The following is a 120,188-nucleotide window of genomic DNA, read 5'->3' on the forward strand; positions in this document are numbered from 1 at the left end:
AGTCCACTCTCTTCTTGAAAGTTTCCAGGGGTGAAGTTGCCTAGTGTATATTAATGGAATATTTTTAATTGCTTTTTTCTTATCCCCTCTCCAAATATTATGTGGAATATCAACTAAAATGTTATTTTATATTAGATCAGAATCAGACTGCTCACTGGAAATAATTACGAAGCAAAAGTTTAGCTCCCTCAGAGATGAAGGCACAAATCACTGCAGAAGACTCCAGCAGTTTGAAAAACTGAAGACGATTGACAGGAGACAAGATGCCTAATATCATTGGTAGAGACAAACAAGCGTGAGCTTAAAGCCTCAGGGAAGCAGCTATCGACAATCTGGGAAAAATGATGTTCATTGTGTCATGAAGAAGCCACTGAACAACAGCAAGGGGATATGAGTGACAAAGCCTCAAAGCCACAAGTCTTTCTCTTCTACATTTATACGTTCACACCCAACATCCTAATTCTTTTGGGAATCAGCAACTTTCTAAGGGATGCGGTGGCTCAATGGTTAAGATGCTGAGCTTGTCGATCAGAAAGGTCGGCAGTTTGGCAGTTTGAATCCCTAGCGCCGTGTAACGGAGTGAGCTCCTGTTACTTGTCCCAGCTTCTGCCAACCTAGCAGTTCGAAAGCATATAAAAATGCAAGTAGAAAAATAGGAGCCGCCTTTGGTGGGAAGGTAACAGCGTTCCATGCACCTTAGGCATTTAATCATGCCAGCTATATGACCACGGAGACTTCTTCGGACAGCATTGGCTGTTCGGCTTTGAAACAGATATGAGCACTGCCCCCTAGAGTCGGGAACGTCTAGCACATATGTGTGAGGGGAACCTTTACCTTTAACATTATAAAACACAGAGACAGAGTAAGAACAGTAACCCCCAAAACTGAAGGTCCGAGATAAGTTTGGTCTGGTAAGACACCAGGCTAGAAAGTGGGAGACTGTGAGTTCAAGTCCCGCTTTAGCCATGACAGCCATCTGGGTGACTCTGAACCCAACCTACCTCACAAGGTTATTGTGGGGGGAAACAGGAGGAGAAAGGCCTGTTGGATATGTTTGTCACCCTGAGATATTTGTAAAAATTATAAAAATGGGATACAAATCAAATGAACATTTACTGTACCTCTTCCTATTTTTCTATCTGCAAGCCCTCACATTCACCATTTCCATACACTTCTTTTTTCCCTCTGTAAACATCTTTTTTATTATCTTAACCACTTCCATTCAGACACTTCTTCTATCTTCTTTGCTTTCATTTTTCTTTCCGTTTTCATTATATGATCAAACCACCTTAACATACAGTAAGCCTTTCACAGTTGTTTGTTGGTCCCTTTTGGTTTCAATCCATATTTATTTATTTATATTCGGCCTTTATTATTTTTAGAAATAAGATATCAAATATAAAAATCCCTGCCTTCTTTTGGTGCTCATATTATCACATGGTATACAAAGGCATTGTCAACAAATCGGCTTAATCTCTCCATTTTGAATATGGAAAAATAATGTTTAGGGACAGTGGAATAGATGCATGAATAGTAGCAATTAATGGGAACAGAGATGTAACAATTATGGGACTTATAGATTGCTGATTCCCTTTAGATTTTTTTTCTGCCACTTGGAGGCAGTGCCAGCCTGCTTTTTTTTTTTTTGCATAGTTTTCTAACTGCATGTCTCCAAGAGACTGTTCCAGTCTTCTTACTGTAAATCAATGAGATATACTGATTTCTACAACTTGCCCTAATTTCTAAAAGTGATGTACGACTGGCCATCTATGTGATATCTCTGTTGGAGATCACTGGGACAGCTATTTTTTCCAGAATCTAACAGAAAGCCATAGCAAAGACCATATACTGTATCATAGAGGGAGGGAGAGGGAGGGAGGGAGGGAGGAAGGAAGAGAGAGGGGGGGAGAGAGTGTTGCCTTGCACACACTCACACACACACTATGGGGTTTATTGGGCGAGGAAGGGACTACAATGTGCAGGGCAATATTGCAACATTGCATCAGAAAAGCATCTTTTATAGCAATCGCAATAGCACTTAGTGCTTTTACAGCCCTCTCTAAGCAGTTTACACAGTCAGCCTATTGCCCCCAATAATCTGGGTCCTCATTTTGTCCACCTTAGAAGGATGAGTCAACCTTGAGCCTGCTGAGATTTGAACTGCCAAATTGCAGGCAGCCAGCAGGCAGCAGAAGTAGCCTGCAGTACTGCACTCTAACCACTGCGCCACTGAGGCTCCTTCATCCTCATTGATTTTGTTAGGACTTTGATTATTTGGGGGATAGGGGATTGGAAAGGAGATCTTTTCTGTCCGTTATCATATGTATTATTCCTCCTTTTATTTATTATATATTCTGAAGTTATTTTCAAATATTTTTTAGAAAAATGCCAAGAAAGTATAAATATTGATGGTGTAATAATAAATAATTGTGAACACTGTTCTATTAACAAATATTATGCCTCTGGGAAGGCAGGTGCAGAAGATACAACGACATACATACCTGGGCTGCATATTGAATGATAGATGGGATTGTAGCATGGAGAGAAAGAGCAGGATGAACAGGTGGGGATAGCTTTTCAAGAATGAGTAAACCTGTTTGCTCTGGGACATTAAGACTGGAGCTTCGCTAGTCAGAAGTTGTTGTTGTCATGTACAGCAAATTCTTTCATGTGGAATGGAAGATGAGTAAATGACTCAAATGACAATTAGTAGTATAGATGCCTTTGAAATGCAGATTCACAGAATACTTGAAATATCATGGGTTGAAATGAGAGAAAGAATATCCTTCTTGTGAATACCAACAAGAAAAGGAAATTAGAATACTTATGACACATGCTATCCAAGAAGAAACATCAACTACAGTTAATTATACAAGGAAAAATTCAAGGAAAATGTAGAACGTGTGTGGGAGAAAGAAACAACACACATCCCTGCTGAAAAAACATGTTTGTGTTTTGACAGAAAGGCAATGATTTTACGTTGGAGAGAATCATCAAAAGAACCTACAGCATTGTTGGGCACCAATCTTTGTAGAAGAAAACATTAAAAGAAGAAAGTGTGTGGGACTCAGTTTTTGAAATGTGTCAGATTTATTCTAAAGATCAGATGATTAATTTACCTTCCACACAAGTTCTTATTTCTGCTTAAAATGAATATAAATTGGGGATACATTCTGGAGTATACCCATAGACCTTAATTTATGATGACAATTGAACCCAATATTTTTGTTGCCAAAAGATAAGAGTCTCCTGCTTGAGCAGAGGGTGGATTAGATGACCTCCAAGGTCTCTTCCAATTCTCTTATTCTGTTAATGAGACAGTTGTTAAGTGATTTTGTCCCATTTAATGACCTTGCTTGCCACAGTTGTTAAGTGAATTCCTATAGTTATTAAGTTAGCAATACGGTTGTAAAGTCAATCTGGCTTTCCCATTGACTTTGCTTGACAGAGGGTTGCAAAATGTAATCACATGACCCCGGGACACTGCACCTGTCATAAATATGGATCAGTTGCCAAGTGTTTTAATTTTTATCATATGACCATGGGGATGCTGCAATGGTCCTAAATGTGAAAAATGGTCAGAAGTCACATTTTTCAGTGTCATTTGTAACTCTGAATGGTCACTAAATGAACGGTTGTAAATTGAGGACTTACCTGTACACAGGAAATATGATTTTGAATTAAAAATCCTTTGAACTGTCAATTCTGTGTTTACTTGCAGCTGTGAGCATTATGTCAGGCATGCAATTATATCCCTTTTAGGATCTTTGGCCTGCCACACTTTCTCTTATTTCATTATGCTGTTTCATTAGTGTAGTAGTTGTGAGGGGGGAATAGAAAGGAGTAGGATTGTGGAATGTGTTGTTGTCATTCTTTTCTAGAAGACCAAGATCATCTTTTGTCTCCGCACCTACCAGCGTGGAGGAAGACGATTGGACCATGTGATGGATTTGTGGGTGCGGGGACAAGATCATGAACTTTTAACTGGGTGGAATCCCAGGAAGTTCTTTAGAATTGGGATTCCACAGATGTGCTAAGATGTCTGATTTATTAAATTGGAACTTTAAGGATTGTTTTGCCTTGGACTCTGATTTAATTCTACATGATACTTGGAACGCTAACACATTATATGCATGCAAACAACAAATGTTATATTTATTCTGATACCGTTGTGAACATCTCTCTATGCAACTTGATTATTTTATGCTGAATTATTGTGGGCTGCCTGAAGCACTAGCCATAGTGGAAAAACAAAATATTAAATTAAAGACGTCTCTTCTTGCCATCCAGCTAACAGGCCAGAAATCTAGGGAGCAGGTTTCCTCCACAGTCAGGATTTTAATCATTAGCTAGGTAGTTACCAAGAACAAATGCAGTATAAATAGCAACACCTTTTTAAAAAAAAAATCCTTTCCAAACTGGCACAATGTGGAGGGAAATTACATAAAGGAACTTAGGATTCAGACTGTCTGCAGAATAACTCTTTGAGAAATAGACAGAATGGGACCATATCTGATGCTGGGGGAGAGGCTGGCACAAGAAGATGCTTCCTCATTTTTCAGAAGGGGGAGAAGGAAACCGCTTGGTTTTCATGAGTGTATCATAAAGCAAAGTTGGGCTGCACAGTTTTATGTCGTTGCTAATAACAGGGCTCAGCCTCTTCAGAATGTGGATTTTTGGCTCATCTGTGCTTCCTTTAATGGAGTTATTTTTGCTCACAGTGGGAGTTATCTTGCCCCGCTCCTCCTTGCTTTGTTGCCCCCTCCCTTTCCTTTGAGATGACATGGGGGGAAATGTAATTACTGGGTCTACTTTTTCTTTCTGGGGCAGAGAGTGTCTTTTAATTTGCAGTGTAGGAGAAGGGTTTGCCTCTGAACCGCTGCGCTTCTGTTTTAACCCTTTTCCCCTCTGACAAGGCCTGCCTTAGGGGATCTGTCACGTTGGCGCTTTCACGCTTTCACGCTGGGCTCATGTCTGCTCCCCGGGTGTCAATTCACATTTGACTTTTTGACTTCCAGATCTTAATTTGTTGAAGCTCTCTGGGTGATGGCTTGAGCTGAAAAAAATCAGGACTTTCTAATTAGGAAAAGGTGGCAGGTAGGTCAGCATGATCTGCGCCAACTCAGGAAGCTCAAACTGCCCAAAGAGCTGCTGAATCAGTTCTACAGAGGAATTATTGAGTCTGTCATCGGCACCTCCATAACTCTCTGGTTTGGCTCTACAACCAAACAAGACAGACAAAGACTTCAGAGGATAATTAGATCTGCAGAAAAAACAATTGCTACCAATCTGCCTTCCGCTGAGGACCTGTATACTGCACGAGTCGAAAAGAATGCTGTGAAAATATCTACAGACCCCTCACATCCTGGACATAAATTGTTTCAACTTCTACCCTCAAAACGATGCTATAGGGCACTACACACAAGAACAAGTAGACACAAGGACAGTTTCCCCCCGAATGCCATCACTCTGGTTAACAACTAATTTTCCCAGTCAAACTATTTACTAAGACTGTATTACTCTTATTCTTCTCTATCTATCTCTAGATAGAGAGTATCTATCTCTCCCCACTTATGACTATAGCCATGTTGCTTATATCTTTCAATTTATATTGTTTTTATTTGTTTCCTAGTATGATTTGATAGCTTATTAGTAACCTTGACTATCATTAAGTGTTGTATCTTTTTATTCTTGATGAATGTATTTTATTCTCCTTGTGTACACTGAGAGCATATCAGAGGTGGGTTCCTACCAGTTCGCACCTATTCATCAAATCTACCGAACTGGTTAGAAGAGGTTCCACCAGTGGACCCGGAAAGCAGGCCACACCTACAGAAGAGGTTCCAAAATTTTTTTGAAACCCACCACTGGTCCTTGGATATGATTATTCTACACTATCATGCTCATATTTATAAAACTCAGTGCCTCTGTGAAAGGTAAGGATGACTACTGCGTTTGTGGTGCAATCAGAACATTGCGTGTGTTGAAGTTGTTTTAATGCAAACCAAAGATGCCTTTTAAAAAACAAGTTTACATCATATTCTTATGCATGCCAGTACTGTGTGTGAGGTAATTTTAAGGTGGTTCTGACAAGTGTCGTCGGCATCTTCATATCCGGTCACATGGGCAGCAAGCCACTCCCACAAAGGAGGCCACACCCACAGAGTAGGTTCAAACAATTTTTGAAACCCACCACTGGAGCATATGCACCAAAAACAAATTCCTTGTTTGTTCAATCACACTTGGGCAATAAAGAATTCTATTCTATATAAAGAATTCTAAAGTCCTTAGTTGATCGGGGACTTTGACTGTTTCCTGTTACCTAGGGTTTTAAATCTTCTCTTTTAATTCTTCTTTTTAAAATAGAGATGTTGAGGATTGTCAAAAACATGGATAAGGCCTTTATCCCTCTGTTGCCAACACTCCCTTTTTGAGACTTAGATTATACCTCAGACTCTATAATGATGATCTATGCCCTTAAACATTTAACACATCTTCTAATATGTACAAGTGTACACATGTGAACAGTGCAAAACTAAATTATCCAGTTTCAGAACTTGGAACTGAAGAGGTTTTTCTCTAACTCTTAGTCATTATCCTAAATTATTTTTTAGGATTTTTTAAAGTCTTTAATCAGAGCAGTGGCATAGCACATTTATTTAATGATTATGGTTCTTGTTTCTTTACAAAGGATTTGGAGAAAGTAGAAGTTCAGAGAAGGGCAGGACAGACCAGAAACTTTTAGGAAGAGAGATTGAAGCAATGGGAATGCAGGTCTTGTTAAAACAGAGGGAGGATAAGACGGCATTCATGTCATACTTTGAAAGGATATCAATCAGAAGCTCTGGTTTCTGTGAATTCAGAGCTCAAGACGTGTAATAATGGATTTAGGTTTCTGAAAAGCAGAGACATTAGGGGTGCTGAACAACTTCCTAATTTAGGAGACATTTCTTTACAGTAAGAGCAGGTCAGCAGTCAAATCAGTTACTAAATACCTTTTAGACTTTGTGGGTTGATCTTGTCTATCATGTCAATGGCATATAAATGGGTGTTTTCTCTATGATGAACCAAGAATGAAGGCAAATATAGGTGTCCCAGGATAATGTTGCAAGATCCAATCTGGTTCAGTCATTGGGACTGGAGGTTTTGTCTTTCAAGCTTTCGGATTTGTGCTGGAGCCCATCCTCAGAGAACTTAGCTCTAGCACAGGGGTGTCAAATTGGCAGCCCATGGGCTGGATGCATCACATACAGTCCACATCCACCCCAATTCCACAAAGGGGGAAAATGTCACTAAACGTCACATGACACTGCGAGTTTGACACCATGCTTTAGCACAGGAGTCAGCAACTCATGGCTCTGGAGCCGCATGTGGCTCTTTCATCCCTCTGCTGCAGCTCCCTGTTGCCGTTGGCTCCACAATTGATAGGGCTTTTGGTTAGGACAAGTAGAGGAAAAAGGATGCCATGCTAGGAGGAGACTCTGATTGCCTCCAAAATTGAAAGGGTGGCTTCTGATTACAACCTTTGTGGCTCTTTGAGTGTTTAAGTTTGCCGACCCCTGCTCTAGCAGAACAAACCATCTCAAAACTGGCCCTTCAGGTTCTCCAATGCTGTATTTGTGGCCACTATAACTGAGGCACATCCACATATTTATTTCACTTGATATTTGGGGGGCTTAATTCTGCCTGTGCACTGCCTTCCATATTTTAGAACACACGAGGTCAGAGAGCCTATTTTGCTGCAGAAATTGGTTATAAAATGGAACCAAATAATGTTAAGTCTTGTTAATACTGTCAGACATGTGGTAGGAGTTTGATAGGCCTAAATTAAGTCCTGGATTTTTTCCCCCTCTTGTGCAGCCCCAGCCTTTCTCATCTTCTTTCAGATTTGCTGGCACTCCTTTGTATGCTGAATTTCAGAGGCATGATTCATCTTGTCTGATGGCTCTTGCTCTGTTGTCAAAATAATGTGCATGTTGTCCTCTTTATATTAATGCAATCTTTGTATTGAGGGTATGAGTGCTCTCCTTTTGACAGCAACGATACTAAATCCATAGCATGCCGCATTTGGGATTAAAATGTATCCTTCCCCCCACTCTGAACCTTGAATAGGAGTGAGGTAAGGAAGTGTGACACTTTAAATGCGCCTCCTCTGCCTATGTATTTGGAAATAGTACTGACCTATTTTAAGTGCAATGTTGAACCACAGGCATTTCTGCTTGGCCTGGTAATATTTGCAGCTTAACTCTTAAGCATTTCCAAGTTGCTGTTTTAAGATTTAGAATGAAAGAATAAACTGGAAGGGACCTTGAAAATCTTCTAGTCCAGCCCCCTGCTCAAGCAGGACAACCTATTCTATTTCAGATAAGTGACTGTTTTGACCATGGGTGTCAAACTCGGTACGTCACGTTGATATTATGTGTCGTATCTCAACATATTTTGCCTTCGCAGAGATGGGGTTGGCGTGGCCTACGCGTGATGCATCCAGCCTGCAGCTGCCAGTTTGACACCCCTGGTCTAGACTCTTCTAAAAACATCCAGTGATGAAGTGCCCATGATTTCTGGAGGCAAGCAGTTCCACTAGTTAATTGTCCTGTTAGGAAGTTTCTCCTTCATTCCAGGTAGCTTCTCTCTTTGATTAGTTTCCAACCTTTGTTTCTTATCCTGCCCTCTGGTGCTTTGGAGAATAATTTGACTCCCTCTTTGTGGCAGCCCCTCAAATACTGGAATACTGCTATCATGTCACCCCTAATTCTTCTTTTCTTAGACTAGCTAAACCCAAATCCCGCAGCCATTCTCCATATGTTTTAGTCTCTAGGCCTTGGATCATCTTAGTTGTTCTTCTCTGAACTTTTTCCAAAGTTTCAACATCTTTTTGTAGTATGGTGAACAAAATTGGTTGCAGTAATCCAGGTGTGGTCTTACTAGAGTTTTTTTTAATTTAAACAATTTCATTTGTTTTTTAAACAAGGACAAACAAACATAAACATAAACATAAAAATAAACCCATCTTCCATTACAAATTGTAGAAAGTGTGTCAGTTGGTTACAGTATTTCCATGCATCTCTTCCATAGTCACCACCTGCTTTTCATATCAAATTGCATATATTAAATTCACCTACATTCATGTATATCACAATTATTATATCTCAACCTTAATTTGACTATAATTGTTTTTACATCCTTTTATATATAATATTCAAAATCTAGAATAGATTTATATGATAACATTCCATTAAATCATCCTAAAATCATCCAATAACAATACATCTTTATAACATATTCTAAATAAAGCTTTTAAACCTCCTCTCATAATCTTCATATATTGTTTATATAAAATTTCATATTATCAAACTAATATATCTGTATGTATTGTTATCACAATTATTCATTATTTAACTATAGCTATTGTCGCTTCTTTTATACATACTACTAATAAACTAAATTTAGCTTATTTTTTATTATACATTTTCATTGCATCAACCTGTATCCCTCCAGCAATAGTACGGTCTTATATCTCTTGCCATTTGTAGCATTAATGTTCAAGTTACTTTCTTAATAAATCTTGTCTAAACCTTCCTTGGCAACATGCTGTTCCTTTTGCATCTCACAAAAGCTTGAAAGCCAACATCTGCTCTTTCCATCAGCTTATCTTTGGTTATCGCTAGTGCTTCTATCAAGATTTCTCTCTTTATCTCTGTCATTTTTTCTCTCTTTTCTTCTTCTGTGCTTTGAGGTCTGGGCTAGAGTTCCAATCCATCCATCTCCCCTTTCCATATTCCGCTCTTGCCATTGCCAACCACACTCACTTTGTTGTCAGAATCCACAGTTTTCTTATCTTTTTGCTCATTTTCTTAATTTGGTAAACATCTTCAGTTTCTCCATCAGATTTTCCTGTTTTGTATTCCATATTCTCCAATCTCTTTTCAATTCTCTCTATCACAACTAATAGATTTTGAATTTCAAACATAATCATTTGCAATGTTACAGTTTCTTTTTCCTGCTGGGCCATTCTTTCAATTTTGCAGATACTGCCACTATGGAGTTCAAGGCTATTTTAATAAACTTCAAACAGATTCATTTATTATCTTTCAAGTCAAAATGTTGTCTTCTCTCCAATAGCTAGTGATAGAACTTCCAAAAGGCACCTGTATAAACAACTTGTGCTCTTCCTACTATCACTGTCAGTAAACAAGCTGAAAGAACCTTGAATCTCAAGTGATCAAAGAGATCAACCTTGAATCTCAAGTGATCAAAGAAAAAACAATGTATCCAGCCTCCAGCCTCTAAGTGGCAGTGTAACTGCTTTTCCTCCTGTTGTTACAACCCTCTTTATAATCCTTATTTTCTTCTTTATATTCCAAGCTTAAGAAAGAAAAAAAAAACTTAAATGGAGATCAAAAACAATCCAATCAATCCAATCAAGCATTATAAAAAAAGGAGAATTTTAATCCATAGGTATAAGCAAAAGTGAAAAAAGAAGAAGAAAGAATTAATCCATTCAATTTAAAAAATAGGGAGCCCCTGCAAAAGTTCCATCCATGGAAAAAAAAAAGAAATTAGAAACTGGATAACATACTAAGTTCTATGCAGATCAATCTCGCTACCTACAGTCTTTTGTCTTCGATCTTAACTTAACTTAAATTTTTTTCTTGGTTAGTCTCTTCCTCTAATAATAAAATTTCCTCACCAATTCAACACACTTTCTCTTTCCACTTTCTTCCCATTCTGGAACTGTCCCAACTTCAGCAGTTTCTTTCTTTCTTTTTTTTTTTTTTTTGAATTTTTTTTTATTTTAATTGCACAAAAACACAAAAAAAGAATCATCCTTCACTACATCTTGTAGAAAGCGTGTCGATTGGTTACAGATAACTTTTGTGCATTTCTTCCACAGTCATTACTTATAGTTCATATTAGATTATGCACTTTAAGTCAAAAATCTTTGTATATCTTACTATCAATGTACCACAATTCTCATTTGACTACAATCATTTGAACATGCTTTTACCTAAAATCATTCATACTTAAAGACACAACCACATAATGGCATCCATTAGCTATTTCAAAAAATCATCCAATAACATTACACCTTTATAGCATCTTTTAAGTAAAAGTCAATTAATAAAGTTTCTAAGCCTTTTCCCCGCTTTTTTTTCCAACTCACTGATTAAAATTTATATCCAAGTTACTTTTGCCAATACCATAGCATGTATATATTGTTAAACAATGACCATTAACATTTCCTTGTTATTATAATTGGCTAAAAATCATTTACTATTTATGCCCCATCTCCTCTCGTCAGACCCCCCCCCCCAAAAGAGAAAAAACCTTATGCCTTTATAACAATATCTAAATAAAAATTTGTTAATAAAATATTATAGGTCTTTTTCCCAATTTTCAATTTATATCCAAATTTCTTTTGCTAGATTACCATACATGTATATATCATTAAGCTGTATCCATGATCGTTTCCTTATTGTTATTATAGTTAATTAATTGTTAGCGAGTAAACATTTGATAACAATCTAAAACAATCCAAGAGTTACAGAATTCCTACTTATTAATCACCAAAATCAACTGATTTTTTATTATCAACTTTCATTATCAACTTATATCTTTCCAGTAACAAAACAGTCTTATCACTCTTGCCAATTGTGGTGTCAGTCTTCTTTTTATCTCCTTTATAAGGTTTTTATAGATGTCTCGCTGCACTTCGTTGCTTGAAGAGTCTCTCAGATAATCTCGTTGCCCACCAGTTGCTACTAAAATTAGCTTGTCTTTGGTTGTCAATCTTGCTTCTGAAAAAAATTCTCTTCTTATGTCTATCATCATTAGTATTTTTTTCTTCTGTGTCCTGGGATCTGGGGTAGAGCTCCAATTCATCGAATTCCCTTTTCCATATTCCCTTCTTTCCACTTTCATCCACATTTGCTCCATTAATAAATTCATCTATTGTCTTATCTTTATCTTCTATATCTTCATTATCCCCTTTAATTTTTGGGGGTCCAACCCCATCATCTTTTGCTGTGAGGAAGACTAGTATTTCCAATATCTTCTCAATTCTCCCATATCCTTCCAATAGATTTTGAATTCCAGCCAAGATATTTTGGAATTTTAAGGTTTCTTCATCTAAGTATTGATCCATGTTTCCAAAACAGAAGAAAGAAAGAAAAAGGAAAAAAAGCTAATAGCGACTGCCACTCTAGCCTTCCAGGCCACTCTTATTTTTTATTTTAAATTGACTTGAACACAAGTTCTTTTATGCTCTTCAAAGGAGAAGGGTTCTGTCCCCCCCCTTTCTTTCTTTCCCTGCCCAAATAATTCTCAGAGGCACCTGTGAAAACAATTCAGGCCCTTGGTTCTTTATCAGTTTCTGTAAACAAGTTGCAAACCCTTCAGCTACAAAGTTAGTGAAGTCAAATAAGGAAAGAAAAGTGATACATTGTTTCAAAAACCCCAGCCTCTGACCTCTTTTATACCCAATCCTGCTTGTATATGGCCACCTTATATATCACGCACTTTTGACTTGGTGGCCAAGGACGTCTCCCCAGGACATAAGAAGGGAGAGGAGCGGATCACCGCTCCCTCCACCCTTTCCACATTACTACACATTATAATTGCGCAATTTTAAAATAGTATGGCGAGTGTATGGGAGTTGCCTGGAATTGAATGAATGGCCCACTTTTATTATTCTATTACTATTGTATTTTTATATGTTTTTTAAATATTACGTGGGAACTGCTAGGGTGGATAAATGAGTATGTTTGACTCGGAGGGCCTGCTGGGGAATGCGGGGGTCAGCGGGGGGGTTGGGAGGACTACTGCTACTGGAGTGGGTCGGAGCATTGCGGTCATTACAGGGAGGGGCAGATATGGCGGGGACTTTAGGGCTGGCCATTACCGGGGAAGGAGGGTTCGCTACATTACAGAGATCCCTCCTTCCGGCCCTATGAGCCCCACTCCAAGGCCAGATGGTGCGAGTAGTCAGGACCCTGGTCTCAGGCTGTTGTTGCTAAATGCCAGGTCTGTTGTTTACAAGGCTCCCCTCGTCCGGGACTTAATTATCGACGAGAGGGCAGACCTGGCATGTATTACTGAAACCTGGCTGGGCACAGAAGGAGGAGTCCCCCTCGTAGAGATGTGCCCAGAGGGATTTCAGGTGCTTCATCAGCCGAGAGCCCAGGGAAGGGGTGGCGGTGTGGCTATTGTTATCCGGGAGTCTCTGTTACCTCGTAGGGTCCCTGCTCCGGAGCTTGTTGGGTGTGAGTCCCTGCTGGTAAAGTTGGACCTCAAGGGTCAAGTGGGTCTGCTGCTAACGTACCTGCCTCCCAACTGCGTTGCAGCATCCCTCCCCTCGCTCCTCGAGTCAGTAGCCGAGCTGGCAGTTGAGTTCCCCAGGCTTATGGTTCTGGGGGACTTTAATTTGCCATCGCTCGGCGAACACTCTGACGGAGCGCAGGAGTTCATGGCCTCCATGACAGCCATGGGCTTGACCCAGGTAATTCGGGGCCCAACTCACACAGCGGGTCACATGTTCGACCTCGTATTCCTCTCGGAGCAGTGGATGTGTGATCTTGGTCTGAGGGGTAATGAGACCATACCCCTGTCGTGGTCAGACCACTGCCTACTGAGGCTTGACTTCCGGAGGCCAAACCCCCACCGTAGGGAGGAGGAACCGACCAGGTGGTTCCGCCCCAGGCGACTTATGGACCCCTTGAGGTTCCAGACGGAGCTTGGGGTTATTCCTGATACTCTCGCCCACAGTTCGGCGGAGACTCTGGTTGCCGCCTGGTATTCGGCGGCATCGGAGTCTCTTGACCGGATTGCGCCACTACGGCCCCTCCGGGCCGGCGGATCCCGGAGACCTCCCTGGTTCACCGAGGAGCTCCGGGAGAAGAAACGCCGGAGGAGACGCCTAGAGCACTTGTGGAGGTCCGATAAGTCCGAGGCGAACCGAGCACTTCTGACTACCTGCACCAAGGATTACATCCGGGCACTGAGAGCTGCCAAAAGAACGCATATCTCCGCCTTGGTAGCGTCCGCCGAGTCACGCCCAGCCGCCCTGTTTAGGATTACCCGGTCCCTCCTTAATAGGAGGGACGTAGGAGACCCCTTACAGGGTAGGGCTGAGGACTATGCCCAGTTCTTGGCGGACAAAGTCGCTCGGTTTCGGTCGGACTTGGACTCCACCGCTGTAGATCCAGCCGGGACACAGGAGGATTACTTGGCAAACCATCTCTGGGTTGAGTTTCAGGATGTTGCCTCTGGGGATGTGGACAAGGCCATTCGAGCTGTGAGCGCCTCCACCTGTATTCTGGACCCGTGTCCCTCCTGGCTGGTTGCCAACAGCAGTGAGGTGACACATGGCTGGATCCAGGCGGTCGTGACCGCCTCCCTTCGAGAGGGGCACTTCCCCGCTGCACTTAAAACGGCGGTGGTGAGACCCCTCCTGAAGAAACCATCCTTGGATCCAGCCATTTTAAACAACTATCGTCCTGTCTCCAACCTCCCCTTTGTTGGGAAGGTTGTTGAGAAGGTGGTGGCCTTCCAGCTTCAACGGGCCTTGGAGGAAGCTAGTTATCTTGACCCCTTCCAGTCCGGCTTCAGACCTGGTTACAGCACAGAAACCGCTTTGGTCGCATTGACCGATGATCTCTGGAGGGCCAGAGATGGAGGCCATGCGTCCATCCTGGTTCTCCTTGACCTCTCAGCGGCTTTCGATACCATCGACCATGGTATCCTTCTGCGACGACTGCGGGAGGTGGGGGTGGGAGGCACTGTTTTGCAGTGGTTCTCCTCCTACCTCTCGGACAGGTCGCAGTCGGTGTTGGTCGGGGGGCAGAGATCATCCCTGAGGCCCCTAACATATGGGGTGCCGCAGGGTTCGGTCTTATCTCCCCTACTATTTAACATATACATGAAACCGCTGGGCGAGATCATTCGGAGACACGGGATAAAATACCACCAATATGCGGACGATACGCAACTGTATCTGTCCGCCCCGTGCCAACTCAATGAAGCGGTGGACGTGATGAACCAGGGTCTTGAGGCCGTTAAGAACTGGATGAGCGCTAACAAACTGGTACTCAACCCGGACAAGACCGAGTGGCTGTTGTGTTTCCCTCCCAAAAATTTGGCCAATGTTCCATCACTCAGGCTGGGGGGTCAAATTTTATACCCCTCAGATAGGGTCCGTAACTTAGGAGTCCTCCTGGACCCACAGCTGACTTTTGACCACCATTTGTCGGCTGTGACCAGGGGGGCATTTGCCCAGGTTCGCCTGGTCCGTCAGTTACGGCCCTACCTGAACCGGGAGGCTCTCGCAACAGTCACTCGAGCCCTTGTGATCTCTAGGCTGGAATACTGCAATGTGCTCTACATGGGGTTGCCCTTGAAGTGCATCCGGCGACTGCAGTTAGTTCAGAATGCAGCCGCGTGAGTGATAGCGGGCGCACCGCGGTTCGCCAACAAAACACCCATCCTCCGCGAGCTGCACTGGCTACCTGTTGATCTCCGGGTGCGCTTCAGGGTATTGATGACCACCTTCAAAGCACTCCATGGTAGTGGATCTGGGTACTTGAGAGACCGCCTTCTGCCGATTACCTCCCTCCGACCGATTAGATCGCACAGACTGGGCCTCCTCCGAATCCCATCTGCCAGTCAATGCCGACTGGCGACTACACGGAGGAGAGCCTTTTCTGTTGCAGCTCCGACCCTGTGGAACGACCTCCCCGTCGAGATCCGCACCCTCACCATCGTCCAGACCTTCCGCATAGCCCCTTAAGACCTGGCTATCCCATCAGGCCTGGGGATAGGTTCCCAATTTACCCGCCCGAGTGTTGACTGTTGAATGCAAGTTGTGTCTTATCATTTTATTTTGTTCACATATTGTTTGTTTTTGTATTGCACCCCCTTCCCTACGATTGTAAGCCGCCCTAAGTCCCCTCAGGGAAAAGGGCGGCCTATAAATCCCAATAAAATGTCAAAAAAAAATGTCAAAAATGTCTCTGAGTGGCAGTTAATTTTCACCTGTTTTTATTTATCTCTGGCTTATAGGGAACAAAGTTCTTTAGATTTCTTTTAGTGTGATTTAATAACACGTAGTAGGAAGAATTGTTAAAATAAGAAGGAAGGTTTTAATCCAGAAGTCAAAAAATAAAGCAATAAGAAGCAGAAGAAAAAATCAATCCATTCACTTTAAGAGGAGAGATGAAAAACATTACGAGAACTTCAATCCACAAAAAATAGTTACAAAGAAAAAAAACTTTCCACAGCGATCCAATTAGGATTATTTTCACCACTCAGTTCTTTTGCTTAAGGATCTAATTTAGCTTTAAAGAAACATTTCTTTGGGCAGTCTTTAGCAAAATAGAAAAATACCTCACCAGATGGACTCACTTTCTCTTTTCACTTCCTTCTTTCCGCAGCATCCTGATTTCATCAACCTAGGGGCTGCCTGTTTACCGCCTGTTTGAAGCACTTCCCTTGGGTCTATCAGGGATTTTTCAATATCCCTGAGACCAGCAAGGCTTTGTCTTCCTGATCACCATCTCTACAGGACGGTTTAGGTCTCAATGGACCATCCAGTGGCAAAAGTGTCAACGGCGGTCTTGAAGTATCGAGACCACACGTTGTAACATCGCAACATGGCTCCTCCTTCCCATTAGCTGCATTTTTGTCACCAGAAAAAAAGGCTATTCTTGGATCTTTCAGGGACTTTGCAGTGTCCCTGAGATCAACAGGAGGTGCCCTTCTCAATCACCGTCTCTGCAGGATGGTTTAGGTCCTGTCCAGCGGCAGAAATTCGACTCTAATCGCAGACCACCAAGATCGCACATCGTGCCGTCACGACATCAGCTCTCATCTCCCTTACTAGAGTTTTATAAAGCTCTGAACATTGTCCCACTGAACATGTGAAAACTGTTTTCTCTTCCATTGCAGCCAACATTCATGCATACTTAAGGAGTTGTGGGAAAAGGAAAGCAGTCAATATTTTAAAATGGTTGCACCAAGTAAACCACTAACTATCCCACCATTTAGCAGATAAAAAATTCTCATCGCTCTTGTCTCTATGTTAGAAGGAAATGAAAAAATGGACATGCAGATGAGGGGTGGGGTATCAAAACAGTCAACATGGCAACTACACAACTGAAGTGTAGTTCCACCCCCCCCCCCTTTTAATGTGTGTGCTTACATGGCATGTAAAAAAGGATAAGGCTTTAATTATTGGCTTGCGGCTGCCACCTTGAGGGTTTTATTTTATCACCCCTCTGCTCCATGGACATCCTTGAAGTATTAAGATTTCTATACCAGACAGCTGTTAAAGGTTGTTTGTTATTTCCTACCATTATTATTTTTACAAATAATTCAAGGCGGAAAACATATCCAACACAGCCTTTGTTTCGCTACTTGCTTTCGGCTGCCATTGAAACAGGGAGGGGGAGGCCTGGTATTTGGGAAGGGAAGTTCTAAGTACAGGAGGGATTGTGTAAAGGGAGTTTTGTTCTCACCATCTACTGCGCATACTGGAGATAGTGATTGGAACCGCCAAGGCCAACTGTCCTGCATACCAACCTGATGATGCTTTTTGAAGATGGAACTCACATGACACCTAAGGGATTTGCAGATTGGACTTGGGATGGGGTTACCAGGAGGAGGGGGTTGGGTCATATATTGATATCTATGATTTTGCACGCTTTTGCCTCAGATCTTGCTTTGCTTAGCTGCTATCTTTTCATAACCAGTAAAAGTACTCTTAATTCTGCGAAATTGAGTTAAGTGGTTTCTTTCTTGGTTGCTGAGGGAGGCTGGCTTGACACACACTTTCCTCCTCCTATTTTCCCCACAACAACAATCCTCTGAGGTGAGGTGAGTTGAGAGAGACAGACTGGCCCAAAGTCACTCATTCGGTTTTCATGGCTAAGGTGGGACTAGAACTTATGGTCTTCTGGTTTCTAGCCTGATGCCTTAGGAATAGGCCTAAAGAAAAATGTTGACAGGATATTATTGACTCTATTTATGCCTGCTTATCCTTGGTGCTCCCATTTGTTAAGTAAGGGAAGAATGATTATCATTATTCAAACATCTCTGTTTCTAAACAGATATGGATATGGTTTTTCAATGTCCATGTACAGTATGCAACTAATGAGGTATTAGTGAAGTACTAAAAAGTACTAATTAGTAAGGTACTAAAGGTATTAATGAGGTACTAAAGCCTTAGTAAGACCACACCTAGAAGACTGCATCCAGTTTTGCTCACCACACTATAAAAAGATGTTGAGATTCTAGAAAAAGTGCAGAGATGTTGAGATTCTAGAAAAAGTGCAGAGATGTTGAGATTCTAGAAAAAGTGCAGAGAAGAGCAACCAGGATGATTAGGGGACTGGAGACTAAAATGTATGAAGAACAGTTACAGGAACTGGGCGTGGCTAGTCTAGTGAAGAGAAGGACCAGGAGAGACATGATAGCAATCTTCCAATATTTGAGGGCTGCCACAGTGAGGAAGGGGTCAAGCTACTTTCCAAGGCCAGACAAGGAATAATAGATGGGAATTGATCAAGGAGAGATTCAACTTAGAAATAAGGAGAAATTTTCTGACAGTGTGAGCAATCAACCAATGGAACAGTTAGCCTTCGGAGGTTGTGGGAGCTTCATCACTGGAGGCTTTCAAGAAGAGATTGAACTGCCATTTGTCAGAAATGGTGTAGGGTCTCTTGTTTGGGTGGGGGGGTTGAACTAGATGACCTACAGGATCCCTTCCAACTCTGTTAATCTAATCTAACTGCAAGCATCCTTGCATTGCAGCCTTACATTTCACAAATTGTGTATAGATTTCATTCTGTTGTTAACCAAGCAGGAGGACAATTAGCATTCAGTTAGGCAGGAGCTGTTGTTGCAAAGCCAAGTCACACATCTGGCAGAGAAGAATCTTCTGGCAGCTTATTGTGGGGAAGACTTGAGCACTCTGCCCTCTTAAAATGAAACTTGCTGTTATGGGCCTATCATTGTTTTTCATCAGAGAGATTTCGGGTGAATTGCCAATCCCCTCCAGTTTTTTTATCAATGCAGTCAGAGTGTTGTTGGGTTGTTGTGATTTAGAGGCTGAATGTTCAGATCTCCCATTTAATGTTCTAGTCTTTGGAGTACAGAAACTGCAATGCAAAAAGCAGCAAATCTATTACTCACAGCTAGAATTTATAGATGATGTCATCCAAAGCTTCTATAAAAGGCCAAACATCAGTAAGTGAACATTACAGTTCTCTGGCAATGACCTCACATTGGCCTGTAGGAAAGAATAAAGGAACTGCAGACAAAGACTGATTTCATCATGAAACAGGTGAGTTGGAACTTACAATTGCATAGAATAGGTTAGCCAAAGCGAAATATTTTTAATGTCACAATCGATAGTGTCCTGGCCTCCTGATTTTTATGATAAATCCTTCAAGATAATCTTGTAGTTCTAAATCAAGTTCAGAATGCAAAATAATTCTGTTGAGAGGATCAGCATGTGAATGAGCAAGGAAATTACAAGTTAGGCTGATGTCAAATGCAAGGGATATTTTTACAGCAAGGATGACCTTCACAGATCAGTTTTGTTCCAGTTGCTTTGTCATGCCCAAGTTGCTCTCCAATTATCAGAAGTATCTGATCTCACTGCTAACCGTGATCAAGACTAGTTATACTTGGCAGGATAATATGGAAGGGCATTATTCAATTCAACTGATCATCAATAAAGGTGAGGATTCTACAGCTTTCCATCTTGTGCTTTTATGTCTTTAGAAGATGAAAGTGCCTTCAGAACAGGCTAGATCTCTGCATGATCTAGATCAGGTCCTCGGTCCAAGCAAAGATGGTGGGATCTTTTGCTGGCTCAACGTAGTTGCTAAAGCTTGCAAAAATGGTATTTGGCTGTTGAGATGTCTTCTCCTGGTGCTCTTCTTCATCTAAGAATGACTTTTAAGATAGGATCATGAGAAATCGATAGGTAAGTGGACTGAGAAAAAGAGAGAGGCTGGGCTCAACTCATCTCGTGAATTCTGTGTCCACTGGAGATTTGAATCTGAATTTCACCAGTCCAAATAGCTTAACCTCAACACTACATATGCTATGTGTAGTACTGTTGATGCCATTAATGCTGTTAAGTCATTCAACAATGCCTAATTGGTTCATCAATTAGTATGACATTCAGCAATTGTTTTGTTAATAGCCACAATTTAAAGGAAGTAATTTTTATTATGAGCATCTCCAGTATACTACCTCCCCCAGATTTTCAGTTCTTGGCCTTGTCTTTTCAACAGCAGAGTTCCTCAGTCTGGATGAATAGCAGCCATAACCAACTGACCAATACACCGCTGAATCACACTATGAACATCGTATAGGGCACAATAAGATCTACCCTCCGTTTCTGGTTGCCAGTTTTGAGCCATATTCCTCCACCACACCTATGAAAGGAAAACACTATATTGCAAGAGTATAAAAAAAAAGTAATATTCACCTTCCAATCAATGCAGATATCAATGATGCTATCCACCTATTAGGACTGTCAGAAACTGACTGGATAACAACTTTAATCTGCTTCACGCTTGGATGCAGGAATGATCCTTTATTGCTCCTCCAGTGTGTCCCAACATTCCCTGCTTTACAGCTGAATCAAAAAGATTCAATCTATCTCGTAAAACCTAGTCAATCCTCAATAGGATTAGGACTCAACATGGCAGATGCACTAGCCTCATCCATAAATGGGGAAAGCTCTCCCCTTCGGAATAGTAGTTGTGATGTGGAGTAGTGCCCTCCGAGCACATATCAGGGAAACCCCAGAGACTTTCTGAGACTTATTGTATGTAACTCCATCACGTATTGACTGTAGAAATAGTCTGCCTTTGCATTTGTAAATAGAGTAAATAGTTTCGTATTTGTTTATTGAGAATGTAATTCTCAATAAACAAATGCTTTTTAACATTTTTGCCATATGCTACATAAATAATCACTTCCTTTAGACTGCTTCTTGCTCTAAAACAAGGTTGTTTTTTTTTTTTGTACCCTGAAAGTTTGGGGAAATCTCAGAAGAAATAAATTTAAATGGATAATATGCCATCCAAAAATGCACAGATATGGGTTGTATTAGAAAGGAAACTATACTGGTCAAATATGGTTATAAAAATGTTAAAAAAAAACAACAAATGTATAGTAATGTGTGCTTTTTTACTCATCTCTTAAATCAATAAAAAAGACAATATATACTATTTTAAGGACATAAGGATTTTTGATAGTGAGATAGCTTAAAATTAACATACGCTTTTGGAGCCTGCAGACCATAAATCATTTTGCCAACATACATTATTGTATTAAAAGCTAAATTTCAGTTAGAGGTTAAGGAAAATGAATTGTTATATTTTTCAAATCCATGTTCACAGATCACCTAAAAACAGCCCCCCAAGAGATCCATGGACCCCAAATTAAAGACTTTGAGTTTAATTTGTCCCCTTTCCAATGGTATGACCTCAGCGTAAGCAAAGCATACTACATGGAGAATAGAACTTCCCTTTGATCCTGTTGCTCTAGGGTGGTCTGGCATTTTTCCAGGAGTTAATCTTCTGAACTGGAAACAGTTTGTGGTATACAGGGAGTGGTGCCCATTCTGAAACAGACTTGTCTCATCTGGAATACCATCTTGAACATCACAAATTTCTGATTTGGCGAATTAACTTTTAATAAATAACTGGACCATTGACAGAATAGTATAATTCAGAAAAGGAACTGAAGTATAACCTTTGTATGTCCACATTTCTACGTACTACTAACAATTGTGTTCCCATAACCTCTAACTATGATTTACAGGTGCAGCTGTGAGTTACAGGTGCAACCGGATGAAACAGTGAATCCTAGGGCAACAGCTTTGAACCAAGGTACTCAAATGGGCTACCTTGCAGAATGCATCCAAAATCTGGGGCCCATAATTCCTGTAGAATTGAAATTTGGCAAATTTTATAAAACATTTTATGACATGAAAATTATCATAAAACTGTTTATGACAGAATACAGGATGCCATAAAACATTTCCTTTGCTGATGTTTCACTGTGCTATACATGTCAACATGGCGTATTTTCAAGGAGCCACATCTCTGAAGGTATACCAGTGCTTTGGAAACTCTGCCATTGTTGAAAGCATTGAGGAATCTGATAAATATCTCTGAAGCAATGACACAATGAGTCAAGAGTGGTCCAGTTATCTCTCTCTTTCAGTATAACCTATACACCTGATGGCTTGTGATCCATGAAATATTATAGGTGATATATGTGTGAAACTTTAAGGAGCTATGCTTCTGCCTGGGATTTCCTGTAGTTAAGACACATAACCTGAAATGCTCACAAATTTTCCCCAAATGACTATGAAAATTCTTTCATTCTCAAGGGCTGGGTACATCCTAAACATTAAACTTGGGCTGTCAAAATATAATTGCTGTGTTTTATGCCAAAACTATATATGTCTTATGACAATGGCCTGGTTCATATCACATACCAAGATAATAAATGTATTCATATATATGAATATTTGTTGTTGTTAGTTGCAAAGTGGTCTCCATGAGTTCTGACTCCATGGACAATGTTCCTCCAGGCCTTCCTGTCCTCTATCATCCTCTGCAGTCCATTTAAGCTCACGCCTACTGCTTCGGTGATTCCATCCAGCCACCTCATTCTCTGTCGTCCCCTTCTTTTGCCCTCAATATTTCCCAGCATTAGCCTCTTCTCCAGTGAGTCCTTCCTTCTCATTAGGTGGCCAAGGTATTTGAGTTTCATCTTCAGGATCTGGCTTTCTAAAGAGCAGTCAGGGTTGATCTCCTCTAGGAGTGACCGGTTTGATTGCTTTGCAGTCCAAGGGACTTGCAGGAGTCTTCTCCAGCACCATAGTTCAAAGGCCCCAATTCTTTGGTGCTCAGCCTTTCTTATGGTCCAACTTTCACAGCCATACATTCTGATACAGTCATACTGAGAATATAAATATATGGAGTTCAATTTCAGATCTAGTGGCTGAATTCACACACGCTTAAGAGATAGCCACTTTTCAGTTTATTGATCAATTACTACTGGCTGTTTGTACATCACATGGTGTCATGGTTTACCTGAGTAACAAATGGTTAGATTTGCACATTGTAGTACATGATCAGTTAAGTTACTGTTTATTAACCATGGTAAATAACTTACAAACAACCCACTAAACTAAATCAAAACCCCATTATGGTTCAGCATATGAGAATCAAATTGGCATCAGATTTGGACTGTTGTAGCTGAACCCAATAGGGACGTAGTGGCTCAGTGGCTAAGACACTGAGCTTGTTGATCGAAAGGTCTCGACAGTTTGGCGGTTTGAATTCCTAGCATCACGTAACGGAGTGAGCTCCCGTTACTTGTTTAAGCTTCTGCCAACCTAGCATGAAGATGAGCACCGCCCCCTAGAGTCGGGAATGACTAGAACATATGTGCGAGGGGAACTTTTACCTTTACCTTTTTAGTTGAACCCAACTGAAGGACACCAGTATTTTTTTCTTTCCTAGCATTTTCTTGTAAGTGCAGGGTTTGCTTTTAAAAGGTTTTTTTTTTAATCAACTGAATATGGATCCATTGGTTGCAACAGGAATTAACTGAAGGGGTTTTCACCCAAGTCTGACATCATTGTGGGTGAGACAGAGTTACTGGCCCAAAGTCACCCAACCAGTTTTCATATCTAAGGCATGACTAGAACTCAGTCTCCTAATTTCTAGCCTGATGCCTTAACCATTTAACCAAACCTGACAACAGATTGGGAAAGATGAATGCTGAGCAGTGACATGAATGCTCAGTTTAGAAAGGGACTGTTCATAGGAGAAATCCCACGGTTCAAATCCTCAAGCCTCCAATAAAAAGAGAACAATTAAACAAACAAAACACAACCATATTGTAGGGGACGGGAGACACCCTCTTGAAAGCTGCCAACAGTCAACAATATTGTCCACAATGGATTTGCAGTGTATTTCAATTTTATTTATTAGATATATACCCCGAAGTTCATATTGACCAAGACAATGCACACAATCCTCTATTGTTTTCCTCACAACAACAGAGACTGGCCTTAAGAACCTTAAGGTATGGCAGCTTATTTTGGTTGTAGGATTAAACTGTCCTTTTGTGGTTTGTGGTTATACGTGTGTGTGTGTGAGAGAGAGAGAGAGAGAGAGAGAGAGAGAGAGAGGGAGAGAGAGAGGGGTGGGGAGGGAGGTAGGGAGGTGGGGAGGAGGGAGAAAGGAAGGGAGGGGGGAGATTTTCATAACATCCCACTGTCAAGGGCAGCCAACTGCCTGAGCCAGTATCCAGAATCCTGAAAATACATGCCTTATAATGCCTTATAATCATCTGGTTACACTTGGGTCAAATAATTATTATCTATTAAATTTGTTTGCCACCCTCTGGATCGCTTACAACATTACGCTCATGATTTGCCCAGAAGCTCATGCCCATCCTAGCCTTTCTCCAACTAATTAGACTGTTTTCTCCAAGTAATGTATATGTGTATGTGTATGTATGTATGTACACGTACACACACACACACACACACACACAGCGAGAGAGAGAGAGAGAGAGAGAGAGAGAGAGAGAGAGAGAGAGAGAGAGAGAGAGAGAGAGAGAGAGAGAGATATCAATGCCTGGAATGCACTACCCAACTCTGTTGTTACATCCTCAAACCCCCAAAATGTTAACCTTAAACTGTCTATTGTGGACCTCATCCCCTTCCTAAGAGGGCTGTAAGAGGCCTGTAAGCACACCGTCCCTGTCCTACTGTTCCCATTTATTTGTACTCATTTCTTATGTATATATGTATCCCTGCTTATACTTATATATTACATTCATACCTATACTTGTTTTCTCATACAAGCTTGACAAACCTAAATAAATAGATAGATAGATAGATAGATAGATAGATAGATAGATAGATAGATAGATAGATAGATAGATAGAGACAGACAGACAGACAGACAGACAGACAGACAGACAGACAGACAAATGCACCAGAGGCTACTTTGTGGTGCAAAGCGGCCCTTCACTTCCCTTTAGGCCAAGACCAAAGACAAGGCCGGTGTAACGAGGGACAAGACAGAGCCCAGCCAAGGGACCGTGGCCTGAGTCGCAAAGGGCTTTCCGCCACCCTGAGATGGGAGAGGAGGGCCGCTTTGGGTCAAAGCCTCCCGCTTTCGTCCCCCCCCCCCCAAGGTTCCCTCCTCGGCCGGCGGCGGCGCTTTGATGCAGTCCCGGAACCTCGAATCAATAACCAACCCGTGCGCGCGCCCCCCATTCCGCCACTATTTCCATGGAAACCGCCTGAGCCACTTCTTATTGGAGGGCTCGCAAGAACCCGGGCCGGGCGCTCCTGGCTCGGCGGCGGCTTCTCGTTTCCAAGCGCTGAGGAAATTCCTCTCCAGCCGGTTGGGGAGCCAAGGCGCCCGGTTGGTCCCGAAGCCGGTCCCCGGAGGGGGAGGGGGGTGCGACTGAGCATGAGGCAGCCGTCCGGCCGGACGAAACCTCCGTAGCAAGACAGCAGCACACAGGAGAACGAGGAGGAGGAGGAGGAGGAGGAGGAGGAGGCTGCCCGGAGCTCAAGGAGCGAAAGTGTGCCGGCAAAAGGCGCCTGGATGCCGAGGAGCCGCCGCCAGCGAGGACATAAGCGGGCTGGAGCCCTGGACCTTTTGTATATAGCGGAACGCGAGGGACGCTGCCGCCGCCGGCTCCTCCTCCTCCTCCTCCTCCTCCTGCTGCCAAACCAGTGACAGCTCAGCAGGCGAAGGACGCGCGAGCCGAGCCCCTCTCGCCGAGGAGCCGCCGCCAGGTCCTTCCACTCCGGCGGGGAAGCCGCTGCGGCAGCTCCGCTCTTTCCCCTCCAAACGCTGCCTGGGCTGGGGCGCTGGGATGCCAGCGCGGGTCCCCGAGTCCCGTGGCAGCGTCAGCCCGCGCGCCCCCAAGCCCGCCTCCGGTCTCGCTGCGGTAACCGCTGCTCCCGCCTCCTCCTCCTCCTCCTCCTCTTCCAAGCCGAGTCCGAAGGGAACGTCGCCCCCGCTGCTCCGCGCCGAGAGATGAAGAAGAGGCAGGGCTGGGGGAAGCCCAATGCGCAGCTCCTCCAGGATTGGGCGCGGAGCAAGCCCGGCGACGGCGCGGCTGAGCGCGGAGGGCACATCTCGGTGGGAGCAGCTATGCCGGAAAGTGCCGGGAGCCCTGGCGGAGCCGAAGGGACCCAGACAGCCCTGGAGTTGGAAGTCCCGTCTCGGGGAAGCTCTCCGTGCTCGGAGCAAATGCCCGGCACCACGGAAGAGGTGTATCGTGCCGAAGGGTTAGAAGGCTGTCCGGGGGAGGCACCGGTGCAGGTAAGGAGGTGGGTCGTCTAGTGCTTGTGGGGGCTCCGTCACGGGAAAGCAACGGTTGGTGTGCGATGTCCCGAGGAAGATCTTCCATGTTCAAAGGCAGTCTATCCCTGAAAGTGTAGAGGGATGCCAGACTTGTGACATTTCAGAAGCGCTTGGTTTGGTCTTCAGATAGGAAGCGGTAGGTTTGTTTCTGCCTGCGGAGTTTTCCTGCCTTCCTGTCTTATCTGGGCAAGATAGTCCCGGCTCCGGCTGATAGCTGGGAAATGCCTTACAACGTTAACGGGTGATGGTGGCAGGTAATTTAGAGCATCTTTTGCGATGTATGAGATGCAAAAGTTCGTTATTATTATTTTTTAGAGCGTATAGAGAGGATTGGTTCACTGATTGCCTCTCTGTCTCTCAAGGTAATTTATTTTAATTGCAAGTGCTGAAGCCAAAAATAGGACCTGGAAGCCTTTGGATCTTACTAGGAGTAGGAGGTGAAGGATTGCTGTTGGTTGCTGCTGGAAACGGAATGGTGCGGATGGAATAGATGGACCCTTTCGTCTGATCCTGTGTAGCTCCTCCTAGGTTGCTCCTAGGTTTACTCTGGATTTTGTGCCCTTGGTAACCAATGCAAAATGATAACCATCTTCTTTTTCATGGGCAGTGGGGTGTCTTCTTGTTACAAATCCATGGCTGCAAGGAAGGAGGTGGCAAACCTTCTAGGCAGACATTAAGGAGGAACCATATTTCCCACATGGCACACCAGCTGCAGCACCCTTGCCATTTAAAAACCCCATAGGAAGGACCTTCCAAGGCTAGAAGAAGCCCCTTTATTTTCTGGAGAAGCTAAAGCATGGCAAAGATGCAGCAGTGCCCATTAACTATTATGGCTACATGCAGTTGACTTGTTCAGAAACGATGTACTTAATGGATGGGAAAGCAGCAGTAGGAAGGAGAATCTGAGCTTGATGCTTTGCTGGTAAGACTCTTTGCAAGCATCCAGGGGCTACACCTGGTTGGGTTTATTATTTTATGTATAAATATTTATAGCTAGCACATTGTCCTTTGGATGGGGTAGGATGCAATCCATAAAATAAGTGCGGTAAAACACAGCAATGACCTTACTAACATAATCAAGAGGCAGAGATGTTGACAAGAATCAACAGGGCATTTACCAGACTGAGGTTATTAAGTTCCAAATGATGGAGTGAAAAGTCTTTATTTGTCATAGAAATGTAAGCAAAGTGGCTATTAGCCTGGTCTCCAAGAAGGGGCGTTTGTTCTGGGGTTGCACAACAGAAGAGGTCCTTTTCTCTGCCCCCACTTTTTCTAACCTTGAGGTGCCAAGGGGGAACCACCCTAAAGGTCTTAATTTTTAGGCTTGCATATACTGGGATAGATTCTCCCTCTTAATAGTGGGTTCTTAAACTGTTTAGGGTTTTAAATGTCAATTAGGAAAATGTCGAACATATGACTGGTTAGCATGTGAACAGTCAGGGCAGTTTGCTTTGAACTGCTAGTATTATTTAGCATGCTAAACCCAAAAGCCAGGTTAACAACATGCCATTTTTTCTGTATTTTCTCTGCGATACCCAATACATCACATTACATCACATTACAGTTTAATATAATGAATTTAATTCATTCAACATGCTGAACCCCAATCTATAAGCCCCCCTCTCCGATTTTAATCTAATTTGTACAGACTCAGCTATTGAGAAATGAGTAGCTGGATCAGATGAAGAAATAATCATTTTGATCGGATGCAGCCAAGTTCCTCTTATATTCTTCTGTGCTAGTCATATTTTGCTTTTATCTGCTCCACCAGCAGACTAACCAGAAACACCTATGAACGATCCATTTCAAGTGAATGAGATTAGTAAAATGGATAGGGCTGTTTCCATCTACTCCTATCTTCTACATGCTGAAATGAAGGTGTGGGAGGGTGCCTCAGCCCAACCTACCTCACAGGATTGTTGTTCTGGAGAAAAATAGGCAGAAAATATGCTATGTATTCCACTGAGACTCCTGGAAGAAAGGGAGGATATAAATGCAAAACCTCATTTGATATGTAGCATTTGAATATATGTGTATGTTGTAAGGACTAGTAAAATTTTGTAAGGTATATATGCAAATCTACCTTCAAAAGTGTTCTTTTTATTATCTCAGTTGTTTCAAAATACCCTTTAGTAAGCTGTTGTTACTATTACACAAGGTATCTAGGTGCATCAAAGCTTGGTGAAGAATGGCTAGATGAAATCAGGGCTTCTCCTTAGTCATTATGTTATCCCACTTATTGGTGGGTGGGAGTGGGAGCTATGTTTGCTTTAAGGTGACTGGGAGAAAGAAGGGTGAATTTCAGAGTCCTAAATCAGATCTCCTGCTTATCCCCCCCCCTTCTGAATCAGAAACCACAAAGCAAAACTCAACAAACCCAATGGATCTAAAACATTTTGCACACATCTGTGCTTATACTGCCTACTTTTGGGAGTGGCTCTACTTCAGGGTCTCAGTTACAGGAAGAACTTTCTAAGCAGAAGCATCTTGAATTTAGCTCCAACCCTTTTGTAAAAATGATGATCTGGATCCACCCCAAAATGCAACTTGTTATGCTATTTATGTGATTTGGACTGTTATGAGGAGAGCAAAAGCTATTTTTATGTTCCCGAGAAGCTTACTGCATTGGATGCTGTTTAATTGGGGTGGGGAATAGTCTAGATTCCTTGCAATTACAATGGTGACACACAAAAGAGGCGGGGCCCTTGAGTGATCCCTGCATTGGATCAAAGCACCCTGGTTTTTAATGAGCCCCTTATCCCTTGATTTTAATTTAGCTCCATGCTGTTCTATAAATCAAGGCATTATTTTTAATTGCTGAGAATGCTTCCTTGGTCTTCTAGAAAGTGGTTGCATACTGAGGGTATATAGTTGGGTATAATTTCCTGATAGGATTTCAGTCCCTAACATCTTTAGTTTTAGAAATCTAGCACAATGAAAAATGATAAATAAGGGAGAATTTTACTTTAGATTCCTGAAATAGGGACTTTCTGATCTGTGTTATCATTCATGATTCCTTCAACATCTAGTACTGCACATTTTAGATCAAGTAACATGTTGCATGGTGCTTACCAATTGATCAAGCTGATACCCCACCCATCTCTCACACATATACGGGAAGCCGTCAGAGAGTTGAGCTGGCCAGACCTGGGAAGCTGGCCCTTTGGGTCACTGTTCGTGCCCTGTGGAGCAACATCTCCACCTTCACCCCCAAAATCTGTATGGTCCTGAGCTGGCTGACCTTTAAAAGCTCTTAATATTGTGTGAGCCAGTGATGTTCATGTTTATGTGAATTTTGATCCTGTGCTATGGAGTCTCTTATTGTGTGTGTGTGTGTGTGTGTGTAGTGTTTCTGGATTTTTTTTGGCCATTTTTAATGTTGTTAACTACCTTTAGATATATGGGCAGTCATAAAGGTAAAGGTTTCCCTCGCACGTATGTGCTAGTCGTTCCCGACTCTAGGGAGCGATGCTTATCTCTGTTTCAAAGCCAAAGAGCCAGCACTGTCCAAAGACATCTCTGTGGTCATGTGGACTGCATGACTAAATGCCAAAGGTACAGGGAGCACTATTACCTTTCCATCAAAGGTGGTTCCCTTTTTTTTTTTTACTTGCATTTTTTACTTTTGAACTGCTAGGTTGGCAGAAGCTGGGACAAGTAACAGGAGCTCATTCCGTTACATGGGCACTAGGGATTAGAACCGCCGAATTGCCGACATTTCTGATTGACAAGTTCAGTGTCTTAGCCACTGAGCCACCGTGTCCCCTATGGGCAACCATAGTGATTGAATAAAATAAAATAAAAATCTCTGGATTTCAGTTTTTCACTATATTGTATACAGTATTCTGGCTTCAATGCGAGAGCGAAGTTTGTTTCCAAGCTAAGAAGCCATCAGATACTTTTATTTAGCAGCCCAGAAGAGAAGGAATGAAAGAGATACTTAGTGGTGCTCGAGGGCAACAGAAACCCTGTTCTTACAGGTGCATCATAGTCTCCCTTTGAACAGGTTTTAGAGAAGCTTCCTTTGAATTCATAGATGCTACAATGGGAGACGTTTCTGCATGAAAAGCAGCTCATTGGGATTAGAGAACTGGATGCTAAAGGTGGCATTGTGGCTGTGTCCATGGGGGTGGGTCAGGTCAACTTGCTTTGCATTTTGATTTCTCAACTCTGCTTTTGAAAGGTCCAACTCTACAGATTAGAATGCATTCTGAAACTGAGTTTTTTAATTGCTTCTCTTAATATTTGTTTTTTTAAAAATTATTTACTTATTTGAACCCCACATTTATTATTTTAATAAATAACTGAAGGCAGCGAACACATCCAACATACCTCCCTCCTATTTTCACCACCACCACAACAACACTGTGTGATGAATTGAGTGATTGGTTAAGGTCACCCAGTTGGCTTTTATTGCTAAAATGGGATTTGGTCCTGCTTTCTAATCTGGCGCCCAAACTGGCTCACCACTTTAATCCCACCTGTATTAATTTTATAGTAATTTAAGGTGACGAACCTATGTAATGCTCCTTCCTCCTCCCAATTTTGCCACAGCAGAAATCCTGTGAGGTGGGTTGGGCTGAGAGAGTTTTGCTTTTTTTCTCTTAAATGCTTTATTTTCTGATTACAAAGAATAAAAAGGGGTGGGAAAATATGGAAGGATTGTAAATCCAAGGCATAACTTTTGCTTTGAAGTTATGGTTTGATTTGTGCTAGGTTAAAATATAATTTGTAGTTCGGTATTTTATGGAGATCCAGCCATTGTGTTAGCATGTTGTGTGAACAGCTTGGGAGAAGATGATTGAGGCTATTTAGGGTTATTTACACAACATGCTTAAGCTGGATATTGAAGTCTCCCATTTTCTACATTTGAACAAACCACCGAGTCACAAAACCAAACCAACTTCCAAAGTAACTGAGTTTAACATTTTTAATGGATGGTGTTGCTGGGTGTTTATCTGATCTGTTCAAGTGTGACTTTGCCCATTCATGCATGCAAATATGTGCCACAAACAAAGAAAGGGTTTGAGCACTAAAACATAACTCAGGTTGCTGCAGTCAAGTCATTGGATGGACCAAATTGAACAGAGCATCTTGATCGTGGATCGGCTTTGATGGAGTGGTCCCATTATGTGAAAAACATGATGGGACAAGGCTTTTGTCCTCCTTCTTCCTAGGTCAATTCAAAAAGAGACCAGGACAAAAGCTAGCTCATATAAAATGTAAGCTTAATTAAAAAGATGTTTGCTCTGCACATGTTTACTGATTTTTCTTGTCAAAGTATGAATCATTGGCAATTTTGGGAGGAGTTATCAGGGTCATACCAAGCTTTGGGAGAAGCCCAGGTTGTGAACATGTGCTGTGTATCACTGTGCCCTTAAAACTTAAGACATTTTTTTAATCCCACCTTTATTATTTTTATAAACAACTTAAGGCAGAAAATGAGAAGCATTTGAAATGTGGATTTACAGGTGGCTTTTGCGTATAGGTTGGGTTGACAAAATCAGAAATGAGGAGGTGATAAACTGCCTGGGAAAGCCAAGGGAGACCATCAAAACCATAAAAAGTGAAAGATATAATATTTTGGAGATACGATGAGACACCTGGAAAAATACAGCATACTTCACTTAATCCTCCAATGAAAGATCGAAGGCAAACGAGGTCCAGGGAGAAGAAGAACATCATGGCTTCAAAATCTAAGGGACTGGTTTGGACAAAACTCAAAAGCACTTTTTCATGCAGGTGTTGATAAAAATAGGATCGCCAGCATGATTGGCAACGTCCGATGACGGATATGGAAGAAGAAGAAGAAGAAGAAGAAGAAGAAGAAGAAGAAGAAGAAGAAGAAGAAGAAGAAGAAGAAGAAGAAGAAGAAGAAGAAGGCAGAAAACATATCTAATACTCTTTTCTCCTCCTATTTTCCCCACAACACCAACCCTGTGAGGTGGGTTGGGCTGAAAGAGTGACTGACCCAAAGATCTAGGTGAAATTGCATGCCTAAAACAGGACTAGACCTCACCGGCTCACAGGTTTCTAGTCTGGTGATGCCTTCACCATGATACCAAACTGACTCTCTTAATTGTTTTCTGATGGAAGAAGGAGGTCTAACAGGAGTACTGAAAAAAACTGAACAGTGAAATAGTAACTTCTTTTTAAGATGTTCCCTTTACCTTTACATGGGCCATTTTTGAATGTAGAGAATCTATTTTCAGCTATCATGTATACAACAAAGTTGAAGATGGCCAAATTATCTCTTTCTTCTTGTGATCAGCAAGGTGGCTTTGGAAGTTCACAAGGAGTGGCTGAGAGACATGTTTTTCTCATATTAATTGCTCATCTTGTTTATGTTTTTGCTGTTTAAACTGTACTCAGTTCCTTGTGCTACAAAATGTGTATTGATTGGCAGCAAGAGAGGCACGGTGAAAAACGGAGCAGTGTCACAAAATAACATCCATAGTTATAACAATGATCTTCCAGCATCCCCCATCGTGATAGATTCTGTGCTTCCACACTGGAATTATAGTTCACCTCCATGTCAAAGATGAATGGCAAAGCAGTGTTGTCTTCAAACCTAAAGAATTATCTATATTAGATAAAACCAGAAAAAAAGCATTGTTCCAATAACCAAATTAATTGTAGGATGTGAGTGCTGCCTGTGTATTCAATATGATCTTATGCAATGAGGACAAAAGGAAGTTGAGCTTAATAATTTCACTAATGAGATGTTCAGATACTTAATGACTACCTTGTTGATGATCTCAATAATGAAAAATAGTGAGTCAGCCTTTCAGACTTTGGAAGAACAATCTATGGACCCGAGTCCACCCCTGGAGCATTTAAACCAGTGTTTTTCAACCTCAGCTGCTAAAGTCAAGAAACAACGGCTTAAACAGAGGTTCAATGGTCATCTAGAGGAATACAATAGTAATGGATTCCTGCCCTGGGTAAGAAGTTGTAATGGATGATTTCCAATGTCCTGTTCAAACTGATGTTTGATTATTCTCTGATTCCAATAGGCTTATCTTTCCCAGTAAAAATCCAATATTGCTTGGAGTATGAGCAGTATGAGCTGTGGAGAAAAAAACAATGAATGTTGCTCTTACAAAATATGTATTGGAATTAAACTCCCATGCATATCAGCTAGTATGGCCAAACCCTGACTGGGAATTACACATCTGGAAGCATGTGATAGGCCCATTTGTTGCTTTCTCAGTAACTTCTTTTTACTTGCTTTGGGGCAGTGCCAGATCCCAAACCAGCAGAACTTTGGAACCGATCCAATAATATCATGACTCTGATGTTGATTTATGTAGAAGAGGGGAACTTAAAGATCTTTAATGTGGGAGTGAGCCTGTGGTCCAACTCAATATCCATTGATATATTTCTTCTCTTACAATATCTAATAATCTTTTTACAATATAGTATAATTTTATCAGTACAGCAATTTGTGATTATTGATTCCACAGATTGATACAGCTCTGGACAATCTGTTTTCCCTCACATTTTCCCAGGCATAAATATTGGAGGCTGCATGCCAATAGTGAGGGATGATCCCAGCTCAATAATAAAGGGGGAGATGAGATTGAAGTCTCAGGAAAGGAGTTGCAGGATCCAATCTGGGTTGATCACCGGGACCAGAGGTTTTCTTTTCTGAGCTTTTGGAATTGTGTTGGAGCCCACCTTCACATATTTCTCTGTGGTCTTTGAGATATTCTCTGTGTGTGTGATATTTATGTGATGTGTAGCTTTTTAGATGTAGGTTGGGGTGTTGATTGCTGACTATTAAGTGGTTGGCTGTTATTTCCTTATGCTGCCCAGCCCTCTCCTCCTAAGTACTTGATAAACTGGTGGTAAATCAACACTCCTGTTGATTAACCATTTCCCAGGCTTCAATCACCCCCGTCGCTGTTTTTATGCTTGCTTGTCCAACAATCTTAGCCACTGCAAAATTGAATGTATGTCCTTGCTTATTTCAATGTGAGGCTACCAATGAGTTTGAGTCTCCTCATCTAACCACGTGCTTGTGTTCTTGTAATCTGGTGGTTTGCTTCCTCCCTGTCTGTCCTACATAGTCACAAAGGCAATCTGGGGATCTGACAGATAACATTGGAAGTATCTCCCACTTCCATGCAATCTTTACAGTGTATAATTTGGCCCCTTATGGTAACCTTTGGCCACAAAACAGCCCATAGTAAACAGAGAAGCGCCCTGAGGATGGCCTCCAGCACAGGTTTGAAAGCTCAGAAGACAAAGCCTCTGGTCCCGCTGATTGACCCAGATTAGATCTTGCAAGAGTATCCTGGAACACGTATATTCACCTTCATTCGGCAGTAATGAAGAAATGCTTAAAGACATATGCATATTGTTGAGGAGATGAAAAAAAAAGGAAAGACTTGGTGAAATGTTTTAGAATCCCAGGTGAGGAGTTAGATGGGGGGACCTCATGCAGCAGGTAGAGAAACTTCTGGGTCCCAGGCTTATCTCAAGGAGCAGCAACCCTCCATAAATCTGAAGGCAAAGGTGAAGGATCTACAATGCATCATCGTTTGCATCCTGCACAGATCTGCCATATGATAAAAGAGGCTGCTCGGCTATGTGCCCCAGATTTGTAGTCTTAATATGTCAGCTTGATTCATTTTCTTTGGGATGTCACCACTTTCCAGAATCAAATGACCTATCCTCTCAGAGAAGCCAATTACTTCTCATTCTGCGAGATACAACCTTGAATGCATAGCAGTTTTTTAAAGCCCTTAGTCGGTTTGAAAGGAACATTCGTTGCTCATAGAAAAAGAATTGAAACAGACGGGTGGCTAAGGGAGGATTGAAAACACAACTGGCTGCCTTAAGTGCACCACGCTTTGCTGGAACGGCATGAATTTAATTATATCTGAGTTCTTCAAAGATTTTGCAAGGGGTAATTCCTGCTAGGCTACAAAGTGATAGTATTTGGTATGCTGCTGAATCAGAGAGATTGCCTAGGGCAGAGAAGCACAACCCAGAGCCTGAGGGCTGCTTATGACCTCCAAGAAACTTATGTATATCTTTTACCCCTACATGTATCCCTAGCCCAGATGCTCCTTTTCTTCTCTCAACCTATGCCTCCTACTGAAAGAATAAAAACCATACATGTCAATCATACATGGTGTTTGCACACCATGAATATTACAGTTCTGTTTACACAACAAGCATAAACTGGCTATTGAGTTAATTAATGCACTTTCATAATATATGGAATCATAACTTTATATGTTGTCTGGGCTTAGCATAAGATGCTAAGCTATAAATTAAACTAGCTGATTAGTGACAAGCAAGATTAGAATGCTTTGAGAATACACTTGCTAAGTCTTGATCTGACCTGGTTATTATTTATTTAGTGTATGGCATATCATACGCGGACTAGCAGTACAAATTAACATTTCAACTAGATTAGTAGAACCCAATAAAATATAAATGTCAAAAAGATCTATGTTCAAATACCAATGTCTAGGCCATCTAACCATTGGAGCGCAGCATTGTTTATATTAAAAAGTCAGATATATGCCCCCAGTTTACAGCTGGTCATGATGTGATCTACCGTTTGACATGGCACCCAGCAATCACACTGAGGGGAAGTTGCTATGCCCCATTTATACAGAGTCCCAGCAGACACCATGTGAGATATGAATCCCATTTATATTGTCCATTGCTGACATGGTAGTTCAAAGCCTGGCACCTTTTTTGTGGGGTCCCAAAGATCCTTTTTCAAGAAGCAACTTTCTTTGAAGATGTTTCATTTCAGCTCTGCTGAAGAAGCTTCTTGGATGAGAAGCGAAACTTCTTCAAAAAAAAAAAAAGCCAGATAGTTCAGTTGTCTCTTGAAAAAAGCACCTTTGGGACAACCATGACTTGGATGACTGAGATTCTCCATAAAAGTTTTTGTGAAGGTCATTTATATGTTTTCCTATAACTGAACAGTCAGCGACCCATTTAGCTCTCCATTGGGAATTGATGTTAAAGTTCTTGGGCAGATGTTGTGCAAGTGCCAGTGGGGGGCTTCTGGATTTGAGTGTTCAGGCTGATAGGTGAGAAGGTTGGCATGAACTGGTAGGAGTGACTGTGAATACATCCCACGGGTAAGAGTGGCGGTGCAACATTCCATTTAAGAGCTACCTCCTCTAAATTGGGCAGCTGTCAATCTCCTTAACCTGCTTGCTGGAGCATTACAAGAGGTATTATACGCATTATAAGCATTATAAGAGGTAAAGTCCCACATCCCTGCAGGGAACAAACTGAGACAATGTTGCTTTATTTATACTTCTAAAAATGAAGGGGAAATGCTGTTAGTCTGAGATTTTCGAACATTTCACGCATACAGTGCCTTGCGCTCAGGGGTGATATTCACTTACCTTCCCTACTGATTCACAAATGTGAGCTTGCGCATCTTACATTTCCGTGCATGCGCTCAATCTTCTGTGCATGTGCTTTGGCTTCAAAACATGCTTAAATGGGGTGGCATAGAGCCAGGGTGGGTGGGCAGGCCCACCTGCGATTTCCACTGCCAGTTCGAGTGAACCGGTCTGAACTGTCAGAATACCACTTCTGCTTGTGCTCAGTCATGGGGATGGGATCTAGTGAAGTGGGGGGGGGGGATAGCTGCTGCTTTCTTCTAAAAGGTTGGCATGAGGTTGCTATTTCTCAGGGAAAGACACTCAGCACGTGCCTCAAAGGCTTGCTTTATTTAACAGCAAAAGAAAGTTTAAAAACACGATTCTTCCACCTTGGGGAGATCTATCACTCTTTGCAGTATTAAGAAGAATGCATCTAAGATTTTTTTTTTTACTATTATTTTGCCTTTGATTTTTATATGTTTTATTTACTGAGCCCTGCAGCTGTAAGACTGGGAAGGAAGGACAAAAAGCTCTGTGGGAGTATATTTTGTAGATGCCTGGAAGTTATTGCATACCTTCAGTGTGTCTGCCATCATCAGTGAAAACTCAGAGGTGTGAAGACGCAGCTAAATTAACTACTGTCGTTTTGGGGGAGAGCCAAAAGTTCCCAAATCTCCCTTTCCCTAAGGGGTGGGGGGAAAGCCAGAAGATGTTTGAATAATGTTTCTGAAAAAGGATTTGTCTATTACTCCAAAGACATGATAACCAGTTGTAATATAATGATGTGGAAAATCAAGAGCAAAGGAGACAGTATTTGCCGGAACAGGATTTTTCACTGCACGTGGCTGCTACTGAGACATGATGAAGATGATACATATATATGAAAGCCTAGCTTGCATTCACACAACTTCCTTGACAATGTTATTGGATCCTCCCAATCTAATGGACCTACTGAATATGTTCTGTCAACCATGGAATTGTAAGGCCTACCTCTGCTGTGTATAGCTCTCCAAATTAAAGCACCCTAGACAGATGGGCTGTTCAGCCTGTGCTTGGACACATTGTGTGAAAGGAGATCCACTCTCTCTTTGGGTCATTGGCTCTGTTGACAAACTACTGTTGCTATTAGGAGCTTTGTCTGATATTAAGCTAGATCTCTATCTCTGCCACAATTACTTGTTCACGCAACTGGTCTAACCATGTCAGTTAGAGACCCAGCAGATGTAAGACTGCCTAAATGCCTGTTCAGAGTTAATTTTCTTTAGACTATTTTTGGCTTAGCCTTTTGTATTAATTCTTCCTGCTTCTTTGGTTTGTTGTTCAATAGATTAGGGATAACCAGGTTAAAAATGTTGAAAGAAAGTGGCTTAGGATTCCATATCATAGAATTCGAGATAGAATAAGAGCCAAGGTGGCGCAGTGGTTAAATGCAGCACTGCAGGCTACTGCTAGATCAGCAGGTCAGCGGTTCAAATCTCACCGGCTCAGGGTTGACTCAGCCTTCCATCCTTCCGAGGTGGGTAAAATGAGGACCCAGATTGTTGGGGGCAATATGCTGACTCTCTGTAAACCGCTTAGAGAGGCCTGAAAGGCCTATGAAGCGGTATATAAGTCTACTGCTATTGCTATAAAAAAAAAAATTCCATCATCATGATCATCATCATCATCACTGAGCTGAGGTGGCACAGTGGTTAGAGTGCACTACTGGAAGCTACTTCAGCTGACTGCTAGCTGCAGTTCAAATCTCACCGGCTCAAGGTTGACTCAGCCTTCCATCCTTCCGAGGTGAGTAAAATGAGGACCCAGATTGTTGGGGGCAAGGGCTGACTCTGTAAACCGCTTAGAGAGACCTGTAAAAGAACTATGAAGCAGTATATAAGTCTAAGTGCCATTGCTATTGCTATCATCACCACCACCACCACCACCACCACCACCATCACCATCTGTATTTTCTTATTTGTTGTATTTCACACTTCTTAAGCACCCATCTCCATCAGAGAGGGGCTCCTCTTTATCCTGTATAATGATTCTGGTAAGAAGCCTTGGATCAAATTTTTTTTTAAATTCTGAATAAGATTCTTTCCAGGGAAGCTATCCTTACTACCTCCTAGGAAGATTGTACCACTTAGGAAAGGAAGAACATCACACATTTCTTCATGGCAGGCAGTGGGAGCCATTCTCTGAAAGAGGAGAAAATCTACCAGCATGAGATTGACTTAGTGTTGTATGTTGTTATTTTCCCATGATAACTATTAAGAAGTTGGTTCCATTCTACACACCTAGTAAGCATAGCCCTTTCCATCCTAATCCAATCAAGATGAATTAGTGTTCAAGCTTATAAATGCTGGGAGCTATTGTTAACACATCTAAATGAAAATGGAATAGGAAAATCTTCCTGGAACGTTTGGAATGAATGGTGTTATTAGTAAAGAATGAGCTACCACTAGTAATATCCTCCCACCTTCTTCCTTTTTCTGTGTTTTCTTTAACTCCTCCTTCTGCTTTACAGTATGGTGTGAGTTATCCTTGTCTTCTGCGTCAAAACCAAGTGCTTCTGACAGCCCTAGAGGAGTTGCAGATGCGCTGTGCCAGCCTGAAGAAGGAAAACAGTCTGCTGGTAAGGGGCATGCAAGAGCTGAATACACTGTATCCAAATGTTGTTTAGCTAGGCAGGATTGACCAGTCTATGGCTCTCTGGATGTTGTTGGCTTTCATGGCCTATCAACCTTGGTCATTAGCCAAGGCTGATGGTGATGGAAATTGAAGTGCAACACTATCTGGAGATCTGTAATTGACAATCCTGAGTTACTGTACTGGGCAGCAAGAATGGTTTATTTAATTTCGAAGATGTTCCTTTGCAATGACATTTGAGGAATAAAAAGTGCTTGAAACTCTTAGTTCCAAAGGATGCAGACCAATGCTTTCAGCACAGGGCTGAACAAACTGTTTTGGCACTTGAAATAGAATATCTAAGCCATGCTACACTTCTGCTAATTAAAACAGGGTACTACTTAGCAAGCTTTTGTCCTGCCAAAGTTCCACTGAGTGAAAGGGCAAGATTTCCATAGCTTTATAATTGCAGTTAGAATTCCTTGCTGGCTGCTTGGTTCAGATCTTTCTCCCGTTTCTCCATCAATCTTAATTTTTTTTAAAGTACCGCATTGCCTGATGCTGATGAACCTTGTACTGTAAGCAGCTGTCTTATCTTAAGCGAGGCTGTTGAGGCTGGAGGGCTGAACCCATCTGCTGATTGAAATGATGGGGAACCAAGCGACAAATCATAGATAGGGTCAGGGTGAAGAAATGGATGAGGCCAATGGAACAAGGAAACTCTTTTTAAATTAATACAATTCATTAAGCAGTATTTTTGGAAGGGTTCTGTAGGCTGCTCCTAAGACTTAAGGTGAGCACATGAGACCCTGAGGCCTCAGATTCTACGTACATGCCTGCTCTATCTAATGCAAAATTCTCCAACCTGCTGCCCCTCCAGAGGTCTCTACTGCAACTAGGGAAGATGGCAGTTGCAATGCAATCCCATTTATCTGGAGATCATCACAATGGACAAGGCTGAAGTTGTCTGCTTTGACTTGAAAACTTTCTCCAAGATCTCAGACAATGAAAGAAGTAAGAACTAAGAAAGAATTAAGGAGAGATTTCCTGATAGTTAGAACAATTAATCAATGCAACAACTTGCCTCCAGAAGTTGTGAATGCTCCAACCCTGGAAGTTTTTAAGAGGTTGGGCAACCATTTATTTGAAGTGGTGTAGGGTTTCCTGCCTAGGGAATTTTTCATTTCAGGAATTTTTGTGACCCTTTGTGTACCAGTATGGGCTTTCTGAATCCACTGCTTTCTGTATGCAGGAATACATAATGCCATCCTCCATCCAACTCTCAGTCCATTGCAAGTGCATCCCACTTAGGTGTTTCCCAGTTGCAATTCAAAACTGCTGCTTTTTGACCTGAGATATCTTAAACCCTTCAGAGTAGATGGTCTCCACTGCTTTGTTCAGGTTTAGTAGCAGTTCCAGCTCCCATTGGCTGCAGTGCCTGATATACCTCTTTTCCCCTCCAGCGATTAGTTGCTACCCATTTCAAGCTAGGCTGTCAGAGTATAGGGTTCTCTGCTGGGTCAGCTGTTGGTTTGTTTATTTTTAATAATCTTGCAGTTGATCCAAAATGACCTATTGAATCAATGAACCATCCTCCACTCTAGAAGCTCATGCTCCATTCAACCTTTACATCATCTGTGTATCTCCTGGTGTTAACCCTTTCAGTTTCTGCTCAGGCTGGGTGAAACATGCTATCTTGTTTTCCCATTGCCCATTCCCAGATGTATAGCCTCAAGAGCCATGGTGGCACAGTGGTTAGAATGCAGTATTGCAGACTACTTCTGCTGACTGCCAGTTGCCAACAGTCCAGTAGTTTGAGCTTTACCGGCTCAAGGTTGACTCAACCATCCATACTTCCGAGGTGGGTAAAATGAGGACCCAGATTGTTGAGGGCAATAGGCTGACTCTGTCAACTGCTTAGAGAGGGCTGTAAAGCACTGCAAAGTGGTATATAAGTCTAAGTGCTATTGCTATTGCTCTGAAGATACCATAAAGAAGAAATCTATGTATATAAATATCTGAGAAAACAAAGGCAGGATACAAGGACAATTGAGGAGAGAGAACAATTCCTAAAAGAAAAAGGCAGGCACTGATAGGTAGAAGCAAGCCAGTAAGGCTTGACTTTCCTTCTTGGATGGGAGTGACAAGAAGCATAGAAACAGCCAATCTGTTCTTGGGGTGACCGTAATCCAGATTGAGCATATGCCCACCTCCTTGATCAACCGACAGCAATCTCAAGATACATTAAGAACTGCCCCATTCAAATTACATTGACCCATCCCACCTGATCAAGCAGGGAGGATGTTCTGCATATCCCATCAGTCAAGGAATTTCAGCTGGCAGGATCTAGCAGGAGGGTCTTCTGTGCTGCTGCCCCCACCCTTTCGAACATCTTACCCTCACTCAGAGGTGAAGTGAGATCCCACCCTTCTGGCTTTCTGGAAGAGTATAAAGACCTGTCTTTGCCAATTAGCATGGGATCTAAGATGTAACCCTGGGGATGGCTGATGGCTTAAGAATATTCCTCCTGCCTTGGCAATCTTTTAGCCTTTTGAATTTCACTTTTATCCTGTAGGCTCTTAAGAACTTTGTTCTTAATTCTATTTTCAATTTGTGCTTTTACTCGTATGTTTATAAGCGGAGTCACTTAGATAGAATGGGCAGTGTAAACATTTAATAAATAAATCTGGAGTGGAATTTCTGAAGTTGCTTTAAGCTTAATAAACAGCTGGAAGATTTTAAATTCTAACCTAAAATGCATCATCCAAGCTGCTTTCTGTCCAATGAGATTGCCTTCATCACAGGTTATGACTCATGTTCTAACTTAAGCAATCATCGACGGACCATATCATACCATACCTGGGGGAGAAAAAGGTGGCTATACTGCCCTCCTTGCTGAATGAACTTGTTTTCGCAAATTGGGTCGCTCTCCAAAAGTAAAATTGGGTCAAAAAGGCAGCTCAGGTCTTTCTCTCTTGTTTTTTTGTTTTCCAGTGTAGGACCTGCTTCCCAGAGACTCAGGAGAAGGTGAGGCATTTGAAGAGAAAGAATGCAGAGCTGGCGGTCATTGCAAAACGTCTGGAGGAGAGGGCCAGGAAGCTGCAAGAGGCCAACCTCAGAGTGGTAAGTGAGCCAACTCTGGGTGGCAGACGAGCCCAGTCGAGCTGCCCATATTGTTAGGCTTGACACTCCACAAAGGTGATCAAAGTGACAGTTTACTACAATCTTTTCGATATTAAAAAGCAAACTTTTTTTCAAAAGCAATGAATACTTTTTCTTGACTATCAGAATTATGAAGCCATACATTAAGTCTGTTATAACTAGCCTCCAGAGACTGACTCACACCCTGGTCAGCACTTCTTTACTCTCCTACCATCGGGTAGGAGATATAGAAGCATAGCAAGTCAAACGAACAGGCTGAAGAACAGCTTTTATTTGTGGGCTGTCAGACTCCTGAGTGCAATGTAACATCCTAAGTATGTAGTACGATAGACTTGTAGGGCCGGTGCAACATGCTCATATTGGTGCAACATATTATAATGTAATGTTACTCACATTATGTATAGAGGATTGTGTGTTGTTAGTATGATTTATTGGGTTAGGGATTTCTTTCTTTTACTGTGATATGTATTTATTTTGGGGGGGGGGTAGTGGACTAAGGGAGGCTCAGCCAATCTCATTGTACACTAACAATAAAGGTTGAATTGAATTGGATTGAATTCTGATCTCTTGGTCAACTGATAATTACTGATTGATTTAGGGTTCTCATCTTTCACCCCCTTTCGCCTTTCATATGCGTATGCCCACATATTCTTTGTAGCTTATTAATGGTCGTTCCTCAAATGTGTTGTCATTTTTGTATGGAAGAATCTGTAGAAATCATGCTTGGTTTGCACGAAAATTCCAATTCAATCTCTGGAGTGGCCAAATGTGGTTAGGAAAATCCCAAACAGAAACTTTAGAGAAGAAATAAACTGTAACTCCCATCAACCTTAATCAGCATGATCAATAGTAAGGCATGATGGGAATCACAGTCCATTGACACCTGGTAGAGCTTACATTGCCTGCCCTTGCCTTAGAAATAGGCTTTTAGTCAAGTTAGATAGAATGGAGCCAGACAGACCAATAGTTTGTCTCTTAAGTCAGCTTACCTTCTTAGTCATTTATTTATTTGCCCCAAAGATTGGCCTGTTAGACAACTGTCAGTCTTTTCTTGCTGTAGGTGAATGCACCAATAAATGTGAAGAGCTCCTGTGCAGGACTGTGCAAAAGAGCGCTGGCACGCCAAAGGGCCACAGATCTCCAAGAACAAGCCAATGCACTCCTGATGAAAGACAAACAGATCAATGCTCTGCAGAGGGAATGTCAAGAACTTCAAGCTAAAATCATGGGTGGAAAGGTGAATGTTTACCACTGAATACACTCAGGCTGATGTTGTCCAGATGTGGTAAACCTCCATCCATTGTGAGTGAGCACTAGGATTTGGATCCAGGCCCATCTGGACCAGGATTATCACATTTTTCTGTCTCTGCTCCTACACTTCCAAGTGTGTCAGTACAGAAAAGTTGTCTCTTTATCATCATGCTCAGAAAAGCCTCATGGATTTTAGTTACTGTGACCAGAAGGCCATCTTCAGTCAGAGCACTGGCTGAGTATCTCTGATATCAAAGAATTTCCATTTAATATTCCAACTTTTAGGGGATTTTTTTTCCAGATAACAAATATTGCTACATCATTCTCTGATAATGTTTTCCCAACATTCTATAGTTTGGGAAAAACCTATTCAGAATTTTGGGATAAAGAAAAAATATTCACTGCCAATAGGCAGTGCAGTTGTGGAGGGAGAGGTAGGTAGGAGGAGCAATTAAGTGCCGGAACAGATAATTATGAATTGGTGTCCATAAACCAAACAAAAGATTGGGAAACAAGGTTTGTAAGAACAACCAGAAGAAGATGCTGTTGACATGTAAAAGGTGGGGAAAATCTTATCAAGAACTAAAGGAAGCTGGACTTCATGCTCTGGACCAGTGTTTCCCAGTTGGACTTCAACAGGCTGGCTGGAGGAATTCTAGGAGTTGAAGTCCACCTGTCTTAAGGTTGTCAAGGAGAGATGTTTGAAGGTGAAAGAGAGGATGTAGGAATCTAAGAAGTAGGAAGATCAAAGAGACAAAGTGAGGCCCAGGTCACTGGCTGGTTTGAATGAGCCAGCTTAACTTTGTGCTGCAGGTTTTCATGTCTGTTAATTTTTCTTTTCAGACTACTAGAATGTTATGAAATGTGCTTGAAATCTGAAATATGCCCCTTTTCACTATTAATATTATTAAGGATGCTGTGTTAATCAAGTTAAATAACTCAGACTTCCCACTGCTGCCCTTCAGAGTTATTGGGCTTCAGTTCTCATAATCCCCAGCCAGCACAGTTAAAGAGAGTCGAAGTCTCACAATTCTGGAGAGCAACAGCTTGGTGAAATCTGGATTAGATTTGTCGTTGAAAAGGCATTTTTGGTTAATAACAGAATTTTATCAACATAGGTATTTTCTTTTTAAAAGCTTTTGTTCAAGTGCAGGTGACAGGTGTGATCTGAGAAGAGGGATTCTATCTTCTAGGTGGGAGAAGATAAATCACTCTTCTAAGATGTTGCTTGAAGACACAATGGCATAGACATTTACCATTTAAGATGAAACAAACAGTAGTTGGTCATTTACTGTGTAATGTATTTCTCATATACAAATATAAGCAGTTATCTCTGGTTTTTAAGCCACCTAAAATTTATTTAATCTGGTAAGTGATAATTTCTGTTTTTCTAGGAAGGTCCTCCATGCCTGCCTCTTCTAGATTTCCAGCATTTACTCCGAGAATCTCAGAAGGAAGTGCTGCGGTTACAGAGACAGATTGCTTTGAAGAATTTTAAGGCAGCCCTGGAGCCCTCTGGCCAGGGATCAGGAGACATTGCTGTAGATTTTACAGTGGACTTGGGGCTCACCACATCAGCCAATACTACCTGCTCAAATGGTTTTTCTCCTACAAGGGTATCACAGCCATGGGAGGAACTGTGCATAGCAGTGGAGGAGACCAGCCAGGTAAATCCTTTGAACTCCTTCCAGTTTATAATCATGCATCTTGTCTACTTTTTAATTATCCACACGCTGGACAATCCAGAACAAAATCCACCATTCTTAAACTACCAGATTGCTAAATCCACCTGTGCTATCTCACATGGGATACGGAGTTTGCTGTTTTACTATTCCATTGGTCTGCTACAGTTCTGAAATAGTAAAAACATTCAACTGGAAGTGGGGCATATTTGAGAAAAGAACTGCAGGAGGAATGACAAATATGTCATTCTCTTATGTAATGGTCTGCATTTCCTGTTTTTTTTTATCTACTGTTTGTTTCATCCAGGTTGAAAGCAAAGAAAAAGAATCAAGTGAAGCTTAAAAGCATTGCCATAAACATTATATTTATTTATAACACTTCATCTCACTGTTCAGCTAAAAAGACCTCCAGTGTGGCTTACATATATTACTGAGGAGATCCTAAAAATTTGACATATACATTCTGTATTCAGAGAACATGCCTAACCAGCTACAGAATTATGCTATTCTTCTGGTGCTCACATCTAGTGAATTGGGTTCACACAATGCTTTGGACAGTTAAAAAAAAATACTCAGTACTTTAGTTTGTTGTACAGAAGTAGCTGCTAGGCTTTCATCTGATTAGATTAAACATGCTGACCAACAAAGGGAAAGGGGAGAAGTCAAGCACAGGTACAAGTTCTTAAAATGAACAACTGTTAATCATGCCTGCTTGGATTGAAAAGAGATTAGGCAACATGATGGAATGCCTGCTGTGTAGATAACCTTTTGGAGAGTCAAAGGTTCTTTGCAGTTGCTAACAGGGGTGAAGAGCCACCAGCATCTTCAGCATCAAGAGGGCGGTTGGAGTGCAACACAAGGCTCACCTCTTTTGTACATCTGTCAATATCACCTGCATGCCCCATCCATCATTGCTGATTCTGATCTCTCCCCCCTCCCCCCCACGCCACCGGAGATGCTGCTGGGAATAGCCCCACATCTCTCTTGTTCCTCTATTCGTTGTCCAGGTGGAACAGCTTAAAAATGGGTCCTCAGAATGCTGCTGAAGGAGGAAGAAGAGGAGCAGTTTCAGGTCTGGGTGGAACTGAACAATTTGCACAAAGAAAAGAACTGAGCTGTCCCTGGGTATATTAGACACCATCTGTTTACTAATATGTCTTTTGTAGACTTCCTGAGCAAATGATGTTACTTCATGTCTACATAAGCACTCTGTTCAGATGATGTGGGGTGGAGAACAAGGGGAAATAGGCTAAAAAGGCTGAAATGAACAAAAACCATAGAGAATTTTTTCTGATTTTGACTTTGTAGCATCACCTATAAGTGGGTTTTTAAAAAAAATAGATTTTATAGCACTGCTAAAAGTGCTTGAGTTTCTGTGGAAAGTACAGAACAACCCCCAACATCGTGTGGGACTGAAGAAGAGATTCAAGGAAAGGGAAGTGGCACGAGATGACAGATGAGATTTATATCTTGATCAGTCCTGGTAATGCTTGGAAGATCAAAGGCTAACGCTGTGGGATGTACTGGAAAGTGGGGGAAACATCCCAGAAAAAGTGTGACAAATCATGCACTGTTGTCAAGGGAACTACAGGGACGTGAATATATCACCAAAGTTGAGCTGAACTCAAGAGAGTTTTTATTTTAGCATGTGGCCAGGATTGTTGGGAGATAAGCTTTTTGATTCCAGTAACAGGCTCAGCGATTTGAGCCTGTCTCTCACGGGCTGCTGCATTTCTCTCATCACTAGACCATATTGTTGCCTCTTTCCCCTGCCCCATTGACTCATTAAATTATAGTGCCAATAGGTATAATACTCTGATTGACAGCTGTACCAGATCAGGAATTCCCGACTTAAATCTCACCCGAGCTAAAAATACATAGGTATAGCAATAATGAGTCAGTGCTCTTCTTTCTTCCTGCTCTCTATTCCTTACATGCAAACAAACAAACAAAAATACTTTATCACACTTGAACCTTCCTCGAAAATGTTGACTGAATGGAGAACGGGAGAGATTTGGATCTGCGCCTTGTTTGTACCTCTTCCGGATCCTAGTTCAGATCCTGGAAGTTTGGGTGGTCAAGTCTGGGAGTTCCCACTATGCACTGAAGGGTTCCTTCCTCGGGCCGCAGCTTGGAGCTTTTCCCTGCCCCGTGCGGGGAGCTGCGTATATCCCTCCCTCTTCCGGACGGCAAAGTGGTTCAGCCCACCGGACAATCCACCGGGCTGGAGCTTTGCCAGCGCGGAGCTGTCCCTGGTGCTGAAGCGGAAGGCGCAGCCGGGCGGATAGGAAAGCGCCGGCCAGACGGATTTTGTACAGGCCGCGTCGCCTTTGGGTGGAAAAGAGTCTAGGTAGGTGGAGGAAAGTTTGGCTGAAAAGAGGATCGGAAGGTTGAACCAGCTTTCCTGGCGTTGCATTGGTGAGATACCTAATGTTGTGTGGCCTGCTTTGGGCTCCATATCAGAGTTCCATAAATTTAGCCAAGAGGGGTAGGTTTTAGTCCCCTATTGAGTGCATTACAAAGTATTCCTGAATATGTATGCAATTCTTGTTCCTTAAGAGTGTAGATCATCTTAGGAAGCTGGAGGTTGGAGAGAGGATATTTCAGGAACATGATCTCCAAATAATGTAAAGATGGTAGAATAAAAATCTACATCTGAGAAGCTGTTAATACGGGCTTTAGCTTCTTCTATCAGTTCCCTAACAGAGCCAGGTTTGTTTGTTTTTTAGTATTTCCCTCCTAGAACAAAGAAGTGGCCAATCTATTTCACCTTATAGGCCCATTACCTTTTCCAGGGCAGTTCCTGAAACCACCAGCTGAAACCATCCTTCATTTCGGGACAGTGAAAGGTGGATTTTGAAGAACCATTTCAATCCAAAATAGAAATACTGGCTCAGATCTTGTTTCACACAAGGCAGTTTCCATTTCCTCATTCAGTGTTACAGTGGAAAGAGCCACCCCATGATCAGAACATAAACCTTCTATCTATTCAGGAGTATCTATAATTTACTTGTTTAATTTTTTAAAAAAATATCAAATTTAGAGACCACCCAACTCACAGAGCTACTCAGAATGTCTCAATTATAGGAAAATAGAACTGTTGCAACTCGGGAGGAGGCAGTTTCCTTAATGACAGAAGAGGATTTTAATCAACTGAAACATATAATATTAGACAAATTTTCCTCCCACAGTTTTTCAGGTACTGCCAGATTAGTAAGGATTACAATCATAAACATTAATGTATACTTAGAACAGAACAGCTCCACACCCAGCTATCTTAGACATATTTTCTATAATCCCAGGTTAGCCGTAGTTTTGATTTTCCTGGCTGGGGATGATAGGGGATGAATCCTGCTACTTAAAAGGTGCATGCGCATGTGCATTGGGGCTGATAGGGCAACGCCTCGCATGCTCTCAGAAATGAGTCCGGTTGCCACCTGTGGCACGTGTGCTATAGGTTCGCCATCATGGACCTAGACGCATTACATTCTCACAAGTGGTCTAAATTCAACCACTTTTGAATTCTGTTAACTCTTATCTAGCACCCTATTAGTATTGACAGTTGACCACATTCTTGTGTATAAACAAGAAGAATACACCAGCTTAACAGGAACCTAACATGTGGTCTTGATTCTTCACGCGTGATAGACATGAAATTTGAACCTGGACCTACTGAATAATAATTCTTGTATGTAAAAATATAAGGAGTTCTTTATTAGATGCCATTTACAAGTTGAATCCACTCACCCCAGCATACCATAAGCAGTTGTGATGGAAGGTGGAGGGATGGGATACATTGCAAAGAAGTAAGAGAATTCGTTCTGGATGTTACGTGTGAAGGTAAAAAGGTGAAGACAACCCTTCCTTGGTAGTTTATGGAGCCGAGGTGGCGCTGTGGTTAAATGCAGCACTGCAGGCTACTTCAGCTGACTGCAGTTCTGCAGTTTGGCTGTTCAAATCTCACCAGCTCAGGGTTGACTCAGCCTTCCATCCTTCCGAGGTGGGTAAAATGAGGACCTGGATTGTTGTTGGGGGCGATACGCTGACTCTGTAAACTGCTTAGAGAGGGCTGAAAGCCCTATGAAGCGGTATATAAGTCTAACTGCTATTGCTATTGTTTACAGTGTATATTGTAGATGCAGATAGAAACCACAGTCTGGCAAGATTTTTGTCTATAGATGTGAAAACAGTAAAGAACTCAGCTGGGAAGAATCTCTACTTTGTAATTCTTGGTTTTGGCCTGACAGCAGTGCTGTGTTCTGATTATACGTTATGCCTAAATAAATCATATGATAGTTTAATGTGATAGCCTGGCCCCTATAATTTGCCTGGTCCTCATGGTGTGCTGAATAACAAAGCCACAAAACTTTATTTTAGCCTGGTCTAGCTTATTGTTTGAATTCAGCCATACCGAAGTCTGCATTCCTGCCTAACCTCAGAGATGGCATCCTACACCCAGAGCAGTTCACAGCAGCAAACATATTTTCAGGACAGGAACTTGGTCTTAAGACTGGGTGTTGTAAACTGCCCAGTGTTGTAAACCATCACTTAGGGAAGATGGGCAAGTAGAAATTTAATAAATTAATAAATTAAGTCAATTAGAACAATTAATCAATGGAACAACTTGCCTGCAGAAGTTGTGAATGCTCCAATGCTGGAAGTTTTTAAGAAGGTGTTGGATAATCATTTGTCTGAAGTGGTGTAGGGTTCCCTGCCTAAGCAGGGGGTTGGACTAGAAGACCTCCAAGGTCCCTTCCAACTCTATTATTCTATTCTATCCTATTTTAGTCAACTTGCTAACTCCTATCAGTAAAGAAAGATTGTGGATCACAAAATGAACAGGAGCCAGTTGCTCTTCAATTTGGCTGAAATTTGTTCTCTTTTGCAGTCAGAGACGGGAGTGTTTCCTTTCGGGAGAGTGCAAAGAAGAGAAGAACCATTGTTTTCTGCCCCTGAAGTCAAAAAGCACGTGAAGCATTTGGTGAGGTTTTTTTTTTGCATATGACAACATCTAGCACCGCTAAGGAGGGTTCCCTAGTTAGTCCTCGGATGGAACATTAACAGGAAATTCTAGAACTATTCACTAGATGGGGGTGCTGAATTAAATTTCCAAAAGTCGATGGCAAAAATTACTCTATGATCTGTACACATCTTTAGGGAGTCTTGATCTTTACCTTGTGGAAACATTATCCTCAAAAGTAACTATATAACTTGTTTAATGAGCATTTGAAATTACAATGGCACTGAAAAAAGTGACTTATGACCATTGCAGCATCCTCACAATCACATGATCAAAATTCGGATGCTTGGCGTCTGACTCATATTTATGACAGTGGCAATGTCCCAGGAGCATGTGATCACCTTTTGTGGCCTTCTGACAAGCAAAGTTAATGGGGAATCCAGATTCACTTAACAACCACATTAGTAACTTAACAACTGCAGGCATTCACGTAACAAAAGTGGCAGGAAAGGTCATAAAATGGGACAAAATTCACTTAACAAGTTTCTCACTTAACAACAGAAATTTTGGGCTTAATTGTGATCATAAGTCGAGAACTACTTATATGCTTTTGCAACGTAGTTCTGGAAAAGAAAACCTGAGAGAGCCAAGCTGCTAAATCTAGGCCAGCTCAGGCTTCTCAGCATCCCTAAAATTATGCCACCTCGTTTGAAATAGGTAAGCATCATTTGGTCATTTGCCTTTCAGTTTGATTGTCTCCTTTCTCCTCCTGGTAGGACTCTGAGCTCACAAAAAAGAGGAAGCAATGTGAACATCTGGAGTATGAAGTGAAGAAGAAGCACAAGCGATGTGCAGAGCTTGTAAGTGAGTCCCCACCCCCATTGTTGGCACTGTGCTGCTTGCCTGCCTGCAGACTCCTAGTGCTACTTTCAACAGACAGAAGAGGGATGCCTACAAACTCCCTAGGAATGGAAGGTTCAATAGCAATAACTGGCTAATAAGAGCAAATCACTGATGCAAGAACTAGGGATTACAAAGACAGCAATAGCTGATACAAAAGCTAGCAGTTTTTTCCCCTAAGTTACACATTAAGAACAGCATCTGCTGGGTGTGGAGGAGAAATCAAAAAATTCAAGATGGTAACTGTGGTTGTGTGATTGATGTCCTGCCTCTTTTTTTTCGTGTGTTGTGATATTTTTGTATATTAAAAATGGTTTTATTAAAGTTACATAGCCAGAGCCATCATTTTACTTTTTTAAAAACAAAACATACTTATACACCATGGATGCGCCATTAGGAAACCTAGCATTGGTAATGTTTGAGTTTTCTGTTCAGAAAAAAAAAAATGAGTTTCTTTGTCTACATACATGTTAAATATGTCACCGGATCCTTCAGAGAGAAAGCTTTCTGTTACTTACAGTCTCTTCTGCAGGTTTTTAAGATCTTAAACAAGCATTAAGGTGAAATGTTTAGAGTGGAATGAAATATCTTCATTGCAATGGTGGGGTTCAAAAATGTTGTACCACCGGTTCTGTGCATGTGGCTTGGTGGGCGTGGCAGGTGAAGGATACTGTAAAATCTCCATTCCCTCCCCACTCCAGGGGAAGGTTACTGCAAAATCTCCATTCCCTCCCCATCATCTGGGACTCGGGAGGCAGAGAATAGATGGAGGGTGGGACCAGTCAGAGGTGGTATTTACCGGTTCTCTGAATTACTCAAAATTTCTGCTACCGGTTCTCCAGAACTGGTCTGAACCTGCTGAATACCATCTCTGCTTCATTGCTGTTGGAATTGACATGGAAGTGAGCTTTCTCAGAACTGCTGGGTTTTATGCCTAAATCCAAGAGTGCAGAAAGGACAGCCCAGGGAATCACATAGTGCCTATCAGGACCCTTATGTCATGACCAGAGTACAGAGTCAGTGGAGCCAAGAATTTTTTTCCCTTTCAGTATGTCTGGAATTTGAGGAAGACTCTACAGAGTACACTTAGTATTTTAAGCTTTGCAGGTGCTTAAAGTACTCATTTCACTGTTTTAAAACTCCCAAACTTAATTTTAAAGGCCCTTAAGTTCTGTGTTGCATAAATACATTCAGAAGCTAATATTTCATCTGGTTCCCCCGCCTCCAAATGTCCCTATTAAAAATGTTTTATTGGAAGTAAATGGCGTCCCTGCATGTATCACAATTTTAAAGTGATTCAGACAGCAGGCAATGCTATACTTCGGTAAGAGTTACCTAAGTGACATCCATGGGTGTATGACATCCATATGGTAAAGCATGCAAGATGACTGTGGCTACACATTCTTTTGTGATCTATTTCATATTTCCTTTGTACATATATGTGCAAAGTAGGTAGAGCTTCAATCATGGCATTGCACCTGATGTATTGCAGATTTAGACATGGCCTCATAATGCCCATAGTTTAGCTCGTTATTTAAATCCAGAATATTGGTAAAGTTGTGGATTAGGAGTCCCTTAATTGCAGTTTAAAAGCATGCATTCCAAGTATGCATTAATGGCTGACAAAAGTCATTTCTTCTTCAGAGAAATGAGATGGGATGCAGAACTAGCCACACAGTAGAATCTTACACACTTTTTCCCATCTTCCTCTATGTAAATCTGTTTCTGCATGATTGTGTGCATGTGTTTTCAAGACAAAGGGCTGGGGAGAAGCACTGCCAGTGAATGGAGCCCAATTTAATTTGTAAGCCTCCCATAGCCACCTTGTAGGGGAGATGGGCAGCATAGAAATTGAATGAATGAATGAATGAATGAATGAATGAATCAGATATGTGTCTATTTTTTATTTAGTAGAGAGGCAATGACAAATATTGTGAAATAAACTGCAGTCAAAGTCAAACCTAAACCATTGTGCATTATCATCAACAGGATTTATCAGGGAAGGCATCCTGAGTTCTCAAATGGCATCCTTCTTTCCAACTGCTTTTTCTAGGTAGCAACATGAAGAGCTTCTAGCAGGAGGAACAGCTGTTGATTATTTCAACAATTGGTTCCATTTTTTTCCCTTCACAATGCTTTTTTTTTAATATCATGTTTTTGTATTTTCATAGATAGTCTACACAAATATTTTTCAGAAACTACACTTTTTTTTGCCTTAGAGTTGCATATTTATACCCGGTTGCACTTTTCTAAAAAAAAAGTCCTTTCTGAACCCCTGAACCCATTTGTCATAGTGGGGAGAGATTCCTTTATTCCCAGAAAACCCATGTTTGCTTTTCCCTCACACAGGAGATCGAACTGCAGGAAGTGCGGAGCGATAATGCCCGACTCTCTGAGGAGAACGCCGTGTTACAGGGGCAAGTCGAGTGGACAGAGAAGGTAACCATGAGACCTTCTTTTATATCCCTCCCACATCTAAAGTAGCGTTAGTTGGTGACTGTAGATCATGGTGTCCACAAGGGGCTTTTCCTGGGGGATAAATATTATTTCATTGTAAAACAAGTCCATCTTTCTTTATGAACAGAACTTTTTTATTTTTCTTTAAAAAAAAAACACAAATATGTCATCATTTGTCAATCATTAAGACATTGAAGTACAATTTTTTTTTGTTGTGTGTACCCCTCCCTCCCTCCACCCCCACCCCCCTCCTCCTCCCCCCCCCGACTTCCCAGAACCCGTACACGGTATGGATTTTTAACTAACACAGTCTAAAATCTATTGAGAAAAAAGAAATAAAGAAATTAATGACATTCTAGATTGACCTTAGCTTCTTCTTACTGAACTGACTTTTAACAGTTTAAATCATTTCTGATCTTAAGCATAGGCTAACTGGAATTTCTTAGTCCCGTATTTATTTTGTATATAGTCAATCCATTTTTTCCAGTCTCGTTTATATATCTCATTTGAATGATCTTTGAGATATGCCGATATTTTAGCCATTTCAGCTAAGTTTGTTACTTTCAATGTCCATTCTTGGATTGTAGGCAAGTCTTCCTTCTTCCAATATTGCGCCACCAACAGTCTTGCTGCAGTTATCAGGTGCAGAATCAAATTGGTCTCTACCACTGTAAAGTCAGTACATATACCTAGTAAAAATAACTGAGGACTAAACTTTATCCTTCTTTTAAAAACATTTTGCATGACCCACCATATTTTTATCCAAAATGCCTTAACCTTTTGGCAGGTCCACCATATATGATAATATGTAGCATCGAGAGAACCACACCTCCAACATTTAGGCTGTACATTCGGATACATAGAAGCCAGCTTTTTAGGATCTAAATGCCATCTATAGAACATCTTGTAAAAATTTTCTCTCAGATTTTGAGCTTGTGTAAATTTCACATTTCTTACCCAGATTCTTTCCCATGTATCCAACATTATTGGTTCCTCAATATTTTGAGCCCATTTTATCATACAATCTTTAACTAATTCTGTTTCTGAATCCATCTGTATTAATACATTATATATCCTCTTTATATGCATTAAGCTTTGATCTCTTATTTGTTTAAACAGATTATCCTCAACTTGAATAAAACCAATTTTTTGATCTATTTTCCACCTAGCCTGTAATTGCCCATACTGGAACCATGTTTGAACTACCTTCTCCTCTTTTAATACCTCTAAAGATTTTAATTGTAATACCCCCCTTTCCGAGGTAAGAAGCTGTCTGTAAGTAATTCTGTCCTGTTTTTGTGCTGTATTCATATTTTCAATTGCGTGTCTAGGAATTGCCCACATGGGTATCTTGTCATTTAATTTATATTGGTATTTCTTCCAAACCCGCAATAAAGCATTTCTTAAAATATGACTTTTAAAATTCTTATCCAATTTTTTGTTGAATAACAGATAAGCATGCCAACCAAATACCAGATCGTGTCCCTCAATATTCAATATTCTATCATTGGTTAAATGAATCCAATCACTAATTACAGATAATGCCACTGCATCATAATATAGTTTTAAATTAGGTAGTTTCAATCCTCCTCTCTCACGTACATCTTGCATTATTTTCATCTTTACCCTCGGCTTCTTTCCTGCCCACACAAATTTGTTGATACCCTTCTGCCATTCTAAAAGGTTCGCATCTTTTTTAAGTATAGGTAACATTTGGAAAAGAAATAAAAATTTTGGTAAAATGTTCATTTTCACTGCCGCTATCCTACCCAGCAAAGATAAGTGCAATTTCTCCCATTTTTTCATCTCTGTCTGTATGCTATGCCAAAGTGGTTCATAATTATGCTTATATAATTTCCCATTTGAAGTTAAAATGTTAACTCCAAGATATTTGACTTTTTTAACTACCTCACATCCTAGCATCACTCCTAATTCTTCCTTTTGTTTAATATTCATATTTATAGCTAATATTTTGGTTTTTCCTAAGTTTATTTTAAAGCCCGACACTTGACCATATTGATTAATCGTATTCATTAAAACCATACTGGATTCCTGCGGTTGTTCCAATATTATGACCAAATCATCCGCAAAAGCGCGGACTCTATATTCTTGCTGCCTAATCTTGATCCCTTTTAAACCATCCAAGCCCCGTATTTTATTCAACAATACTTCCAAAGTTATAATAAACAATAATGGGGACAAAGGACAGCCCTGTCTTGTACCTTTTCCAATTTGAAAAGAGTCTGTTAAACTTCCATTGACTATGATTTGTGCTGTTTGCTGTTGGTATATTGCTTTAATTGACTGTAAAAAATTATCTCCTATCTGCATTTTTTGCAGTATCTTCAACAGAAATTGCCAGTTAACTCGATCAAAGGCCTTTTCAGCATCCAAAAATATAAACGCAGCAGGGATCTGGTTGTTCTTTCCCAAATATTCTAATGCATTAATAATTAATCTAACATTACTTTTCATCTGTCTCCCTTGTATAAAACCTGTTTGGTCCGTATGTATCAATTGTTGAGTGACCAACATTAACCTATTTGCTAATATTTTAGTAAAAATTTTATAATCTACATTCAGTAATGAAATAGGTCTATAATTTTTGGGTTGAGTAGTATCTTGATCTTCTTTGGGTATCAAAGATATAAACGCTGTCTTCCAAGATGGAGGGACTTTACCTTCCGTTTGAATCATATTAAATAATTCTCTAAGAGGTTCTACCATTTCTAACTGTAAGTTTTTATAGTAAACCGCTGTCAAGCCATCTGTACCTGGTGCTTTCCCTGACTTTAATTGCTTAATTACCTGCAGGATTTCCCCCGAGGTTATTGGTTGATTCAATTTTTGCCTGTGTTCTTCTCTAACTGAAGGTATTTTCTCTTTGTCTAAATATTTGTCTATGTCTAAACCATTAATTTTATCCCCTTTATACAGTTCTGTAAAAAATTCCCAGAAAGCCTTTTGAATCTCTTCCTGTTGAAACACCTCCTTCCCTCTGTAAATCAGTTTAGATATATTTCGAGTTTTCCTTTTTTTCCTAATCTGATAAGCTAACCATCTGCCAGGTTTGTTTGCATTACAAAAAGTATTGTGTTTTGCATATAATAAATTAGTAGCTACCTGGTCAGAGATCAACATGTCAAATTGAGATTTTAATATGTTAATAGCTTCCTTAACCTTTGTATCGTCTGGGTTCATTGTTAACTCCAGCTCTTTTCTCTTAATTTCCTCTTCCAGTTCTGTTCGTTTTAACCCTTGCTTATTTCTATGTGTTTTATTTATATTCATCAAAACTCCTCTCATATACGCTTTGCTTGCGTCCCATACAAATTCCATAGATGTACCCTTATTCATATTCAAAACAAAATATTCAGATAGTAATTTTTTACAATCATTAATATACTTTTCATATCTAAATAAGTTTTCATTCAATCTCCAAGACCTTCTTGCCTGCACTACCCTTCCCAACTCCATCCAAACTGGGTTATGGTCCGAAAGGACCCTAGCTGCAATCTTTGTTTTCTTGACCCTAGAAAGCAAATCATTAGTGGTTAGAATAAAATCAATCCTTGAGAGGGATTGATGCCTGTCCGAGAAGAAAGTGAAGTCATATTCCTCTGCATTTCTTTCTCGCCAAATATCTCTCAATTCAAAATCATCCATAATGTCAAAGAAAGATTTGGGTAACTTTGCTCGCATCTTGGTATTTAGGCGGGAAATCTTCTTATCTCTCTTAGTGTCTATCACTCCATTCCAGTCACCCAATAGTATACAGGAACTATAGTCCCACTGTACTAATTTAGCATGAAGATTTCTATAGAATCTATCTTGCTGTTGATTGGGAGCATAAATTCCCAAAAGTAATGTCTTTTTCCCTTCTAAGATTAAGTCTAAAGCAATATATCTTCCGAAGGGATCTGCTTCTATTAATTCAGCTTTCATATCTTTTCTTAAGTATACAACTATACCATTCTTCTTTTCCATAGCAGAAGCTGCAAAATGTTGACCAAGTTTTGAGTTGATCAAATATTTTTGATCAGTTGACTTGATATGAGTTTCTTGCAAACAAATTACATCGTTCTTAAACTGTTTGAGATAATGAAATATTTTCTTCCTCTTCTGTGGAGAGTTCAGTCCGTTGACATTCCATGTTAAAATCTTAGTTGTCATCTTTGGTTGGTTGAAGCATTTTTAGAGCTTCCTGCACGGCCTGTTTAACCTTAGGTCTAGCTCCTCCCACTGCTTCCAGATTTGTTATTGTAGTTCCTTGATCGATGGCCGATGATTGTTGATGCTGTTGCTTTTTAGCTTGTTTCTCCATACGTCTAGTAGTCATGCGGCTAGGTCTTGGTTCCATAGCACCTTGCACTTCTAGAGAAGAGAGATGCTCCATCTTGTCTGGTGGTTGTGTAGTTTGCTGTCTATCCTGTCCTTCTTGTGGTCTTTCTCTAGGTCCAGATGGTGCAGGGTGTCCGGCCTTCAATATATTATAATAAAAATCTCGGGCTTTCCATACAGAGTTGAGGCGGTACCTTTGCTTATCAAATGTAAATATGATGCCGAATGGTGCATCCCATCTATACTGTATCTGATGATTTCTGAGTTCTTCGACCAAAAAAGCGTAGTCTCTCCTGGCTCTTAACATTTGAGGTGGTATCTCTTTCAAAACAGCCAGGTCTTGACCGCCAATTTGAAGCTTAGTGTTATAAGACGCTTGCAGTACCATATTTCTAAGCTCTCTTGTAGTAAAATATATACCGATGTCTCGAGGAAGCTGCTTCTGCTTTGCCAGCCAGGAGTTAACGCGGTAAGCTTTGTCAATTTGCCAGTCTTGGTTGGTCCCTGGTCTTCCCATCAGGCGGTCAAAAGCTTCCGATAGGATCTGTTTCAGGTTCTCCTGTTTCTCCTCACGCAGCCCCCTTACTCTTAATGCGAACTCCATTTGTCGGTACTGTATCATAATAATTTCTTTTTCAGCATTTTCCACTTTTTGTTCCACCACCTCTGTTTTCAATGTCAAGTTAGCATTGGCATCATTAAGAACCTCTAGAGTATCTTCCACTCCAGAAATATGTTCTGTTAATACAGTTACAAGACTCAGCATATCGTCTCTAATTTTATCAACCTTAGCCTCAAATTTCTCATACAGCTCCTGTTTAAGTCCTTTTATTTCACTTTTAATTTCTTCTTTCATTTCTTTTATTTCCTCTTTTCTCTCCTCTCTATTATCTCTAAATTTATCTTCCATTTTAATTGTCTGTGCATTAAGAGCCTCGCTTAGATTACTCAGGAAAAATTCTTTCGTTAACACATCCCCAGCAGGGGGCGTAGGAAGCGGAGGCTGCAGCTTTGTGCCAGGCACTGAGGATGTGCCCCTGGAAGTAGAGGGTGACGACTTCAAGTTAATATTTGGTTTTGAGGCCATTTCAAAATTTATCTGCCTGCAGTTAATAAAACTCTATTGCCTGAATATGCAGCTTTAAGTAAAGAGGCTTTTATTTTGAAGTTTAAGGCTTGGCAAAACTTTCAGTGAGTAAACATTGTAACAAGACCGTTCAGCAGATTCATCACCATTTAACTTCCAGATAAGCAAGGTTAATGAAGGAGTAAAATTCTTCTATTGTGAAACCAAAACATATGATAAGCAATCTCTTTTGTTTTGAATTCTTGTGAGGATTAGCAAAAAGTGTTCGTTATTACCGGAGAAACCAGCCTGCTCGGCGCCATTTTAAAAGCCTCTGAGTAAATAATTTTTCGGAGGAGAAAAAGAAAAGAAGCTAAAATGTTGATAAGCAATTATTGTCCACGCAGTAAACGGATTCAGCTCGTGATAAGATTAAATCAAACAAAACTTTGAGCAGAGTGGGGAGACCTACTTTGTCCTGCACAAGGCAGTTTGAAGTTCCCAGCACGGACAGCCGTTCTGCCTTGGGCTAGCCCCCCTTTCCTTGCAAGCACAAAAGCTGCAAAAATCGAAGAGCATTTGCCAGCAAAACAGTTTCTTCTTTCCTTCTTGCCTGAAGGATAAGAAAACCTGATAAGACGTCAGATGGAAGATCCTCTAAACAGGTACGTAGCCAGGAATTCGGAGGCAGCTGATTTTTTGCTGCCACCACCAGTAGGCTCCTCCCAGGAAGTCCAACAAGTCCATCTTTCTGATGTGTTGGCTGTGGAATATCAATACACAAAGACATATATTTCTGTAGAAAGACCCAATGCCAGTTATGAATTCCATCAAATTTATTTTGTATGGAACATATTGTTGGGGATCCGGGGGGAGGAGCCTGTCGCCGAGGAGGGCTCAACCGAGCTCCTCTCAGAGATCTGGTCTGTATATCTAAATAAGATCATAGATATCACCCCTTTTTGGCATAAAGGGGCAGGGCGTAGCTCTGTGTGCTAGGGTCTATTCGTAATTCACAGCCTTTCTCTTTTTTTTTGGCTGTGGACAGAGATTAGATCCAGCGTGAGCGGAGCTTTTATCTCCAGCCAGTTCTTCTTAGCTGCCTTTTTTTTGCAGCCCTAGACAGGCGATCCCCCCCCCCAGGACAAAGCAAAGTTGTTTGAAGCTAAGATTAATACGGGCGGGTCCCACTCCTGTGAGATTTATGCTTTTATTACTATCGTAAATACCAGCACCATTTGTCTTAGAGGCTTCTTTGTTTAAACGGACTTTAAAATGGCGATTTCTCTCCGTTGGTGACTGATAGGGGATGTACGTAGCCGGTTTTACCTTCCTGCAGACTGCTCCTTAACAAAATAAATTTTTTTATTTTTTTTGGAAACAGAGGGGAGCGAAAGCGCTGTTTATTTGTTTATTTATAATGGCACCCAGGTCAAAATCGAAGCGTCTCTCTACAAATGTGCCTAAAGAATCAATGAAGGAACTTAAAGAATTTACACTGGCATCACAGCCCTTGTCTCCTACGCCCTCTACTGGAGAATTCTTAACACAGGAATTTTTTTTTCAAATGTTTAATGATTTTAAACAAGAAATTAAGGAATTTGTATTGGAGCTATATGGTGATTTAAAGTCTAAAATTGACCAAATGAAGGCGAATACGTTTGCAGCCGTGTCTGCCCTGTCAGATTATACCGCTGAAATAGAGAATAAATTAGAAAGTTTGGAAGAGACTAATTCTAATTTGACTACTAATATTCAAATATTACAACAAAAAATTAGAGACACTCAAGAACAGCTCGTTATGATAAACTTTAATAAGAAGGCATTCGCAATAAGAGTCAGAGGATTCCGCGAAAAGGAGCGAGAGAATCTGAAACAGACCTTTGTTGAAGCCCTCAGCCATGCGGTGGGAAGCCCGGGACTTAACTTTGATTGGCAGATTCGGAAAATTTATCGCCAGAATTCGTTGGTAGCGGAACAGCGACAGCTCCCGAGGGACATAATTATATATTTCTCCACAAAAGAATCCAGAAACGCGATCATGCAAAAATTTTACAATAATAGTTTGAGAGTTGATGGCCAGAACTTGATTGTCTTCAAAGAAATACCTTTCCAGATGTTAAAGGCAAGAAGGGACTATACCTTTTTAACTAAAGAGCTTAGAAATCAACAGATTCAATATAGATGGGAGGCCCCAGCCGGCATTACGGTCACATTTGAGAATCAAAGACTTCGTCTCAACTCTGTTTCGGAGGCTCGAGATTTCTATTACAAGACTTTGAAGGCGGGACTTCCTGATTCACTTGGAAAAGAGGAGAGACAAGCCGAAGGAGAAGGCAAGCAACAGACCACATGGCTGCAAGATGGAGGGGGTAGCTCCCCCTCCCTCGGAGAAGCAGAAAAGCGGAGTTTGAGGATTTAGACATTCTAAAATATTCACTAAAGTTGTGGATTGAATGGGGGTTTGCGACCTCTCTCCGGCAGAAAAAGCGGAATTTATTGGTGGGGTGATATTGAATGTATATATGTAAAATGCATGCAGAATGATTTACGCTGTTTAAATCTTGTTAGAAGGGAAAGTTTGAAGAGATTATTTTAAAATAGAAGGTAAACTGATTCTTGCTGAAACTATTATTTGAATATGTGGAATGATCTATGCTATTTAATTTTTATTAGAAGGGAAAGCTTGGTGAAATTATTTTGAGCTAGATTTTAAACTAATGTTTGCATAAATTTGATAGTGGCAAATATTTGAGAAGCAAGGGATGAGGGTAAAATGCATGGGGAATGATTTACGTATATTGGTGGGGTGATACTGAATGTATATACTGAATGATTTACGTTGTTTAAATCCTATTAGAAGGGAAAGCTGGTCCGGATCATTTCAAGATAGAAAAACTGATAAACTGATTTTTGTGTAAAGTAATACTTGATCCACGCTGCTTAAATTTTACTAAGAAGGGAAAGTTTGGTCAGATTATTTTGAATTATTGTTTGAAATTAAGGTTAAGAAAGGGAAAGTTTGATTATTCTTCTGTAAAGTAATATTTGAATATGTGGAATGATCCACGCTGCTTAAATTTTACTAGAAGGGATTATGTTTGAGTTAGATTGTATATTGATGTCTATACAAATTTGGATAAATGTTTATCTGAATACAAGGTTAAGGAAGAGGAATGGGAGAGTCTACAGGAGGTCGGGGTAAATAACAAAGAAGCAAGAGACGAGAATAAAATATAGATAGAATGACTTATACTATTTAAGCATAGATAAAGATGTGGGGCTGAGCTTAACACAAAGAGTTTCTTTTTTTTCTTTTTTCTTTGTTCTTTTCTTTTTTTTCTTTTTTTTTTTTTTGGTTTTTTTTCCCTTTAATATATTACTTTTATTTTTAATCCATACGAACATAAGATACTTTAGATAGAAGGCAGTGCCAGGTGTGGGCCCTGGGAAGTCGGGAGGAGTAGGGACGGGGATTTATGGGGGGTGGGTGGGTGGGTGTTAACATAGTCGCAATAAGAACAAGAATGCACTTATATACGGTTGTTCTTTTTTCCCCCCTTTTTTTCTCTTTTCTTTCTTTATATTTTTTTTCCCTTGGTTTATTTTACTTTTTATCAGATTATAATAAACAACACTTGAATAAAGGAATACACCAAGGAGGGAGGTAGAGGGAAAGAGGAGGGAGGAGTAAGGAAGGAGTAAGGGGAATGCAAGGAGGGCGTGTTGGGAGTAAGGGGAGAAGGAAGGTTTGAGGGGAAAGGGAAGTAGGAGGGGAGCGTTAGAGGGAGGAAAGGAAAGTTGGAGGGGGTAGATGGGGTGTATGGAGGATGGAAGTGTCAGGTGGGGTTGTGAATGATGAGTTGTGTTTTCTTTTTTATTTTTTTTTATATTTTTTTAAATATATTTTTTCTTTTATAGCAAATACCTGTATATAAGTGATTGTAAAATGGAATGTGAAAATGAATAAAATAGATTAAAAAAAAAAAGAACATATTATTATTGGCTGCACAGTCATGTTCAACTCATCATGACCCCATGGACAACGTTCCTCCAGGCCTTCCTGTTGTCTACCATCCTCTCGAGTCTATTTAAGCTCATGCCTACTGTTTCGGTGACTCCATCTAGCCACCTTATTCTCTGTCCTCCCGTTCTTCTTTTGCCCTCAATCTTCCCCTGCATCAGACTCTCAAGTGAGTCATTTCTTCTCATTAGGTGGCCAAAGTATTTGAGTTTCATCTTCAGGATCTGGCCTTCTAAAGAGCAGTCAGGGTTGATCTGGTGTAGGGTTTCCTGCCTAGGCATGGGGTTGGACTAGAAGACCTCCAAGGTCCTTCCAACTCTGCTATTGTATTGTATTGCATTGATCTCCTCTAGGACTGACTGGTTTGATCATCTTGCAGTCCAAGGGACTCGCAAGAATCTTCTCCAGCACCATAGTTCAAAGGCCTCAATTCTTTGGCGCTCAGCCTTTCTTATGGTCCAACTTTCACAGTCATACATATTAATCAGACCATAAAGCAGAAGGGATTGTAATGCTTCTTGTATCAGAGAGAGCTTTTCCTTCCCCTTCCCCTCCTCCTCCTCCTCTTCCTCCTCCTGTTAACTAACTGTATCTCCTATTGCAGGTTGAATCTGAAAATGCTGACTTAAGGCTGCAAGTTTCTGTAGTGACGGAGGAACGGGATTCAGCTCTTCAGAAAACCCAGGAACTCCAGGACAGGCTGGAGAGTCTCGGGCAGGCACTCAAGGTTTGTAGTAAAAGGCTGTTCCAGAATAGCTACTTTCTGTTGATATCCTTCATTTTGGAAAACTGACCAGCAGAAATGGCAAATTTAGAATTAGGTTGTAATAGACTCCAGGTTTTCTGATTAAAAGTTGATTTTCAGGATGTGGATAAATACAAATGTCACTTCTTTATTTGTGTTATTCATACTATGATAAATCAAGACAATGGTGAGATTCAATTTTTTTTACTACTGGTTCTGTGGGTGTGGCTTGGTGGGCGTGGCATAGCTTGGTGGGTTTGGCTTGATGGGCGTGGCAGAGATACTGTAAAATCTCTATTCCCACTTCATTCCAGGGGAAGGTTACTGCAAAATCCCCATTTCCTCCCAATCAGCATTTTGACTCGGGAGGCAGAGAATAGATGGGGGCGGGGTCAGTTAGAGGTGGTGTTTACCGGTTCTCTGAACTGCTCAAAATTTCTGCTATCAGTTCTCCAGAACTGGTCAGAACCTGCTGAATACCTCCTCTGAATCAAGAGCTTGGAAATGTGCTAAATGCACATTTAATCAAATCAAATGAATATTTTGATCCTGCCATTTTCTCTTTTAGACAAAAGTCTATCTTTAGAAGCATAGAAGAAAGCATCATTATGGACATTGTTGATATTATTGATCAGATGTTAACACCAGCCAGGTTCTATGAATGTCCTGATTTGCATAGCTCAGGGTGAAAAAATGGCACTGGGAGAGAATCACTTGGCTTTCTTATGTTTAGAATCTATTCACTTGCTAAAATGAATTACCAGCCTCCATGGACTCTTCCTGATCTTCTAATTTTCCAGCACATGAGAGATGTTGCAGAACGAAGGCAGCAGCTGGAACATCAGCACGAGAAGGCCTTGCAGGCCTTGCAGAAGAAAAAAGATGAAGTCCGACAGCTGCAGCAGGTGACTTCTGTCAAAAGGAGGCTTCTTTCTTCCAGGTTTATTCATACAAGCCTGATTCTTCCATTAGCTGAAGGCTCACATATGACCCCATTGGCAAGAACTGGCTTGCTTTGGAGGTTAAGGAAAAATTCTAGTGGTGGTGTTTTTACTCATTCAGGTCATTCAGCCTGTAGTAATGCCTGGTGCTGCATTGAACAGATGCAGTCTGCCGATGGATGGGGAAACACCTCCCTACCCATTGGGCAAGGTGAAATGGCTCATGCTTTCCTCAACCAACAAATCGATTCTACTCTATTGATACTTAACACATTTTATTTATCAATCATTCATTTATTCAGTCCGCCTTCTGCCGATTACCTCCCACAGACCCATTCGATCCCACAGACTAGGCCTCCTCCGTATTCCATCTGCCGGCCAATGTCGGCTGGCGACTACTCAGAGGAGGGCCTTCTCTGTGGCTGCCCTGGCCCTTTGGAACGAGCTCCCCGTGGAGATTCGGACCCTCTCCACCCTTCGGGTCTTCCGGACGGCTATGAAGACCTGGCTGTCCCAGCAAGCCTGGGGTTGAGTCCTCCCCCCTACTCGAATTTGCTGTGTCTGTTGTGCTTTTAAATTGTTCGTATTGTCCGATTGTTTTTGTCTTACTTTTTGTAATTTCCCCTCCCTTGGCTTTTGTTCAGCCGCCCTGAGTCCCTTCGGGGAATAGGGCGGCCTACAAATTGAATAAACTCCAAACTCCAAACTCCAGTCTGTCCCCATCTTGGGTAGCAGGATGGTCAACATCCTGCGAATTGAGTTGGGGTTTAATAGTGGTTTAATGAAAAGAAGGACTAGGGGTGACATGATTGCAGTGTTCCAATATTTGAGGGGCTGCCACAAAGAGGGAATCAACCTATTAGCCAAAGCACCCGGAGATAGGACAAGAAGCAACGAATGGAACCTAATGAAGGAGAAAACCAACCTAGAACTAAGGAGATATTTCCTGACAGTGAGAACAATTCATCAGTGGAACAACTTACCTCCAGAAGTTGTAGGTGCTCCAATAGTGGAGGTTTTTAAGAAGAGAATGGACAACCATTTGTTGAAGTAGTATAGGGTTTCCTGTCTGAGCAGGGGATTGGATTGGAAAACCTCCAAAGTCCCTTCCAACTCTTTGGTTCTATCAAACAGTCTGCAAATGACATACAATTGTATAATAAAATAACTGTAGTAAGAAAAAATAAAATTTAAACGTGCATCAATGCAGTGGTGGGTTTCAAAAATTGTTCGAACCTACTCTGTGGGTGTGGCCTCCTTTGTAGGAGTGGCTTGCTGCCCATGTGACCGGATGGGAGTGCTTGCCGCCCATGTGACCGGATATGAAGATGCCACCGACCCTTGTGAGAACCACCTTAAATTACCTCACACACAGCACTGGCATGCATAAGAATATGATGTAAACTTGTTTTTTAAAAGGCATCTTTGGTTTGTGTTAAAACAACTTCAACACACGCAATGTTCTGATTGCACCCAAATGCAGTAGTCATCCTTACCTTTCACAGAGGCACTGAGTTTTATAAATATGAGCATGATAGTGTAGAATAATCATATCCAAGGACCAGTGGTGGGTTTCAAAAAAGTTTGGAACCTCTTCTGTAGGTGAGGCCTGCTTTCCGGGTCTACTGGTGGAACCTCTTGTAACCGGTTCGGTAGATTTGATGAACCGGTTCTACCGAATAGGTGTGAACTGGTAGAAATCCACCTCTACATCAATGAATACAAAATGGTCTTTCATTCACTGGCATCACTCCACTGTGGTAAGCCTTCTGAAATATCTAATAGAATCCAGATGGGCCATAATGTGGAGGCCAATTCAGTATCAACTGGAGGGCTGTTCCATGATTGGGGTGCAACAGTGTCAAGTACCCCCACTTCTTCTCACATTGTAGCATTTGTCAACCCAAGTATATCTCCCTGGACTAAATTCCACATTTCCAGAATACCGAGATATTGTTGGTCATGCAAAGCATTTTTTAAAAGAATAGACCAAATTTACCCATTACAATATAGCTTGATTATGGTTTACATTATTATGTGCATTCACCTGTTATAAACCACGGTTTAACATAAATCTAATCAGTACACCAAATGCAAATACATACTGGCTAGGCAGAATTTGTCAGTTCAATCAGGTCTACAAGCAAATCACCCACTTCTGTGTCAGTGAAGAGAAATGTTCCTGGGATAACCAGTCCCCTTAACCTTTCTTTTCTCTTGGATTTAGGCTCAGGCTGAAGCTAGGAAAGAACATGAAGGAGCAGTGCAGCTTTTAGAGGTAAGGAGAGGAGAAAATAAAAGAAGGGGAGGTAAAAACCAAGGGAAAAAAACCCATTTAAGATACATGTCAGAGTGTGCACAGTGTGACTACTATTTTGAGGCAACCCAGGAGCAAATTACAGTACACAGAGGTTTTGTCTTTTAAACAATGGTTTATCTACAAGGCATATATATACATACATACATGCATACATGAATACATACACATACACACACACATAAGACAAAACCAGGTAATCAATCAATCTTTATAATACAGAAGCACACACTCAGAGAGAAACCGCCCTCACAGGGCCTCTCTTATATAGACAGCCTCTTAAAGTGATAACCTTGCTGGCTCATTCTCATTGCATCATCTTGGTTTACAGCTTTACTGCAGCTGGTCAGTTATTAAATCCTCATTACCTTAACAAAACAGTAAGGTATAATTTAGTTTATTTAAAATAAACAAGAACTTTTCACATTGAACACTGCCAGCTCTATGTGGAGCATGTGCTTGTCTTTAGAGAAGAAGGCCCAATTAAATTTGTCACCGTGGAAGATACTTAAGAGATTTCCCATTGCAGTTCATTGTTTCGAAGGCAATGTCTCATTCCGTAATGGGCTGTGAGAATAACCTTGGAAGACAGGAGAAAGAGGGTCTGAGATATCTCTGATCTGGTGTTGTCCTAGTTACAGCTCTTTCTCCTGTCTCCCAAGGTTAATCTCACAATCCATTACACTTCCAGATGTCGGTTTTCAATTGATTTATCCAGTCCTGCAATCAATCACCAGATTTGTACTTAAGGAAGATGGTGATGTGCAGTTAAAAACTTTTTCTTCTTCTGTTTTTTCTTGTCTTGTCAGAATTCCTTGGATTCTATGCAGGTACTAATGGTTTCAGATGTGCTGAAAATGTCCTGTATTTCCCCTGTTTCCCCAACAAATCTTGATTGTTTCAGAGGCATTTGGAACAGAGAAATACTATGTTTTATATGCATTATGGAGATCAGCCAATGAAAGAATTGGAGAAAAATTGAACTGTATTGGAGAAGCAATAATGTATATTTATCATTTCCAAACTTGCATATAATTGCTGCATCTATATGAGCCCAGCAGAACAAGAGCAAGGTTTCCATTGCACAAGGCTGTTCTTTCTGATGACTGTCAGAAGAAGGGAAGAAATGTCCAAGCAGTAATGGGTGCATTGGAAAATATATAAATTTGACACTCTTAATGTGTCCTTCACTACAAATAGGTAAAGGTAAAGGTTCCCCTCGCACACACATGCTAGTCGTTCTCGACTCTAGGGGGCAGTGCTCATCTCCATTTCAAAGCACTGGCTTCAAAGAGCCAGTGCTGTTCGAAGATCTCTACATGGTCATGTGGCTGCACGGAACACTGTACCTTCCCACCAAAGTTGGTTCCTATTTTTCTACTTGCATTTTTTATGTGCTTTCAAACTGCTAGGTTGGCAGAAGCTGGGACAAGTAACAGGAGCTCACTCCGTTATGCGGCACTAGGGATTCAAACTGCCAACCTGTCTGATCGACAAGCTCAGCGTCTTAGCTACTGAGCCACCGCGTCCCCTTCACTACAAATAGTCCTTAACTTATAACGGCAATTGAAACCAGAATTTCCATTGTTAAGCAAGGCAGTTGTTTAGTGCGTTGCGCCTGATTTTATGAACTTTTTTGCCACAGTTATTGAAAGTAAATTGCTGCAGTTCTTAAGTGAATCATGTGGTTAAGCAAATCCCACTTCCCCCACTCACTTTGCTTGTTGGTGATTACATGACCCTGGGACAATACAATCATCATAAATACATGGCAAAGTGCCCAGATTTGGGGAGTTGAACTCAAGTCACCCCTTCCCACTCAATACACTAATCAAACCTGACTATAAATTGCTGATTCTTCAGACCTTACTCTTCTTTGTTACTGGGCTATCATCTTCCCATCCTAAGTGGTTAAGATCCACTGGTGGAATTTCTTTAGTCTGAAGGGACTCTTGCTAAAAAGTTAGCTAACGAGAAGAACTTGTTGTTCCTTTGAAATCAGAAAATGGGTTTGTCTCCTGTTTCACTTGCCTTGATGGTCCCCACACACAATAATCCTTAAATTGAGTTCATGTACATTACTTATCTGGGACGCAGTGGCTCAGTGGCTAAGATGCTGAGCTTGTCGATCATAAGGTTGGCAGTTTGGTGGTTCAAATCCGCATAATGGAGTGAGCTCCCATTCTGCCAACCTAGCTGTTCGAAAGCATGTAAAAAATGCAAGTAGAAAAATAGGAACCACCTTTGGTGGGAAGGTAACAGCATTACGTACACCTTCGGCATTTAATCATGCCGGCCACATGACCATAGAGACATCTTCGGACAGCACTGGCTCTTCAGCTTTGAAATGGAGATGAGCACCACCCCCTAGAATCGGGAACGACTAGCACATATGTGCAAGGGAAACCTTTATTTAACATTTCTTACGCTGTATCTGTTAATTAGCCATAAATATTTGGCTGGAAGAGGATTCCTTGCCCTTGTTCTTTGTGGCATACAGAGGAGGAGATGATGTGCATGTATTGTTCTGTAGGATAACTAGTAAAGTAGATGTGGTTAACATAGAAGCATTGGGGGGCATATGTATGATGGTGTGTGTCTTCTATCCATTGTCATTAATAACATGTTCGGTCTGCAATTGGTTTCCTATGTTAAAAGTAATAATCCACCCAACCTCTTTTTACTGATGTTCTTTCATTCTTTCAGAGGCTTTTTCCAGAAAGGAAAGAAAAATTAGGGACTTTCCCCTCCCATTCTAGTCTCTTTGCAGGCACAATTATTCCCCCTCCGTCAGGGTTCTAACATTTCACATTGTTTCCTCTTGTCATGAGCTGCAATGGCTGATCTTTGCACATAAAGGTTTATCCCACAGTTCAGCACAGGGCTGCCTTTTAAAACCGATTCCTTTATTCTCCCCCAAAATTACTGCAAGATTTCCTCTACCAAAGGTAGTGCTGAAAACCTTTACAAAAACAATTACAACATATTACCCTGTTTTCCAGAAAATAAGACCTCCCTGGATAATAAGCCCAATTGGGCTTTTGAGCACATGCACTAAAAGAAGCCCCCCCTGAAAATAAGCCCTCCCCTAAAATATTTAACCACATGTGCAACCAGCCCCTGGTTGTGGCCCCTGGGAGGGGGGACATGCTCTATATGCCCCACGTGCACCTGCCATCCACGCAAAACGGCCTCACGGAGGCCACTCCTGCAAACCCTAGGTACCGCACCCCTTCTCTTAGTTGTGGCCACAAAAGGAGTAGCAGGCCCAGCAATGCTAGGGCTGGCAAGAATGTGCCAGAAACAGAGGCAGAACTTCTGTCTCTCTCTGGATCAACTGATCCGCGAACCGTGGGCTAAGGTTAAGGGGCCTCCTGCACCTCAAAAATAATAAGACCTCCCCAAAAATAAGGCCAAGACCCCCCTGTCTTATTTTCGGGGAAACACGGTAATAAAAATACAGTATGTAGAATAGAATATAGAATATACTTTATTTGTATGCCGCCCTTTTCCCTGAGGGGACTCAGGGCGGCTCACAATTCAGGGGGAGGGAAGGACGAGACAAGTACACACATGAAGACAATACATCGTTAAAAAGCACAACAGTCATACTATTCGGGTGGGGTTGAAGTCTTTAACCCCAGGCCTGTCGAGACAGCCAGGTTTTAAGGGCTATGCGGAAGGTCTGGAGGGTGGTGAGGGTACGAATCTCCACGGGGAGTTCGTTCCATAGGGTCGGAGCGTAGGATACATAGTGAGAAAGCAGCACCTTCTAAAGTTTATGTTGCTTATGAAAGAATGCCTTGTCCCAAAAGGAAGGTACTCACTATCAGAGAAGGTGTCAACCAGATTTCCTGAAGATGCAAATTCCAGAATTTAGATCCGACCCCAGAGAAAGCCCTTTGACATGTTCCACCCTTCCCATCTGTGCCACTGCTGGGAAATGGAGACGGTCTCTCCATTGATTTTGACAAGCAGGCAAGCTCATATAAGAAGGGAATAGTTGCTGAGATACCATCCACACTTTAAACTGCACCTCAAAACAAACAAACAAACAAACTAATGCCCACTTTTGCAGGAGCTCTAATATAATTTTGCTATGTTGTTCCAAGAGGATGCATCATGAAATTAAACCTTTCAAAGATCTAGGATCTACCTGCTAGGAAATGATAATGTAATCCACCCAAAATACAGTACCCAGAAACAACAAATCAATCAATCAATCAATCAATTAATCAATCAATCAATGTCCTTGTGTGAACCCTAAGCCAAGTTCTTCCATCTTGGCAGTTTCCAGCCATGCGATTGCAACTTCCATAGTTACCCAGGCAGAATAATGAATAATGCTGAGAGTTCTGGTTGAAGCCCACTTAAGGCATTTTTTTGCCAGGGGACCATAGTGGACTTAGGGTAGTCAATGTGTGTCTGGGTATACTAACCTGCAAGATGGACCATCTTCCTTTGCTCCCTCAAAATCTCTTTCTGTTCCTAAGATCTGCCTTCAGCTGCAGCTAATGTTTTTTTCCCTTCTTTGCGATGCAGGCCCGTGTGAGGGAGTTGGAAAACCAATGTCACAGTCACACAGAACAGTTTAACTTCCTCTCTCAGGAACTTAATCGATTTTGCCTCCAAACTGGGAAATTAGGTCTTCCATCAACTCCCTCCTTCTGTTCTTCCCTGCTGACTTCAGAGATTGTCTTTGCTACTTGCAAGAGTTCTCCGCAGCTCCCCAATGGCTTCAAGCAGAAAGGTGACCGTATACAAGGGAACTCTTGCATGTTTCTTTGAGGTTCTTGTTGACAACAGAACAATTCAGAAAGGGAAGCACCAAGTCATCTAAAAATGTTCAACATAGACCTCAAACCATATACAGGTAGTCCTCGACTTACAACAGTTCACTTAGTGACCGTTTGAAATTACAACAGCAGCGAAAAGGTGGCTTATGATCATTTTTCACACTTATGACTGTTGCAGCATCCCCACCGTCACATTAATCAAAATGTGGATGCTTGTCAACGGGCTCATATTTATGACGGTTGCAGTGTCCCGTGGTCACGGGATCACCCTTTGCGACTTTCTGACAGGCAAAGTCAATGGGGAAGCCAAATTCACTTAACAACCGTGTTAGTGACTTAACAACGGCAGCGATTCATTTAACAACTGTGGCAAGAAAGGTTGTAAAATGGGGGTAAAATATACTCTGGTTTCTCTTCAGATCGTATAAATCTTTTGCCCACTTAATAAATATCTTGAGTTGAGTTGAGTTTATTGGTCTTGTATGCCGCCCACTCCCGGAGGACTCTGGGCGGCTTACAATAAGAAGGGGAAGGGGATAAATAAGACAAAACAACAATTTAAAATACAACAACATACATAGTTACTGTGGGGCTGGATACTTCAACAGCCCCCGGCCTGCCGGAGCAGACAGGACTTAGTGGCCTTACGGAAGGCCGGGAGGGTAGTAACGGTCCGGATCTCCACGGGGAGCTCGTATCTCACTTAGCAACAGAAATTTTGGGCTCAACTGTGGTCGTACGTCAAGGACTATCTGGTATTTAATAGGGTGCCTGATGTAATGCTTGCTTTTCTCTCCCTGGTGTCTTCTAAATGTGTTGGATTGTGATTCTCAGAATTTCTTATCAAGAAGGTATAATCCTGGGAGTTATAGTCAGGGTCCCGTACTAGGAAGGACATTTTCATTATTTTAGGATGATCACAGTCATAACCCGAAGTAGAAGCTGCAGCTCATACTGAACCACGGTGTTGTAGACAAAAGATCCTCCATTCAAACTACGACGTCTCTAAATAGACTCAAGAAAAGATCTTGTCTTAAAACTGAGGAGTTACTGCTGGTCAGCTTAGATGGTAGAGAACTAGAATGGCCAGTGATCCAATTACGGCCACCAGCTTTGCCCTTGCCAAACCATCAGCATATTTTCAGTGCTCTGCAGTGCTCCATGACTGTCTTAAATCAGTGTTCCCGCCCAAGCAGCCAGAGGGAGAATAATAAAAACTGGCAGACTTGATACTCCAACCCCCTCTCCGTTCTTTCTTCGGCATGTTTGCTTCTCTGTGGCAAGGAACAAAATGGGGGAGGGGACTCTGTTGAGAATGCAGCAAAAGTATCCCTGAGAGCAGCCAGAAAGCAATTAACAAATTAAAAAAATACCAACCCAAAACCAGGGATGAGTCATGATGCAACTTGAAAAAATCCAGAAGCCTAGGAGTTCCTCCCAGTACATAAACACTGCCAGGAGCTGTGAAATTATTGATTGGTTAAAATTTATTTGTATAGAATATAGAATTCTTTATTGGCCAAGTGTGATCGGATACACAAGGAATTTGTCTTTGGTGCCTATGCTCTCGGTGTACATCAAAAGACAAGATACATTCGTCAAGAATCCTAAGGTACAAGACTTAATGATAGTCACAGGGTACAAAGAAGCAACCGGGAAACAATCAATATCATTATAAATTGTAAGGATACAAGCAACAACCTTACAGTCATGAGTGGCAGGATATGGGTGATAGGAATGATGAGAAGACTAATAGTAATAGTAATGCAGCCTTTACTGCATTACTATTTACTGCCCATCTCATATCCAGCAACTCTGGGCCGCTTGAATGAAACTCAGCACAGTTCTCTTTATTTCCTTTGCACCAAACAAGCAGCCGAAGCAATTAATTTCAGTATGAAAAGCCCTGAAAGGCCTATAGCATAATGGGGTTATGCAAGCCTGGCACTGGTGTTGATTTGGAGGGAAAAAAATTGGGTAAAGAAAAAAAATCCACAGTAACAAATAGTTTTCTTCTGTGTGAGGACTGCAGAAAGACAAGAGGCCGCCTCCTCTAAAGGAGACTGTTTCCCTATGAACCCAGCTTGCTTCAGATTGTTTTTCCCAACCTGATGGAGACTGATGGGAAAAGGGGGACAACCCAGGTCATTGGCAGAACGCCTAAATGCTGCTTCGTCTTGGCAGTGAGTGTGGTTTGTTCCCTCTCCAGCATTGGAACACCTCCACCCAGTGGAAGCTGCTTGGAAGGAAAAACACCCAGAACTGTGACTCATTCGGACACGGAACAGGAGATCTTTGCTAAAGGCATTTCATATGGACTCAAGTGGAGCTTTAAATAGCTTCATTTGTTTCTTGTTCCACCGTGAACGTTTTCTCTGTGTTTACCCCACGCTGGTAATTTCTCACTCAAGGACTGCAGTATTTTAAAGGTCATGGGATTGACTTTTCTTAACCAAAAATTTTAGTAGCCATGAAGTCCTTGGATTGTTTATTAAGGATGGTCTGGATAAATTGGAGAGTCTACATTTTTCAAAACATCCAGCCGCCTCTGTGTCTATACAGTAGACTTAAATCCATGCAGTCAATTTAAGGTTCTTTTTAGATAGAAACTTCTGAAGAGGAATAAAAAGGTGTGTATACTGTGTGTGTGCGTTGAGAAGGGTGAGGGGAGAAAGAAAGGTTTATTCAAATTTTATTCAGGTAGTCCTTGACTTATGACCACAATGGAGCCCAACATTTCCACTGCTAAGCAAGAAAGGCCATTTTATGACCTTTCCTGCCATAGGTGTTAAGCAAATCACCGCAATTGTTAAGTTGGTCACACAATTGTTAAGTGAATTTCCCTTGCTTGTCACAAAGTCAAAACAAGTGATCACATGACCCGAGGTCTAGGACATTGCAACTATCGTAAATACATGCCAGTTGCCAAGTGTCCAAATTTTGATCCCTTGATTATGGGGATGGTGCAAGGGTCATGTGAGAAATAGTCAGAAACCACTTTTTTCAGTGCTGTTGTAACTTTGAAAGGCCACTAAAGAAATGCTTGTAAGTCAAGGACTACCTGTATTTCAAAAAGGGAAAGTTGCTGTTGTATATTAGCATTATGGTTCTTTTCTGTAATGAAACCTGAATGTTCTGTCAACTCTACAGCTTCGCTTCTCCTCCCTGCCTAGCGTGATGTACTATGTTTGGTTTTAGATCCAGAAATTGTTCCTGTTTCTCCACGGAGCAGTAGAAAAGTTCAAGATGAAGAGGTGGAAAGGTTCTCCCCAGTGGCACTTCGGCCTGTGGTGTCTCCTGTGGCCCGAAGTCCAGACACAAGCAGTCCCCCAGTTGCCTCAAAAAAAGCAATCAAGAAATTGGAAGCCCAGTCCAGCTCTTCCAGATCTGAGTCCATGCACAACAACAGCCCCAAATCCTGCCCCACTCCCGAGGTCAGTAATGGATGTGTGAGGAATGGCCAGCTTTTGATTTTTGAACACAAGAGGTGGTTGAGCCATCTCTCAACCCTTTTACAAAAGACACATGAGGTTGATCTGTGGTGTTTTGACCATTTGCAAACCTATATCCTATCTAGGTTTTTAAGAAAATGTTACATAACCATTTGTCTGAAGTGGGGTTTCCTGCCTAAGCAGTGGGCTGGACTAGAAGACCTCCAAGGTCCCTTCCAACTTTACTCTACTCTACTCTACTCCACTCCTCTATTCTATTCTATTCTATTCTATTCTATTCTATTCTATTCTATTCTATATCCCAGCATATAAGCCCAGATAAATGAATAAGAGAAAACCTAGACAAAAATAATTAACAACAAGCTCTAACCTTCTGTTTCCTTCTGAGCAGATTAGAGAGAAAAATCTCCATTCTCTTCTGAAGGGGATGAATTGACATAGCAAACTGTCAAACCCTTGGATGTATTTTCCCCATTGTCGGTGCTTTGTCCTTTTGCACTTTTACTCAAAGAGATAGTGACTAGATCAGTGACTCTCATCTTGGCGACTTTAAGATGAGTGGACTTGAACTTCTAGAATTCTGGGAATTGAAGTCCACATATCTTCAAGTGCCCAGGATTGAAAAACAATGATCTCAACAAATATATGAAGGCCTCAACTTATGAAAGTAATGGAGTCCGGTATTTCTGTGGTAAATTGTGACAGTTGTAAGTTGACTCACCCATGTGACTGACCTGATTTTATGCCCTTTTTTGCAGTGGTTGACAATGCCGTGGTCATTAAGCAAGTCAATTTGGCATTTTTTTGCTGGAAATATCATAAATCAGGCTGGGTGACCCCAAGATGCTGCAATGTGTTGTAAAGATGAGCCAGTAGCCAAGTGTCTGAAATGTGGCTATGTGACCACAGGGGGGCGCACGACCATTAGAACTCCAGAACCGGGTCATCAGTACATTTAAGGGGGGTGGGTGGGTTATCATAATGTCAAATGGTCACTAAGTGAGTAAGGACTACCTGTAAAGCCCTCCTCTTTTGCGGGACATACAAAACCTCAGTGCTTAATTGTTCATCTCCCTGCTGCTCCCCCATGGCTCCTCTATTTTGGAGAGAACATCTGCTAGGAAATGGAAATTCCCCATCCATGGAAACAGCAGAGTTGCAAGCCCAGATCACAATGATCACCAGGGGCTCAACTTTCACCAAAATCAGGAGTGTTCTTTCAGCTACTAACATTATTAACCAAGTGCTTGTTTCTCTGGAAAGGGAAAATAATTAAGGGAGCAGTGAGTTAGCAAATAAACAATAAGGGTCCAACTGGAATATTCTGAGAGTTATATTAAACTGGAGAAAATATGGCAGGGGTTGGATCAATTTATTATAATGTATCTATTTATTGTGTATTTATTCCATCTATGTGGTCTACCGTACCAACATAATAAATAGTATCTTCAGCAATAATGACAAAAATTGTTGTGAGCCACCTAGAGTTGTTTTGGAATTGGGCAGCACCTGAATCAAATAAATTAAAATAAATAAAAAACAAAAGGTCTAATTAAAAAGCAAATTTAAAAATTTACAGCCTAATTAAAACACAATTATTATTGGGTTTTTTTAAAAAAAAACTATCACCCAACTCAGCAGCATATCTCTAGAGAAGAGAGGTTTGGATAAGAAAGATTTTGCTTACTGGCAGAAAAATATCAGAAATGAAATTACTTGACTGTATTCTAGGTTTGCATAATACACTGAGCTGTAAAATAACCGAGTGGGTTGAGTTTTTACAACATGTTGAATCGTTAAAACGAACAGTTCAAGTTTAAAATGAAGTTTGCCGTTAAGCCTTTATTTGCCTTCTGCAATTACAGCCATTTCATCATTTTCTACGTCTCCTTAGGTGGATACAGCCAGTGAAATGGAGGAATTGGACGTTGACAGCATCTCATTGGTACCTGAGCAGGAAAACCATGATCCAGTAAAACTTCAGGTCTTCTTGGCTCGATATAGGTAGGGTTGTACAAAGAAACCAACTGATACATTAGCTATTAAGAATGAAAATGACATGTAGCAAATGTTAGATTTTATTGATGTAACGGGAAAATTATTGCATCTAGAGACTGTTGGAGTTGCATTTGGTAAGGAAAGGAAATGAACATTGCAAGTTATACATGGGAAGAGAGACTCTGGCTATGCTAAGAATAAGACTAAGTGGATGAATTTGTGTATCTTGATAGAATGTCTTCAAAAATGGATGGAGAAAATGTGTTAATTAAGAATTGATAAAACAAGCACAGAGTTCAAATAGCTGTTGAATCAGTATGGACTGAATATAAAAATGAGCGTCTAATATGAAATGATGTTATATATTGAGGTGGCTTAGTCATATCAAGAGAATGAAGAGTGAATTACAAAATAGATGAAGAAAGTGAAGAATGGGAAGTGGATGATGTCACTGTTGATGGAATTGATGAAATCCTCAAAAACAGAAAGATGACAGAATTATAAGAAAAAAGAAATATATGGAAATGATGGAGACAAGAATGGTTTGCAAAATAGAAAAAAAGCATAGGAATGTGACGTAAATGTTATATTATAGCTTTAATTAGGCTTCCTTTCCTCTTACCTCCTCTCTTTAGCTTCTTATTTATTTATTATCTATCTATCTATCTATCTATCTATCTATCTATCTATCTATCTATCATCTCTATTATGTGTAATGTTTTACCCTTAAAGAAGTTAACATGGAGGAAGGGATATGCATGCTTGTTTTTTCTCAAGTTTTTCCTATTCACCAGGTTTATTTCAAAGCAGGAATGAATGTCATCCAGATCATATTGGTCAATGATTATGGGAATGTCATCCATTCAGTTCAAAATATCATTCAGTTTACGTTCTAATGACATCGGAGGTATTTGATCTGCAGATTCATATTGGCAGACTTCATCTTGGATTGTAGAAACTGAAATATGTAGGAGATTAGCGGATAAGATTTACGTATTCTCATGCAGCAGAGAATAGCTGCTTTTTTTCATTCTTCACTTAGATCTTTGTTGTTTTGTTTTGAGCTGGAGCACTGTGGCCACTCTGTGAATAATAAAGAGGGACGACAGACCAGAAAATGCTTCAGAAGAAATTTTCATATCTGCTGCTCTCTAACTCACAACACATTTATAGGAATTTGGTTTAGGTATTAATCTGGCAATCATAAGGTTGTCAAATTTTTGGAAATCTAACCTTCTTTCTGAAGGTGTGTTTGGAATTCTCCTTTTGTCTCCATTTTCATTTTCACATTTTGTGCAAAACTCTTCCATGCAGAGTTTGTCTTAAATTTCAGTTTTGTCACTTAGTGTTTTCTCCTCTTTTCAGAATCACAATTCTCATCAGTAACATAGCACGATAAACCAGCCTAGATTCCTAACCTGTAATATTTTTATCACTGCACAAACATATACACTTCAATTATTAAATCCTGCACAAAAATAATCTCAGGAACCCATATACTGTATATAGGTCCACCAAGTCTGCGCTTTTAATTTAGGTTTAGGATTTTTTAAATATATAGCTGTACAGAAGTAATTGTGAAAGGAGAAAAAAATACAAATGAGTTGCAATGGAACTGTAAAGCAATCTGCACAAACTCTCATTTTTGAAATTAATGTTAGATATTCCCTTAATTTAAAATGAACATTACAAGAGAGACCCAGAGGTGCTTTTTCAAAAGGCAACTGGACTTTCTTTGTTTTTGCTTGAAGACGTTTCACTTCTCATCCAAGAAACTTCTTCAGTTCTTCTTCAGTTCTTCAAGCAAAAACAGAGACAGTCCAGTTGCCTTTTGAAAAAGCCCCTTTGGGACAACCATGACCCAGATGCCTGAGAATCTCCATAGACAATTACAAGAGAGATTGCATAGAATGGAAACCCCAAAGCAATACTGCAGGATCATATGGAAAAAAACTCTTCATCTTTGGTATTGAATTTTGCATGTCCTATTTGCCTCTGTATACCTTTGCAGACAATTTCCCTGCCATCCTTACTTAAAAAGCAGATTCAGATGGTGGACAAATCTCTTCTTGGCCTATCAGATTTCAAAAAGTTGTTCTTACATTCATTTCAGTTACAATCCTTTTGATGGCCCCAATGAGAATCCTGAGGCTGAATTACCACTTACAGCTGGCGAGTATATTTACGTTTATGGAGAAATGGATGAAGATGGCTTTTTTGAAGGTATGCTGTAAGATGCATGAAAAAATGGAGTTGTAAAGTATAGAACAACATATCAAAATAGTCTTGTATATGGGAGTGGAAGTCTTTCATAGATTTAAATTTTGTTAATATTATTATTGCTAATAAAAAACTGGGAGGTCAGGTGTTTTTAACAGGAATTCAGCCATCAGCAGGAGATGGGCTAATCCGAAGAATAGGAGATGATCATATAACCAATGGTTTTCTTATACCCTGTAGAAACCTTGAATGTAAAAAAGTAAGAAAACTGACTTTTCAAAGATTTTACAGTTAAAATTATTCTATTTTCCTTTTCAGATTAGTTTTTCAGTTCAATTCAATGTTACTATTAATTTTTTTAATTAATCATACTGTAAGGAAAAATTTTAAATATCAGTTTTACTTACTGTAAGCCTCAGCTGCATCTGAGCTGCTTACAGTAATAAAATCAGCACAATGAAAGAGACCTGATGTGGTATAGTGATTAAGATGTCACTTGGAGTAGGGAGATCCACACTGTAGTCCAACTACAGTCATGGAAGTCACGGGATAACTTTGGGCCTGTCAATCCTAGTCCTACGGTATTTACCAATCATATATTTTTAATATCTCTATATGCTGGGCTGTAATTTATGGATATTCTTCAACAACCAGAAATATAAGAACTTAAAGTCTGGTTAGATCACCTTAAAGATCCAGTCTTCCTGTTTTTCCAATCATAAACAATATCTTGCAGAGGGGAGACATCTCTAAATCAGGATAAATGTTTTGGAAATATATTTTAAATGGTCTGTGTTGAATAGAATAGAATACAGTAGGGTAGGGTACAGTAGGGTAGGATAGGGTAGTGTACAGTAGAGTAGGATAGGGAGGATTGGGTAGGGTAGGATAGGATAGGACAGGACAGAACAGAATAGAACTTTATTGTCATTTGAATGTACACTAATTGTCATACATTAAAATGAAATGTCATTGCATTCCACTTTTAAAAGTTCACCACCTCTAAATATACCACATAGTTATGTATACACTACATAAAAGGATGCTGGGGGGTTAGAGTGATTTCATCTGAGGCCACAGGTCTTCTGATCTCTCGTGTTGTTAAATTCATCTTCAGGGGAGCTGATGGATGGCCGGAGAGGCCTTGTCCCTTCCAACTTTGTGGAGCGACTTGCAGATGATGACCTGGTTACTTTCTTGCCTCAGGAACTCCATGATCTCTCCCAAAGCTCCCCTCTTGAGCGGAGTTTTCTCAGCATAAGCATCAGCAGTGGAGAGAGAAGTGATTATTCACTGGAGGAGCTCAATGCCAGCACAGCTCCCTCTAGGCTAGAAGGGGACCAAGGAGAAGGAGGTATTTCCATTGCAGTGCCTTATCCCAGAAAGGTGACTCTAATCAAACAGTTTGCCTCTAGCCTCTTGGTGACATGGGATCCACCACTGGTGCCTAGTGGAAGCTGCTTGGATGTCCAGAGCTACAATGTGTTTGTAGATGCTGAACTCCGGGAAAATGTGAAGGCCAGTTCCCAGATGAAGGCCATGATCGACAGACTGGACTTGAAAACAAAAGCCTATCGTGTCTCCATACAGAGTGTTTCTGAGAAGGGGAGCTCAGACAGACTGCAGTGCACGTTCCTGGTGGGATGTGGTTTTGTCTTAGCTCCAAGCCAGCTCCAAGTGCGGAGTGTCAAGGCCACTTCCGTGGAGCTCTCCTGGATGTCAAGCAACAGCAACTTCCCACATACCATATACCTCAATGGGGGAGCATGTGATATAGTGAAGGCTGGAATATATTGGTACACTTTTCACAATCTGAATCCAAACACTTCCTACATTGCCACAGTCGAAATCCAGCCTCAACAGACTTTCTGGAAAACGTTTCCAGAGGTGGAAGAGCAGGTCTTGTCCACAGAGATCCAGTTCACGACATCTTCAGCAGGTAAGTGAAGCTTTTAGAGATTCTGGAAAACTGGACACAGTATTCCAACTGTGGCCTCACTAATGCAGTATAAGCAGGGGTGGGCTGCTATGGGTTCCCCCGTGTTCGGGAGAACCCATAGCTAATGTTACAGCCAATTCGGAGACCCTCCAAATCCCACCCCTGGCTGTCCCTGCCCACCATCCAACCTGCCCCTCCCCTTTCAGGAGCCTCAACACGGCCGGTTTTAGATGTGAGGTAAGTGCAGGGCACATGTGGAGGCTTGGGGAGGGGGAAAACGGGCCTGCCAGAAGTTCTGGAAGGCCAGAAACAGACTTATGAGGGAGGCAGTTTTCGCACTCCTGGAGGTTTGAGGAAAGCCTCCAAAGCCTGGGGAAGTTGAAAAGACCCCCCCCCCCCCCGCTGTAGTGCAGAGACCGACTAGGCCACGCCCACCCAGCAACCGGGCAGAGAAACCATTGCTGAAATTTTTGAAGCCCACCCTGAGTATAAAGTGGCATTATCACTGTTCAATGGTTCTGAGATCACATCTGCCAGCTCTCCTTCAGACTCCTATGATGTAAACCATCTAATCCTGGCAATTTGAACTCATCTTGATTGGATAGAGGCTCTCTCATCAGTTTCTTGCCTATTTTGATCTGCATTCCGGCTTCGTCTCCCATGGAGTTGCTTTTGGTAGGTTGGACTAACAACAACAACACAATTCTAAAGGAGGGGACCCATAAAAGCACCCCGTTGATGACCTCAGTTTTGTGCTATTCATAGATTGAGCAGTTTTCTTGTGTTCTATTGATTTGCAGATTTGTAAATCTGCTTGCTGCTAAATTTCTGGCTGTAACTATAATCCTGTTTATGGCTTCTGCTATAAGGATACTGAGGATCAAACCTTGAACATGTTTATCATGTTCATTGCTTTGAAGTAATGATTCCTGAGATCCAGGCACTAATTGCAATTGGCAAGTGATTAGATGGAAATATTTTGTTTAAAGCTCTAAAAGCTGCTTCGGGGGCTGAAGTCCATTACTTGAAAGACTACTAAAAACACTCTTGTTTCCATCCCTTCAATATCCTCCCTATAAGCTCCTTTTCTTTAGCCTCCTTTTCCCCTCCTTTCACAGGGACCTCTGCTTGAGCAGGGGGTTGGACTAGAAGACATCCAAGTCCCTTCCAATTTTGTTATTCTGTTACCCCGAGAGCTATTCTTTTCTGTAGTCTTAGGGACTTTGGGTCAAGCTTCCTATAATCTTTTTGAACCAAATCGATTTTGCCATTCTGCTGTTTTTGCAGAAGAAATAGCCAATGACTCTTTCTCAGGGTCTCCAGATGCTCCGCTGGATGTCCGAGTGGATCCCGGCCCCACATCTGGTATTCTGGTCATCAGCTGGTTGCCAGTCACCATTGATGCTGAAGGATCATCCAATGGAGTGCGCGTCACCGGCTACGCAGTGTATGCTGATGGACAAAAGGTACCAAGTTCTTTTTGGGCGTGGCTGAAAGAAAATTAGGACAGTATCATTTTTACCCATGATAAGACATGGAGAAATAAACTGAGCATGGAGGTAATAGAATCTAATAGCGGCAGGATTTTCTCCAGCACTCAGTTTGATATTCTTTTTATGCTGTAAGATTTAAAACATGTATCTTCCCACCTTACACTTCAATCCATCATTCTTTATCTATTCAATTTGATTCTGAATATAGGTAGTCCTTAACTTACAACCACAATTGGAACCAAAACTCCCATCGCTAATCAAGACAGTCATTAAGTGAATCATCACGTGACTGCTTTTATGACCTTTTCTCCCACGGTTGTTAAGAGAATCTCATGGTTGTTAAGTGGCTGCCCCAGTTGACTTTGCTTGTCATAAGTGGTCTGGGAAGATCACAAATGACAGTCAATCAGAATCAATCAATCAATCAATCAATCAATCAATCAGAATGGAGCTGGAAGGGATCACGTGACCCTGGGAGGCTGCAAGAATCCTAATACATGCTTCTATCCATGCCTGTTTTGCAGTTGTGATTGTGGAGGTGCTGTATTGGCTGTGTGGGGACTGGTTGTAAATCACTTTTTTCCGCTGAGTCATAACTTCAAACGGTCACTAAATGAATGGTTGTAAGTCAAGGACTGTTCATAGAGTTCTTCGTTGTACATTCTTTTAGCCCACAGAATAGATAGCTCTGATGGTTTGTCTTATACACTAATGCTTTATTAAAAGGCTCACCGTTTCGCTTAAAGATCTTTGTACTGTTGCTTTTGGGGGTTAGAGAAATCATGTAAAGTACAAAACACCCAGAGAAGTAGTGAACAGAAATAATTAAAGACAGGAGTTTAAAAAAAAAGTTTAATTTTAGTTTACACCAATACCACTGGCTATATCTCTCCAGTCTTCTATCCTTATAAACCATCCTCATTTTCATTGCATGCGTCCATTTACACACTGCCATTTTACCATCCCCCATCTTTCTACGGTACTTAAAGAGATCCTCCTTGCTTGTTCATCACTAAGAATGAACAATCCTATTGTTCTGACCCAGGCTTCCTTAAAAAGCATGAAGCAGAGTCTTGGTCCTGGCAAAAGCCCTTTTATTTACATGACCGTGAATTACTTTCATTCACAGACAGCAGGGCTTGGCAAACAGCCTTTTTCAGAGGAATATTTATCAACAGGAACCTTATCTCACTTGGAGAGCTGCCAGATAACTAGTTTCCCAATGCAGGGCAAGGCAACACTTAGCACAGAGTTTCTTATGGTCACAAACAGCTTTCCACTCTTGAAACGACCAAAGGAGTGAATTGTTTCCTGCAAAGGCCCACTCCCCATTCGCTCCTCTTTTGTTTCCTATAGGAGGGGCAAATCACCTCCAAGGTGTGGCTTTACTCCCAAGTCGACCCTGCTTTCTTAGTTGTTTTTGTCTTCTGGCAGCTCTGTGCATGAGCATACTGGGAACAGCCTCCAGCTGTTCCTCTGTCTCACTGCTGTCTTAGCTCCCTCTCTGCCTCTGATACAGAACCCTCGTCTGAGCTTTCCTCAGCCCCCACGTCTGGCCTCCAGGACTGGCCCCAACCTCCTCACTGTCCGACTGCTGCCAACTATACTGGCCACAGGCAGGCCACAATACCTACCCTCCTTTCTTTTGCAGAAGATGCTATCTATCTTCCTACTTATTCAAGTTAATTACTCTTATTTCAGGTGATGGAAGTTACCTCTCCAACAGCTGGTAGTGTCCTAATTGAGATTTCCCAGCTGCAGATCCTCCAGCTCTGTCAGGAAGTGACTGTAAGAACTGTGTCTCTTTATGGAGAATCGGTGGATTCTGTGCCAGCTCAGATCCCCTCGGCGTTGTTGGAACAAGTAGACTGCTCTTCTGAATCTCAATTTCACTGTCACCCCTCCCGGCTTCTGGGTGGGGAAGCACAGGCTCTTGTTGTCACACGAACGTCTCAGGTTCCAGGGGAAGAACTGCCTTCTGCCACTAAGAACTCAGTTGCCAAACTCACCGTGCAGTCCACTATTACCAGTGAAAAATCTGGGGATCATGTGCATTCAGAGACATCCTCCAGTGTCAAGGATCCCTTGACACCAATGGTGCAGGCTGCGTCGCCAGAACTTGGAACTCTTCCAAGAGACGAAGAGAATTATCTTCTGGCTTCTGCAGGCAGTGTGGTGAAGGGAGACCTGACTGTGCTCAAGGAGGAGGAATCTGGAGAAGACATCCAGGTAAATGTTTGATTCCTTCCTTCTTAGTAGATACAGTAGGTCGGATTGGAGAATGGGGAGGAATTCATGAACGCTGAAATAAACTTCTTGCTATAATACAGGGGTGTCAAACAGGTGGCCCGCAGGCCAGATGCCTCATGCATAAGCCACACCCACTCCAGCTCTGCAAAGGGGGAAAATGTTGCGAAATATCGTGCAACAGCAACGTGATGCTGCAAGTTTGACACCTGTGCTATAATATCTACTGTACTACCAGTAATGGACAAAGCATTGGGTTTTGAAAGGGAATGTCTGAAATTAAGTTTTCTTCAGCCATGAAGTTGGTGAGGAATTAGTTTAGCTCAGTTTAAAGATTGCATTAAGCCTCAATTTCATCGTGATTTCTCTTAACCCACATAAACCATAATTTACAAAGCAGAAAAACATGATTTAGAAGTCAAGATCTGGTTCCCCAAAGCAAGGGATTTATTTTTTGAGCTGTTTCAGTGGTCCCCCCCCCCTAGTTTTGCATGCCACTCCAGGTCTGTTGCAGTTGGGTGATCAATACGTTTAAATAAATAATAATAAACCCAAACATAGTTTACAGTCATATATGAACCCAGCTTTTTTCAACTAACCAACTGTTAGTCCCACTTAGATAAACCAGATCAGGAAACCCGATCCACTAGAAGGCTTAAACTATTTGTTTTAAGATCAGTTATAATAGTGAAATCATACAAATGTGATTGTGCTGTATTCTCTTTCTTATATTCCCGTGACTCAGGCAGGTGTCCGCCTAAGCTGCCTTTATATATTACCTCATTTGTTAGGATTTTTTTTTTTAAATGCAGCCCCTTTTCTTGAATATGTCTTGTATTGAACAGAGCAATAAAGCTAGGTATCTTGTTTCACCAACACCTATTGAAGTCACAATCGATAATGTATATCATGAAGCAACAGCAATCAGTTTAACTTCTTCCGCAAAACCACAGTTAAGCAGAAGACACCCAAAGGTCTATTAGTATGAATTTTAGAGGATTTTATGCACAATTGTGATCGTCTATGGAGATTCTCAGTCTTTGGTTGTCTCAAAGATGCTTTTTTTCAAGCGCCAACTGGACTTTCTGTTTTTTTCTTTGAAGATGTTTCACTTCTCATCCAAGAAGCTTCTTCAGCTCTCACTGGATGGTGGGGAATGGAAGGATGTATAGTCCTTGCAGAAAGCCAGTTTCCCTCTTGAAAAAAAAGTGCGCCTTTGTGATACTATTTTCATTCACACTATGTTTTAATAAGCATAGTTTATTAAACTCTAAAAGCCAAGCAATAGTGCAGCATCAACTTTTACCAATCCCTAGATGAGATATGTTCTCTTATAACTCATATATTTCTCCTTCCTAATTAGAAAAAGAACACAACTGTTAATTTTACATTTAATATCTGTATGATCATAATATTAAGAGATATTAATAATTAAGAGCTATTATTATAATATTAAGATATTAATAATTAAGAGATATTTGTCAACTCATAGAGTTGCCACAGTGAGGAAAGGGGGAAGCGCATTCCATGCATCCTTTCAGCTAGAGTTGGATCTCAGATTACCGCAGCAGGCTTGGGAGGGGGGCACCTCATTGGGGAATGTGATTTATGACACAGACTGAGGGAAGGGAAGGAACAGGAGTAAAGTTCAGCTATAATTCAACTAAGGCTAAGACCTGACTGCAAAAAGATCTTGCCCCTAATAAATGACTAGTTTTTCTTTTGAAATTTTGCTCGAGACTCATGAATCAATTAGGGCATCTTTCGGAAACCTGACAATATTATTATAATATTAAGAGATATTAATAATTAAGTTATATTAATATAACATCTCTCTGCAACAATGTACTCCCAGGAACTGCTGCTCACTGTGACAAAACAGGAGCCACGCATTTCAGACAGTGGTGCTAATAGCCTGGAGACCTTTGAAAGCTGCTCGGCAGAACAGGGGACAAATGCCCCACCAGAAAGAGAGCCAGATAACAGCCAGAGTTCCCTGGAACCCCCCATGGACAGACCTTCCAAGGAAGAAGACAGCGCCACTGGGGAGGTGGGCCAAAGTGAAGGACAAACTCCAGAATCTTTAGTTGATTCAGGGAGGATGAAGCCGTTGAAAGAAGGCTCCAGAGATGACTCTTCTCAGCTGGTGCCCAGGATCAGAAGAGAGGTCGGTATTCATTGATCAAAGGCCTCTTTGGTTTAGAAAACCTAATGATCCGTAACTTCTTACAAACCGCAAAGCCCTTTGGTCTTCGTGCAAGGGAGTGAATGTGCAGACATAATGATTGTTTATATTAACAGTTTGTAATATTTCCTGTCTGAGGCCTGCTAAAAACTAAATCAGCCAGGATTTAAGCCCTTTTCTGACTTCTGGGGAAACTTTTGGCTAAAAAACAAAATAAAATTGCTTTAAATAATACATTCCAAAACATCAAAGGCTATACCCGGAGGCTATACTGGGCTACATTGAAAAAAAAGTCAAAATGTGGCCAAAACTCTCTTGTGCTATTACAGCTACCATCTTGGCTTTTTTTTTTTTTTTTTTACCATACCTTGCAGATACCTCTGAAAACACCCAGATCAGTTTTAAAATTAACATCACCCAAAGTATAACGCAGTGGCTCAGTGACCAAGATGCTGAGCTTGTCAATCAGAAAGGTCAGCAGTTCAGTGGTTCGAATCTCTAGTGCCGTGTTAACGGAGTGAGCTCCCATTATTTGTCCCAGCTTCTGCCAACCTAGCAGTTCAAAAGCATGTAAAAATGCAAATAGGAAAATAGGACTCACCTTTTGGCATTGAGTCATGCCAGCCACATGTCCACGGAGAGACGCCTTGGGACAGCGCTGGTTCTTCAGCTTTGAAACGGAGATGAGCACCGCCCCCTAGAGTCAGGAACAACTAGCACATATGTGTGAGGGGAACCTTACCTTTACCTAAAGTATAAATGCAATTTCATATTTGAAGATATACATTCAGTATGAAAGTTGTGATTTGGGAATGAGTTCAGTTATTCATTCCAATTATACATTTGTTTTCCTCCCCACTAATAAGCCTTTCCTCTTGAATTTCTCTAGCAAGCAGAGAAAAGATCAGATCCAGGAAATCGGACATTAAATCTTCTAACTGACCACAATCGTGGTTCTGACCTTTCTGATATTACGGAGGAAGAGGAGGAAGAGGACGAGAAGGAGGAGGAAGAAGAGAAGCCAGTTTCTGGTAGACCAGGGGAAATGAAATGGAATCCAAGTGAATATGGCGGCAGAGAGAATGGAGACAAGGTAATCTTATTTTTGCTGTCTTTATGATGCTCTTAAGGAGGAGTTGCAGATTTGCTCAACTCCTTCAAACATCTTCATGAGATCATTTGCTTATTCTTGATACTCCCCAAACCCAGGGCATCTCCAAAGATTGCTGCAAATATTAATAAAATATTTAATATTGAATAAAAATAATATTAAAGAGCCACGGTGGCGCAGTGGTTAGAGTGCAGTACTGCAGGCTACTTCTGCTGACTTCCGGCTGCCTGCAATTTGGCAGTTCGAATCTCACCAGGCTCAAGGTTGACTCTTCCTTCCATCCGAGGTGGGTAAAATGACCCAGGTTGTTGGGGAAAATACGCTCACTCTGTAAACTGCTTAGAGAGGGCTGTAAAGCACCGTTAAGCGGTATATAAGTCTAAGTGCTATTACTAATATAGAGAGGAGATAAAATGAGGGAACACAGGGAGCAGTTATATTAACTGCATTTCATTAATTGAATTAAAATAACATACTTTTAAATTAAATTAGACTACAATAATATTTTGTTTTTGTCCAGGCCTCATAGACCTCTATCTGAAAAGATTGCATATATTCTTCTCTACATATGTATGGACTTTTTCTTTCATTGCATCAGTCAAGTTAGCTTTCATAGGGTTCTCAAAAAGCATTCATGGTGTTCCCTAAAATCTCCTTCCTTCAGATTATATTTCAGCCTTTGTCAAACTGGTGCCTTCTAGATACATCCAGATTGCAGCTTCCAGTTATCCCAGCCATCACGGCCTCAACATATCTGGAGAACACCAAAATGTGGAAGGCTGAATCAAGGATGCTCTTCACACCAACTACAACCAGATGTCTTTAGAAAACACATAAGTAGGGCAAAAACTGCTATATTACCAATATTGTACTCAAAGATGAGCAGTTCCATTTACCTTTCACAGCTATTTTCTATTGGTGATACAACCCTTGCTTTAATCCCCTTTTAAATCTGTCAGATATAATTCCGGTACCATAGCTGATGGAGATGAATTCCAAAAAGTAATAGCTTATGGTTCAGATTTTAAAGGGGTTTAAATGGTTAATGGAGCTTAGTGTGTGATAGGAACACTAGGAAATAGCATAATATATTTCAGGTAGATTGGAGTAGCCATGTGATATGTAATAACACCAAGAGATACCCCAGTTCCAGATGTACAGCTGGAAGCTCAACCATTTATTTGCCCATTTCCATTTTCCCACATTTTTTTCTATGTAAAGGAATGGCTTCTTTAGCTTAGCAACATAGGTCTTTGCAATGGATTCTAACAGGGTTCAACACATTGAAAGAACCCCGTTGGAGCCAGATGAAAATAGATTTATCAAAACTAGAATCTTGCTTTCAATAGGGAAGCCCACAATTATGGAATCAAAACCTGTGGTTCAGCAATAAATTTGAAGAATTGATCTTCCTCTGAGTATCGCTCTTCTATTTAATTACCTTCATTCATCGCCATTGATTGACTTTTAACTTTGTGAATTTGTCTAGTCCTTATTTAATGCCATCTACAGGAGTGATGGTAAGTGTTGTTTACCCACCTTTTAATGCCTAATTCCTCTTTCTCTCTTTGCTTCTTCCTTGATGGTCTGGTTTCTGGGTCTGGAGCACAGTTGGATCTTGGTGATACTGACAGCGATGAAGAAATCTTGGAACGGATTCTGGAAATGCCATTGCAAAAAAATCGCAGCAAGGCTCTGTTTAGTATTCCTGAAGTGACTGAAGAGGAGGAGGAGCAAGAACAGGAAGATGATGATGATGATGAGGTTGATGATGATGATGATGAAGAAGAAGAAGGCTGGGACCCAGTCCTAAACCAACCTATTTCCATCCCTCTGGAAAAGAAGACTGTGGAAAGTTTCCAGAGTAAGCTTCCTAATCATACCAGAAGAGCACAAGATCCTCCCTGTTCTTGGTCTAGAAGAAACCACAATCTTTCAGAGCTGATCTTACCTGAAAAGACCCTTCTACAGACGTTGAGAGGGGAGTGTATGAATGAAACGTCCAGTTGCTCTGGAAGATGGGATGGTGAAGATATAACCTATCAGTGGGATGATCGAAAGAAACCATCAAGATCTCCTCTTTTGGAATGGAGAAAATCCAGTCATTGCAAGGAGAAGACACGTGTCCAATCCCAGGGACATAGGAAGCGAAAAGGAGACATCCGCGAGCCCAGTGTTTCTCTGCGGAGCAATTCCTACTACACCGGAGGTGGTCTTTACAGAGTGCAGAGCCTCACAGAGAATTTGAATGTGATCACCAGCCTTGAGATGGAGGATGATTTGAAGCTCTGCAGCTGGGCAGGACAAAGGCTGGATCAAGTTCCTCCAAGGAGAATGATGCCCCAAGAGAAAAGGGAGAAAGCTGTGCAAAGCCTCCCTCGCTGCCTCAGGCCAGAGAATTTGGAGATTGACATTGAATATGATTCAAACGAGGAAGAGGATTTAACCATCACTTCCACACCAGTGAGCCTGTTGAGTTCGGATGGGAGGGCTGATGGATCACCCACAGATTGTGAGGAGGAATGGAGTGACTGCTCCAGCCGGTCAGGATCAGTCCAATCCAGTGGGCGACGAGAACTGAAGCGATCCAATAGTTGGGAGGGAGAGAGCACGGATTGGAGCACATCTCCCAGCCGTTCATCTGGACATTGCGGATGGAGGAAGAAGGCCAATGGTGCCCCAGAAGAATGGAACAGGACTTGGGAGAAAAGTCCTTCTGTCTTGGGAGCCAGGCCAGAGCAGGCTTGGAAGGAGGGCCCACTTGTGCAAACATGGGTCTGTGAGACACTTCCTTCATCAGCTGGTGTCATTAAAGCAGCTTGCCACAATTCTGACTGTGCTTTTGACCCTTTGCTCCTATGCTTGCTTGCATTCTGCTTATTGTGTTGATGCTTTACAAAATAGAGGCTTCTGTTTTTATTTGAAACTTACAGCCCATTTGTGTGATACTCCTTATTGGCTTTTGTCATATTTTGCTTTGGGATTGGCTATCAATCAGACATCACTGGCTGAAAATATCCAATGCAGTATTCCTTTTCCCTGTTAATTTTTAGAGAAAGTCTGCAAACTTAAATAACCTTTATTCTAAATCTCAAATTCACATTCTTTTTATTTGCAAAGCCTTCCAGAAAGAGGCTGCCATCTGATCAGTATGGTCTAGGAATAATTTATATCCATGTAACCTTCATTGATAAGATCCAGTGGCCCTCAAGGTATAGAAAACTCAAAGGGAAATGAGAATTTCTCAGTTCCACGGCAAACGGCAGATCTCACAATGAATGGGGGGAAATGACAGATTCAGTTTAACCGCAAAACTGAGCCTATGGAATTTGCTTTGCTTTTGGTCAGTGTTTTCTGGAAACATACGCAAAAGAGGAATGCTGCATTCTAGCCCTTTGCATTTTGTGCTGTTGCTGCAGGGTGTAGCCGAAATGTCAGCGAATAAACACGGGACTGATTCTGCCAAGGGTTCTCTTTCAGGTGACAGGTAATCCTGGGTTGTTGGACTCAACATCTTACCAGTCTCCTGTCCAGAGAGGCAGAAGGTCTCCGAGAAAAAGCCAAGAAGGGACCCCACCTCTCAGTGGAACTATTGGTGAGTTAGGTGCAGTTTCCATTAGGGCTGTTTTAAAGCGGGGGAGGGGGACAGTTTTAGCAAGAGTTGAACAAGGATGGCTCCAAACCTCCTTACAAGATCAGGTGCGCGAAGGAGTTAAAATTGCAGCATCAAGCCCATCCTTCCAAATTTGCAGGCACAACACCAGGGCTAGGAATTCTGTCCTGATGCACAGGCTCGGTCCAATTGTGGTTTGCTTTTGTGTCCTGGTTAGGAACTTGGAGGAGTCCTTCCATTGAATCAGCAGACGACAAGGGCTCAGCACGTCTGTTTGTGGCTCTTTTTGACTATGACCCTGTTTCGATGTCCCCTAATCGGGATGCTGCCGAAGAGGAGCTCCCATTTCAAGAGGGCCAGATTCTGAAGGTATGAGCGACACCAAGAAGACGCTTATTGGCAGGGCTCAATTCTCACAGAGTGCGTGAATCTAGAACTCTCTGATGTATTTATTTATTTATTTATTTTTAAAAAGTTTACAGCTTGGCAGAATGCATGACTGTGGCCAATGGTTCAGCTGCAAAGTGTTCTGCTCAGAAATAATTTTATTGGAATAACTACAAATAACTGGAGAAGTTCTCCAAGATGGTTAATCAAACTTGGGAGCACAGAAAGCTAGAGAATACATGCAAAAAGTGAGCTTCAGTTTATTTATTTATTTATCATCTACCTTTATTTTTACTACAGAGAGGGCAGTGGAGGGTGGGAGAGATACCTACTGAGTCTATCTCCCCACACAACAATCTTGAGGTGTTTTCTTTCTTATTGTTTCCCATATCACAGGCCACTTAACCCAATTGTGGCTTTGTTCTCAAAACAGATGAGGTTGAAAGAATTGTCCTCTTCAGGTTTTCAGCAGATGTCGTTAAAGAAGGAAACAATAATAATTGCTGGATCTTCCTGGGCTGAACCAGAAGGTTTGAAAAGAGGCTGTCATGTCATATTTCCAGTGCAGTGACAGGGAGTCCTCAACTTATGACCACAATTGATCCCAGAGTTTTGGTTGTAGGTTGTTATAGTCTTTAAGCGGGTCACCATGTGATCTGATTCAATTTGATGATCATTTTCATGACAATCTGAGTCAGTATGGTCTCTTTAAGTAAATTAGGTGGTTGTTAAATAAATGGACCATCTGGTCGTTAAGCAAATGCAACATATTTAGTGCTGAGGAATGACAAAAAAATGTTGTGAATCACAATCATGTGACCTTGGGACATTGCAACTGGTGTGATTCACCTGCCGTATGCCCAAAGTGTGATCCTGTGACCATGGGGGTGGGTTGGCGGTGATGGTCATAACTTTGAGCTCAGATGGTAAGTAGCTTTTTTAAAGTCTGTCACAACGTTGTTAAAGTTGTTAAACAACCAAAGGCTACTTGTAGTGTGCAGATCTCTGATTAAATAGAGCGTTGTGGATGCTTTAACCAAACACAGATGCAGCCTGTCTTAAAATTTTCCCTGCCCATGCTGTGGCAAGGTAATGGTTGTTTCATCTCTATGATGATATTTTCCAAATATTTAAGAAACATTAATATGACTTTCCCAAGGCCACCAGAGGAAGCATCATGGTTGAGTAGAAATTTGAATCCTAAGGTCCCTTTTCTAAGCCTTAGACCACTGTTAACCACTACCTCCTACTGGCTATGCAAAATTCCCAACGTGCTACTGATTTATAAAGAATTCCCACATATTATCTTCAGCTCATAACAACCTCTAGCTTTGGTTTCATATTTTCTCCTGGTTGTCATATTGAGCTCCATATCATGACCATGAGATCTCTTTTCTTGGGGTTGATAGATAATTGGAATTGGAATGGAATATTCTACACATTTGTATATCCCAATGTTTCTCAACCTTGGTGTCTTGAAGATATGTGGACTTCAACTTTCAGAATTCCCCAGCCATCTTCAAGTTTTGGGACTGCAATAATGGGTTAGCTTGGCTGGCTGGGGAATTCTGGGAGGAAGTCCACATCTTCAAGACACCAAGATTGAGAAACATTGGAAGATCCCATTATTGTAAGCCTCTTGGGGATGAATTTAGCAATGGGTTGAAAGAAGTAAATGGACATAAGCAAATATTATTTTGGTACTATTGCGATTGATTCTCTGCCTCTCCCTTTCACAGGTCTATGGTCACAAAGACGCAGATGGTTTCTACAGAGGGGAATGTGCAGGAAGAACAGGGTTCATACCCTGCAACATGGTGTCTGAACTCCGGGTGGACAGTGACAGTGCAAGAAAACAGCTGTTAGAAGAAGGCCACATTTCTACTGATATGCTGATGGAAAATCTAGGTACTCTGCCCAAATTTATTTATCATCTTGAACTTTGCCAAGCTAGATTTGGGAACCTTTTTGAATGGGAAATCATGCTGGTTGCTATGTTCCTGTAAAAAAAAGTAATGGATGAGGTTATGATAACACAACTCTCTCAGATACATATGCAAAACTATTCACAAATTATCTCATGTACACCCATATCACTGGGATTTGTCAGGGAAGGCAAATTAAAACTTGAGTTAGCAAGGATCTTGCTCAAGAAAACATCAGTCTGATGATTGAACAGTTGGGCCTTGCTGAACCAGACACTTTCTCAGATCTCTATGAGTAAAAGTGTAGACTATTCTATAGTAGCAGTCAAGGGTTGCATATAATTCATGGCTTATAAGTGTCCACTTACCTGTTAAAGAATGTATAGTTAATTTGCTTGAGCCTTGTTGTTTCTCTGTCTCAAAGGTGCCCACATAATGAATTAAATACTGAACAGTAAAATGCCAGGACAAAATCTAGATCCTTAGAAGAAGAAAATTCTACGTACAAAATGGTGGAATCAGACAGCAAAACAACAGATTCTGCTTACATTTGAGAATAACATTGTAGGACTTTTCAGCTCAGAATCTTCCATTGTAGCGGCTTTATACCATGTGCTTCTGCCAGTTAGCAGAATGATATAATATTCCAAAATTTGGAGAGAGGTTTTGGACACCTAGTGATACCTGGAACGTTTATATTCTATGGTTCATCAAGTTCCCCAACAATGAACCCTATATATTATATTGATATGGTGTGTGTGTGTGTGTGTGTGTGTGTGTGTGTGTGTATGTATGTGTATGTATGTGTAACATATATATGTTTTTTTATTTGTGCTGATAAATAAATAAAGGAGACTAGTATAGATCTATTTCAAGCTATTTAGCTCTCATCAGCTAGCCATACCCTTACTGGGATTTGAACCTGGGCTATATTACATACTAGGCAGACATCTTAGCCATTAGGCCACAGGCTCTTATCCGTTATCAGCGAAGCCAGGGTGAAAGGTGTCTATTAGATTTTTACAACCCCCGGTATGCCCAAATATGGGAGGAAGATCACTACTTCCATTCTCTGTCCTTCGGCTCGTCACAAGAGACCATCCAGGCAGAAACCCAATATTTTTACTGTTGCCTTTTTGTTACATTTTGTTGTATTTGTGCTGATAAATAAATAAAGGGAGACTAGTATAGATCTATTTCAAGCTATTTAGCTCTCATCAGCTAGCCATACCTTTAAAACGTTATATATATAAATGTATATATTTTTTTTTTCTGAGGTTTTCGCGGGTGTTAGTATGTAGGTCTCTAGTTGTTCGGGTTTTCTCCCGCGTAGAATTGGAGATGTCTTGGCGACGTTTCGACGAAGTCTCATTCGTCATCTTCAGGCTGCTTCAGACTACTTCAGGTTTGGTGTAGTTACTACTACTCCTGGAAACTACTCCTGGAAACACCAAACCTGAAGTAGTCAGCAGCAGCCTGAAGATGACGAATGTGACTTCGTCGAAACGTCGCCAAGACATCTCCAATTCTACGCTGGAGAAAACCCGAACAACTAGAGACCTACATACTAACACCCGCGAAAACCTCAGAAAACATATATATATATATATATATATATATATATATATATATATATATATATATATATATATATATATATATATATATATATTTGTATAAATAAATAAATATATATATATGTATGTATGTATGTATGTATGTACGTACATACATACATACATACATACATACATACATACATACATACATACCAGTGATGGGATTCAGCTGGTTCGCACCTATTCGGGAGAACCGGTTCATAACTTTCTAAGCAGTTCGGAGAACCGGTTGTTGGAAGAAATCTTATTTTATTTTTTTCCCACTTTGCAGGGCTAATCCTGTAAGGAAGGCAGGAAGGAAAAATTCTGGTGTTGTTTCTAGCCTCATCTTTATTGCCCTGCTTACATAAACTGCCTCTCTGGTTAACCTTTATTACATTGTAACAGCTAAGGCTAAGCACCCATCAACGTGAGTTGGCCACAGCCACATTGTCACATGACCACCGAGCTATGTCTACCCAGCTGGTCATTATGGCAGAGAACTGGTTGTTAAATTATTTGAATCCCACCCCACATACGTACGTACGTACATACATACATACATACATACATACATACATACATACACTGTATATATATAGTTTTGAGTCATAGTCATGAATAGTGATGGATCTCCCAATCCATTGTCTACATCATATTAAATAATCCTAGTGGCTTATTAAGAAATACAGGAGAATGGGCTTTAGAGAATAATTTACTAAGTTATTGATTTGTACTGCCTGTTAATTTAGTTGTGTTTTGTTTTTTTTATTGAAAGGGAATGGTGCATTTTCTCCCCCTCCATCGCACCCATTAAATCGCCCTTCAAAGCCTCGGCGATCTAAGAAAGGTCAGTACAGTATTTCATAATGTTGATATCTTGTATTGATCAGGATAAAAGGATTGTCTTTCTTTTTATAATTTGTATGTATGTATGTATTTATATATAATATTTATTAAAGGTTTGCAAAGAGATCAAAGACGAAAAGGTAATCTAAAATAAGATTAAAGAAAAGAAAAAGAAGAAATAATGTGAAATGTGGAGAGAGAAAAAAGAAAAGAAAAACCATTTCCAATCTTTTATCAGGCAGACACAAACCTATCCTCTCACCTCCCTCCTTAACATTATATCATCATTCCACTCGTATTCGACCTTTTTAAATCAGTAAATCCATAAAACATCTGTTTATGTATTTTTCATTTTTAGCAAAAAGTCCATAAAAGGTTTCCAATCTTCAACAATAGTGCTAACTGGGTGAGCAGCATTGTGGCTTAGTGGTGAAGAGGCTCACCTCCCAGTCGGAAGGTTGAGAGTTCAATCCTAGGTAGCAGCAGATGTTTCTCCCCCTAGGGCATAAAGAAAAAATATCTGCTATGAACTCTGCATGGAAGAGAATAGAAAGGCATTTGGCCAATAAATGCTCAGCTGCATTTAGTCATCCTGACTCTACCCCGAATTAAGGGACTAGAGGGTCATCTTTTATGTGAATTCTGCATGTCCATAAGTTGGCTGGAACTGTATATTTTCATAGGACTTGTGTAAGCATTTGTATTTAGCCAGATCATTCTACCACTTACCAATATAAACCTTCTTCTTGGCTACTGCCTTGCTTAAGACACACTGGCAAGCAAACAAACATAGCTCACTCATAATACCTTTTGTCTCCCCAGCAGAATCAATCAGGGTGGAAGATCAGGTTCCTGATTTAGGTAAGTTTTTCTTGGTACTCCTAGGTCAGGGGCAGGGGTGAAATCCTCCCAGTTTGGCCCAGTTTGGCTGAACTGGTAGGGACGATTGTCCTCAGTTCTTCAAACGGGTAGTAAAAAAAAGTTTCCGAGGATTGCATAGCTCAGCAGTAGGCTGAGGTGAATAGGTGGGGGAAAAGATGTTTTAAAAAGTGGGGGGGGGCTTGTGAAAGAAAGAAAGAGAGAGGGGGGGGGCAGCGGGAAAAAGGAGAGGGAGGAAGGACCACAAACCTGGCACTAGCTTCAGAGGATACCTTGCAAAACAACAGCAATCCAGGACTGGAAGGGATCTGGAGGTCATCTAGTCCAGGGGTCGGCAAACTTAAACACTCAAAGAGCCATTTGGACCCATTTCCCACAGAAAAGAAAATACCGGGAGCCACAAAGGTCCTAACCAGAAGCTCCCTGTTCAATTCTGGAGCTGACCGGAAGTTCAGTTCCCTCACCATAGAGTCTCCTCCTAGCGTGGCATATTTTTTCCTCTACCTGTCATAACTGAAAGCCCTATCAATTGTGGAGACAACTGGAAAACCCTCCCCTTGCCATAGAGTCTTCTCCTGGCACACTGTGCTTCTCCCCCCTCTCCCCCACTGGAAGCTCCTCTCAAAATTGTGGCCCCATTTTCTTGCCATAGCTGTTCAGTGAATTTATTGCAGTTGTTAAGTTACTAATCTGGTTGTTAAGTGAATCTGACTTTCCTGTTGACTTTGCTGGCCAAAAGGTTACAAAAGCTGATCACATTACTTGGGACACTGCAAACTATCATAAATATGAACCAGTTGCCAAGCATCCAAATTTTGGTCACATGACCATGAGGATGATGCAGTGGCTGTAAGTGTGAAAAATGGTCATGTCACTTTTTTCTGTGACATGGTAACTAGGAGTGGGATTCAGCCAGTTCGGACTAATTTTGCATCCAGTTCACTGAACCAGTAATTGGAAGGACTGGCTTGCCCCCCCTGCCCCTCCCTTCCCAGGAGCCTCCACACAGCCCATTCATCATGCCAGGTAAGTGCAAGGCTTGCGTGGAGGCTCTGGGAGGGGGGAAAATGGGCCTCCTGGAAGTTTCAGAAGTCGGGAAACGGGCCTGTTTGCGGCCTCCAGAGAGTCTCCATTCTTGCCCTCCCAGAGGCTCGAGGAAAGCCTCTGGAGCCTGGGGAGGGCAAAAACGCCTCCCACCTTGTGGTGCAGGAGGCGCAGGAGACCACGCCCCCTATGGCCACACCTACCCAGCAACCGGGCAGAGAACCGGTTGCAAAAAATTTTCAATCCCACCCTTGATTGTAACTTTGAACAGTCACTGAATGAAGGATATTCATTCATATTCAGTAAAGAAGAACCCATTTCCCATCTGGGTAATTGGTTCCGCTAGCAACATGTTGTTATTGTTAAGAAGTCAAGTTTTTTAAAGTATTTAATCAGAACCTGTGTTCTTGTGCCTTAAGTTCATAATTCTATGTCCTGCCCTCTAGAATGAAAGATAACACATTCTGTTCCTTTATGTGAATTTTTTTTGGGTAGATGACTCCCTTGAGTCATTTGTTTCTCAAGGTTAAACGTATTCAATACTTAGAAACCGAACTTAGTGCAATCATCCTCACTGCTTTCTTTGAACCTGTTCTGAATCTTATTTAAAACATGGCACAATAGTCAAAGTGGGCTGTGACTGATGCATAATTGATTGACTGATTATGTGCCATCAAGAGCCGAGGTGGCGCAGTGGTTAGGGTGCAGTACTGCAGGCCACTTCAGCTGACTGTTATCTGCAGTTCAGCGGTTCTAATCTCACCGGCTCAAGGTTGACTCAGCCTTCCATCCTTCCAAGGTGGGTGAAATGAGAACCCAGACTGTGGGGGCGATATGCTGACTCTGTAAACCACTTAGAGAGGGCTGAAAGCCCTATGAAGCGGTATATAAGTCGAACTGCTATTGCTATTGTCTACTCAGTGACCACAAGATTTCCTCAATGATGATCTATCCTTCACCTGATCTTGCAACAGTGCATCCATAAACACCCTAACTGAGTTTATCAACCTGGTTGTTGGTCATTATCTTCTCTTTCCTTCCACCTTTCCCAGTGTTCTCCAGAGCAGGGGTCTCCAACCTTGGCAACTTTAAGCCTGGCAGACTTCAACTGGGGAATTCTGGGAGTTGAAGTCCTCCAGGCTTAAAGTTACCAAGGTTGGAGAGCCCTGCTGGCTAGGGAATTCTGGCTGGGGAATTCTGGATGTTGAAATCCTCCAGGCTTAAAGTTGCCATGGTTGGAGATCCCTGCTTAAACTGAATCCCTCTCTTTGTAGTCCTGTCATAGTAATGCTCTCATTCCTATTTCCTGTCCTGTGCATTTGTTTTTTGTTTCCTGTCTGAATAGGAAATGATCCTTGCTAGCATTTGAAGACATAGAATCCATATTGTCTCAGTCTCAGAATTCAGAGTAGGGAAACTGGATTTCCAGCAGCCAAAGTCTATAAACCATCTGGACCTTTCTTATATCTAGCAAATCCAGAATAAATTATGGAGTGCATTTTGAAACTTGCAGCATAAATGAAATAAAAAAAAACATTTCATATAAATTTTGTCAATGTTTTGAAAATGTCTGAAATTTATGTCTGGCAGAGAAGGTTTTTTTTCTTGGTAGAAGGTTGTATTGGCTTTTGGGCATGGAAGATCATAAGTTCATAACTAGATCCTAATGAACAGATAAGAGTTTTGTTATATAAACCATTAATAGAGACTCTGCTTTAAAGGAACAAATTCAATGGTGAAAAGGGTAAGGTTCTACATTTAGGCAAGTAAAACGAAATGCACAGTTACAGTTTAGGTTGTACCTTGCTCAATAGTAGTAACTGTGAGAGGGATCTTGGAGTCCTAGTGGACAACCATTGAAATATGAGCCAGCAGTGTGCAGCAGCTGCCAAAAAAGCCAACACAGTTCTAGGCTACATAAACAGGGATAGAATCAAGAACATGTGAAGTGTTAATACCACTTTATAATGCCTTGGTAAGGCCACACCTGGAATACTGCATTCAGTTTTGGTCGCCACGATGTAGAAAAGATGTGAAGACTCTAGAAAGAGTGCAGAGAAGAGCAACGAAGATGATTAGGGGACTGGAGACTAAAACATATGAAGAACGGTTGCAGGAACTGGGTATGTCTAGTTTAATGAAAAGAAGGACTAGGGGAGACATGATAGCAGTGTTCCAATATCTCAGGGGTTGCCACAAAGAAGAGGGAGCCAAACTATTCTCCAAGGCACCTGAGGGTAGAACCAGAAGCAATGGGTGGAAACTAATCAAGGAGAAAAGCAACTTAGAACTGAGGAGAAATTTCCTGACAGTTAAAACAATTTATCAGTGGAATAGCTTGCATCCAGAGGTTGTGAATGCCCCAACGCTGGAAGTCTTTAAGAAGATTTTGGATAGCCATTTGTCTGAAACAGTATAGGGTTTCCTGCCTAGTCAGGGGGTTGGACTAGAAGACCTCCAAGGTCCCTTCCAACTCTGCTATTGTATTGTATTGTATTAAATGCAACTTCTCATTCTGATCTGCTAATTGTACATTCCCTTTCTGATTTAGAAGCACCTGGAAAGCAAAATCCGAGTTCTGAGGACCCTGTAAGAACAATGGTGGCCATTTTTGACTACAATCCCCAAGAGAATTCTCCTAATCCAGACACCGAGGTAAGATGAGGCTGCTCTTAGCTTAACCTTTGCAGCACTGTTAGAGGGTAGAGGTATGAACTGTTTAGCTTTGGGTATCAGTTAAGGAATTGCCATGGGCCCAATAAATCCTGGAGATTATCTTGTTTCAGTGCTAGTTTCAGTATATAAACTGAAAATGGAAGTAATCCCTTCCTTCTCCATTGCTTCTATACTGATTTTCTACTATGTGCATGAATTTAAGGAAAAAAGAAAATCAGAAGAAAGGCTAAAGTAATAATATAGTAAAGAAAGAATATAGAGTTGCTCTGAATGATGAGATGGGTGGCGTATAAAGTTTATATATGTGTGTGTATCAGGGGTGGGTTTCTCGCCCCATTCCAACCGGTTCGGTTGGAACGGGGCCAGCAGCGTCCTCGTGCACGCGCGCGGTGCACGCATGTGTACTAGCGTCTGCGCGACGCTCCAGCTGCTCCTGGACGATCGTGCAGGCGCTGTATGCGTCCTGCGCATGCGTGGAAGCGCAGAACTTGTCAAAACTGGGTAAGGACTGCGGGCGGGCGGGCGCGCCCTTCACCGTTCCCGGAAGTTACTTACTTCCAGGTTCGGCGACCAACCGGTTCGCAGGGACCGCCGCGAACTAGTTGAAACCCACTCCTGGTGTGTATATGGGGGGGGGGAGAGAGGGGGGAGGGAGGGAGAGGGAGGGAGAACCTTCCAATCTTCATCAAAAGTATACACAAATTTAGTAATTCTTTATCTTCTCTAAAGTCACAAACATCTCTTCATCCTATATCCCATCTCTTATCTATAAGCAAATCCATAAACCATCTTCTTTTCAGTGATTTTCTACTATTGTTCTTAATGTGTTTCTCTAGGTTGAGCTCAGATTTTGTGCTGGGGACATTGTGACTGTGCTCAGTTCCATGGATGATGATGGGTTCTACTATGTACGTATCATGCCTTTCTTTTTTTTAAAATTCAAATGGTTCAAACGGTGATCTGGTAAATCAGAGGCCAGCATTGCTCTGTATGGAACTGGGGGTGTGATTGTCCCAAAGGTGCTTTTTCAAGAGGCAATTGGACTTTGTGGTTTATCTTTGAATATGTTTCGCTTCTCATCCAAGAAGCTTCTTCAGCTCTGGAACAACCATGAATGACCGAGAATCTCCATAGATATGGGGGTGGGATTGTTTTTATTTTAAGAGTTTGTGGAATATACGGTATATATCTAAAGTCTCGTGTCTGTTTCATGGTAACTTTCAGTTGGGTGAAATGATGCATCACAGGGCAACAATTTTTGAATAAAAGAATCTCAAATGGGCTTATTTACAGAATGCATCCAAAATATGGGATCCATGATTCCCATGAGACTGGAATTTTGGCAAAATTGTGGCCATTTGAATGCTGTCATGCTGGGGAAGCCAGTAGCAAATTGAAAGTCATTCCCACTGCCTTTTTGGCCTCTGTTTAAGTAAGGAAATATTCCTGAAATGACAATCCAACAGGTCACAGGTTGCTTGGCTGAATTCTACAGTAATTATTGCCTTCCAGGAAGTGTTTCTGATATCAGCAAAAGTGAGGGATGTGAGTGTTCCAGTTTGGAAATGAAAGCTTCTGCTTTTCTTCTGAAAGGTCTTCTGATCATAGAGCAGTGATGGCGAACCTTTTTTGGCTCGCGTGCCAAAAGCGGGGGAAGCGCAGGGGGGGCGTGCGCGGGCGTGCCGTATCCATAATGCAATGTGTGACCCCACCCCCAGCGCACATTGCACACATGACAGGTGCGACCTCCATTTTTTGCATGCTTTTTTCACCCTTCACAGGCTCAAGAGACTTTATAGGAGCCTGGGGAGGGCGAAAAGAGCCTTCCCCGCCCCCCCCCCCCAGAGGCCCTCCGGAGGCTTCAGGAGCTTCCCTGGAGCCTCCGAAGTGCAAAAAACCGCCCCTACAGGCAAACCAGAAGTTAGGGAACGGACTTCCAGTTTGCTTGTAGGGCCGATTTAAGCCCTCAGGAGCCTTCAGGGGCCTTCAGGAGGCTTCCTGGAAGGCTCCAGAGGAAGAAAAATGACCCTATGAGCAAACCGGAAGTCACAAAAGCCTCTGGAGCCTGGGGAGGGCGAAAAATGGCTTTAAAAAAGGCTGAACTCAGCTGGCCAGCGCTGGCCAACTGACAGGGCAACATCTCGCGTGCCCTGACAAGCGCCTCCCCGTGCCACCTGTGGCAGGTGTGCCATAGGTTCACCGTCCCAGACATAGAGTAATAGGCAGAGATCTAAGATGATGGAGATATATCATTAGTCCATCATTTTGCTTGGAAATAGGACATGCATTATAGTAAAGAAAATGTATATTTGATTATTCATGTTATAACAGCAGCTAGGATTGTATTTGCACAAAATTGGAAAAGTGAAGAGAACCCTACAGAGGAAAATGTGATTAGGAGAATATTAGAATGCTCAGAAATGAATAAATTGACACTGGCTATCAAAGAGAAAGAACAAACTGATTATTATACAATTTGGGAATTTTTTTCCTGGTGGTTAGAGAATAGACATAAGAATTAATAGTAAAAGAAGTTATCTAAAGTATAGAAAATGTAGGTAATAATTAATATAATTAACAGAGTTAAATAAATCACAATGGGATTGTTGTTATATTAGATACTTAAGATATTGGAAATTAAGCCAAGATGAGATTAAGGATTAGGATTAGGATTTATTTCATTTATATGCTGCCCTTTTCCCCGAAGGGGACTCAGGGCGGCTCACAACTCAGTCAAGGGAAAAGGAGGTACAAACAGGGGATAAAAAAGACAAACAAACAATACACAATTTAAAACACACCACAACCATACCATTCGAGAAGGGGGGGCAGAAGTTCTTTAGCCCCAGGCCTGGCGGAATAGCCAGGTTTTAAGGGCTTTGCGGAAGGCCTGGAGGGTGGTGAGGGTTCGAATCTCCACGGGGAGTTCATTAAATAATGAATAAGATTGTATATTTTAATATTGGCACAAAATATTTGTACCCAGACAACACACTGGTTAATGAAAGATGGATTGTTTATATAAAAATAAAAATAAAATATTTTTAAAAAAGAAATAGAACATGCACAAGAGATTGATGGTAGGAAAAAAGGAAGGACGTCCCTTTCTCTGATTGGTTTTGAATCATCAAGAGATCTCCAACTAAACATTTCCCTTCTTTATCTGCAGGGGGAGGTAAATGGACAGAAAGGTCTTGTTCCATCTAATTTCCTGGAAGCTTTGCCATCAGACGGAGCACTGGCAAGTGAGCCAAGCCTTGGAAGGCAGGTGAGGGAGACATGTTGCCTGATTGGGATCCAGATGTGAAAATGGGTTTTTATCACAGAACTGGGATGCCAGCAAATCGGTGTCTTTTCCTCCAACCTTGTATTCCACCAGCTCAGATAATTGAGTTATCTTTGTTTTTCTATTCTTGTATCCTCGTGGCATCCCTCAGCGAGTGAGGAAAAGAAGAATCCAGTGATGCATGTGAGACAGTCAAGAGGAAGAGAGAAAGGCAGAGAACAATCACGTAAGTCCCAGGTCAAATCCTTCCAGAATGCTTTTTGCCAGTTAGTAAATATTTTATATCTCTGGACGTATTGGCATCAGGATGAGGGCAGAAACAAAATTTTCCATTCTGCAAATCAAGGGGACTACTTCAAACAGATGCTTAAGAATGTCAAGGTAGATCCTTTGAGTTGAAAGGTAACTGTAAAGGTTCCCCTCGCACATATGTGCTAGTCATTCCCGACATTAGTGGACAGTGCCCATCTCCGTTTCAAAGCTGAATAGCAGTAGACTTATATACCGCTTCATAGGCCTTTCAGGCCTCTCTAAGCGGTTTACAGAGAGTCAGCATATTGCCCCCAACAATCTGGGTCCTCATTTTACCCACCTCGGAAGGATGGAAGGCTGAGTCAACCCTGAGCCGGTGAGATTTGAACCGCTGACCTGCTGATCTAGCAGTAGCCTGCAGTGCTGCATTTAACCACTGCGCCACCTTGGGTTCTTGAAGAGCCAGCGCTGTCCGAAGACATCTCCGTGGTCATGTGGCCGTCATGACTAAACGCCGAAGGTGCACAGAACACTATTACCTTCCCACCAAATGTGGTTCTTATTTTTCTACTTGCATTTTTACATGCTTTCGAACTGCTAGGTTGGCAGAAGCTGGGACAAGTAACAGGAGCGCACTCTGCTTCATGGCACTAGGGATTCGAACTGTCAAACTGCCAACCTTTCTGATCGACAAGCTCAGCATCTTAGCCACTGAGCCACCACATCCTTTGAATTTCCCCCCAATTATTGTCATCCACCAAAGCCAGTGCTTGCCTACAGCTGGTGTGAACTTAGTATAAAGTTGGCTCTTTATACCAAGTTATCAACCATAATTATCAATTCCAACGCTCCCTGCCAGTTTCCTACAAAGAAAGTCAATAGGGATGATGGTAGGAAGTTGGAAGTCACTCCCACTGTTTTTTTTACCCACTGTTTAGGCAAGGAAATATCTCTGACATGAATACTGGATCACAGGTTACCTAGCTGAATTCTACAACAATTATTGCCTTCCAGAAAGTATCAGTTATGTCAGCAAATACAGGAATCTAGGTGTTCCAGCTTGTAAATGAACTATCTGCTTTTCTTCAGAAAGAACTCCTCTCCGTTTGCCAAGTACATACAGTAATGAGCAGGAGCCCTCAGCGTACAGCATTTGTGCTACTCCCAAATCAATTTGGTACCTGTGTGATCACCCACCATAACCTTCCTTCTGTAATGCAAGAGTTGTTATTGTAAAATCAGATCTACTGTAATATGTTTTCCTGGAGTTGCTAGGTGAACAATTTTCTGTGTGGGTGCACCCCCCCCCCCCTAAATTTGAATGATGCAAACCTATGAATTGTTATAGTCCAGGAACAGTTTCTAGTTAAAACTTAACGTGGATATTTATTTGTAAAGTTTGAAATTATTTTGGATATTGAATTATTTGTGGTTGAGGTGTGAAACAGTGAGATGAATGCAATATTTCGTTTCTCATATTCGCTATCTTTTCTCCCCCCTCCCACAGTGGTATCCAGTAGATCGTCTGATACACTTTCCATTTTTGCTTAGCACCTGGACCGTCCACTGCCTCAGAGTCTCACAGTTGGGTGTCTCTTGGGCATCTCAATCCTGAGGCCTGCCCTTCAGGACAAGAAGAAGAACATATTCCTGAAAAGAGAGAAAATTCACCCCAGGTTGAGCAAGAGGAATGGTGCTGAGCTCAGCTGCCATAAAGCGTTGCAGTAAAAAAGGAAGGAATCACGATGTAATTCGCAATGGCATTTTATTTCTATAGATTGCAAGATGTGTCAAGTGGTTTGGGAAGCAAGTATGAGCTCCAGAAAGGGAGTTCTGTAGAGACACGTTGCTCACAATCTCTTCTCCAGTCTGTAATGTAGTTCAGTGGATGTTCCCTATTTTACTTCCAGAAAGTATGTCCCTTGTTTTGGAAATCAAAGCTGCTTTCTTAGGCCTTTTCTCTCAGCATATCACTTCTCTCGATCCACAACTTTCTTTTATCGCCTTTTCTCAACCGGTCTCAACTTGGACATTGTCCTTCTCAGAAAGAATCGGACAAGGATCTAATTTGGCTGGGTGTGGCTGAAGGGTTGTTGACTATATATTATCTGGGAGTTCCTGCTCAAGAACCTTCATGTTTGCCAGTGGAAGACTCACACAACCATCTTCGTGTGGAGTCTTGTTTTGATACAGCAACTTCTCTTTTTGTGGTACTCTAATGCTAAACTGCACATTTCTGTCCCCTGAGTAGAAATCAGGGCATTTACCATTTGATGGTAAGTTAAGGACATTGATTGCCTTCAGGTACATAACTCTGTACAGTACCATGATAAATAATTTACTGTAATAATGCCGCTAATCATTCCTTGGACATCAAATGTGACCAACAAGCATTAGTGGAGTGCATAATACCAGACATGTCACTGGAAGGGAAAAAAAATCACAAAATTGTGCCTCATTTGGGGGAATGTGGGGGAATTCACTGGAGAAAGCAATTATGTTTGGAGTTAGTGATAAAAGGAAAGCAGGCCACCGAAGAACATGATGGCTGGATACGATCGGCGCTAACACCAACCAGAGCATAGGAAAACTTAAAGAAGTTGTGCAGGATTGGAAGATGTGGAGAGGCCTGGCCGATAGACTTACTAAGATTTGGGCACAGTTGAATGGATAATATCATCATCATCATCATCAATATCATCATCATCATGATTGCCAATGATGGAATTTTACTTATCTATTCTTACCTTTCTCATTTTTTCCTGGATTACATTCAAACAGTTTGAAACCTCTGAATATAAAATCTCATTAATAGGTTGTGTCATCCTATAACGTACCATGCATGGGGAAAACATCACTTCTGCTTCAGATACTGTATGTCATGGGAGCTCCCACAATGCCAGCTGAGATGTGGGGGCAGCATCTCATAAGCATCCAAATTATCCAGCTCAAGATCTTATAGGAAGGAGATTCCCCCCCCCCCCTACATCCCTGCTTCCAATTTTTGCGTTTTTATTAGAGAGGGTTTGATATGCTCACTGTCTTTTGGTCCACAGATCGTTACCGGCTAAAGGTGAGAGAATCAGAAAGTCAGGCTCACCCACAGTGAGGGACTACTCTCATCCTCCAAATAGTTGTAACATGTTCAGACTCAAGATCATAACATTTACCTGGTACATGGGCAAAAAAATCCCCCCCAAATGCTACCATTTAGTAAAGCATGGAGATGCTTTAGATAGATAGATTTCTGGCTACAGATTTGTAGAATGTATGCAGCTCGAGAAAAGTGCTAACAGCCCATTTAGAACGTCTGTGCTAGATATGCGACTGAGTAAGCTTTCTGTTTTCCATAGTTAGACTCTCTACTCAGAGTGTAAAGGTAATAAGCAGGGGTGAAATCCACTTACCTTTGCTATCGGTTCGGTAGCAATGTGAGCGTGCACGCAAAGCGTCAAAAACAGACGTGATGACGTCCGGGCGGGTGAGCGGAGCCTGCTACTGAATAGTGAACAGCGAGGTGGAAAGGGGGGGAATCCACTGTACCATGTGATTTAGATTAACTAGAAAGCAGGAAATAAATCATGCATCACAGGTGATCATCAGAAAAACCAGTTCGCCTGAACCGGTTTCATTTTTTTTACTACCGGTTCGGGTGAATCAGTAGCATTTTTACTACCGGTTTGGGTGAACCAGTCCGAACCAGTAGCATTTCACCCTTGATAATAGGTCTCCTTGGCTATTGCCTTCAGTTATTGGTGTTCACAGGTACATTACACCTGAAAGGGAGAGGTTTCATTTCATCTAATCTCAAAGGATCTCTTATTTCTGTTCCATGAAGTTAACTAGTTTCTCCTTTAATACCATCTAAGCCTATGATCATTAACACATTGTGCAATATAAATTATGTATAAATTATGTATTTTGAGAAGGTCTCTGTCCTGAATCTCTGTCAACAGCACTGTTGGATTTCCATTTTGAGTTTGGAACAAAAGACTAATTCACTAATTCGCCAACTTCCAGATTCATTTGGACTACAGCTTCCATTCCCAACTTGAACATTGTGGGTGAAAATCCTAAGAATTGCAATCCCAACAACTCTGGAAAGTATCTATTTTATGGAAAGCTGCTCTTTCTCTTCTACGCCCCCGGTATAATTTATAATCCTCCGGAGTTCCTGCTTCACAGTTGCCTAGAACAATTCTTGACCACTGCCTATTATTGACATTGAGATTGCCAGTTGACTTCGACTTAGCTTAAATGGGCCATCAATTGGGTTGCATTTACTTCATTTCATAAAAGATGTTCAACTCACCCTTCGCCTATGCCCAAGAATATATCAAAATGCAGACTGCACTGTATTATGGAAACCTAACACTTTCTTTAAAATAGCTCTGAATGGCATTGTGATTCTTTTCTTGGTAGAAGACTTCTTTGCCAGGATCAAAGTTGGACCTAAAGTTGGAACCATGTTTTCATGAAGTGAAATTCTGAGGCGAATGTCCACTACTGAAGAAACAGAGAGAGGGGGGGAGAGAGAAAGGGTGGGGGGAGAGAATGGCTAAGTTGGATTAAGTTGATAATAGGTACAAGTATGAGAGTTTATCCTTTGTCCCTGGTTACTGGCATTCTAAACTAAGAAGGCAGCCCAGACTCGACCAGTGTCCTTCTCCTGTGGTCTGCCTTTTGTAAGATTTCCAGCTGCTGAACTAAGCAGCTCTAATGGTGAGGATCAGTGGGCACTGTGCCAGTCTGTGTGCCTAGCCTGTGGGAAGGGGTGCCCCTTATTCAGAGGTGACCGCTATTTTATGATTGAGAGATTTGTGTGTGTGTGTGTTTTAATAAATGTGTCCCCCATTCTTGCAGCCAATGTAGCTCTGCATGTTTGTTGGGAGAAGGAATCATTCTTGTTCAGTATGGATTACTGAGAGGGGGTGTTGGATGAGCTATGTTTTTATTTAAAAATAATAATTTATTATATTAAAGTCTATTTTCACAAAAAATCAAGTGTTCCTATTGGAAATTTGCTTCTTTTTTTGGAAGGTTGATTTATATATTTATTTATTAGACTTATATACCGCTTCATAGGGCTTTCAGCCCTCTCTAAGCGGTTTACAATTTTTTTTAGCAAATTGAGTCAGCAACTTGCTCCCACAGTCTGGGTCCTCATTTCACCCACCTCGGAAGGATGGAAGGCTGAGTCAACCTTGAGCTGGTGAGATTTGAACCGCTGAACTGCAGATCACAGTCAGCTAAAGTGACCTGCAGTACTGCACCCTAACCACTGCGCCACCTCACCTCTTGATGGGGGCTGAATGAAAATACTCAGTTACCTTGATGGTGGCGGTAGATTTACATCCTGTCTTTCCTCTAGGACTGGGGTCCCCAACCTTGGCGACTTTACGGGACTTCAACTCCCAGAATTCCTCACCAGTTTGGTGGGCAGCTTTACAGTCTTTGGACACTTGGGTTAGAAGAGGAAACCAAAACAACCATTTTACATTTCTTTGCAGCTTCCAAATACCTTAAATCCTTAAGTGCTATGAGAAAATACTGGCAGAAAGTGGTAACGGGGTCTGGAAATATCCTATGGCAGTGATGGTGAATCTTTTTGGCACCGAGTGCCCAAACCGAAATGCGTGCATGCGTGTGCATGTGACAGAGCACCAAAAATCTGAAGACCATCTGGCCTGGGGTGAGCCCATGGCATGCATGCCAGAAGTGGCATGCAGAGCCCTCTCTGTGGGCATCCGCGTCGTCACCAGCTGCTCTTCTGGTTTCCACCGCGCACATGTGCACCAGCTAGCTGGTCTTTGGGTTTTCAGCATTCCGACGTGCGTGAAGACCAGCTGGAAACCAGAAGAGCAGCTGGCGATGGCGGGCATGCCCACAGAAAGGGCTCTGCAGGCCACCTCTGGCACACGTGCCACAGGTTCACCATCACGGTCCTATGGAGTGTAATATAGGAGAATTGGCAGTGCCTCGTGACATTTACATGGCATATTCCTCTGGGGGACACCAACAAGGATAAGCAGGTTTGAAGCGATTGCCACTTTCTCCATTCACACAGGCTGAAATTCTTCAGCTACTTAGTAGTATGCTGGTCATCTTTCCCATACTGGTAGTTGTCTACTTACATGACAAGACCTTCCCAGAGCTACTTACAACCCGTTTTCAGAATTATAGCAGCCAAACATTATACGCATCCCATGCTCACGTGATTGCATCTTGAGCATTTGGCAACAAGCCCACCTTTATGGCATTGCAGCATCCTGCAGTTACTTGACCACAATTTGCAATATGTTTCATCAGCATCCAACATCTACTTCTGGTTTCTGGCAAAAAAAAAAAAAAACCCAACCCCGCCCATTGGAGAAAATGGATTCATTTAGTGACCACCACATTTGCTTAAGGACTGCAAGGTTTGTTTAAGGAGCCTTGTAAAAACGGTTGTAACTTTGAATCCGGTCATGTGATGCTGCAACTTACAACTGCTAAATTTGGGTTGTAAGTCAAGAACTACCTGTGCAGGACACACTGCCGTCCCAAAGGTGCTTTTTCTTCAAGAGGCAACTGGATTTTCTTGTTTATATGCTTGAAGATGTTTTGCTACTCATCCAAGAAGCTTCCTCAGCTCTGACTGGATGGTGGGGAATGGAAGGATTTGTGTTCCTTGCAAATAGCTGGTCGTTTGCATCCTTTTAGAGGGTCACTGAGGCTACTTGGAGGTTCATCTCTGTCCTCAGGATCATCTGAGTCCTTGAGAATTTGGAGCTGTGCTTTCTATAGGATGTTTTTTGCCCTGTGTCCCTTTATTGTTGAACACAAATGCAGGGGGTTGGGGATGAGTCTGTGCTCTCTGCATCTCAAACAGAGAAACAAATATAGCCTGCAATTTCTCTATGCCTTTCTTTCCTAGTGATATTTGCTTCACAGGGCAGAATAGAGAGAGGCTTTATGTGGGGAAAAATCTTTCTGAAGGGTGGTAGACAGCCCAGAAGCCCAGGATGAAACCATTGGGGAAGGTAGCTACAATGACTAGAGCTGGCTGCCTTCACTAGCCAACTGTTGTGGGACATTACTGTAGCTACAAGGAGATAAAGTGCTACAGAAGACCACGTAGGGCTGCTTATGTCAGCAAAAGTCAGAAAGCATCACCTGAATAGAAATCAGAAAAAAGAAAAGCAAAGATTACCATCAGAATAGATCCGGAGTAGTGTTCCAGAGGGGAGTGGCCTGATGACCCCTTAATTACCAACCTTAATTGTGCCCATGTTACTTGCAGCATTCCTTGCTAATGGTATTAATACTGGACAATTGGGGCACAATATCCAAAATTCAACAAATGCCTTCTAGTCTGTGCCTTTGCCTTCTATTCTATTCAGAGGTGGGTTGCTCCCGGTTTGGCCTGCTTTGGTAGGAGTGATTTGGCCTGGGTCGCAGAACTGGCAGCGACTCAGACTGGCCATGCCCCCGAACCAGTTCTCTGGTCTCTTCTGCCGTTGCTGGTATGTTTCTGCGCATGCACAGAACAATTTTCAGTCAACTGCGCATGCACAAGCAATGTGTAGTGGTTGTGTGTGTATGCACAGCAAACCAGTACCAATCAGTACAGGAACCCACCCCTGGTTCTATTGTGTAATTACATTGAATTTAATTCTGAACTTACCAATTTTCTGGGTTTGCAGACTGAGATCCTTAACTTAGAAACTCTTGCCTGCATCTCACTAATTCAGAAATACATGCAGATACCGAAGGACAACTGCGATCCCAATAACTACATTCATACAGCACGTTGTGGTTGGCAGTTGCTTACTTATTTTTGTGTAGTTAAATACCTTATATGAACCTGGCCCATTTCATTAATTTGTAATCAAATGTATTTCACAAATCTCAAAAACGGGTGCATTTTACATCCATTTCAATGGATTGTGCAAACCTAGAGATGGGCTGAGGATCAATCGCTCAAAAGTTCAGTGACACATTTATTGTGGTTAAAGCTCTTCTTGTATAGACGGGGGGAAGTTGCATTGCAGCATTTTTAACTGAAGCTGCGATGAAACCGACATGGCCATATTAACCGTTGCTTTCAAAGGAAATGTGTTGTAATTGCTTTGAATGTTCATCTTTTTAATTGCCCCAAATGGACTCTTAAGTTCATCTAACCCAGCTGCAGACATCCAGAATTTCAAGCAGGGATATTTCCCAATTGCATCTGAGATGAGACGAAGATGAATTTGGAAAAATTAATGCACAAACAAGCGATCTGTGAACAAAACATTTGTTTGCTTATAGAATTTACAGGTAGCCCTCGTCTTACAACAATCCATTTAGTGACTATTTCAAAGTTACAACAACAGTGAAAAAGTGACTTATGACCATTTTTCACACTTACGACTGTTGCAGCATCCCCATGATCATACAATCAAAATTCAGGTAACTTGGTTCATATTTAAGACGGTTGCAGTGTCCTGGGGTCATACGCTCAGCTTTTGTGACTTTCTGACAAGCAAATTCAATGGGGAAATCAGGTTCACTTAACAACCATGTTACTAACTTAACCACTGCAATGAGCCACTTAACAACTGGGACAAGAAATTTGTAAAACGGGGCAAAACTCACTTAACAAATCCCAAAGGTATTTTTTCAAGAGGCAACTGGACTTTCTTGTTTTCCTTTGACAACGTTTCGCTTCTCATCCAAGAAGTTTCTTCAGCTCTGATTCTTCAGCTTTCTTGGATGAAAAGCTAAGTGTTTTCAAAGAAAAACAAGGAAGTCCGGTTGCCTCTTGAATAAAAGCACCTTTGGGACAATCATGACCTGGATGACTGAGACTCTCCATAGCCACTTAACAAAGGTTTCACTTAGCAACATAAATTTGGGGCTCAATTGTGGTCGTACGTTGAAGACTACCAATATATATAGCCACCAAACTCAATGTAGTGATTCTGAGTGGCTTACAATATGAGAATTGGTTTTAAGAAATCAATTAAAAAAACAACAACAACAGCATTGCAACAAACCTGAGAATCCTAAAATTTAATGAAACTCATATAGGTGAGGCTGGGCCTATGCAAAAAGCCAAGGCTTTCCAGAAAATGAACAAGGTGATCTGCACCTTAAGGGAGATGCTATTCTATAAGGTGGAATGTGACTGAGAAAGCAGATATACTGGCTCCCATTAGATGGTACTCTTCCAGAGAAGGGACCTGGAGTATGACCACTCTGTCACACCTCATGACACAGGTATAAATAACTGGGACAGGCACTCCTGCATATAATCCGGCCTAAGCCTTCTAGAACTTTTCAGTGACTGCCATCACCTCAATTAGGTCCAGACATGGCCCTCATCTGAACAGTGAACCTTTGCGTTCACTTCAGAGGTGGGTTTCAAAATTTTTTTGAACCTCTTCTGTAGGTGTGGCCTGCTTTGTGGGAGTGGCTTGCCAGCCATGTGACTGGGTGGGCGTGACCAACTTGTAAAATGTGGTGAAACTCACTTAACAACGCTCTTGCTCAGCAACCAAAATGTTGACTCAGAAACTCTGGCATTTGAAGCACGCAAGACTTAAAGCTGTCAAGTTGCAAGACCCTTGCACCCCTAACCCTTTAGAAAAAAAACCCAGGGGTGTTCAAACTTGGCAGCTTTAAGATTTGTGGACTTCAACTCCCAGAATCCCTCCTCTCACTCTTCATCTTGATGATGTGCGGACGGGCGGGGGGAGGGAGCTGGAACTGGTTCTAAATGGCAATGTAGATTTGTGGAACCTCTTCTATAGAAGAGGTTAGAACTGGCAGGAACCCACCCCTGGTTCACATCCTACTAAGTGAAACATATTTGGCACATAAATAACATCCAAGTCCTGCTTTCCAAGGATAACCTCAGGATATGGCCAGAATGGCCCAGGTGGCAGCTCTAAGTGCTCCACTTTTGAAAAATATGTATCTTGACTTTTTTTAAAAAACTTGGATTATGCACTGACCACCAACTGCCAGCCAGTCACTCTAGCTGGTCACATGGAGATCCCTGACTTGTTAAAAGCTAATATTAGTAACTGCATGAGGCAGCTCTCAGCTTGCGAAAATCCCCCACCAACAAACTTCCATGCAATAGAAATAGCACATGCTGCAAGGCGTTGCATGATCTGGTCTGATAGAGAAATAACATTTTTTGTTCCTGATTTGGATTGTGCCATTTTTTAAATGACCATTGCTTACCTGAAGGGTCCTTTTCTGTGCACCGCAGGAGAGTCCAAGCAACGGGTAAAATCAGTCTAGTTGCCCTGGGACTGAGGAATCTTTTTCCTTGGCCATGCCTCCTGGTGTTACTTGGCACCAGAATTTTAATAAGGTCTGGAACCGTGAAGGCTGAAAGCATGATGAAGCAGTAAAAGAAAGTCTAAGTTGACACGATGGTCATGAATCCCTGGACGGAGAAGCCATGGTGGGTTGGACTCTCCTACAGTGCACAGAAAAGGTAAGCCAATGGTCATTTTCCTATGCACCGCTTGGAGAGTCCAAGCAACAGGACATACCCAATGTCAGGCCTGCAATTATATTCCTTTTGGGATTTTTGGCCTGCCACATTCTCTATTATTTTTCTATGCTGTTTCATTAGTGTAGTAGTTGGGAGGGGGAATAGAAAGGAGTACAATTGTGGAATATGTTGTTGTCGTTCCTTTCTAGAAGCCCAAGGTCATCTTTTGTCTCCACATCTCTGCATCTGACCGGAACCAGCTGGGTGGAGATGCCAGTGTGGCCGAAGAAGATTGGACCATGTGATGGATTTATGGGTGCGGGGATAAGATCATGAACTTTCAAATGAGTGGAATCCCAGGAAGTTTTCAGATTTGGGATTTCCACAGTTCGTTGCCAACATGTCTGTCTTATTAAATTGGAACTTTAAGGATAGCTCTGCCTTGGCCTCTGATTTAATTCTGCATGATATTTGGAACGCTGACACCCAAGTTATATGTCACTAGGGCGGGCAGGAGGACAGTCCCTGGATTCAGTCATGGAAAAAACTGCCTGTAGAACCTGTCTGCTGAACGATGCTTTGGCCGAAGCATACATGTCAAGTTTATAGTTCCTGACAAAGGGCAATGGTGAAGACCAGAGTCCCAATGGGAGTGGGCGGCATACAAATTTTAATAAACCTTAAACCTTAAACCAAGTAGTCACTCTGCAGATGTCGTCAATGGTAGCCTGCGTGGCCCAGGCTGTGGTAGTGGCGGCACTCCTTGTGAAGTGAGCGGTAATATGTCGAGGTACTGTCCTGGACTGGTGTTCGTATGCAGCTGCAATGCATGCTCTCAACCACGTACCGACCGTGGAAGATGTCACCTTCTTACCCAAGGAGCCAGGCTGGAATGATACAAAGAGGGCCTCTGACCTGCGGAAGTCTGCAGAACGTCTGATGCAGAGGTGGATTCCTATCAGTTCGCACCTATTCGGTGACCTATTTGTCAAATCTACTGAACCGGTTAGAAGAGGTTCCACCAGTGGACCCGGACAGCAGGCCACACCTACAGAAGAGGTTCCAAATTTTTTCGAAACCCACCACTGGTCCTTGGATATGATTATTCTACACTATCATGCTCATATTTATAAAACTCAGTGCCTCTGTGAAAGGTAAGGATGACTACTGCGTTTGTGGTGCAATCAGAACATTGCGTGTGTTGAAGTTGTTTAACGCAAACCAAAGATGCCTTTTAAAAAACATGTTTACATCATATTCTTATGGATGCCAGTGCTGTGTGTGAGGTAATTTAAGGTGGTTCTGACAAGTGTTGTCAGCATCTTCATATCCGGTCACATGGGTGGCAAGCCACTCCCACAAAGGAGGCCACACCCACAGAGTAGGTTCGAACAATTTTTGAAACCCACCACTGGTCTGATGCAGGGCCCTTCTGACATCCAACTTGTGCCAAACACGTTCCCTTGGGTGGTTGGGACACATGCAGAAGTTAGGCAGGAACCAGGTGTTGACCTTCGGGATGAAGGCAGGGTCCAGATGCAGTACAAGCCTGTCCGGGTGGATGACACAAAGATTCTCCCGGACCGATAAAGCCGCCAGTTCCAAAATGCAACTCGCAGATGTTATTGCGACAAGAAAAGCAGTCTTTAAAGTGAGGTGGCGAAGAGACGTCATACGTAGAGGCTCAAAGGGCGGAGAGGTAAGAGCCTGTAGGACCACCGATAACTGCCAGGTGGGATAGCGGTGAACCACCAGAGGACGTAAGTTAGAGGTGCCCTTAAGGAAACAGTGGACCCTTGAGATCTTGCTGAGGGGTTGGGTCAGATCGCCCTACCAGACAGTGGATCGTGCCTCCACCTGACAACGAAGGGTTTTGGGGGCGAGACCCTTGTCTAGGCCCCCTTGTAGAAAATCCAGTACGCGGGAAACAGGTGCAGTGACTGGATCGAGACCAGTGACTTGCGGTAAAGGTTTATGGCTGGTAAGGTAGTCCTCTCCCCCGACATCCCACTGTTTAAAGAGCTTTCTTTCGCCTGCCTGAGCTCTGACAGGCAGGCGAAAGAAAGCGCCAGCCCACCAGCTCGCTTTTTTTTGCCCGCCTCTATGTCCGCCGCGGTCACTAAATTAACTGTTGTAAATCAAGGACTAATCCAAAATAATGAGGGCTGGTGGGATTTGCCCAGCATCTCTATGGAAAGTGACAATCATTTCTTTCACACTGAGATTATTTCTTTATACCTGGGCACAGATAAAATTTCATGGCTAGGTCGTAGAAACAAATTGCAACTAGTGAATGAAATATCTGGTGCTCAAGTACAGAATAAAAGACGTTTTCTTTACAATCTATGAGGAAAGAAATTGGTTGATTTTATTCCAGAGGAATGTTGTATATCTTGAGAGGACACTCACCATGTGAAACAAGACTTTTGAGATCAGGCACAGGTGCAATGCCTATGGCTCAGTGGTGAAATTCAAACATTTTTACTACCAGTTCTGTGGGTGTGACTTGGCGGGCGTGGTAGGGGAAGGATACTGCAAAATCTCCGTTCCCTCCCCACTCCAGGGGAAGTATACTGCAAAATCTGCATTCTCTCCCCACTCCAGGGGAAGGATACTGCAAAATCTCCGTTCCCTCCCCACTCCAGGGGAAGTATACTGCAAAATCTCCATTCCCACCCCACTCCAGGGGAAGGATACTGCAAAATCTGCATTCCCTCCCCACTCCAGGGGAAGGATACTGCAAAATCTCCATTCCCACCCCACTCCAGGGGAAGGATACTGCAAAATCTGCATTCCCTCCCCACTCCAGGGGAAGGATACTGCAAAATCTCCATTCTCTTCCCACTCCAGGGGAAGGATACTGCAAAACCTTCATTCCCTCCCCACTCCTGGGGCCAGCCAGAGGTGGTATTTGACTGTTCTCTGAACTACTCAAAATTTCCACTACCTGTTCTCCAGAACCTGTCAGAACCTGCTGGATTTCACCCCTGCTATGGCTCCTTACGTTTGAAGGAAAAATGTGCATTTTTTTTTCCTGTGCAAGCCTGGGAGAAGACCACGATGGCGTGCATGCCCAGCCCAACCCCAAAACATCTTTTTGGCTTCAAACTACTCACCAGTCAGGAGGTACATGATGTCTCATGTTATACTTGGACATGTGGGTACATACGAAATCAATAATTTGTAGCTTGAAGATAGCTGCATGTTACATTTCAGGGAATGTTGATGCTGAAATAAAGAAGGCTGACTTTTGAGCACAACACAGTTCAGCATTCTGAATAATTGTGATCTAGAGCAGGGGCATGTTGCTGCCAGTTTTATTACCAGTTCGCAACCCATGCGCAACATGTGCACCAGTGGTGGGATTCAGCCAGTTCGCACCTATTTGGGAGAACCGGTTGTTAACTTTGTAAGCAGTTCAGAGAACCGGTTGTTGGAAGAAATCTCATTTTGGTTTTTTTCCACTTTGCAGAGCTAATCCTATAAGGAAGGAAATATTCTGGTGTTGTTTCTAACCTAATCTTTGTTGCCCTGCTTACAGAAACTGCCTCTTCCGTTAACCCTTATTACATTGTAACAGCTAAGGCGAAGCCCATCTACCTGAGTGATGTTGAATTTGCCACACCCACCCAGTCACATGACTACCAAGCTCCACCTACCTAGCTGGTCATTAGGTCAGAGAACCGGTTGTTAAATTATTTGAATCCCATCACTGGTGTGCACACTCCGAGCTCTGTTTTCACTGGCAGAGGACTGCAGAAGGCTATCATGGCCAATAATGGAGCTCGGGAGCCTGTGTTTGTCTGCAGAGTGCTCAGGCCACCACAGGTGCCCCTCCTGACATGAATGTTGTCAAGCTGGCCACGCCCACCTTGGCCCCCTGAGATGAAGCACAACCCTGATGCGGTCCTCAGTGAAATCGAGTTTGACACCCTGATCTAGTGAAAATAAAGCATGTGTGAGTATAAATGGAATGGAATAAGAGTGGAATAACAGGGAATAAACTAGATATGTAAGATGTTCCTTTGTTATTTTATATATTTATGGAGAAGGGGGAATGTTTGCAATAACTTTGGTTGGGGATGTGTACTTTTATATGCAGGTTAAGCTGCATTGTTGACTGAGAATCTGAATTATTTGCTGCAAATATCAAGCATGCAACAAGGAATATGGATCTGAAAGTTAATGTATCAAAGACCACGGTTGACTGGAAAAATAAAAAAGAAATAGATGGAGAAGTGCTATGACATGCAAATGTCGGCAGAACCATAATGGGTCCATTGCAAAGAATGCATTGTGGAGCTGGGCATAACTGTGTCCTTTTGCCCATTTTGTCACAAGTAAGTGAAAGTTAGACATGTCAAAAGAAACATAATGGTAACTTGAATAAATACTCCAAAAATATGTGTGATAGAGCAAGAAGAGGTAGGGTCAACATTAGAATGTACGGTTGATAAATAAATGTGAGTAGAATACAAAAAAAGGAAATATTTTACATTGAGATGTCTTGGT

At 41.7% G+C, this 120,188-nt stretch overlaps 1 protein-coding gene across 1 annotated transcript; it reads left to right on the top strand.

The window, feature by feature from the left end:
- The first annotated feature begins 26,216 nt into the window (after window positions 1-26,216).
- TSPOAP1 (TSPO associated protein 1) lies at window positions 26,217-108,311 on the top strand. The gene is made up of 30 exons (XM_032216107.1): window positions 26,217-26,387; window positions 39,306-39,413; window positions 42,401-42,529; window positions 43,629-43,805; window positions 45,214-45,486; window positions 50,390-50,482; window positions 51,238-51,321; window positions 53,711-53,800; window positions 63,854-63,976; window positions 64,795-64,899; window positions 67,163-67,213; window positions 68,062-68,082; window positions 71,795-72,008; window positions 75,322-75,482; window positions 77,395-77,504; window positions 79,612-79,721; window positions 80,836-81,657; window positions 82,972-83,123; window positions 84,852-85,379; window positions 87,253-87,447; window positions 88,472-88,675; window positions 90,305-90,436; window positions 90,536-91,156; window positions 92,174-92,288; window positions 92,524-92,675; window positions 94,433-94,601; window positions 101,540-101,643; window positions 102,501-102,572; window positions 104,834-104,909; window positions 108,259-108,311. The coding sequence occupies exons 1-30, from the start codon at window positions 26,217-26,219 to the stop codon at window positions 108,309-108,311; spliced, it is 5,415 nt and encodes a 1,804-aa protein (XP_032071998.1).
- Window positions 108,312-120,188: the final 11,877 nt, after the last annotated feature.

Source organism: Thamnophis elegans, chromosome 4 (genome assembly GCF_009769535.1).
Source record: "Thamnophis elegans isolate rThaEle1 chromosome 4, rThaEle1.pri, whole genome shotgun sequence".
NCBI classification, from domain to species: Eukaryota; Metazoa; Chordata; class Lepidosauria; order Squamata; family Colubridae; genus Thamnophis; species Thamnophis elegans.

Excerpts from the sequence above, each read along its gene's own strand:
- TSPOAP1 (XM_032216107.1), top strand. The coding sequence starts at position 26,217 with ATGCCGGAAAGTGCCGGGAGCCCTGGCGGAGCCGAAGGGACCCAGACA. Across the intron at positions 91,157-92,173 it reads TAACCATCACTTCCACACCA|GTGACAGGTAATCCTGGGTT; the intron begins GTGAGCCTGTTG and ends GTTCTCTTTCAG. Across the intron at positions 94,602-101,539 it reads TATGCTGATGGAAAATCTAG|AAGCACCTGGAAAGCAAAAT; the intron begins GTACTCTGCCCA and ends TTTCTGATTTAG.